General features: G+C 41.9%; 1 protein-coding gene across 3 annotated transcripts; it reads left to right on the plus strand.

The window, feature by feature from the left end:
* Window positions 1–22,916: 22,916 nt before the first annotated feature.
* DOP1A (DOP1 leucine zipper like protein A) lies at window positions 22,917–111,674 on the plus strand. Of its 3 annotated transcripts, none has more exons than XM_063443033.1 (38): window positions 22,917–22,989; window positions 31,023–31,213; window positions 32,641–32,822; window positions 34,057–34,227; window positions 42,689–42,878; window positions 45,370–45,468; window positions 46,142–46,241; window positions 50,535–50,644; window positions 54,201–54,309; window positions 54,552–54,672; window positions 59,167–59,286; window positions 63,469–63,583; window positions 66,070–66,099; window positions 66,750–66,983; window positions 67,746–68,367; window positions 68,838–69,112; window positions 69,923–70,075; window positions 71,843–71,943; window positions 72,017–72,267; window positions 73,500–75,465; window positions 75,556–75,667; window positions 78,704–78,886; window positions 79,222–79,347; window positions 83,418–83,552; window positions 83,824–83,879; window positions 84,777–84,881; window positions 87,756–87,822; window positions 89,440–89,584; window positions 89,701–89,783; window positions 90,418–90,527; window positions 90,640–90,789; window positions 103,151–103,212; window positions 103,848–104,000; window positions 104,623–104,759; window positions 106,990–107,045; window positions 108,117–108,281; window positions 109,415–109,544; window positions 110,806–111,674. In XM_063443033.1, the coding sequence occupies exons 2-38, from the start codon at window positions 31,076–31,078 to the stop codon at window positions 111,109–111,111; spliced, it is 7,368 nt and encodes a 2,455-aa protein (XP_063299103.1). In that variant the 5' UTR covers window positions 22,917–22,989; window positions 31,023–31,075; the 3' UTR covers window positions 111,112–111,674. The 3 variants fall into 3 exon arrangements, with proteins under 3 accessions (XP_063299103.1, XP_063299104.1, XP_063299105.1); XM_063443034.1 differs by having other exon boundaries at window positions 50,562–50,644; XM_063443035.1 differs by lacking the exon at window positions 66,070–66,099.
* Window positions 111,675–124,498: the final 12,824 nt, after the last annotated feature.

The raw sequence follows: 124,498 nt of genomic DNA on the forward strand, positions 1-124,498 counted from the left end.
TTGGTAAGACGACTGCTGTTTTAGACGGCGGACCCACTAGGGGTATACCGATTGTGCGGTAGGCCCATAAGGGGTTTAAATCTGTGTATGGAATCTGCCCCCTCTGTCGGAGGGAAGGAGCGAAGGCGCACCGCTCAATCGAACGCTCTTTAGTAAGACCGTTTGATTTGGTTTGGAGTCAGGCGGGGTTCTGTGTAAATAGCCCTAGCCAGACACCGGTGTCTTGTCTAGACTAGCGTTCTAGGGTGTATATTTTGTTCGCTAGGTCGGAGGGACCGGGAGACTAAGCGGCGCCTGTGTAAATTCGGTCCGCTAGATCTCAACCTATCTTGGCTAAGTGGGAAGGCGTGTAAATTTGGAACCCACTAGACTATTGATAGAGTAGAAAGACTAAAAGGGTTCTGTTGTAAATTCCGCCCTCTAGTTCGCTATATGTGGTGCTTGGGCAGTGTGGCTAACCAAAACGGATGTAGATAGTTTTAGGTAGTCCATCAAGGTACTGGCCAATAGTTTAGTTGGGATTGTATATGTGTTAAAGATTGTTAGTTGTCAGGGTACCTGAAGTCTCTACCTCGGAGGAGGTTAGACTTCCCGACGTCCGTTCTCTCAGCGGGGCTGATTCATCTAATCCTCACAGCTCTCATAGTCATTCCCACGCCGGCCGCGAGAACCCCACTTCCTTTTATGACACAACGCTCAGGAGCCGACGTCATGACGGCAATCACATCCCGACCTGTCAATCTGGTTCGGAACAACGAATCAGGGCTCGGCAAGGGCGGAGCCATGATTTAGAGAACCAGGGTATAAAAGAGGGATGTGGCTAATGGTTCATTGCCCTGTCGTGGTTCTAGCTTGTCTGGTCCCTCAGTGCTCTTATGTTTATCGTTCTATCTGGTTTTGACTCGGCTTGTACTATCGTTCCTGTTTACCTCTTGTGTCCTTTGACCTCGGCTTGTCTCTCGCTTACCTGTCCTCTCGTTCCCTCGACCCCGGCTTGTCTCTGACTATTCTCTGCTTTCTCCTTACGTTAGTCCGGCCATTCTAAGGTCCGGTATACGTACATCTCTACTGTTCGTACTCTGCGTGTTGGATCCCTGTCCCGATCCTGACATTACGACAGGGCCATGGATCCTGCAGGTACTAACGCTCAGTTTGGTTCACCTGACTCAAGGTTTGAAGCCATGGACCATAGAATGGACCAAATGGCTCTGGCACTGCAGGCATTACTATCCCATCCGAGTAATCAAGCAGAGGAAATTCGTACTCCATCTATCTCTCTAGCTAACACAGGCCTAGAGGTAGCCACAGGGGGAATTTCTTCCCGTGTTACTTCCCCTTTACGGTATGGCGGTGCTCCAGATACTTGTCGTGGTTTCCTAAACCAGATAGGAATTCATTTTGAATTACAACCCCGCGCCTATCCTACTGACAGGGCGAAGGTTGGATTCATAATATCGCTACTCATTGACAAAGCTCTTAGATGGGCTAACCCTCTGTGGGAAAATGATAATCCAGTAGTCTATAACTATAATGCGTTCCTTACTACGTTTAGGAGGACTTTTGATCCTCCAGGGAGAAAGGCCAGTGCTGCTAGATCACTATTACGTCTTAGACAGCATAGGCTAACCCTTGTGGATTATGCGCTAGAGTTCAGATCCTTGGCGGCAGAGGTCAAGTGGAATGAACAAGCCTATATGGACGTATTTCTGAACGGATTGTCAGATGCGATCCTAGACGAGGTTGCCACTAGGGATCTTCCTGAAAATTTAGAGGAATTAATTTCATTTATTTCTCGTATAGATGAACGCATGAAACAGAGGCAGAACACTTGTGATTTTGGTTATAGACCTTCCTTAAGTCTAACTCCCGCATTTCAGAATTCTGAATCTACTATTCTAGCTCTCCCAGAACCTATGCAGATTGGTAACACTCACCTTTCAGAGAATGAAAGACAAAATAGGAAAAGGGAGGGTCGGTGTATGTATTGTGGAGTAGGAGGTCACCTACGCCTTAATTGCCCTAACCGTCCGGGAAACGCTCGCACCTAAGTTTCTCCAGAGGACAGGCCTTGGGTGTTTCTATTTTGTCCTCTACATATGATTACAGGGATCATAGGCCAATAGTACAGGTTTCTTTAACTTGGGAAAAGGGAGCACTTAAAGCTATGGCATTAATAGATTCCGGAGCAGCTGAAAGCTTTATTGATCAAACTTTTGTCAAGAAACATGCTATCCCATCTCAGTTAAAGGAGACTCCCCTGGCCGTTGAGGCCATAGATGGTAGACCGTTGTTAGATCCAGTTATTTCTCGTGAAACTTTACCAGTTAAACTAACCATTGGTATTTTACACGAGGAGGAGATTTCTTTCATGCTTATCTCATCCCCTTTAGTTCCTATAGTTTTGGGGTATCCCTGGCTTAAAAAGCATAACCCTACTATTGATTGGGAACAAGGTGAGATAGTCTCTTGGGGTCAGGGTTGCCAGAAAGGTTGTGTACAGAAAGTCTCACCGTTGTGCCTAGTGGACACACCTAGCAACTCTAACAAGCCCACAGATTTACAGATACCTTCCCAGTATCAGGATTTAAAGGCAGTCTTTGATAAGAGGAAGGCTGATACTTTACCTCCACACAGGTCCTTTGATTGTAAGATTAATCTCCTGCCTGGTACTATGCCCCCGAGGGGTAATGTATATCCTCTATCCGCTAAGGAGAACTTAGTCTTAGAGGAGTACATTCAGGAGAATCTAGACAAAGGCTTTATTAGGAGGTCCTCTTCTCCAGCCGGAGCCGGTTTCTTTTTCGTAGATAAAAAAGACGGCACACTACGGCCTTGCATCGATTATCGGGGCTTGAACAAGATAACAATCAGAAATGCTTATCCGATTCCCCTGATTACTGAGCTATTTGATCGCCTGAAAGGTTCTAAGATTTTTACCAAGTTAGACCTGAGGGGAGCTTATAACTTGGTGAGAATTCAGCAGGGTGATGAATGGAAAACGGCTTTCAATACCCGGTATGGCCACTATGAATACACGGTAATGCCCTTTGGGCTTTGCAATGCTCCTGCTGTATTCCAGGACTTGATTAATGAGGTTGTTAGGGAATTTCAACAGGAATGTGTTATAGTTTATTTGGATGATATACTAATACATTCTAAAGAGCCTGAAACTCATCACAAACAAGTCAGAAGGGTATTACATAAACTTCTACAGCATGGGTTGTACTGCAAATTGGAGAAGTGTAGCTTTGACCAATCTCAGGTAAATTTTCTTGGTTACGTTATTTCTGGAGAGGGCTTTAAGATGGACCCTGTTAAACTCCAATCTATCTTGGATTGGCCATTGCCCAAGGGACTCAAAGCCATTCAGAGATTCATCGGTTTCTCGAATTACTATAGGCGCTTCATTAAGGGATACTCGTCTATTATCTCTCCTATTACTAACATGACTAAACAGGGTGCTGATACTAAGACATGGTCTCCAGAAGCGCTTGTTGCTTTCAGTACTCTCAAGGAACAGTTTGCCTCAGCACCGATAATAGTTCATCCAGACACATCTTTGCCTTTCTTACTCGAGGTAGACGCCTCAGAGACAGGTGTAGGCGCTATTCTGTCCCAAAGGTTAAGTTTGAATAAACCACTGCATCCATGTGGTTTTTTTTCTAGGAAATTGTCTGGGCCTGAGAGCAGGTATGATATTGGTGACAGGGAACTGTTAGCGGTAATTTTGTCTTTAAAGGAGTGGAGACACTTGTTGGAAGGGACTTTACACCCGGTTACTATTTTGACGGATCACAAGAATTTGTCATATATAGGGGAAGCCAAGCGATTATCTGCCAGGCAGGCTCGTTGGTCTTTGTTCCTTACTCATTTCAACTATGTTCTCACTTATAGACCTGGTTCTAAGAATTCTAAGGTCGATGCATTGTCCCGCCAACATGAACCTTCTACTATGCCTGAAATGGTTTTTTCTTCTATAGTTCCTAAGCGTAATATTATTGCCAGCACTAGCATTAAGATTTACTCTCCGTTGCTGGAGGAGATCAAGAAGTTACAACATCTGGCACCCGGGCCTATTCCGGGGGACCGTTACTTCGTGCCTCCTAAACTCCAACTGGAACTTATGCAGTGTTTTCATAACAGTAAATTTGCCGGACATCCTGGCATACGCAAGTCATGTTCTCTGATTTCTAAAGATTTCTGGTGGCCTTCATTACGTAAGGATCTTAAGGAATTCGTCGGGGCATGTGATGTCTGTATGAGGACCAAACAACCTCATACGCTTCCATGTGGACTTTTGCAACCCCTAGAAATTCCTGTGAAACCATGGTCCTGTCTGGCTATGGACTTCATTGTTGATTTACCGGTTTCTAAAAGACATACGGTTATCCTCACAGTAATTGACAGGTTTACCAAAATGGCTCATTTTGTACCTCTGCTCAAATTGCCCTCTTCTCCCGAATTGGCTGAAATTTTCGCGAGGGAGATTTTTAGTTTACATGGGATTCCTTCTGAAATCGTTTCTGATAGAGGTTCCCAATTTGTTTCCCGGTTTTGGAGATCCTTCTGTTCCCAGCTTGGTATCAAATTAAATTTTTCCTCTGCCTATCATCCCCAGTCCAATGGGGCTGCCGAGCGCACCAACCAAAAGGTTGAACAGTTCTTGCGTTGTTTTGTTTCTGAACACCAGGACGATTGGGTCGGTTTGATTCCTTGGGCGGAGTTTGCGCACAACAACAGTGTTTGCGATTCTACTCCTTCTAGCCCCTTTTTCATGAATTATGGCTTCCATCCTTCCGTTCTTCCGTCGGCCTCCCCCTCCCAGGGGATACCGTCGGTTGATATTCATGTTGCCAATCTGAGAAAGTTGTGGGATCAGACTCGACAAATCCTTGTTCATAATTCCATGTTGTCCAAACAACACGCTGACAAACGCAGAAGGGTGGCTCCTGTATTCTCTCCGGGCGATAGGGTATGGTTGAGTACCAGAAACATCCGTTTGAAAGTTCCTTCCATGAAATTTGCTCCTCGTTTCATAGGCCCTTACAGGGTTCTGTCTCGGATAAATCCTGTTGCATATCGTCTGGCTCTTCCGCCTGCTCTACGCATCCCGAACTCCTTTCATGTTTCTTTATTGAAGCCTTTGGTATGTAACAGATTTTCCTCCACTGTGCCGTCCCCTCGTCCTGTCCAGGTTGAGGGTCAGGAGGAGTATGAGATCAATTCCATCCTCAATTCTCGGATTTCTCGGGGGAAGGTGCAATATCTTGTGGACTGGAAAGGATATGGTCCTGAAGAGAGGTCTTGGGTGGCCCAGGAGGATGTGCATGCTCCTCGCCTTCTCAGGGCTTTTCATGCTCGCTTTCCGTCTCGCCCCGGTTCCTTCCGCCCGGTGGGCGTTTCTGAAGGGGGGGGTACTGTCAGGGTACCTGAAGTCTCTACCTCGGAGGAGGTTAGACTTCCCGACGTCCGTTCTCTCAGCGGGGCTGATTCATCTAATCCTCACAGCTCTCATAGTCATCCCCACGCCGGCCGCGAGAACCCCACTTCCTTTTATGACACAACGCTCAGGAGCCGACGTCATGACGGCAATCACATCCCGACCTGTCAATCTGGTTCGGAACAACGAATCAGGGCTCGGCAAGGGCGGAGCCATGATTTAGAGAACCAGGGTATAAAAGAGGGATGTGGCTAATGGTTCATTGCCCTGTCGTGGTTCTAGCTTGTCTGGTCCCTCAGTGCTCTTATGTTTATCGTTCTATCTGGTTTTGACTCGGCTTGTACTATCGTTCCTGTTTACCTCTTGTGTCCTTTGACCTCGGCTTGTCTCTCGCTTACCTGTCCTCTCGTTCCCTCGACCCCGGCTTGTCTCTGACTATTCTCTGCTTTCTCCTTACGTTAGTCCGGCCATTCTAAGGTCCGGTATACGTACATCTCTACTGTTCGTACTCTGCGTGTTGGATCCCTGTCCCGATCCTGACATTAGTAAAGTGTATATCTTGTTAGATAGCTCGAGCTCAGCCGTCTAGCGAGAGTGTTAATAGTGTGTTGCTGTATTATAGTGCATGGACCATAACCCTGTATATTTACTGACACTGTATATAAGTACTAATCATTGTCGTCTATTGCATGTTTAACACCATAACCACTAATAATTGTATTGTGACCTTAAATTGTGCTTTGACCTATGCTAACCGTACTGTAACCGCTGTTTGTAAAAGACGATGTTACTGGGGTGTGTTATAGACGGGTAATTCATATATAGAGAATTATAGCGTGGGTGACTGTATAGTTTCGCCAAAGGGCATAATATTGATTATTTAGTGACTGGTGTAACAGCTGTGCGTGTACGGGAATTCCCTGAGTGTTTATTGTGTTAATGTGTACGTTTCACTTGGTAACCGTACCACGTGGTGCTGTTGCCGGAAGAAACGGGTGTGACTGTTGAATAGAACGTGTGCATAGTTTTCGTTGTCAACGACGCTCCATTGATAAGCATGGGCGCGTCGGAGTCGACGATTTTGGATCCCTTAGGTTGTATGGTAAAGAATTTTAAAAAGGGATTTACAACATGTGATTTTGGGGTTAAAATGTCTCCTGTACGTTTGGTCACTTTGTGCACTAGGGAGTGGCCTACTTTGGTTGCGGCATGGCCGCCACGTGGCAGTTTGGATCCAACTCTGGTACAGCGTGTACACGTGGCTGTATCAGGTAGGCCTGAATTTTACGAACAGTTTCCATATATTGATTGTTGGAGACAGGCCGTAAACGACTCGCCAAGATGGATTCGGATATGCCACGAGGAGCAATGTCGCCTCATGGTGGCCAAGACTTGTTTGTCCACTAGGACTATGGTTAGGCCCATTTTGGACACGCCCCCTGAGTCCGAGATCCCTATGCCGCCCCCTTACTTCCCTGTAGAAGGAAGTGATACAAGTACAGGAAGTTCTACACCCCTTCCCCCATTGTCCCCATCCACTTCCGCTTCCTCCTCCAGTTCAGAATCCACCCCCCGCCGTACTAAACCTCCCCTTCCGGAACCAACCCCCGTTAGATCCGATTATCCTGATTTGGCGCCACTTCAAGTTTCCGGTCAAGCTTCTTCTAGCTCGGCTCGGAATATTTTGTTCACCGGCCTTCCCCACAATAGAGCCTCTACATCCCCACGCCTTACTACCCCCCGACCGGAACCCATAACCGACGCCCCTCCACGTAGCCCTATACTAACCCGACAACTGACCGGTACCCAACAACCCAAACATTATCAGATGCCTCTTAGTTTGAATCCTGGGTCAGCCTATCTCGATGCCACAGGTCAAATGGTATATGCTGACCCAGTCTTCGTATATGTCCCGTTCACGACTACCGATCTCTTGAATTGGAAGACCCACAATTCCTCGTACACTGAGAAACCACAAGCTATGACTGATCTGTTCACCTCGATAGTTCAGACACATAATCCGACATGAGCTGATTGCCAGCAGTTATTAATGACATTGTTCAATAATGAGGAAAGGACTAGGATTAACCAAGCGGCCATTAAAGCGCTAGAAGATGAAGCCCGTGCTTTAAATCAAGCCAACCCAGCAGCATGGGCCGCAACACATTATCCTAACACCGATCCCGACTGGAATGTTAATGGCACAGATATGGTTCAACTAAAAGCCTATAGAGACGCTATAATTGCTGGCATGAAAGCCGGAGGGAAGAAAGCCATTAATTTGTCGAAGACAGTTGAGGTGATTCAGAAAAGTGATGAAGCGCCCAGTGTCTTTTATGACCGATTATTGGAGGCATACCGCTTGTATACCCCCTTTAATCCGGAAGACGCTGATAATTCCCGAATGGTAAACTCCGCCTTTGTCAGCCAAGCTTACGGAGATATTAAGCGCAAGCTACAAAAGTTAGAAGGGTTTGCAGGTATGTCTATCACCCAACTAATGGAGGTAGCAAATAAGGTGTACATGAACAGGGAAACAGAGATAAAGAAAGAGGAAGAGCGCAAGATGCGTAGAAAGGCAGATATGCTAGCGGTAGCAATCGCAGGCGTAGATAGACGGGGAACAGATAGAGGCGATAGTAGGTGGAATAGGGAGCCTTTGAGTAGGAATCAGTGCGCGTATTGCAAGGAAGAAGGGCATTGGAGAAGCGAGTGTCCGCAAAGAGAGCAGTACGAGAGAGACCTATCCAGGGCAGGTTATGGAAACTTTAGAGGCAGAGCGAGAGGTAGAGGAGGCCCCGGAGGGAGCAATGGTAATAGAGGAAGTAATGGTAACAGAGGAAGTGTAAGAGAAGATAGGTATTATCCAGCAGCGCAAAGGTCCCGCGATAGAGAAAGTAGGGACTTCGTAGGATTGGCTGACACGGTCATGGAGGACTATTGATACCGACCGGGCTCCATCCCCCTTGGTCGAGCGGAGCCTATGGTCGATGTATCAATAGGGGGAAAAAGGAGTGCGTTCATGATCGACACTGGTGCTGAACATTCGGTGGTGACTAACCTAGTTGCTCCTCCATCTGGAAGAACTATTACCGTAATAGGAGCAACTGGAAGAAGTGCTGCAAAACCGGTTCTTAAAAGTCGACTCTGTACATTGGGAGGCCACGTAGTAAAACATCAATTCCTTTACATGCCTGAATGTCCAGTCCAATTGTTGGGACGTGATTTGCTTTCCAAATTACAAGCGCAGATTACGTTCCTACCAAACGGAACAACATCCTTAAAGTTTAATGGACCTTCAGGTATTATGACATTATCCGTACCAAAGGAAGAAGAGTGGCGACTTTATACAGCGTTGACTAGCCAAAACCCTAGGAGTGATGCATCCTTATTCAACATACCAGGAGTTTGGGCAGAGAACAACCCACCAGGACTGGCCCGCAATATTCCACCTATTGAAATCGAACTAAAACTTGGGGTTTATCCAGTGAGCCTACGGCAATATCACATCCCGCAGAAGGCTAAGAAGAATATCCAATCTTATCTGGATAAGTTCATACGGTATGGTATCCTAAAATTCTGTACTTCCCCCTGGAACACCCCATTGCTGCCTGTTCAAAAGCCCGGTACAGATGAGTATCGACCTGTGCAGGACTTGAGAGCAGTCAATGATGCGGTTGTTAGTATACATCCAGTTGTGCCCAATCCGTATAACCTGCTTGCTTTAATTCTGGGCGGGGCTACTTATTTTACAGTCTTAGACCTCAAAGATGCCTTCTTTTGCCTCTGAATTGCCGCAGAAAGCCAATGTATCTTCGCTTTCCAATGGGAAAACGCTGTGACGGGTTCAAAACGCCAGATGACTTGGACAAGACTGCCTCAAGGGTTTAAAAATTCACCTACCCTATTTGGTTCAGCTCTAAGTCAAGATCTACTGGATTTCAAGTCCATCCCAGGAGAGTGTGTACTATTACAATATGTAGATGACTTGTTGATAGCAGCAGTTACAAAGGAAATATGTCAGCAAGCAACGCACAATCTACTACACATTCTCTGGAAGGCAGGATACAAGGTGTCTAGAAAGAAGGCTCAGTTGTGTTTGCCAACTGTCAAATATCTGGGATTCCATATCTCTGAAGGTCAAAGAATTATGGGGCCAGAGAGAAAAGAAGCTGTGTGCCAAATACCGATACCCAAGAATAGAAGACAAGTGCGAGAATTCTTGGGGGCAGCAGGCTTCTGTAGGATATGGATTCCCAGCTACGCGATACTGGCAAAACCTCTGTATGCAGCTATCAAAGGTACAGAGCACGACCCCTTCTTATGGACTCAAGAACAGCAAACGGCATTTGAAGATGTGAAGAAGGCTTTGATGAGTGCCCCAGCATTAGGTCTACCTGATCACACACGACCATTCTACCTGTATGTACATGAGCAAAGAAGAATGGCTGTGGGAGTATTGACACAGTACTTGGGATCATGGCAAAGACCTGTTGCCTACATGTCTAAGCAACTGGATGCAGTGGCCAGCGGACTTCCACCTTGTCTAAGAGCCGTAGCTGCAGCCGCCCTGCTAGTAGCTGAAGCCGATAAACTCACTCTGGGTCAAGAACTTTATGTACGAGTCCCACATGCAGTACAGACGTTGTTGGATTACAAAGGAAATCATTGGTTTAGTAACAGCCATATGACCAAGTATCAAGCAATGTTGTGTGAAAACCCAAGAGTGCATTTAGAGACTGTAAATACCTTAAATCCAGCTACCCTTTTGCCACAACCTACTGAAAGTCAACTTGATTGTTTGTAAGTGATGGATGAAGTATTTTCAAGTAGACCAGATCTTCGTGATTTTCCCATCCAGAACCCCGATGTTCAATATTACACCGGCGGCAGTAGTTATGTGAAAGAAGGAATCCGCTATGCAGGATATGCAGTAACAATGATAGATAAGGTGATAGAAGCTCGGCCACTGGCAAAAGGAACATCAGCACAAAAGGCAGAATTGATAGCACTGACACGAGCGTTACAATTGGCTGAAGGTTTAAGAGTGAACATCTACACGGACTCCAAGTATGCGTTTTTAACCACTCATGCCCACGGAGCTTTGTATAAAGAAAGAGGACTATTGAATTCAGAAGGCAAAGAAATCAAGTACGCAGCTGAAATCCTACAACTATTGGAAGCAGTGTGGAAGCCGAAAGAAGTCGGTATCATACATTGTCGGGCGCATCTGAGAGGAGATGGTGATGTAACCAAAGGAAATCGGATGGCAGATAATGCAGCTAAGCGTGCCGCTGAATCAGAAAGACAGGAATATGTGGAGCATATAGCTGCTCTTATACCAACTCCACTGTCTCAATGGACTCCAGTTTATACAGCTCAAGAAGAGGAGTGGTTAAAGACTGAACCTGGAAAGTATTTGGAGAACAAATGGTATCAGTTAGAAGATGGGAGAATAGTCATTCCAGCATCACTAGCGGTAGAAATTGTCCAAAACTATCACAACGGGACACATTCTGGGAGAGACAGCACAGAAGAATCTCTCAGAAAACATTTCTACATACCGAGATTGTCCAACTTGACTCAGGCCATTGTACGAAGATGTGTAACGTGTGCTAAAAATAATGCAAGGCAAGGACCAGTAAAGCCACCAGGAGTCCAGTTTATGGGGGGACTCCCCATGTCCGATCTACAAATTGACTATACAGTAATGCCTAAATCTGGTGGACATCGCTACCTACTGGTAGTTGTGTGCACCTATTCAGGCTGGGTAGAAGCATGTCCTACTCGTACAGAGAAAGCAGGAGAAGTTGTGAGATTCCTGCTACGAGAAATAATACCCCGATATGGACTACCCTGCTCTATAGGATCGGACAATGGTCCAGCTTTTGTTCATCAGTGCCTACAACAACTGACTCATATGCTTGGTATAAAGTGGAGGCTTCATACGGCATATAGACCCCAGAGTTCTGGTAAGGTAGAGAGAATGAATAGAACTATTAAGAATCAGTTGGCTAAAATGTGTCAGGAAACCCAACTTAAGTGGAACGTTCTCTTGCCCATAGCTCTATTGCGAATCCGCAGTACACCTACCAGAAGGATGGGCCTCTCTCCTTTTGAAATCATGTATGGGCGACCACCTCCCGTACTTGGTAACTTAAGGGGGGATTTGAGTAAGTTGGGAGAAGGAATTACCCGGCAGCAGGTTGTAGAGTTGGGTAAGACTATGGAGGAGGTACAGAAATGGGTACAAGATAGATTACCTGTGAATATTTATCCCCCAGTTCATAGTTACCACCCAGGAGACCAAGTGTGGATTAAAGAGTGGAATAATGTACCGTTAGGGCCCAAGTGGAGAGGTCCTTATGTTGTTCTTTTGTCTACCCCTACAGCGATAAAAGTAGCCAAAGTGACTCCGTGGATACATCACTCCAGGGTTAAACCAGCAGCAGTCGATTCTTGGCAAGCTACAGCAGATCCAGAGAATCCCTGCAAGATCCGGTTAAAGCGCACGACTCAGTCGGAGTGACGAGGAACCTTGTGGATTACAAATTTTATTGTTTCAGAGATTGGTAAGTGAGTGAGAAGGCCATAATAAAGCCTGTCCGCTCACCGACATATAGTGTATAAGTCAGGAAAAGTCTCGAAGGGACCCCTGTGAAGACGAGCAGAACTCCATTCCCTGCAGCCTTTACACCCTGGAAGCTGAGGTGCCTTCGCACGGACGAAGACTGAGGATGACGACGAAAGATGTATTTCTAATAATGTTTTTATATGTGTATTTTTATATTCAGGAAGGTAGAGGTACCGACACTCCTAGCTGTGAGGTATGCATTAAGACTACAAGAACAGGTAACCATATTTCCCAGACCCTAATTTGGCATTCACAATACGAGTGTAAAGGAGATGTATCAAGATGTAGATACCTAAATATAGAATATAGTGTGTGCCATTTAGGAGTAGGAGAACCTAAGTGCTTCAGTCCAGAGTATCAACCCCGTACAATTTAGTTGACTCTCAGGAATGGAGATCCTCAGGGGACCCTAATTAACAAAACGGTATTAGAATCCGTACATTCTTCGGGTGTTCTGCTATTTGATGCATGTAAGGCGATATCAAGTGGTAGAAAGCCGTGGAATGTATGTGGGGATCTTAGATGGGAGAGAACGTATGGGTCTAACGATAAATATATTTGTCCCAGCAGTAAAAATAAGTATGTGAGTCCTAGATGCCCAAATAGAGATTATAACTTTTGCCCATATTGGTCTTGTGTGGGGTGGGCAACTTGGGGACAGACAGCAGACAAGGACATGATTGTGACTAAGTTGCCTACTAATCCATACTGTAAGTCTATGGAATGCAATCCAATCCATATACTTATAAATAACCCTGACAATTTCTTAGATAAATATGGTAATTTATTTGGGTTTCAAATATATGGGACGGGTTTAGACCCTGGGACAGTATTGTTTATAGGGATAGAGACTGATACGGTAACCTCCCAAACTCATCAGGTATACCATTCCTTTTATGAAGAAATGAGTATAGATAATAAGATCCCCCATAATGCTAAAAACCTGTTCATTGATTTAGCTGAAAGTATCGCCGGTAGTCTTAATGTTACCAACTGCTATGTGTGTGGAGGTACTAACATGGGAGACCAATGGCCTTGGGAAGCAAAGGAGGTAATGTCCGGTTCTGAGGCAGTTGACCAATTAATATCTTCACAAGCCGATTATCATATGAGTGTTAGAGGTAAATCTGAGTGGAGATTAAAGACCTCCATCATAGGTTATGTTTGCATAGCGAGGAAAGGAATGATGTATAATACTTCTGTAGGAGAATTAACTTGTCTAGGGCAAAAAGCTTATGATGATGATACAAAGAATACAACTTGGTGGTCGGCTTCAAATGTCTCAGAACCATCTAACCCGTTTGCAAGATACGCCAATTTAAAGGATGTATGGTTTGATCTATCCATCACATCTAATTGGAGAGCCCCAGCAAATTTGTACTGGATCTGTGGTAAGAAAGCCTATTCGGAGTTGCCACAGGACTGGGAAGGGGCATGTGTGTTGGGTATGCTCAAACCATCCTTCTTCTTGTTACCTATCGAAACAGGTGAGACTTTAGGTGTTAAAGTGTATGATGTCAATCATAGGAAGAAAAGGGGACCCATAGAGATAGGAGCCTGGGAAGATGATGAATGGCCTCCCCAGCGTATTATAGATTACTATGGGCCAGCCACGTGGGCAGAGGATGGTACCTTTGGTTATAGAACCTCAATTTATATGCTCAACCGTATTATAAAATTACAGGCGGTGGATGAGATTAATACTAATAAGACCGAACAAGCACTCAATCTTCTAGCGAAGCATAATACCAGGATGAGGACAGCAGTATACCAAAATAGATTAGCCTTGGATTACCTATTGGCAGTAGAGGGAGGTGTATGTGGGAAGTTTAACCTGAGCAATTGCTGTCTTCAAATAGATGATGAAGGGCAAGCAATAGCTGAGCTTACTAGCCATATGGTTAAACTAGCACATGTGCCTACTCAGGTATGGAAAGGGTACAATCCAAGTAGTTGGATTGGTAGCTGGTATGAGCAGTTTGGAGGGCTTAAGGCATTGGTAGGTGGAGTCCTACTGATTTTAATGTTGTGTCTACTCCTGCCATGTCTTATCCCCTTAGTAGTTAGGTCTGTGCAAAGCCTGATAGAAAATATAGCAGAGAGGAAGGCTGCTGCACAGATAATGGCAATTTATAAATATAAGGCTCTAGATCAGGGAGAACCAATGCAGGAAGATGAGTGTTGAAAGATTCACATCATAGACAAGTCTGGTCTGGTTCATGGTAACTTGCGGTGTATGCAAACCAAGGTTAAGTGATGCCTCAAGTAATTGTGAAATATCAAGAGGCATCAAAGGGGGGAATGTGGTGGAATCTCGGTAAAAATAAATTTAGTAGGCCGAGATTACCACGTGGCATGTGTACGTGCATATGCTGACGTATCGATAAGTTGGTTGCACGAGGCAAGATACGATCAGTAGTGTACGGAGCATGTGCAAGAATACAGGATGTAGTATTCCCCTCCTCCATTGTGCTGGACAGGCCATGCGGTCAAGCAGGAAGTTAATTCTTATTTGTATTGATTGGTCAAGAGAATGTGCGGGTGGAGTTTAATATGGGAGGAGTTATGTGCCTATATAAGGAGCCTGCACTATTGTCCGGGGCTCAGAACTTGTTGTATTTTGGTGACATTAGTCCCTCTGAGTCCCGATCGGTGAACCGAATAAAGAATCTCTTCCTTCCTGAAGAAACCTGTGTCCATCTCTCTGTGCTTGGCTTCCGTCAGTTTCTCCGGTATCATTAGCCCGCCAGCATTTTTCATTGATATGCATTTTTATTTCTTCTTAGATAACAAAAAAATTCTGAGACGGCAGGGCTATTCACTTGTGTGATCTGTCATGAATTGTCATTTGAATGTTAATTTGAACTGTGGGGAACAAGAACTTGAATCGAAAACATCTTTAAGCCAACTATGTTTTCACTAAGCTTAGTGAATAACTAACATTAACGAGTTGGATTAAACGCACTCTGCACTCGAGGTATGATCTGTTTAAATTACCCCACTCGGGCCCCAAATGGTAAAACGTTTCACATGGGCATACGAAAGGTATACATGGCAATTAAAATCAGAAAATATGTAAAACATTTTTAGATATACTGGAAATTAGTACACCAATACGATTAAGCACTGTACTTTCAGTACTCTCAGGATTCATGTTTGCACGTTTTTTTTTAAGAATTTGACAGGAATCTATTTTTGAAGTTGTTCCCCTCCTCTTGACACGATCAATGACCTGAGAGTCTCCGTAAGCAGGGTTGACCTGTTAGTCCCGTTTTACATTCAAGTTGTGCATGATGTCCCGGCTAGGTTTCCAGGGACAAATGTTGGAGCCTCGGCGTTTCCCCAATATGGAGGGAGCATGGAGTTTGTTGGAGGCTTCGATGTGAGTAGCGAGTCCGGGGGAGACACAGTTGCCCCAGGGTTCCCTCTGCCTCCTGCATGTTGCGTACGGTATGCCTGGCGTACGCATGGCGACTTCTTGCTTCAGTAGTTAGGACACGCCCCACTAGCCCGCCAGCTTAAACCATACAAGCTGGTGGAGTCTGAGGCATTCAAAAAAATTTTAGCTATTGGGACACCGCAGTGGAAGGTACCCGGACGAAATTTCTTTTCAAAAAAGGCAATTCCCAACCTGTACTCGATTGTGCAAAAGGAAGTAATGGCATGTCTGGCACACAGTGTTGGGGCAAGGATCCATCTGACCACTGATACCTGGTCTGCAAAGCATGGTCAGGACAGGTATATCACCTACACTGCGCATTGAGTAAACCTGCTGACGGCTGCCAAGCATGGAATGCGTGGCTCTGCAGAGGAGTTGGTGACACCGCCACGACTTGCAGGCAGGCCTGCTGCCACCTCCTCTACTCCTCCTACTCCATCCTCTTCCATAACCTCCTCGGCTGAGTCCTCTTCTACTGCTGCGTCTTGCTCCACATTAACGGCACCCCCCCCCCAGCTCCCCAGGTGCTATTCCACATCCCTATTCTGCTGTGTGTCAGTGTGTATCATGGTCTCTGAGGACAGGTGTGAATTCATATCTGCCAAGTGACCCTATGTAGGGGTAACAGTCTCTATTCTGCTCTGTGTCAGTGTGTATCAGGGGCTTTGAGGACAGGTGTCAATCCATATCTGCCAAGTGCCCCTATGTAGGGGGAACAGTCACAATTCTGCTCTGTGTGAGGAGGAGGAACGGGAAATGAGTAGCTCGGCATCCAACCATGTGCAAATGTGGTCTTTCATGCTGTTGTGCCTGTTGAGGGACCCTCGTATAAAAAGGCTGAAGGAGAACGACCTGTGTTGGGTGTCCACGCTACTAGACCCCCGGTCTCTATTCTGCTCTGTGTCAGTGTGTATCATGGTCTCTGAGGACGGGGAACAGTCTCTATTCTGCTCTGTGTCAGTGTGTTTCAGGGATCCGTAGGATAGGTGTCAATCCATATCTGCCAAGTGACCCTATGTAGGGGGAACAGTCTCTATTCTGCTCTGTGTCAGTGTGTATCATGGTCTCTGAGGACGGGGAACAGTCTCTATTCTCCTCTGTGTCAGTGTTTATCAGGGGCTTTGAGGACAGGTGTCAATCCATACCTGCCAAGTGACCCTATGTAAGGGGAACAGTCCCTATTCTGCTCTGTGTCAGTGTGTATCAGGGTCTCTGAGGACAGGTGTCAATCCATATGTCAAGGTGTCAATATGTCAAATGTCAGGTGTCAATCCATATCCATTGCGATTTAGGAATGTTAGGTGATTTCTGCCCTTTATGGATTAAAACCAGACTCTGCATCAACTTTGTAATTTTCCATGGGAGTTTTGCCATGGATCCCCCTCCGGCATGCCACAGTCAAGGTGTTAGTCCCCTTAAAACAACTTTTCCATCACTTTTGTGGCCAGAAACAGTCCCTGTGGGTTTTAAAATTCGCCTGCCCATTGACGTCAATGGCGGTTCGCCCGGTTCGCGAACGTTTGCGGAAGTTCCCGTTCACGAACCGAAAATTTTGTGTTCGCGACATCACTAGTGAAGAAGAATCCTAGAGTGTCAGCATTTGCCAGTGACTTTTGTAAGTCTTTAGCTAACATCCTTGTTAGCGAATCTACAATACGTAAAACACTAAACAAGAATGGATTTCATGGGAGGATACCACAGAGGAAGCCACTGCTGTCCAAACAAAACATTGCTGCACGTTTACAGTTAGCACAAGAGCACCTGGATGTTCCACAGCAGTACTGGCAAAATATTCTGTGGACAGGTGAAACCAAAGTTGAGTTGTTTGGAAGAAACACACAACACTATGTGTGGCGAAAAAGAGGCACAGCACACCAACATCAAAACCTCATCCCAATTGTGAAGTATGGTGGTGGGGGCATCATGGCTTGGGCTGCTTTTCTGTGTCAGGGCCTGGACGTATTTCTATCATCGAAGGAAAAATGAATTCCCAAGTTTATCAAGACATTTTGCAGGAGAACTTAAGGCCATCTGTCTACCAGCTGAACCTCAACACAGAAGATGGGTGTTGCAACAGGACAATGACCCAAAGCATAGAAGTAAATCAACAACAGAATGGCTTAACCCCTTAACACCGCAGCCAAATGTACAAGTTGTGAACAGAACAAAACGTAAACAAAACCTGGCATTTGCGCTATATGTCTGTCCAACCGTAATTCACCTCTTTCATATTAAATGCACCCCCCCTTATTATATATCATTTTATTCAGGGGAAACAGGGCTTTCATTTAACATCAAATATTTAGGTATTGAACATAATTTTTTTTTTGTCAATCTTTCTTTTATTGAAGCATATTAGGTGGGATACAGAAATAAAGAGGGGGAAATGCAAAAAAAAGAATTACATGAAAGGGTACGTACATCGACATCTTAAAAAATTACATTTCCTGAGTGATGATGCTTCTTTTTTAATTATGTTATCGTGTCGTGTAGTAACAAAAGCGTGTTGTAGCTATTATCAGTGTCTATCTTGATAGGCTATAGGAGAGTAACAGAAGGCTATGCAAAACTTAGGCACATAGTAAATAAGTAGTGTGTAAGGTCACAGTAGAAAGAACAATGAATAATCCTCAGCCTGGCTAAACAGTGAGGGCTTTCATAAGAAAAAAAAATAAATAAAATAAAATGAATTTAAACATGCTTAATGATATAACTGACAGCATAAAAGTGTAGTTGCTGCACATTCTTAAGTGATTATGATCAGGCTAAATAAGATATCAGCTCGTAAGAATATAGGTCACCTGCAGTATGGCTGCTCGTTATGTGATACGGTAGCCTAACGCTATATCCTTATAGGGCTCTCGGTGAGATAGCTTATAAAATAAGATAAACAAAAGCAGAACAAGGGAACACAACTTAACAAGCTTAACTGAGGCCCCTAGGGTCTCTCAAGGCGATGCACTCTGCCCTCTCGGCCCTTCTCTCCGCTCGAATTTGGGAAGGCTTTTTAATTAGGATTGCAATGGACCAGTAACATTTAGACATAACGCTCATAACCACAATCGGTAAAAAGGAGAGCTGGCTCAGAGACATTACCCCATATGGGTCAAAGGATCTAGGGAGAGGAAGGCCTGTATTGAGGGGGATACATACAGTGTTGGAGAGTTAAACATCTCAGTCCATAAGGCCAAACCCCAATATTGATCGGAGTGTAGAGCAGCTGCAAGAGTTCGGGGATGTCACGGTCTGGTAGCGTGTCGTCAGTCCTAGATCTGAGGTTCCATTTTCAGCCCACACCGAGGCTTGGGAGTGAGCGGGGGCAGTCCAGAGTTGGTGGTGCGTGAGGGTATTGTGTAGCTACCCTGGGTGGATGGTCGTAGTAGTGCCGTGGGCTCGGGTCGCATTGATGAGCAGGCCCGTCCGTGCGGTGTGTATAGCTACTTCGGCCCTTAGTCGGCACTTGAGTTGGGTCTGTCCAGTTATGTACATAGTGACCGCCTAGCTGGGGATGTATACCGGAATTACAGTCCAATCGTGATGAGACGTGGCGTCTGGGTATCGGGTCTCCTCTCCTGCCCCGGAGCCTTGTGAGAGCTGGTGCCCTCCTGCCACGAGCCTGGGACCCATCTCGGTCCAGGTTCGTCCCTTTCGGGAGGATGCGGTGAGCCTTGGTAGTGAGGCTGGGGCGTCGTTGTGCTGCTCGCCGCCTGTGTGGCCGGCACCTTTGGGCCTTGTGCCCTGTTGCTCTCGGCCCGGGAGGGCGCGTGGTGTAGGTTACATTTGCTTGGGACTTAGTGGTGCCCTGAAGGGGAGCTCCAAACCCCCGTTTGCCATCGGTCACATCCCGTTCGGGTAGCACATGGCGGGGTGTCCTCGGCTGTAAGCAAGCCAGCAGCTTGGCCCAGAAGCGGTCGAAGGCTGCTTCCAGGGGGTCCCTTGGATGTCCATCGATACATGTCGTGTCCCTTTGCTGCAGCCGCTTGTTTCGTATCTCCGCGTGCGGGTCCGCCATATTGGAGGCCCTCAATTCCCCTTCGTTCAGTACAGGCGTTGTGCCCGTCATGTAGCACGGTGTTTGGGGCACTCCATCTGGCGGAGACCGGGTTAACCCCCACCGGTCCACAGGGGGGGGGGAGGTGAGTCACAGTCGCTTGAGACGTTCAGCCTCGGGTAGGAAGGCGGCCGCCCTTCCTCCCTGTCTCCTCCGTTAGGCCGCATTCTGCCACTGCGGTTCCCGGTCATGCCGGTTGTCGAGAAAGGTATCAGCAGGTTCGTGCCCTCTTCCCCAGTCCAGGGGGTTGATTGGTAGGCAGCTGTCGTTGCTGTATTCCTAGTTTTTGGCAGAATTTGATCCCTGACAGCAGGAGCTCGTGCTGAGTGCGTCTTGTTAGTTTGGCAGTCAGGCCCCGCCCCGTATTGAACATAATTTAATATAAAAAATATATAAAAAAATGGGAGAAAATTTTTTTTTTTTAATTTTTTTTAGTTCTATGTGACATTTTAACTGTGGATGTCAAAATACTGTTTGCTTTTACTGCAATACAATACACATATTTGTATTCAGCGATGTCTCACATGTAAAACAGTACCCCCTATGTACAGGTTTTATGGTGTTTTGGGAAGTTACAGGGTCAAATATAGCGTGTTACATTTGAAATTGAAATTCGCCAGATTGGTTACGTTGCCTTTGAGACTGTATAGTAGCCCAGGATTTAAATTTATACCCATAATGGCATACCATTTGCAATAGTAGACAACCCAAGGTATTGCAAATGGGGTATGTCCAGTCTTTTTTAGTAGCCATTTGGTCACAAACACTGGCCAAAGTTAGCGTTAGTATTTGTTTGTGTGTGAAAAATGCAAAAAACGCCAATTTTGGCCAGTGTTTGTGACTAAGTGGCTACTAAAAAAGTCTGGACAAACCCCATTTGCAATACCTTGGGTTGTCTACTATTGCAAATGGTATGCCATCATAGGGGTAATTTTCATTCTTGGGCTACCATAGGGTCACAAAGGCAACGTAAGCAATCTGGCGAATTTTAATGTGAAAAAAATGAAACACAAGCCTTATATTTGACGCTGTAACTTTTGAAAACACCATAAAACCTGTACATGTGGGGTACTGTTGTACTCGGGAGACTTCGCTCAACACAAATATTTGTATTTCAAAACAGTAAAAAGTATTGCAGCAATAATATCGTCCGTGTAAGTGCTGTTTGTGCGTGAAAAATGCAGAAAACGTCACTTTTACTGGCGATATCATCGTTGTAATACATTTTACTGTTTTGAAACACTAATATCTGTGTTCAGCAAAGTCTCCCGAGTAAAACAGTACCCCCCATGTACAGGTTTTATGGTGTCTTGGAAAGTTATAGGGTTAAATATAGTGCTAGCAAATTAAATTCCCTATACTTTCGGCATGGGTTGTCAGGCAGGTCCCGCTAATTGTAATTAATTAGGATACCTAATTATGTAAAATTATTACATAAATATATGTGTAGAATTAATATATGTATATATATATATACATATGTGTATATATACGTATATATATATATATAATTTTTTTTCAATATTTTTATTTATATATAGGTATATATATAGTGATATATACGTATATATTTATGTATATAGATATATATATTATGATATATATATTATTTTGTTCTACGTGTATTTTGATATAAATATATATATTAATATCACAATACAGTTAAAACGAAATAACACATCTATATATTTTTTAATTATTTATTTTTAAATATTTTAATATTTTTTTAATTTTATTTTTTTACGTATTTACATATATATTTTTTATATATTATATATAAATATATATATAACAATAATTATATATATATTTAATCAGTATCAGTCTACGTGTAATTTGATATTAATATATATATATATATATATATATTAATATTTAAATACACATCGTGTATGTGTAAATGTGTATGTGTGTGTGTGTGTATGTGTATATATATATACTTAGATCATATATATATAATATATATGATCTAAGTATATTTTATTTGTAACTGTAATTTTTTTAATTTCTTTTTTTAACTAATATTTTTTTTTTTTCCACAGGACAGGGGGCAATGACAGTGTCAGCCAGTGATTTCACATCACTGGCTGACACACAGGATCAGTGATCACAGTGACTGCCTGTCACTGTGATCACCTCCTGCAGATTGGGTAATTGACCACAGGGGGGAGTGCCTGGGTGGTGCAAGCACTCCCCCCTTCCAATCTGCAGGGGGATCACTGTGCCAGTTACATGTGTCAGCCAATAGGCTGACACATGTAACACTGATCGCAGTGACAGGCTGTCACTGCGATCAGAGCGCTCTGAGATCGCAGTGACAGCCTGTCACTGCGATCTCAGACTTAGCAGATCGCGGTCACTGACCCCAGGGGGACTGCCTGGGGGGCCAGGTAAGTCCCCCGACCGCGATCTGCAGAAGGGGAAAGCCACCGGCCGCATGTGTCAGCCGATTTGAAATCGGCTGACACATGCTGAATACTGGTCGCAGTGACAGCCTGTCACTGCGATCAGAGACTGCAGATCGCGGTCACCGGCCACAGGGGGGGTTGCCTGGGGGGCCAGGCATCCCCCCCGACCGCGATCTGCAGCGGGCGAATAGCGCCGGCCACGTGGGCGGCCATTATGGCGAGGACGTACTATTACGCCCGCCGGGGTTTAAGAGCCGGTTCCTGCAGGGCGTAATAGTACGTCCTCCGGATTTAAAGGGTTAAACAGAAGAAAATACGCCTTCTGAAGTGGCCCAGTCAGAGTCCTGACCTCAACCTGATTGAGATGCTGTGGCATGACCTCAAGAAAGCGATTCACACCAGACATCCCAAGAATATTGCTGAACTGAAACAGTTCTGTAAAGAGGAATGGTCAAGAATTACTCCTGACTGTTGTGCACGTCTGATCTGTAACTACAGGAAACGTTTGGTTTAAGTTATTGCTGCCAAAGGAGGTTCAACCAGTTATTAAATTCAAGGGTTCACATACTTTTTCCACCTGCAATTTTCCACCTGCACAGAGCTCCGCAGCAATAATACTCCCTCTGTGTAAGGCAGAGCTCCGCAGCAAAAATACTCCCTCTGTGTAAGGCAGAGCTCCGCAGCAATAATACTCCCTCTGTGTAAGGCAGAGCTCCGCAGTAATAATGCTAGGCGGTGTACATGCAGTACACTGCCTTATACAGGGGTAAGGGAATCCCACCGCGAGTTTTTCCAACTGTTATCACACATTACAGAGTTTGACTGAAGCAACTTTAGGGCAATCTGCCCACATCTAACATGGCGTCTCCCATTCGGTTCACCCGCAGTCATAATTCAGTCTCCGGCGCATTCATTTGACGTCTTCGGCACTCTCCCACCCCCACCCTCCCTTCCCCAAAATTCGACTTGCATGCCGGGAGCTGTCAGCCGGGCAGTGAGCGGTGCCCCTCGGAGCAGGTGAGATTTGCACTGTTTGCCGGGGGCATTGGATGACACCGTGTAGTGATGTCACAGAGGAGTGACGTCATAGTTCTCTCGGTGACGGAATACACTGTCAGATGGTAGCTTTATGGACAAGGCCTGCCAGCAGATAGTACAGGCAGCCGGGCAGGTGTGAGGCATCTAGCTGCCATTAAACAGGGGACATGGACATAATTTAAATAACCAGATGGGGGATATCATTATTTAACCCGTACAATGATAAGATATGAGAGATGGGTTTTGTATTACTTACACAAAGCTTCATCATCACCTTCTAATAATTATAGAGATGCGACCTATCCTCTATGTGAGGGTCTTTGTGTTTAGAGAATGAATGGGCCCACAAAGAGGATATATAAGGAGAATGGCAGGTATTGTCTGTGAAACCCAGGAACTGATGGAATGTTCTGGTGATGCCAATAAGAGCTTTTTTATTCAGCTTAGTAAAACAAAATAGTCAGGAATTCCAAATGTAAATGTATGGCTGCAATTAGGATGCCATTACTGAGAGGTTGGAATGAGTGAGGTTTTTTGTTTTTTTTTGCTGGAGATAAGTGTAACTGGCCTTTGTTTATTGCAGCCAACATTAGGCGGTAGGGAGCATAAGCAGTTCTAGATAAAATGAGAAATGTATAGCACTTTAGAAGTGAGCTAAAAATCAGGTATCTTACCTTTTTAAGATGCTCTTTTGCCTTGCTTGGTCTGTGAAAATGCATGTGATGAAATCAAACAATGGAGACATTCTCAATGGTCAGTAACTTCGGCACAGGGCACACACACAAGGTTATTGGTACCTTATTCAGACAATGGTATTGTGACATGTGTTTGTAAGGACAAACATGAAAATCCATGTAAAATAGTGTTCAAAATGGTGTGCTTAAAAATTAAACTTGTGCAATTAAGCTGAATTCATAAGTGCTCAATTTCAATAGTAATGTATGCGTGTTGATGTACCGTAGATTACTTGGTGATTATCATTCCATATCTCCATTGCCCACGTTTAAAGTTAGGGGACAATTAATATTTAGTGGAATTTACCGGCTTTCGTTTCGTGTGCTGGATTTAGCTTATTGACTGTTCAGTACCTATGCCCCTTCCTTCCTCCAGGCCTCCACTGTATCATTAAGGTTTTCTGACAGCTGGTCATAGGCTAAAAGTGTCAACTAATTCTTTCAACCTATCACTGGCCAGCAAAGAAAACCTTCCAAGACTGTATGGTGGTCATAGGAAGGACAGGGAAAACTGAGCTGTTTGGTGACGGGGGACCAACTTCGGAGTTAAAACGCTTGAAGGCAAGATGAAGTTGTTATGGGGTGCAAGAGTTCTTTTAAAGGAATACTATAGCGTTAGGAATACAAACTTGTATTCCTAACACCATAGTGTTATACTCCTGTTTAGATTAGAGCCCCCCCAAGTTTAATAAAAAGAACGGTGTGTAATCACGAAAATCCTAATGCTTTCTTTCTGTAATGATTGACTCTATGCCAAAACTATCAACCGAATAAACACATAATGTTTTTTTTTTTGTTTTTTTTAAATTGAATAAAAAGAATGGAAATAAAGGGATTTACTTATCTGGTCTGCTGACCCTTCTCACTCTTCTTGTCCAATCAAATTATACCCATAGAATCCTTATGGACGAAAAACTAATGCATGTCATGAGCCATGAATTTTTTTTTTCTTTGTTAAGAACTCCAAGCACAATAACCACTATAGCTTCTTACCCCAGGTGAGAAGTCAAACCATTGGCAACAGTTTGACTACTTACATTAGATGGGAGCTCAAAGGCTGTATAGTATTTATTATGCTTTGATTTTTCCTTTAAGCAGGTATGTTTGTAAGCTTAGATCTTCTTTGCCGATAACACTTCCCAGTCATACGACCAAGTAATATTCAAGTAACATGGTAAAATGTCATGTGACACAATGCTTAGTGTAATATTCTTTTAGGACAGTCATAAAACTTATGCCTGTGAGACAGACACATGTGACTTGGGTGCAGCTTTAAGAATCTCCAGAAAGGTATATTCCATGTTTCTCTCTGGAATTTGCATTTTAAGGTAAATGGGAATGTTCTATTAAATATGTAATAAACACATTTTGAGCAAATTTGTATTAGACTTAAAGCAACACTTCAAGCACTCTAACCATTACAGCACACCACAATGTAATTGGTCAAACCGGTTTATAATGATTTATCTTATTACCTGGGATCCACCGGACACTGCTCCCCACCTCTGACTTTAGAGCAGGGGTGTCCAAACTTTTTTCAAAGAGGGCCAGATTTGATTAAGTGAACATGCGTGAGGGCCGATCATGCTGCCTGACATTCTTTAAACCATTAAAATTAAATGCAAATTAACTATTTTATGCAAAGTTTATTGCAAGCGGCATATTTTTCATTTCATCTCTTTATTCTGTCCCTTCTCTCTTTTATTCTGTACCTTCATTCTCTGTCCCTTCATCTCTGCTTCCAGGGAGAAGGAACCAAATCTTGCGATCTCTTGGCCCCCAGTGAAGCCCCAAGCACCGCTCAGGACCAGGGCGTTCAAAGATCCAGGGATCCTGAAGAGCGCTCGGGGATTCACTGGGGGCCACAACAGATAGATTAGCCAAATTACCTGTGGGGCCGTATGAAATCGGAACGCGGGCCGGACTTTGGACATGACTGCTTTAGAGAGTCAGACGCTCTCGGTCTGAGTTTAGCCTTGCTGTACAAGGCTGAACTTATTGGCTGAGAGCGTTCAGGTGGTGATGTCAATGAGTCAGCCCTGCACTGCAGGGTTTAGTTCTCGAGTACCAACTTGAGCTTCTGGTTCTCTGAAGACCCTAGTGGAGGATTGGATCGCTACCCAGCGGACCCAGATTTAAGAAGCCAGGAGTGCACACTCTAGCGGTTATGGTGTAATATTCCTTTAAATAAAATTTAGCATTAACCTACCAGAGCCCAGTTAATCTTTAATTTCACAAGTTGTTTATATATTTTGAGGTGTTATCTAGATGGTAGGTCATGTGAGGCAAGTTCCTTGACTCGCCTGTCAGATTATGGAAAATAAGCAAAATACATTTTGTAAGGGTTATTTCAAGCACCATGACCACTTCAGTCATTTCAGGTATTGTTTTAATCATGCTTGGAGTCTGTATGTGCAGTATTTTGCAATGAAAAGCTGCACATACGAAGATTAACACTCTGCTCCTGGAGCTGTAACTCCACCTCTCCACAACACTATTAGCCATGCAGAATTAGGAGTTCCATGTAACTAATGTTCAATCTATGAAAAATCAGTGTCTGACACAGCATGCACAGCATTCTAATGTCAGACAGCCAATGGTGGCACACTAGCTTACAACTGAGCTTTCTAGTTGCCTGATTGACAACTTAAGGGGGTTGCCTCCCAGCATTAAAGGGACTCTCCAGTGCCAGGAAAACAAATCGTTTTCCTGGCACTGCAGGTCCCCTCTCCCTCTCACCCCCCATCCCAAGTTGCTGAAGGGGTTAAAACCCCTTCAGTGACTTACATGTATCCAGCGCCGATGTCCCTCGGCGTTGGTTCAGGGTCCGCCCACGCTCCTCCCCTGCCGACGTCACCCGGCGGGGGAGACCTAATGCGCCTGCGCGGCAATGCCGCGCACGCACGTTAGTCCACCCCATAGGAAACCATTGAAAAATGCTTTCTTATGGGGATTTCAGCAACGCTGGAGGTCCTCAAATAGCGTGAGGACGTCCAGCGACGCTACAGCACCCAAAAAGTGTGCTATAAACCCGGACTTGCGCTCTAGTGGCTGTCTAGTAGACAGCCACTAGAGGAGGAGTTAACCCTGCAAGGTAAATATTGCAGTTTATGAAAACTGCAATATTTACAATTGCAGGGTTAAGGGTAGTGGGAGTTAGCACCCAGACCACTCCAATGGGCAGAAGTGGTCTGGGTGCCTGGAGTGTCCCTTAAATAATCCGCACTCATGAGTAAGTGTGCATTCAAGGTACACTTTGCAATAATACAGCATCTTAATGGTGCTTTTTAAGTTAGAGTGACTATTTCGGAAAACAAATGTAATATTTAAATAAGCTTACATTTGTCTAAAAGCACATTTATGCCTTTTATAAGTGACTTGTACTGATTGTTCTGTAGCTTTCCATTTCAGACAATGTGCTTCAAATTTGGCCATAATTTAGGCAGATTTATAGATGCTACACGGCTTCTGCTCTTACTTAAAAACTGTTTTATTGAGAATTTTATGGGTTGACTGGATATAATATGAGCAGTTGGAAATTGGGAAGGCACAGTAAAGGTAACAATATGAATTCACAACATAAGAAGGTATGGATGAATGTATGGATGTGTGTGTGTGTGTGTGTGTGTATATATATATATATATATATATATATATATCTTTATATACACACACACATTTTTTGTAAAATGTATTTATTTTAAATTTGGCTTCTGCAGCTTTCTGTAGTGGTTATAATGCCAGGAGTTATGTGGAGCCATCTAGAGTAATCTGTGAAAGCATTTTGGCATGGTTCAATGCTTACCTGGGTCCCATGCTGCATCCAGTCTTCTCCGGCTGGAGATGCCAAAGTACAGTTGCAAGAAAAAGTATGTGAACCCTTTGGAATGATATGGATCTCTGCACAAATTGGTCATAAAATGTGATCTGATCATCATCTAAGTCACAACAATAGTCAATCACAGTCTGCTTAAACTAATAACACACACAGAATGAAATGTTGCCATGTTTTTATTGAACACACCATGTAAACATTCACAGTGCAGGTGGAAAAAGTATGTGAAACCCTAGACTAATGACATCTCCAAGAGCTGAGATGTCAGCCAACTGGAGTCCAATCAATGAGATGAGATTGGAGGTGTTGGTTACAGCTGCCCTGCCCTATAAAAACTTGCATAAAACTGGAAAGGGTTATAAAAGTATCTCCAAAAGCCTTGCTGTTCATCAGTCCACAGTAAGACAAATTGTCTATAAATGGAGAAAGTTCAGCACTGCTGCTACTCTCCCTAGGAGTGGCCGTCCTGTAAAGATGACTGCAAGAGCACAGCGCAGACTGCTCAATGAGGTGAAGAAGAATCCTAGTGTCAGCTAAAGACTTACAAAAGTCACTGGCAAATGCTAACATCCCTGTTAGCGAATCTACAATACGTAAAACACTAAACAAGAATGGATTTCATGGGAGGATACCACAGAGGAAGCCACTGCTGTCCAAACAAAACTTTGCTGCACGTTTACAGTTTGTACAAGAGCACCTGGATGTTCCACAGCAATACTGGCAAAATATTCTGTGGACAGATGAAACCAAAGTTGAGTTGTTTGGAAGAAACACACAACACTATGTGTGGCGAAAAGGAGGCACAGCACACCAACATCAAAACCTCATCCCAACTGTGAAGTATGGTGGTGGGGGCATCATGGTTTGGGGCTGCTTTGCTGCGTCAGGACCTGGACGTATTGCTATCATCGAAGGAAAAATTAATTCCCAAGTTTATCAAGACATTTTGCAGGAGAACTTAAGGCCATCTGTCTACCAGTTGAAGCTCAACAGAAGATGGGTGTTGCAACAGGACAATGACCCAAAGCATAGAAGTAACTCAACAACAGAATGGCTTAAACAGAAGAAAATACGCCTTCTGAAGTGGCCCAGTCAGAGTCCTGACCTCAACCCGATTGAGATGCTGTGGCATGACCTCAAGAAAGCGATTCACACCAGACATCCCAAGAATATTGCTGAACTGAAACAGTTCTGTAAAGAGGAATGGTCAAGAATTACTCCTGACCTTTGTGCACGTCTGATCTGCAACTACAGGAAACGTTTGGTTGAAGTTATTGCTGCCAAAGGAGGTTCAACCAGTTATTAAATCCAAGGGTTCACATACTTTTTCCACTTGCACTGTGAATGTTTACATGGTGTGTTCAATAAAAACATGGCAACATTTCATTCTTTGTGTGTTATTAGTTTAAGCAGACTGTGATTGTCTATTGTTGTGACTTAGATGATGATCAGATCACATTTTATGACCAATTTGTGCAGAGATCCATATCATTCCAAAGGGTTCACATACTTTTTCTTGCAACTGTATGTGTTCGTTTATTGCCTTGGAGTGTCAGCTAAGCATTCTCATCCAGTGAATGAGTAGAAAGAATTCTTCAATTGAACAATATTTACATCTGGCTTCACCACCTCTGAGAAGACCAGAAGCCGCACGGGAGCCTGGAGAGATCCACGTAAGTGTGAAACTACATGATTATACAGATTACTATGGTATGGCTTCATTTCTGGCACCATTACCACTGCAGTGGGCTGTAGTTATGATGTTGCTCATGGTGTTTCTTTAGCTTGTTAAATAATTGCATTCATTTTTCCCACTCATTAATACATATGGAGGGGCAAAGAGTATGCCATACAATTTATATTTATTGATTTATTTTTTTGAGGTTCCTGTGTGCCTGGGAATTTACCACCTCCTTTTATCATTGAAGGCACAATGAAATCTTACAGTTGTGCTAATTTTTATTTTATTAACTGGCCTTTTTGTGGAGAATATACAATCACAAGCAGCCCTAACAAAACTCCATGTGTTTCTTCCTACCCTGCAGAAGGATATGATTCCTGCTTGGTAGCATCCGGTCATACTTGTTCTACTTACTGTCTCATCTATTACCAAGGTGATATAGTGAGCACTAATCCTGCACATGTTTGTTCCAGTAATTAAGTGATATTACTGGTCTGATGAGTTTAGCCACTCCTTTTGTGGAACTTGCTCATTGACCTGGTTTAAAAGAGAGGCATATTATTGACTCTGAATTTTGTATTTTTATTGATCTTATCAGATGTACGTTACATCTTTATCACACAAATGCCATTAGTTGCAAATTCCTTTTCCTTCAACGGAGATGCATGTGTGACATTTTGTGTGCACCTATTATTTTAAAATAAAATTGTAATGTTTCTTCAATGTGAAACTATTCTTAGTTTAGTTTGCGTTTTCATAAGAACAAATAAAACTATCCCATTTTTATATAAATGTAAACTGTTTAGCTTCTTTACTAGAAGAAAATGTAAAATTCAGTGGCATCCTGAATGGGGTAAGCAGGGAATTTACCCTAGTTGATGCATGCTATTTAACACCAAACAAAACCTAAAAAAAGCTGTGTTAACAGTACTTAAGCATTCACCAGCTAATAAGCACACTGACACCCCTAAACATCAGTGTCAAACGTACAGTGGGGTGATATTTCCTGTCACACGTCCAGGTGATGTTATTAAGTCATGGTTGACTGGGCATACTTATATGTACATAAGTGCCCATGTGCCTTTACATCATCTGTTCACATGGCACGATATGGTAAAAATCATATGCATTGCCTGCTCTAACTGTACCAAAACCATTTGGAATAAGATATAAATAAGCTAACATAGAGCTTTCAATCACGAAAATCATATTGTGACTCACCACTTCAAACAAATGGTGATAACTCCAATACAGTATTTATAAAGTAAACAAACCCATTAGTTGGATGTATAAAATGTTACTTTTATTGTGAATTATTTAAAAATAATAAAATCTACATTTTAGACATCTCCATTAACCTGTTTGCTTACTTTGAAGATATAAATAAAGACTGCAACCATATCAATGCTGCCAGTGGACTTGCTGTTTAAGATGACGTCTGAAACTTGACGAAAACATCTCTGGAGACCCCACATTGCAATAAAGCTGCCTTTGCAAGTTAAAACAGTCGTCGACATAAGCGTAGCCTATTTAGGGAAAAAGTGAGGAAAGTGTTCCTCTTATATAATGTGACTTTACCTATGCAGAGATATCTTCATACATCACATTTATTTTTCTGTTGCAGGCTCTGCTTTTGTCTTCCCTATATGCTGTGCAGACAGACAGTTTAGTATGGTGTTTTTACAGATTCTGGTCATCACAGGTGCTCTGCATATCCATATCTTTAGAGCAGTTTAATGGTCACATATTCCTCCTCCCACAGGTGATGGTTTCTGCTGAGCACCGAGCTGGTCTCTAGTGGGACGTGGTGGGAGAATGAACACAGAGGAATTGGAACTACTGAGTGACTCCAAATATAGAAACTATGTGGCAGCGGTCGATAAAGCGTTAAAGAACTTTGAGTATTCCAGTGAATGGGCTGATTTAATATCTGCACTTGGGAAACTAAACAAGGTATGTATGACCAGTGCTAATTGGAGAAGATCCTGAACTCAATGAAGAAACCAAGATCCATAGGGTGCCTTTTATATCCCTTGGCAAAAGGAATGTATCTCTGTGTCTGTGTTCACCCTTCTTTTAGAGATATAGAGTTACCTGCCTCACATTAATGTACACTGAGGATAATTAATACAATATACTACATATGATCAGTATACCATATAATAAAATATTGCCTATTCAGTCTTTTCTCTTATATATTTTCAATATTTTTACTGTGTTATCCTTTGCTACTTCTCTTTGAAGGCTTATCCACATGTCTATGAAATATTTCTTGTAAAGTAGTATTTCTCGTATTCTATTTCAGCCTTTCACACGCACGTGGCTGTTCACTAAAGTGAGAATTCATCGTGGATTTTAAATTTAAAGCCAAAGTATCTGAACTTGCAGCTTAGCTGGTTTAGAGAACATTTCCATGGCGGCTATTTTGGTCTTAAATTTGAATTCTCCCCTTACCAATGAACATCAAATTATGTCCTCATATTCATTGCCCTTTCTATTAATGTCCTAATTTGTGGTTTTATTTAATTCTTTAATATGATTCAACATTGTTTCCATTATGGCACATTTCTCTCCTAGAACTTTTTTAAGCAAAGCCATGTCGAATTTTAGTGTGTCTTCTTTGGCTTCTCATACATGTTTGGTCTTTATGATGTCTTGGTTTTCATAACTGGTGCAGAACTGACTCACTCATGGTGGGAACTAATGGAATGTCTCTGATTATTCTCTTCGTTTGATGCCCCACATTTAAAATGATGCCCCACTTCCATGATAGCAACAGTCCTTTGCAAATCTCTCTCATCATTTTAACCCCTTAAGGACCAAACTTCTGGAATAAAAGGGAATCATGACATGTCACACATGTCCTGTGTCCTTAAGGGGTTAAAAGAGGTCTCATCGGGGATATTGAAGAATATAATTTAGTATATGTTTTGCTACTATATGGTGATTTCAGTACTACCAGGTGTTTATCTGCTTTTCTATATTGATTGTTCTAACAAAAGTAATTTGAAATTACTCTTAAGTCTTCTGACCATGTTATCCACTGCCCTTAGTTTGTGTAGCAAGTTATGTGTGTAAATATGATGGTTTATTAAACCCAATAAGACCAAAAACATGTCAGAACCTTTATTAAAACAATGGTTTTGTATAACCTTGGCAAGCTTACATTAGAATCGGGAAACTACAACACAACAGCTGTACTTGAGCTAAGGACTTGCTGGCTGAGGGTTAGGAGGGTCACAGTTCAGAAACGGGTAAAAGGTATACTGTTACTCTGCTTTAAGTTATTATTTTTTTTTGTACATGTCCTGTCCATTTTGACAATATATCATAGGAATATAATGGAATCCGTTTTAAATTTGACTCTCTTTCTTTCTCAGGTATTACAAAACAATGCAAAGTATCAAGTTGTTCCCAAAAAGTTAACCATAGGTAAAAGATTGGCACAATGCCTTCACCCAGCATTACCTGGTGGGGTTCACAGGAAAGCACTGGAAACTTACGAAATAATTTTCAAAATTATTGGACCAAAGCGCCTGGCCAAAGACCTGTTCCTGTACAGGTAATTAAAGCAACAGTCAACCTCCTTTTTTTTTTTTTTTCTTGTTTTTTTTAATGTATGAAACTGTAATTTTATGATTCATGTTCACCATTTTCCTTATATGGCATATTGTTTCCATTTTCTTTAATGTTGCTGGGATCACTAACTATCTTTACAGAAAGTGTGATGTTATCTAAGAGTCCATAAGATCAGCTGTCATCAGTCCCTTTATTTATACATCATACTTTATTATAGCAGGTTAAGATCCCGACCAGATGGCTGGGAATTCATTGCATTGCATTGCATGAGATAACTCTCATGTTGAGGTTTGCGTCATTTACTGTTCATTCCTTTGCATTAGTCAAATCTACAGTTATTTACTAAACTGTGAACTATAATCTAAATTGCAGCATTTTTGATAAAATAGCCAAGCTGTAACTATGGCAGAGTATGTCTAAATTTAAAGAAATACCGATTACTAGTTGACTGGCTAATATGCCCATTAAGACATCTTTCTGATACCCTACATGAAATCTTACTGGCAACAGTCCTCACTAATCATACTTAGGGGCCTCCTGAAAACTAGGAAAGCATGTAGTGCCATAAGATTAAAGGAGCACTATAGTGCAAGGAAAACAAACTTGTTTACCTGGCACTATAGGTTCATTAGGTCCCCCCCACCCTCAGGGCCCCCCTTCCGCCGGGCGGAATGGGTTAAAACCCCCTTCAGCCACTTACCTTTCTTCAGCGCCAGGTTCCCACTGTGCTGGGGAACTCTCCACCCCCTGCCGACATCAGATCTGAATGCGCATGCACGGCAAGAGCCGCAAGCGCATTCAAACAGCCAATAAGAAAGCATTACTCAATGCTTTCCTATGGACGTCCAGCGTCCACAGTGAGAATCGCGGAAGCGGCTGTCATGAGACAGCCACTAGAGGCTGGATTAACCCTCAGTGAAACATAGCAGTTTCTCTGAAACTGCTATGTTTTCAGCTGCAGGGTTAAAACTAGAGGGACCTGGCACCCAGACCACTTAATTGAGCTGAAGTGGACTGGTCCTTTAAGCTGTTCCTTAGCATATTTTGTCAACATTCTAAAATTTTGATTTTTATAGATATTTGTACATTGCAGGAGACTATTTAAAGATACTTGGTATTATTATTTTGTCAGATTTTAATTTTTTTTTTTTTTTAAACAACCACTCTAAATGCAGTATTTATTTTATGATTAAAATATTCTCAATCTTTTCCTCCAGCTCTGGCCTTTTTCCTCTACTTACAAACGCTGCTATGTCTGTAAAACCAGCATTACTTAGCCTGTATGAGACCTATTACCTACCTCTAGGTAAGACCTTAAAACCAGGACTGCAAGGATTGCTTACCGGCATTCTTCCTGGCTTGGAGGAGGGCTCAGAATATTACGACAGGTTGGTGAAATTTTTAAATTTTTTTTTTTTTTTTAATTCTTTATTTTTGCAGTGCGTATATTGGTTACAGGCATACATATGGTACCCCAACGGCATTCCATATGCAGGTTCCAGGACATTAGTTACAGTGGGGGTAGGAAGACAATGCACTTTTTGTTTTTGTTTTGTATAAATCACATTAATTTAGCAAGCTAATAAGTGTCGCTCTGTGGCATAACATGCGTGGTCGGACTTGCGAGTGGGTTATTTATTCTAACATAACATTAGATTATTATTACGCATTTGGTGCTCCAGCTGTTTCACCGCTAGTATTATCAGAATATGCTATAGGAGCATAAAGACAAGCTTGGCTAAGAGTTACAATTTGCTGGGGTTAGCATGACAAAGTTAGTCGTTTGTTGTGTGGTTAGATGCTGTCAGGCCTGGGATCTACGTAGTTAGCACTGATGGGGTTAATTGTCAGTGCTTATGTGCAGCATCTTTGTCAGCAGTGGCCTGTTTATACCAGTAGTTGTCAGGTTGTGATGTCAGGTAAGTCAGAGTGTGTGTGAGTCAGTGGATACCGTTTGTTTGTGTTTGCAGGTACGGCATTATAGAGTCCATAGTAAGTGTCCAGGATTAGCCGATGCCCAGGCTTGGTTGTGGACATATAGGGCTGTAAGAGGCCCGGCTGCACAGTTCAGTTAAGCCCTCTTCAGAGCCCTGGGTGATCCCGGGGGCCTGCTTCTGCGGCTGGCGGTTTTGAGCGCTTCTACTGTGGGTCGCGGTCCTTCCCTGTGTGGGAGTTGTCGAGGATCCGAGTATGAAGTTCCCTCCAGTGGGCTCGGGTCTTCTGTGTCGGAGTTTGGTGTTCAGGGCAGGAGCTCCCGAATGTCTGCTGCTGGATTGGGCTTGTTTGGTGTAGTTGTGTGGTCCGTGCGTTAGGGATGCCTGAGGGGAACTCTCTCTGTTCCCGCCTTTTGTCTCTCCACTCGCGGTTCTTTGTCGGAACTGGTAGCCGCTTAAGGTGGGTAGCTGGCTGGTCTCGGGGGCATGTGAGGTCCACAAGTCGGCTCTGCCTTTGGGGGACTCCGGATTGTGAGGCGGGTTGCTCTTTGTATGCCCATGTGGTTGCGGGATATCCGCCATTTTGGAGCTCTCCCTCTGGGCTGGGTTCTGCGGCCTGGATTGTGTTTTGGCTCGGCACTTGTCCGTGGTGGTCGCCCGCGGGGACCGGGATAACCCCCGCCGGTCCATGGGGGGGGGGGACGGGGACAGCCGGCCACCGTTCGGAGACCCGGGGGAGCGGCCGTCTCTCCCCGGCTCAAGCTCGAGTAGGCCCCAGGCCGTGGTCGGGTTACTCCGTCGCCATACCATGTCTTGAGAGGTATCGCTGTGTGTGCCCTCATCTTGTGGGCAGTTTAGGTGCCAATTTGGGTTGGTGGCTACTAATGGTGCGGAGTTGGCACCGATTTTCCGGTCCAGATCCCAGAGCTCAGACGAGACACGTCTGATCTGTTCGGCGGCCAGGCCCCGCCCCCCTGGTTGGTGAAATTTAACATCTCCTTTCAATTAATATATATTGCTTTGTGAAGATTGAAAGATATCGATTAACTGGCAAGATGGTTATGCTAAACAACTTGGAGGTCTGTGCCTACTAGGCCTTACAGTAATGTATTGTGAGGGGTAAACTTGGGAGATAGGAGATAAATAGCTCCTTACTGTCTAAAAATCGGTACTAATGCACAGAAAAGCTGACTGCTGTCTTTATTAAATCCTTAATAGCAATAGTTTGCCGATAAAACAGTCTCCCTTTGTTGTAGCTATAGCCTGACCAATAAATCAATAATGTCGGTGGCTAAGGTCTGGTTACCAAAGAGCTAACAAAAAAAAACCCCATAAGGGTACATTGGCAACAATAAAAAATCATAGGAAAAGAAGTTACAATACTGGCTAAATGCAGTGTTGCAATGATCAAAAAGTGATCAGCTAAAAGTAATTCCTTCCTTCCTAATTCTGCTTGGGAGGTATAGATTGGAGACCAGTTCCCATACTTGTGACCCACTCTTCTGGTATCTTGTCTAACCGAGAGCCTGTACAACAGTCCCTAATAACCTCCCAACACCTTCGAGGGTGTTCTAATCTGTTACTGACTCTAAAATAGAGCAAAATGCTGCCTAATGTGCCATCACAATCGCTGTAAGGACAACACTGTGAAAGTAGAAAAAATTACATTAACCAGTGAGGGTCTAAATACCCATAGTGTGCAAAACAAGTGGTGAGGTGAGAAAAATAAATAATAAGGCTAACGCGTCAGTAACAGATTAGAACACCCTCGAAGGTGTTGGGAGGTTATTAGGGACTGTTGTACAGGCTCTCGGTTAGACAAGATACCAGAAGAGTGGGTCACAAGTATGGGAACTGGTCTCCAATCTATACCTCCCAAGCAGAATTAGGAAGGAAGGAATTACTTTTAGCTGATCACTTTTTGATCATTGCAACACTGCATTTAGCCAGTATTGTAACTTCTTTTCCTATGATTTTTTATTGTTGCCAATGTACCCTTATGGGGTTTTTTTTTGTTAGCTCTTTGGTAACCAGACCTTAGCCACCGACATTATTGATTTATTGGTCAGGCTATAGCTACAACAAAGGGAGACTGTTTTATCGGCAAACTATTGCTATTAAGGATTTAATAAAGACAGCAGTCAGCTTTTCTGTGCATTAGTACCGATTTTTAGACAGTAAGGAGCTATTTATCTCCTATCTCCCAAGTTTACCCCTCACAATACATTACTGTAAGGCCTAGTAGGCACAGACCTCCAAGTTGTTTAGCATAACCATCTTGCCAGTTAATCGATATCTTTCAATCTTTACATTTAACCGGGTACATGCCCCTTGGTGGCACTGGCAACACCCACTGACCATTACCTTTTGCCTGTCAACACCCCAAATCCTCTTCCGTATGGCTTACTGCAGAGGACTGGGGATTACCAGGCAAACTATTTATGTTTAAATTATATTGCTTTGTGTAATGTCTGCTCTGCCATAGTTTCTGTCATTTATACATCTCTATGCAGAATATACCAAAACATTTTAGTGTAGACTACAAATTATTTTATGATTAATAGAGTTTCCTGTCCCCACACATTGCTCCCATTTTGAATTCCCTGTATTGCACTCGTTGCAATAATGCTTTTCCGAAATTACTACAAACGGTATATTGTTGCTTTAGTTCTACAGTTGGGCTACATGCTTGTTTTTTTTACACATAGATATTAACGAGTGCTATATGCATTATAAGTTTGGTTCTTATTATAGTCAGAGTACAGCTGTACGGACATACTGTGCATTCATAATACGCTTACCTAGATTTCTGAAATGCTTTGTTTAAAGAGTGTATCCTTTTTTTTTTTTTTCTTTTCTTTATCACTTTACAAAAAGTGCTGATTTCACTATATGCTCCCAGACCACTTCATCTTATTGAAGTGGTCTGGGTGCAGTGTCCCATTAACAGATTGTGCGAGACCGTGGGATTCTCAATAGAAAGAGCAAATTCCCTGCAGCCATCGCTTGTGACGGCTCTGGAGACTGGCACTTTGTGACTGGGTTAGAATTTTAGTGAAATTCCAACATAGTCAATTTGAGTATTTATTAAAGATTCTATCTGTATGAAATACGTACTAATTTTGCAGGGGAGGTGGTGGTAAGAGTGCCACTTTAAAAAGCAATCTTGCCTTGATTTTTCAAGAGGGATACATCTATGCAGGCTTTCTGTTCAAGGATGTAGTTTTCAAAAACATTTCTTACAGGTATTTGGTATCAGGGGCTGTATCTTGTATAGCCTGTCATACAATGGGTAATTTCTAGGGCTGCAGTGGACACTGCTGTTTGTAAATTGAAGGAAAATTATGTTACTTATATATATTCCTCTCCAGAAATCTAGAAAATGATTCTCACATGATATAGTTTGAGCTCAATTAAAGTGCCATTTTTTTTTTAACCATTTTCTTTTCTTTAAGAGGTGCTCATTTTTATCTTTTCAGTTTTTAAATGTACACTGTATTTTATACTTGGGGGGGGGGGGGGGGGGGGGGAAAAGTAATATCAAGTGTCCCAATGTTATATAAAATTAACTATACTAAGCAAAACATTTGTATATCTCTGAAAAGTAACAATATTATTCCCAGTCTAAATCCTAAACTAAACACCAATTCTAAACCAAATCCTAATCCCAAATTTAATAATAAATCTAATCATAACCCTAATTTAACCTTAATCCTAATCTCGGTCCTAACCCTACAAATAGTATTAGAAGGATTTACGGTACTTTGTTGATGTCAGCAGAGCAATTCTCTTGCGGATTTCAAATGATTTCCAAACACTAATCTAAAGCCTAACCACAATTTTAAAATTCATTCCAAACACGTCTTTAATATAAACCTTGTAATAAACTGAATACTAAAACCTAATATTCAATCTAAACCTCATATTAACTCATCTTAATCCCTAATTTATTTATATTCCCAATGGTTTCCCTCTGCTAATATCAGTACTGATATTAGTTAAGGAAGTTCTAAGAGTGGTATCTTGCTACCATAACTGCTAAAGCCCAGCACTGATCAAAATGCTATTGGGGCTTCGAGGGAAACACTCCAGGATATATTCAGACCCTGGGTCTCCCAAGCTCCAGATCCAGTAAGAGAAACACTGGCTGAATTTCATAGCTCAGCTGTAGTGTTCTCTATGGATTTAAAGGGCTATATGCAGCACTAACTTTGTATGCAGGTCATCAAAAAGTCTGGGGTCACTAAAAATTGCCCCAGATGACAGAGGGAAGGCCCAGGTATCAATTGACATCTGGATTTTCTATTGTGAACAGGGATATAACTGCTCTCAGTTCTTTGATGTCTAGGGGGATTGAAATCCCCAATGAAAGATCTGCGTGCAGCATGCCTGTCCACTTAAAATGATGGAGATTTAAACCTGTTCACACCACATTATAACAATGGGGATTTAAATCCCATTGTAAATCCCTGAATGCACCACTCCCGTTGACCACTGCAAGGTCAGTCTTGGGCAACTAAATCTGGCCCCAGCTGATTGAGGAGACCCCCGGGTATCAAAAGATACCTGGGGTTCCTTGGTACCAGCAGGGACTTAACCCGTGTTGGAATATTTTCCTGCATGACGGTTTATGTCATCATTGGACATTAAAGCCCTGCACTGCATGAAAGCATAGACCGTCATGTAGTCCTCAAGTGATTCACATCGACAAGTCCTAGTTGACCTACACGATATTAGGCAGGTGGTTTTAATGTTGCAACGGATCAGTGTATACACATACATACATACAGACACTCAGTCATACAGATGCGTAGTCATACAGAGACCCATACATACACACTCTGTGGCAACACCAGGGGGACCTACATGATATTAGACAGGTGGTTTTAATGCTGTGGCTGATCAGTGTATATTCATGATAAAATTGTCAAAATGCTATTGGTTAATTAGCCTGGGAATGTACTTTCTACAAATATATATGACTGTGACTACTATAAAAGTTGTAATCTCACCTTGCAATGTTTGTTTTTTAACTTCTAAAAATATATTGAAATCCTAAACATTGTGGACATTTTAAAAATAAGAACTAATTAGTGAATCTGTTTTGAGTTAGTTTTCTTTAATCACACTTGTGTAGAATTTATTATAATTAAAAAATCTTTTAAATTTTCTTCCATTTTTGAATATTGTATTCCTGTTAACTATTGTGTTATGTATATTTATATGGTATCAAAAAAGGCCTATTTCTCTTATTAAAAAGATGTATAAGTGTGTGTGTAGTTAAAGTGGCACTGTCATGCCGGACTTACCTTTCTTTAATCGCTTCCTCTTCTCTCCCTCTGTCAGGATCTGTTCTTCATTTCTTCCTGTCTGCTCTAGTTTTCTTTAAAACATAAGACAAAGCAGGAACTACTTTGTCTTATGGAGATTTCCTACACTTGACCAGCTTTGACCAGCAGAGGAACAAAGTGTGCTCCTTTTCCTGTGGTCAAAGCAATTTTCCCACAATTCTCACCTTTCCTCCATGTTTTCACGATTCCTCCTTTCCGTATTCCCGAACGCCAGCAAACCTACAGAATTTCATAATAACAGAATGAGAGCAGTTCGTCCATTCGTGTTAGGATGATATTCAGGACTTTTGCTCAGTTTGAAATTTCATTCGAATGAATGAAATATCGATCTGATCACGGCTGCATCTCACAGCCGCTTAGTAGATGGCTCCCTAATTCCCACGTTATCAGGGAGCTATCTACCAAAAGGCTGAATGACCAAGATTGGTCTTTCAGCCAACTTTACGAAAACTAATTGGACATTACTTGGTATTCATAATCAATCTGCCCCTACTCGCTATATTGCGAGTAGGGGCATGTCTAGTAAACAGTGAGCAGCCTGTGGCTGTGAATACCCCCACCTAGGTGACTAGGGGTCCCCAAGCCCCTAGTCGCCTCCCCCCCCCACCCAATTCCATTTTAATAAAGACCTACCCACCCTCCTCACCCTAAAAAATAGTGAGGGGGGAACGAGAAAACGAAATCCCTGTAAATAAAAAATACTTACCATTTGATGTTTTCTTTTCTTTTTTCTAAAATCTTCTTTTTTCAGCCCCAAAAAAGACCAAATAAAAATCCATAATACCCGTTAAACTTTGAAAATAAAATTAAAAACCAGAGCGAAAAAAAAAATTCAACAAGAAGAAAAAACCTAACGCTAAAAAAATAATCCATCTTCACCCAGCGAGGGCACTGCGCAGAACGAGCTCTGCAGGGTGGGGAAAGGCTTATAAAGCCTTTCCACGCCCTGCAATTAGGCTTTGGTTTGAAATCCAACCAACCAGAGGGCTCTGTGTCATTTTACACAGCGTGGGAAAGGTCTTTGGAATTTTCCCGTGCTGTGTAATTTGACTCATAACACTCTGGTTGATTGAAAGCCGTTTAGTAGACATGCCCCTACTCGCAGCATAGTTAGTAGGGGCATTTGGGAGATTTTAATCTCCCTTATGCTATTATGTGGGTCATATTGACCCCCATAGAGTGAGGGAGGACATGGGGGGCTTAGGAAGTGGCGGGGAGCACTGCTCCCTGCCACTTCTATTTTAACATATTACAAGGAGGAAGCTGCGAGCCAGTAGCTTCCTCCTTGTAATAATCAGAACGAACGAAGAGGTCTTCGTTCATTCGTTTGAAATTTCTATTCATTTATTCTTCTTTATGACAAATTAATGAATAGATGAAATTCCCGTTCGCATGCCAAGTGTTTAACCTGGCATGCGCAGGAATTTACAAGCGCTATCTACTGTGGGCAGATGACGTGTCCCAAACGGACTTCATCTACTCACACAAAGATGGTGGCGCCCAGGACCTAGGTTCGGACAAAAAATAAAAATATTAAAAAAAAAAAAAGGTAAGATGGGGGACATCTGCTTAGGGGTATTTGGGGGTGACTAGGGGGACAATTAGATGTAGTGGAGTCGGGAGGGGGGTTAAAAAAACAAACAAACTGGATTCGGCTTTGACCGTGCTGCTTTAAACAGAGTGAAATTGTAGTAGAATGAACGCTTGGCAATAGTGCCAAAAAGGATTTGGTGACAACTGTGTTGCATCTCAAAACAACCATGGTTTTTTGGGGTTCAGATGTCTGTCTTTTATTATGTTACAGTTAGTAAGAATTGTATAAAATTACTGTTTAATCTTTTATTGGTTTATTATATAAAAGTTGTTTTACTGGTATATTGTGTTTAGACTACAACTGCAATATTTATTTGTTTTGTAAGATTAAAAATATAACTTTCATCAAGAAAACTGAAATTCTTGTCTTTAGAAATCTCTTTATACTGAACACCCTAGCGCAACCCTAGCATATACATCGCTTTGAATCATAGACATCATATTAAAAATCTGATGGTTCAAAGCTTCATTTGTCAACCTTGTGGAGAGGGAATCGATCTAGACAGGTTTGCTAAGTATAAAGGAATCCAATATTGTGTATATACTCCTACAGAAAATTTGAGCAAGGAGTGATCAAGTTCTTAGGTGTATTTTATAATTCAGAGCAAGGTCCAAGTTCATGTTTCTTCAAATAAGATGAAAGGAATTACAGAAATTGTGTCCTCGCTGCTAGCACTTCTCCATAGTGAGCATATGAATATTGTAATGTTTCAGTCTATACAAGATGGACAAATAATCTGTATGTGTTTAATGTTAAAGTGAACAAAAGGTTCCAATAAACATATTTTTATTACTACAGAGGTATATTTGACCATTCTGTTTATAAGCTCCTTTCTCTTGTCATACAGTGGCAATACCACAGGATATTCACCTCCCTAGGACTGGTAGCCAGGTCTCTGTTAAATGTAAAATGTTAACAATGTTCTGTGTGCTGCCATTTTCAAATACAGTGCATGCTCTATTCATTGTAGAACAAACACACTCCTGGAGAAGGTGGCATCAGTAGTGGAACAGTCTGCTTTCTACAGTGCCCTTTGGGGCAGTCTCCTCACCAGCCCTGCCGTGCGTTTACCTGGTATCACCTACGTGCTGGCACATCTAAACAGGAAGCTTTCAATGGAGGACCAGCTTTATATCATTGGAAGTGACATTGAATTAATGGTAATATGTCTTGCATTCCTTATAACAGTGAAAGTCAACCACAAGCCAGTCAGTATGTTACATTTGCCATGATACTTCCAGGTTATTTTTATCTTTTGGTAAATTAAGCAAACCTGATAATTATTAGTTAGCATAAAGTTTTTCTTTATAAAATTAAACTCTCTCTCTCTACATGTAAGCTACTGTATGACAAGCATTCCATGATGTCATTTGTCATCTCCTTTCTTCCCAGTTTTCCCATTTAGGAGTACCAGAGGCTCCATTTTGTCTGACCCTAGCCAGTATTCCATGTTGCATCTAGGCAGAAAAACAGAAATAAAATGACTCATACAAAATAGTTTGGGACTTTTTTATTCCATTTCTACATTTAAAATTAGAAGCATTTTTGACACCTGACAGTCACAGTGTATACTAGCTGAGCTTTGTGAAGGGATATTCAGATTAATTTCAACTTTAAGCTTTTGAATAAGACACATTTTGTCCCAGTCTGGTAGGCTACTTGAAATTGCACAAGATACTTACCACATTCTCGTTCTCTTTAATGGCTTCTTCCACATGCCGTAAGAGTGTTGTTTTCCACTTGTGCGAGTGTCTGTGTTGGATATCTGATCACTCTTTATTTTGAATCAATAATTGTTCTTACTCTGTGGTTTTTTTTTTTGTTTTTTTTTTTTAGAAAATATATTTATGCATTTGTGATTTAGTGACCATCATACAAAATAAACATTAACAAAAGGTGTTCATTTTGAATGTTCTTAATTGTTTGTAACGTGGTATTAAATCCATATAAAGCATTTTGTTCATGCCGTTTTCTGAAATAGTACATTTTAACCCCTTAAGGACACATGACATGTGTGACATGTCATGATTCCCTTTTATTCCAGAAGTTTGGTCCTTAAGGGGTTAAGGGCATTTATTAAAATGATATGGAACCATAGCCAATATGTCGGCATCCATCATTTTTGTCACCGTCAGGGCAGTAGGTAGCACTGGCACAGAATTTAACAATGAAAATCGAAGACTGTCTTGGATCTGTACACGTTCTTTCCTCTTCCTCTTGTCTCACTGACATTACTTTCCCCAAGCCCAAGGTTTTCTCATAGAAGTGTATGCATGTTCAATATTGGGGACAGAGAACTGATTGGATTGAACATTTCTAGGTTCACATCAGTGTATTCCGTATTTTCCTCAAAGAGCACACTAATTCGCATCTAAACTAGGAGAAATGCATGCAAGACTTGTGTTGGTGGGAAAGTTTCTCCAAATGTACAAGATCAGCAACTTGCTTTAATCATAACAGCAGTTTTCATGTATCTTGCAGAGTCCAAGGTGCCAAAGATACTCTTCTCAGCTTTGTACTTGTGTTGACACAATTTGAGCTAATCACTAACTTTTTTCAGGTTTTCCCCTTTGTTCTCTTTTTAGTTCCCACACCACATACTACGTATATGAGTTCTATGTGTGTGTTTGTTTTTTGTTTTTTGTTAAGCTAATAAATTAGGAAATCATTCACATAGTGAAAAAAAAACACTGAGGATAAATGGAAACAATTCAAACAAATATTAGAAAGGTACATTTCTCAGTATGTACCATTGGGTAATAAATATATAGTATTCACCCACGAGTACTTTTAAGGGCTATTAAGGTATAATATTCAGGAATTCATTGGGAAGAACTGTGTTATTAGCAATAATCAGCATGGTTTTATGAAACATAGGTCATGTCACACTAACCTAATTGCATTCTACGAAGAAGTAAGTAGAAGTGTAGATCAGGGTGTTGCAGTGGATGTGATCTACTTGGATTTTGCCAAGGCATTTGATACGGTTCCTCACAATAGGTTAGTCTTCAAACTAAAAGAAATTGGTCTAGATGAATATTCTTGTTCTTGGGTAGAACATTGGCTTAAGGATAGAGTACAATAAGTTGACATTAATGGTAAATTTTTAGGCTGGACAAAAATGGTAAGTGGTGTCCCTCAAGGTTCTGTTTTGGGACCGCTTCTATTTAACATATTTATAAATGATCTTGAAATGGGCATTGAAAGCCATGTATCACTGTTTGCAGATGACACAAAACTTTGTAAAGTAATAAAATGTGAGCAGGATATTGCTTTGCTGCAGAGGGATTTGGATAGATTGGAGGACTGGGCACTAGGTTTTTTGCATTCTTTTGGATCAACAGCAAAAACATACTTGAGGAAGGCTGAACTTGATGGACTCAAGTCTCTTTTCAGTTATGTAACTATGTAATCTGTTTTACCAATAAACTATGGTAGCTCAGGTTCCTCTTGGACCAACACAACTGCATGAATAAGCCTTCAGTTGACTTTTTATTAATTATGAGGAATCTGATCTATGAATATGAGGGAATTGTCTAAGCTCTGCAAGGTTAAGATAAGCAAACTGAGAATTGATTCCAAACATTGTCAGAGTTGGCACTGGTAATAGTGAGTTTGTGTTTAATGAGCTTTGTTTATTGTGGGTTTCAGGTGGAAGCTGTAAGCACGTCTGTCCAGGATTCCAGCGTACTGGTACAGAGAAGTACACTAGACCTTATCCTGTTCTGCTTCCCATTCCACATGAGTCAGGTAGCAATCGTCATGCTGTCATGTATTAAACCCATCAATTTCCTGAAAACTCCCTTTAAGCAAACCCCACTTGACACTTAATCGAATTCACCTCATTCTTCGTGACTATTTACACACTTTTTTTTTACACTCACTGTTCCCTATCAATATGTTGCGCAACAGCCCGCACCCTATATTACTATTAAAGTGGGGGAATCACTCCTATCTTACACTCGTTGCCAGTGACGTGTGTGATGTCATCTGTTTAGCTGTATCTTTGCCATGCATTCACCATGTCTTGCCACAGCCCATTTTTTTCCAGTATGTAGGTGAAGTGTATAAAAGCTGCAGTTCAGCCTTAAAATGGTGGACTGACAGCAACTAAAAGTAGATGTTATTATTTGTTTTACAATTTCAAAATTTGATTACTGTAGTTCTGAAATAAAGTATATTTCTGGTACAGGAGTCTCTATGTACTACTGCAGCTAGTTCAAAATATTTGTCCTGACACTTACAGAAAACATTTTTATAATTGGTGAAAGTTTTGTTTTGGTAATATTTTCTGTTTATCACCCCTCATGACTCATCATTTAATATTGGTGGTTAGTTATTGTTTGAAATTTCGTTGTTCTACCTTTTGACCTTTATAAAGTGCATTCATTTTGCCATGTTTTAATTGCATTTGTGTTTGTAGGCAACTCGTCCTGACATGATCCGTATTCTGTCAGCAGCGCTTCGCGTAGTATTGCGCAGAGACATGTCACTGAATCGAAGGCTCTATGCATGGCTTCTGGGTAGGTTTCTGAATTCATAAAACATTTACCAAAATCTGTATTTTAAAAGCATACATTTTATTTTTATCCATGGAGTGAAATGATCTTCCTCTTTTGTAGCAGTCAAAGGTATGCATTGGGCACATTTCTAGCCTGTGGCAGATATTGTAAACATTAATTCTCCAGTGTAAAGATGTCTAGTATTGGCATTGCACATGTTTATGAATATCATTTCCCATTAGGCTCATCCAGCCTTCAGGATTGGTAAGCATCGTGGGAAATGTAGTTCTCAAATATCTGCATTGTCAAAGTTAGTCTCATTGCTTTAGAGAGACAGGCATTCAGCATTTTCAGGATTATATTAAACATTATCCACGCACAATGAATACACTTATTTCTCTCTATTCTTCTTGATTCCTATATAACTTGCAAAGCTGAAGGGGCAGAGGAGTTAAAAACATATGTTAAAAGCAAAGGTGCACATTTTGGTTGCTGAGTAGGAAGACCAGTGTGACTTACATGGCAGTCAAATGCAAAGTGTTTCAAGGTTGGATGTTGAGTTTTTTTTTGTTTTGTTTTATTCCAGGTTAGTAAAGCTATAATAGATTGTAGTCTTTTCCAAGCCTGATATCTTGGCCCTTAAAACCAATAAGCCTATTGCAGTGTTAAGAAGCTCAGGTGTGTTGATAATCTGTAAGTAGTGAGGGATGATGAACATTGGTTGATCTAAGCTGATGGAAGCTGAAGTTCTAAATGTTGTAGTTCTTTAGCCCCAGACTCCCTCCAGGCAAGTAGTTGTATGCAGGGGCGTAACTAGAAACTTTAGGGCCTCAGTGCAAGCATCTTGTAAGAGCCCCTCCACCCACTATAGAACAGAGGTGGCAAATATGATCCTCAGCTGCCGTGCAAATGCTATGATGCTTTGCTAGCTGTGGACCTGCTATTTACTCATCCTTGCAGGATTCTAGCTGCATGCAGTATCTGTGAATGTAAGCATGCTTTTGCGTGGAGTATATTTGTGTGAATGTTTGTTTATTTGTATATAATGCTGATGTTTGAATGCAGGGGGTCTGTTTTTGTGTAGTGCCGGTATTTATGTAGTGTTAGTGTATGAATGAAGGGGAGTTTGTGTAATGTTGGCATGTGAATACAGGGGTGTGTTTGTGTGTAGTGTTGGCCTTTGAATGCTGTACTATTTTTGTGTGGAGTGTTAGTGTTTTAATGCAGGGGTGTGTTTGTATGTAATATTAGTGATTGCATGCAAATGTGTTTTTTCACAAATACATGTGTACTGTCCCACACACATACAGAAGCACAAACAATGCCCACAGATTCACTCCGAGACACACATAGACAGCTTGATACACATACGCTGTTAGATTGACACATACTGACATGCATGCACAGATTCACACACAGTTTCAGAAAAAATGACACACATGTACAGATACATACACATATAAAGACACATGCATACAATGACACACACAAACACTGACACAGATGCATACACTGTCATACACACACACTGACACAGACTACAACTCTCATTATACATGGCCAAAATAGGTACTAAATTGGTCAGCTGAGCTGCGTACACAGCTATGGCAAGAGTGCAACCTCAAATACTTATTGATTACGTTTTGAATGCTGGCCAGTCACAGCAACATTAAACTGGCTGAATTAGTGGATTATATATATATATATATATATATATATATATATCTGTTGTAGCAATTCGTTGCTTCCCCCCCCCCCCATGAACACATAGTAGCTGATTTAATAAAATATATATATATGCAATCCACATTATATGCAGCTTTTTTTAAAAGTTTCAATATATGCTTACATTGAGTTTTCAATTAAACTTGCTAAATCAAATGCTATAATAATACCTACATACAAAAAACACACTCTCTCACTTTGCGACCCCTGCGATCCTGATAGTTCCGCCACTGGTTTTATGTGCCCCTTTAAATTGCCACCACTCATTTTGCAGTGTGAAATCTGTGCCCCCCTATCTATCCATGGTTTGTTAAGGAAATGCAATGCATATTGCTCTTATTTTTCTGACTGTACTCCAGGCTGCTGAGAGGAGGTGAGTACTGCTTTTAGTAAGCCTAGCTGGATGCAAGAGAGGTCAGCAGGCAAGCTTGCTGACCTGCACATGTACGTGCATTGTCTATCACAAGTCATAGGTCAGGTGATAAAGTTGAAGTGTGCGTGTATGTGTTTATAAAGGGCAGAGATGTATTCATATACGTATAACGTTAGTGTTGATGTGCATTAAAAGGCAGTCATATTAGAGGCTGAGATCAGATGAGTAGTGGGAGTAATGAAAAAAGGGAGAAAACAAGAAGCACGTTTGGAAAAATAATTAAATACAGACTAAGAAAACAGAGGAGTGGGAGGGGAAATTAAAAAGAGAATGTAAAAAAAGACTGGCGAGCAGGAGATTCAGAGGAGCTCAGAGGGGAAACTGAAAAGGTCAAGGTATGAGTGGAGAAATTGAAAAGAGCTGGGGAGAGCAATAGGAGTGGGCAGTTTTGATTTGGGTTCTAGCCCATGGCATTTTAAAATCTGGCAATGCTACTGTTAATGAAAGGCCTTGATCTGGTATGTGAGTTTTTCCAATGTAGGAGTTTAACAGGAAGCCAATGCGCATAATTGGATAATGAGAAGGGATTTGTTTATTAGCACTTGTACATCTACTACACAGCCTATTGAAAGTGGGGGATGTGTGTTTTTACATTGTATAATACTAACGTATGAAAAATAAGACCTGTTTACATGCTGAGTGATACGCTTTCCCATCAATTAAATAAATATTGCAATTGATATGGTGAAGCTCCAGTGATTTCCATCCATCTAATATAATAAATGAATCAGACATCACTCTGTATTACTAACCGAAATAGTCAATAATTTAAGAATGATGTAACAAAATAATTAACGTCCAGATTAAATCTGCAATCTTCATTCAGTGACCAAGCCTTGTTCACTTTTTCCCCACCGTGCTGTGTGAAATGCGTTGGATTTGTTGGATAGTAAACTTTTGATACTTAAGTTATGACTGTAATATCTAAATGTTATAGACACATTCCTTGTTTTTATTATTTATTTAGTCCCACCTGGACTTACTGGCATAGCTAGTGTGAGTCACAGCATAGGAATGCGTGCACAGCAGATGTACCTGGTACAAGTTGACTGCTGCTCCACTCCAGCTAAATGTTCTGCTTTTAAGATTGCTGAATTATTAACATTCTATTGATTCCCTTCAAAATATGCCTCCACTTTCCTGGCACTCGAAATGTGAAATCTGTATATAATGTTCCTGTAGTTCTAATGCAATAAATATAAATAAAATTCATTATTGGTGGACTATGAACCGCAAATTCACTCTTCTCTGGTTAGTGCTGTATTGACATGGTTTTATTAAAAATGCTTGCAACCATATCCAAATAGGTAACATTGTATTTATTTATATTGACCTCTGTGCTGTTGGTGAAAAAGAAATGTGTGCATCTATTTACGGTCACACTGTTTGCTGTACCACCCCACAGATTCTAGTAATGGCTGCACACTGGTCACATTGGCCAGAAAAATACTCTATTGTTGATTTTCATTGGGTTTCGGATAGTTTAATCTGTAGATATGATGATGAGGTTTAACAATTCTCACCGCTTGGCAATTTAATCCGAATTATTTTTAATTACATTCTCTGTTCAATTGAAAAGATATAACTTCAATAGATTGCTTTTAATACATTCCTAAAGTATATGATTTATTTATATGAAGATTTGTCATATAAAATCACAGCCCCTTTGCTTTTTTTTTTTCAATCCTCTCGCAATGCTTAGAATAATAAGAACTGAGAGAGTGGGTTCTGTGGGTAGGAGTTTAATGGGAATAGTAAGATCACCACTGCGATGTCTTCATCAAAATTCTGTTCAAAGTGATTCATTGCTTTGACATGTGTCTTTCCGGTCTGTCACAGTAGCAGAGATTTTATACAGTAAGATGTGTGATAGTTTGGTTACATATTCATCCATCTCTACTGTCTGCCTGTTTCTTTAATTTACATTTACCGTTTAAGGTATTAGTCGCCTAGCTAATTTATACCTACTCTGCGTGCATGTTTCTTTAAAGAGTTACAAGTCTTTCTCTAATTTAACTCTCATATGATTTCCCTCTCGCTGTCATTGTGGCTACTCCATATTTGGTGAGTTATTTGTATTTGCGTGCTTGTAACCATTAAAATGGCAAGAAACAGCGATCATTTCTGAACTTGTATTTTTTTTCGCTCCCTCTTAGGCTTTGATAACAATGGGGCTGTGGTAGGACCAAGAAGCACACGGCAAAGCAATCCAGAGGAGCATGCCACTTACTATTTCAATACTTTCTCCAAGGACCTGTTGGTGCAGGTGGGTGGCTGTCCTCTTTCCAAATTCACCATTCACTCTAATAAAGTGCATCTCTTTCCAAGACATTGATGTCTATTATCTTAACATTGAGTTGTGGTGGTTTGAGAAGCAACTTGTAAAATATACACCAAAATGACGGAAATCAAAATCTGGTCAAGATTTTCTCCATCTAGGCAATGTTATCCTAAATGCAATATGGTTTCCAAGTTACAATTCAGTAAATAAATCCATCCTTATCTCTATATATTATGATATTCTGATTTATACTAAACGTACAGGTCATTTCAGAAAAAAATAATTCTCTATCTGCTGATCGTGTCATGCTGTCATGTTTTAGAAGTGTCTGTGCACATGTATATGTACTTCGAATAGCCATACAGTGAATCATGTGGTCATGTAGAAAAGAACACAAAGGCTTATCCAAAAGTATCACAACTGGAGGTAGTAAGTGTTAAATATTTTATTTAAATAGCGGTTTAGTGTAGTAAGGTATGAATTATGTTCAGTCTACACAAACAAGTATTCCTGGCCCTATAGGGTTAAAACCACCATCTAGCCCCTATGGGCCCCTCATGCCTCAATAAATATAGTAAAAATCTTACTGTATTCAAGCCTGAAGCTGTAACTCTACATGCTGTTAGACTCAGAAAAACAAGCAGCGTGCTGACATCATCAGAAGTGGTAGCCTGATCCAATCACAATGCTTCCCCATAGGATTGGCTGAGACTGACAAAGGGGCAAAGCCAGCATGATTCAAACACAGCCCTGGCCAATCAGCATCTCCTCATAGAGATGCATTGAATCATTGAATCTCTATGAGGAAAGTTCAGTGTCTGCATGCAGAGGGAGGAGATACTGAATGTTTGGATGCATTTTAGGCAGCCACGACCCAGGGAGGATCTCTAACAGCCATCTAAGGAGTGGCCAGTGAAGTTATCACTAGGCTGTAATGTAAACACTGCATTTTCTCTGAAAAGACAGTGTTTACAGCAAAAAGCCTGAAGGTAATGATTCTACTCACCAGAACAAATTCAATAAGCTGTAGTTGTTCTCGTGACTATAGTGTCCCTTTATATAAAAAATGTAACTCTCCATACATGCACAAGTGGCTCTTTTTGATAGACACTATGTAATGCACCTGCATGCTTTCTATATTTGTCTGGGTTTGGTGGGATATGTTGGACTGCAAGTGCAGTACTAGCGTCTATACAAAGGCACAGCTGCTTGCTACAGAATAATGTAATATTTGACAATTAACTTTTAATTTGCTTTTCTTTGTGCCTGCTGATATTTGATAGAATACACAAAGCATACAGGCATGGTCAAGCTGATTATTTATTGTTCAACCAAACATTAAAATTGAGAGATGCAGAGTGGACTGTCCTGGTATGACTGTTGCTACATGGTTGCTGGTGTCAGACATTATTCAATATGGTCTAATTGAAGCAGATGAGTTAGTAGAATGCCACAGCATACATAAAAGTGGTGTGCACTGTGTGAAATCAACTTAGTGCACCATGTCACAAAGCACACCTCTCCATCAGGTTGCATGAAATGGCAGTTATAACAATAAACTCTCAGCATGGTCCACACTCTGTGAGATGAATGCAGGTAATTTATGTAGAATGCTTGCAGCACCATGCCCCAAAGAGTAGAGGATAAGCTGGGATCAGTTTAAAGTACCGTATATACTCGAGTATAAGCAGAGTTTTTCAGCACGTTTTTTGTGCTGAAAAAAACCAACTCGGCTTATACTCGAGTCAATAGTCTGTATTATGGCAATTTGCATTGCCATAATACAGACTGGGGGATGTGGGGGCTGGCAGAGCTGTAACTTACCTCTCCTGCAGCTCCTGTCAGCTCTCTCCTCCTCCGCGCCGTCCGTTCAGCACCTCGGTCAGCTCCCAGTGTAAGTCTCGCGAGAGCCGCGTCTCTCGCGAGACTTACACTGGGAGCTGACCGAGGTGCTGAATGGACGGCGCGGAGGAGGAGAGAGCTGACAGGAGCTGCAGGACAGGTAAGTTACAGCTCTGCCAGCCCCCTCTCCCCCCCACTGAACTGCCAATACCACTGGACCACCAGGGAAGGAAAGCCCCCCTCCCTGCCATATATCAAGCAGGGAGGGGGGACGAAAAAAAAAATATTATAATAAAAAATAATAATTAAAAAAAATAACTCTAACAAAAAAATAAAAATAATAATTAATAAAATAAATAAATAATATAACAAAAAAAAAAAGATTAAAATAATAAAATAACAATAATCAAAATGCCCACCCCCAACACATACACAAACACACACTGCATCACACACACTCACACTGCATCACACACACTCACACTGCATCACACACACTCACACTGCACTCATACACACACACTGCATCACACACACTCACACTGCATCACACACACTCACACTGCATCACACACACTCACACTGCATCACACACACTCACACTGCATTCATACACACTCACACTGCATTCATACACACTCACACTGCATTCATACACACACTGCACTCATACACACACACTGCACTCATACACACACACTGCACTCATACACACACACTGCATTCATACACACACTGCTCTCATACACACACACTGCTCTCATACACACACACTGCTCTCATACACACACTGCTTTCATACACACACTGCTCTCATACACACACTGCATTCACAAACACACACTGCATTCACACACACTGCACTCATACACACTGCACTCATACACACTGCACTCATACACACTGCACTCATACACACTGCACTCATACACACACTGCACTCATACACACACACTGCACTCATACACACACACTGCACTCATACACACACACTGCACTCATACACACACACTGCACTCATACACACACACACTGCACTCATACACACACACACTGCATTCATACACACACTGCTCTCATACACACACACTGCACTCATACACACACACACTGCATTCATACACACACTGCTCTCATACACACACACTGCATTCATACACACACACTGCATTCACAAACACACACTGCATTCACACACACAATGCACTCATACACACACTGCACTCATACACACACTGCACTCATAAAAACACTGCACTCATACACACACTGCACTCATACACACGCACTGCACTCATAAACACACACGCACTGCACTCATACACACACGCACTGCACTCATATGCACACACTGCACTCATACGCACACACTGCATTCATTATATACGCACACTGTAAATAAATATTCTATTAATATACGGTAATTTTTTTATGATCTAATTTTATTTAGAAATTTACCAGTAGCTGCTGCATTTCCCACCCTAGTCTTATACTCGAGTCAATAAGTTTTCCCAGTGTTTGGGGGTAAAATTATGGGCCTCGGCTTATATTCGGGTCGGCTTATACTCGAGTATATACGGTACTACTCCGTTATCTTTGGTATTGAGGAGACATGTATTCTGTCACAATATGTTATGATTTTACAATGTACCAAAGCACATGCTTAGTTAATGACTGGATGGTGGTTTTTTTGATGCAGGCCATGGTGGGGATTCTACAAGGAAAGGAACTCAACCGAGAGAGTGCACCGGTGCAAGACTTAAAGCCATTCCGTATTCTTATAAGTCTACTAGACAAGCCTGAACTAGGTATTTAATTTTTATATATATATATATATGATTGTTTTTGTGTACATTTTGAATCAAATGCTCAGCTTGCTGTTGAATGCTTGGCCCACTGTTCAAATCACTCCCACACCACTCCAATATATGGAAATAACATTAAAATAAATTGTTATAGCTCTGAAGGTAATTATACTTTACTTTAGCCCTTAAACACCCATGGCAGATTGTGTATATTTGTTACTGGTCTTTATGTGTTTTGGTTATAGGCCCTGCGATCTTGGAAGATGTATTGATAGAAGTGTTTAGGACGTTATATACACAGTGCAAAGCTGAACTTGATATTCAAACACAAGCACCTTTTAGTAAGGATCCAGCTCAGCTTAGCAGGTATGTTGATTCCATCTTTCAAATTATTTTAGCTACTTCAGGCTGTGTCAAACTAACTTGATTGCATTCTACGAAGAAGTAAGTAGAAGTATAGATCAGGGTGTTGCAGTGGATGTGATCTATTTGGACTTTGCCAAGGCATTTGATACAGTTCCACACAGAAGATTAGTGTTCAAACTCAAGGAAATCGGTCTAGATGAAAATGCTTGTTCTTGGGTAGAACATTGGCTTAAAAACAGAGTACAAAGAGTTGTCGTTAATGGTAAATTTTCAAGCTGGACAGAGGTGGCAAGTGGTGTCCCTCAGGGGTCTGTTCTGGGACCCCTTATATTTAACATGTTTATAAATGATCTTGAAGACAGCATTGAAAGTCATGTTTCAGTGTTTGCAGATGACACAAAACTTTGTAAAATAATACAATGTGAGCAAGATATTACTTTGCTGCAGAGGGATTTAGATAGACTGGAGGACTGGGCACTCAAATGGCAGATGAAATTTAATGTTGAAAAATGCAAAGTTATGCACTTCGGCGTAAAGAATACACAAGCAACGTATACCCTTAATGGAAGCGAATTAGGGATAACAACACACGAAAAGGACTTGGGAATTGTTATAGACAACAAACTATGCAACAATGTGCAATGTCAATCAGCAGTGGCCAAGGCCAGTAGGGTATTGTCATGCATGAAAAAGGGCATTCATTCTCGGGACAAGAATATAATTTTGCCTCTTTATAAATCACTGGTAAGACCACACATTGAATATGCTGTGCAATTTTGGGCACCTGTTCTAAAGAAGGATATTATGGCACTAGAAAAAGTGCAGAGGCGGGCTACAAAATTAATAAAAGGAATGGAACATATCAGCTATGAAGAAAGGTTAACAAATTTAAACCTATTTAGTTTAGAAAAACGTCGCCTGAGAGGGGATATGATAACATTATACAAATATATTCGAGGCCAATACAAACCATTGTGTGGAAATCTATTCACAAACCGGACTTTACATAGGACACGAGGTCATGCGTTTAGACTAGAAGAAAGAAGATTTCGTCTAAGGCAAAGGAAAGGATTTTTTACTGTAAGAACAATCAGGATGTGGAATTCTCTGCCTGAAGAAGTGGTTTTATCAGAGTCCATACAGATGTTCAAACAGCTACTAGATGCATACTTGCAAAAACAGAATATTCAAGGATATAATCTTTCAATGTAGGGTAATAACTGCTTGATCCAAGGATAAATCTGACTGCATAGGCGTGCGCACGGGGTGTGCCGGGTGTGCCTGGGCACACCCTAATCCCCGCGGCACGCCTATGCATTGAGACCGGCAGGGGAGATCTCAGGATCTCCCCTGCCGGCTCATGCAAAGCCGGCGCTATCCGAACGCCGGCTCTGCTCTCAGCCTCCCCTCACCGGCTCACAGGCAGTGAGGGAGGCAGGAGAGGACCCGGGGAGCTATTGCCAGCAGCTCCGCCGGGTTCCTCTCGCGAGATCTGAGCGTTGCCGCGGCAACGCTCAGATCTCGCGTGAGTGAACTCTAGCCCTGCGGGGCTCGAGTTCACTCTCCTCTGGACCACCAGGGATGGCAGCAGCAGCAGGATCCCCCCTCCCAGGCATAAGGTAAGAAGGGAGGGGGGATAACTGATCTGCCTCCACCTCCACTGGACCACCAGGGACAAGGAACAAGAAGCCCCCCTCCCCACATAAAGTAAGAAGGGAGGGGGGATATTTAGTAATGTACCCCCACCTCCACCCCCCACAATCACCCACACACATACACACATACACAGCACACACACACACATACACAGCACACACATACACAGCACCCACAGACATACACAGCACCCACAGACATACACAGCACCCACAGACACACACAGCACCCACAGACATACACAGCACCCACAGACATACACAGCACCCACAGACACACACAGCACACCCACAGACACACGCAGCACACCCACAGACACACACAGCACCCACAGACATACACAGCACCCACAGACATACACAGCACCCACAGACATACACAGCACCCACAGACACACACAGCACACCCACAGACACACACAGCACACCCACAGACACACACAGCACACCCACAGACACACACAGCACACCCACAGACACACACAGCACACCCACAGACACACACAGCACCCACAGACACACACAGCACCCACAGACACACACAGCACCCACAGACACACACAGCACCCACAGACACACACAGCACCCACAGACACACACAGCACCCACAGACACACACAGCACACCCACAGACACACACAGCACACCCACAGACACACACAGCACACACAGACACACACAGCACCCACAGACACACACAGCACCCACAGACACACACAGCACCCACAGACACACACAGCACCCACAGACACACACAGCACCCACAGACATACACAGCACCCACAGACATACACCGCACCCACAGACATACACAGCACCCACAGACATACACAGCACCCACAGACATACACAGCACCCACAGACATACACAGCACCCCCACAGACACACACAGCACCCCCACAGACACACACAGCACCCACAGACACACACAGCACCCACAGACACACACAGCACCCACAGACACACACAGCACCCACAGACATGCACAGCACCCACAGACATACACAGCACCCACAGACATACACAGCACACACAGCACCCACAGACATACAGCACCTACACACATACAGCACCCACACACACATACAGCACCCACACACACATACAGCACCCACACACAGGACCCTAACAAACACACACAAAACACTACCAGTACCCTCACACACAAACAGCACCCTGACACACAGTACATTTACAGCACCCTCACAAGTGCACACACACACACACACACAAACAGCACCCTGACACACAGTACATTTACAGCACCCTCACAAGTGCACACACACAAACAGCACCCTGACACACAGTACATTTACAGCACCCTCACAAGTGCACACACACAAACAGCACCCTGACACACAGTACATTCACAGCACCCTCACAAGCACGCACACACAAACACCCTCACCCACATAGTACACTACCAGCACACACACATCACACTAACAGCACCCTCACACAGCACACACACAGCTTTGTGTGTGTGTGTGTATATATGTGTATATATATATATACATACATATACATATATATATATATATATATATATATATATATATATACGCCGCGTGTGCTTGTGCTTGAGGGTGCACACCCTAATGCAATAGGCTGCGCACGCCTATGTCTGACTGCCATTCTGGGGTCAACAAGGGATTTTTTTCCTAGCTTGTTGCAAAATTGGAAGTGCTTCAAACTGGGTTTTTTTTTTTTTTTTAATGCCTTCTTTTGGATCAACAGCAAAAAACATATGTGAGGAAGGCTGAACTTGATGGACGCAAGTCTCTTTTCAGCTATGTAACTATGTAACTACTTATTAACTTAATGGACACTGATTGTTCACGAAAGACATAAGAAACATTAAATGTGGGCTCCACACCAATTAACAAAAAAAGTATACATGTGAAACCTTCTCAGAACAATGCTCATATTCTTTGCTGTGTACACTATACAGTTGTAAACATACTGGATAGAGTGTATTACCTGATTCCTGTTATTATAAAGTCTCTTATTGAAGTGTAAACCATTTCCAAAACTAAACCATGGGGAAAACGTATGCTTTCACACCCTATTTCAAACACTCCGTAAATAGTCACAGACTATATATAAAGTGTTTGACCAAGCAGGGCTATTGCCACTATGAATAAACACATTATTTCATCTAATTTCTCTATGTGTTACCAAAAGATTTAGTTCAGGGTGTATAGCAAAAATGCATGTGATCACCAATAAACCTTCCTACACTCAATGGAGAAGGATGTTGCCTTTGATTCTTTGTCTGTGGCACAGGGACACTTCTTGAGAAAATCGTTATATTTTTCCAATAATCAACATAATAATGCTACTAAAGTGCAACTCTCCAGTAATTACTGACCAGCAGGTCCCATTAACCTAAGGGCACAAACAGGTCACTCAACATTGTGGCAGTGTTTATTCAGCCTCAGTTGAGGGGCAAGGCTTTGGATAGAATTATTCATATACGTGTATATATATTATCATATGATTGAAAAATAATTTAAAATTTTGGGCTTCAATTGGCCAAATGAAAGAAAGCTACCCAAGTTGTCAGTTCATCTATTTTGCCGTAAGATGTGTAATTTCCATTCAATTCTCAACAATTGACACGTTTGTATAATAATAACCCAGGCAGTGATATAAACCTGCCTTTTAGGATGACCTTTTATTTGGACCAGTGCTCCAGGTTTAGATTAATTGATTACCCATATCTTTTCTAGTGGGAATCTTAGTAAATCTTGGACCATTCTAAAAGTAAGATAATTGTGCTTTAAATTGTATGATATTTACCAGTACAGTGTATGACATTGCTTTTTTTCTGTTTAGTAAACTGAGGGAAAACAAGAGAACAGCAGAGCTCATTAAAACTGCCAACCTTTTGTTCAATTCCTTCGAGCCTTACTACATGTGGGATTACATCGCTCGCTGGTTTGAAGAATGCTGTAGGTAGGTATAGGTATTTTACATTGAGGGATAAAAACAGCGTGTCATTTTAATTTGCTTTTTATTTAATAGTGCTGAGCTGTAGAAAAGATTTATTACAGTGTGGGCTGCTCGGATCCTTTTGGGCTGCTGGCTGTATAATAACAGCAATGATAAATGCTCTGGGATGCAGCTGAACCAGAGGGTAGGAAGAAAATGTTCTGCTTTGTCAAATGTTCCACATCTATAAACGAATTCTTTCAAACAAATTGAAAAAAAAATCATCCTCACCCTCAAGTGTACAGTATCCTTGAAAACTGAATAAATGTTATTGTATATTATAAATCGGAACTGCACTTGTGGCCGTGTTTACATACAATATTCCACGTTTCTGCATACACAATTCCTGCAAATGAGGACTCACAAAACTCAATAGTCAAACCTTATCTATTAGAGAACTAAAATAAAAAAAATATAAAGTGTATTTTATAATATGCAACTCAGTCAAATCAGCTGTATGAGTATGAATAGGCAAAGAGTTATTGGTTAAATAAAGCAAAACTAAGTCATTAATAAGAAAGTGGTAAAAATTGAGAATTGGATTGATCCTACTCATAGAGTATGACCGTGTACATTGACTGTTTTTGTCCTATGTTCACAATACTGAAACATATTGCCAGACTTAAAGGCTGATTAAAGGGACACTGTAGGCACCCAGACCACTTCAGCTAATTGAAGTGTCCCTTTTGCACTTAGTGATGCAATGTTAAACACAATCTAGAGGATTTCCTGTATCGACACAGAACATTGGTTCGGTATCTCACACTGGACATCCTCATGCTCTGTATGAGGACATCCAGCGTCAGATTTTTCTCCGTAGGGAAGCATTGATTCAATGCTTTTCTATTGGGAGGTCTAATGCGCGCGGCACTTGCATGGACATTAGCACCCGCTCGTCGCAGTCCTTTAGAGGGGATGGAAGGTCAACTGAGCACCGAGGGATATCGCCGCTGGGTAAAGGTAAGTAAAGGGTTTTTAACCCTTTATATACCCGGGCTGTGGGGCGCACGGTCGGGGGGAGGCAGGGGCAGCAATAGTGCCAGGAATACAGCCCTGTATTCCTGCCACTTATAGTATCCCTTGAATCTCAAATGAAGTGGTCTTGGGTGGAGTGGCCCTATCCTTTTAGTTCTTCGGTTGAAAAGATTGCCTTTCTGTAGACCGCCATTAGAGGTGTTTCTGCTGCAGAGACTCAGACTCTATTATGTGCTGTTTGATGCCCTCAAATGCTTCCCTGGGATTTAATTGGAAGAGCGCAGAGCTTTCTGTGAATGCACTTCTGGTTTGTATTGATTATCTACACGGGACGGGAGGAAATGCTACAAGGACTGTGATGCTGTGTTGGAAAGAGGGTAAATAAACCACTTTATTTTTATTCTTTTTATTAAATTTATAATCACCATTTAATTTAGATAAGGAGTAGGGATGCACGGAAATGAAAATTCTGGGCCGAAACTAAACCAAAAATTCAGGATGTCTTTTTCCCCCAAAATGATTTTAAAAAGTTTTTTCCCTATAATTTTATTAATATTAGACTTTTTAATGAATTAAATTAATCTAATATGAAAAAAAATATTTATTAATAATTATTAAAATTAATTAATCTAATATGAAAAACTTCCCTTCTCTTTTAGTGGTCCCCCCTCTAGTGTTCCTCTCCCCTCCCTCTTTTTCTCCCCTCCTCCCCCAGTCCCATAGTGTTCTTTTCTCCCCTCCCCTGTACCAGTGTTCTTTCCCCCCATCCCATAGTGTTCTCCCCCCGTCCCAAAGTGTTCTTCCCCCCCCTCCCGTGTCCCGTAGTGTTCTTCCCCCCCTCCCGTGTCCCGTAGTGTTCTTCCCCCCCCTCCCGTGTCCCGTTGTGTTCTCCCACCCCCTCCCGTGTCCCGTTGTGTTCTCCCACCCCCTCCCGTGTCCCGTAGTGTTCTCCCACCCCCTCCCGTGTCCCGTAGTGTTCTCCCACCCCCTCCCGTATCCCATAGTGTTCTCCTACCACTCCCGTATCCCATAGTGTTCTCCCCCACTCTAGTGTTCTCCCCCCACTCCCGTGTCCCATAGTGTTCTCCCCCCACTCCCGTATCCCATAGTGTTCTCCCCCCACTCTAGTGTTCTCCCCCCCTCCCGTGTCCCATAGTGTTCTCCCCCCCTCCCGTGTCCCATAGTGTTCTTCCCTCCCCCTCCCGTGTCCCATAGTGTTCTCCCACCCCCTCCCGTGTCCCGTTGTGTTCTCCCACCCCCTCCCGTGTCCCGTAGTGTTCTCCCACCCCATCCCGTATCCCATAGTGTTCTCCTACCACTCCCGTATCCCATAGTGTTCTCCCCCACTCTAGTGTTCTCCCCCCACTCCCGTGTCCCATAGTGTTCTCCCCCCACTCCCGTATCCCATAGTGTTCTCCCCCCACTCTAGTGTTCTCCCCCCCTCCCGTGTCCCATAGTGTTCTTCCCCCCCTCCCGTGTCCCATAGTGTTCTCCCCCCCTCCCGTGTCCCATAGTGTTCTTCCCTCCCCCTCCCGTGTCCCATAGTGTTCTTCCCTCCCCCTCCCGTGTCCCATAGTGTTCTTCCCCCCCTCCCGTGTCCCATAGTGTTATTCGCCTCCCTCCCGTGTCCCATAGTGTTATTCGCCCCCCTCCCATTTCCCATAGTGTTATTCGCCCCCTCCCGTGTCCCATAGTGTTATTCGCCCCCTCCCGTGTCCCATAGTGTTATTCGCCCCCTCCCGTGTCCCATAGTGTTATTCGCCCCCTCCCGTGTCCCATAGTGTTATTCGCCCCCTCCCGTGTCCCATAGTGTTATTCGCCCCCTCCCGTGTCCCATAGTGTTATTCGCCCCCTCCCGTGTCCCATAGTGTTATTCGCCCCCTCCCGTGTCCCATAGTGTTATTCGCCCCCTCCCGTGTCCCATAGTGTTATTCGCCCCCTCCCGTGTCCCATAGTGTTATTCGCCCCCTCCCGTGTCCCATAGTGTTATTCGCCCCCTCCCGTGTCCCATAGTGTTATTCGCCCCCCTCCCGTGTCCCATAGTGTTATTCGCCCCCCTCCCGTGTCCCATAGTGTTATTCGCCCCCCTCTTGTGTCCCATAGTGTTATTCGCCCCCCTCCCGTGTCCCATAGTGTTATTCGCCCCCTCCCGTGTCCCATAGTGTTATTCGCCCCCTCCCGTGTCCCATAGTGTTATTCGCCCCCTCCCGTGTCCCATAGTGTTATTCGCCCCCCTCCCGTGTCCCATAGTGTTATTCGCCCCCCTCCCGTGTCCCATAGTGTTATTCGCCCCCCTCCCGTGTCCCATAGTGTTATTCGCCCCCCTCCCGTGTCCCATAGTGTTATTCGCCCCCCTCCCGTGTCCCATAGTGTTATTCGCCCCCCTCCCGTGTCCCATAGTGTTATTCGCCCCCCTCCCGTGTCCCATAGTGTTATTCGCCCCCCTCCCGTGTCCCATAGTGTTATTCGCCCCCCTCCCGTGTCCCATAGTGTTATTCGCCCCCCTCCCGTGTCCCATAGTGTTATTCGCCCCCCTCCCGTGTCCCATAGTGTTATTCGCCCCCCTCCCGTGTCCCATAGTGTTATTCGCCCCCCTCCCGTGTCCCATAGTGTTATTTCCCCCTCCCGTGTCCCATAGTGTTATTTCCCCCTCCCGTGTCCCATAGTGTTATTTCCCCCTCCCGTGTCCCATAGTGTTATTTCCCCCTCCCGTGTCCCATAGTGTTATTTCCCCCTCCCGTGTCCCATAGTGTTATTTCCCCCTCCCCTGTCCCATAGTGTTATCCCCCCCTCCCCTGTCCCATAGTGTTATCCCCCCCTCCCCTGTCCCATAGTGTTATCCCCCCCTCCCCTGTCCCATAGTGTTATCCCCCCTCCCCTGTCCCATAGTGTTATCTACCCTGTCCCATAGGGTTCTTTCCCCCTCCCCTGTCCTATATTCTTATCACCCCACCCCCCCCCCCCCGTACCTCCCAAAAAATGAAAATTTTGTAATTTCTGCAAATTTGACCCGTTTTTGCCCGAAACGGGATAGGCCTATTTTCGACCAGAAATTTCGGTGCATCCCTAATAGTTTAACAATATATGGTTAGGAATACATGTTTTTATTACTAATGCTATAGTGTTGAATGAAGAAACACATTTGGTAATCAGTATTTTTTTCCCTTGTAGGCGGACACTTCATGCCAGACTTAATTTACAAGCTTGTGATGGCAGCAAGACATCTCAGTTACCTCTTATCAATTTCTGCTTATTAGTTGATTTTTTATTGGATATTGTGTCTTTAGTAAGTACCCATTTAACTACTTAAATACATTACTATTTTATATTATTTTTAAGTGAATGCATATTATTTTAAGGTAATGCACTTCAAAAGTAAACCCAGCAGAGATTGCCGGGGCACGTCTGGCGTGTTTGCCCTCCCGCCCTGGCCCCCTTGCTTGCCCTCCCGGAGCTGGGCTTGTCCCTTCCCCCCTCACTATTCCCCTATCTCTTACTCCTCTCTATCTCTCTTACTTTCCCTTAGGCATCCATAAGCGTAGAATGCACACATGCGCACACAAACGCCCTCACATCTAGTATTGAAGGTCGCACTATATCACAGCGAGTATTGGGACCGGGGAAGGTGGCTAGAAGGCACTAGACTACAGAAGTAGTGAGGCGATAAAGGAAATAGCACTAACAATACAAATGCCCTGGTGCTCACTGACCCTGGTAGCAACCCTGCACCCCATACCGATCCCACCATTTGCGACCATGTTAATGCTTAACATAAAAATCCAATGGCACAATTAGGAGGTTGACCAGAATTATTAGACATCCTTAAGAGACAAGTCCACTAGGTTAACTCAACCACCCCACAGACCTGCACGTAATCTCGCCTTGTATCATCGCTATCTTATGTTTTTCAAATATATAGGCTTGTGCACAAGCCCAGTTGCAAACCTTTGTTCTTTATTCAAAAATAAAGAATAAAAAAAAAAAAAGTAAACCCAGACAGAAATATAAGGCCTTCATCCTATGCTGCTGTATTGATCTTTAAAGGAACATGCATCGCTTGACAATTCGGTTTTTAAACCAGCACACAAACCCTTTTAAACAAATTTACGAATCAAGATAAAACAAGAAAACTTTGAAAAATATGTAATAAATGTTTATAAATTCACTATAGACTTGCTTAGATTGCATTATTCGGCACACCTTACAGCCAGGGAAGTTTCTTCAGTGTCTCCCCCTTACTCTTACCCATCCAGCTCAGCTTCAGACCAGTTTACTAATGACAGAAACAGGGAATCATTGGGTAGCAGCAGGTGAGAGAAACCCGATACTGCTTGCTCTGTTTTAATCACACTGATTAGACTCCGTCTCTTCTCCCCCTGTCAGGATGTTGCAAGGTGTAGAGAGATTCCAGCTTCACATGTTTAAATCTGTAAGGCATGGCCAGTGCACTTTTCCAGCATTCCTAGGGATAGGACACTGATCGGTATATTGTAGTCTCCCCTTGAGTTTGTGTGGAAATAAAAAGAAGCAGGTAAACATAAAAAAAATAAATCAGATTTGCATGCTTTTTTTCAGCCTAAAAGACTAAAGCTTTTGAATGAGACCGTTTTCTCATAGTGATGCATGTCCCTTTAAACATTAAATCTTTATCCTATGTTAATTAGTGTTAGTATTCAATGTACATGGCAGGTCTGTGTAAGATAATGTTAACAAGGAGTGAGGTCACAACAACGGCAGACAAGCTTTTTGTATGTGGTGCTGCGGCACCTTTGCTCGTACAGACAATAACTGTTTAGCTGCAATTTTTTTGACTATTGATAAACTTATTACTAATGTGGAATGAAATATAAAGGACTCTTTCCTTTGCCCTAGATCACTTTTAGTGGATGAAGTTGTCTGGGTACCTTTAGTGGTCCTTTAAAATACTGACTATCTGCTAATTTCTATAAAGATAACTTAGCAGGTGCAGAAGCCACTCTTATTGACTTCAGATCACCAAGACTGTTATATAAGGTTTAGTCATCGAATTGAACTGTTCAGAAACTGCATCAGTTGAAAATCAAATTGAAAGCTTTAGAGCCAGCTAGTTGAATTGAAAGAAGTTCCCACTGGAGCAAATAATTGATGAATTGACAACTGAATTGCAACATTCTGACGAAGAGAGAAATATGTTTACAGTGTTGCTGTTTATGCTTACGTTTTGCAAATCATTTGGCAATGAATTTTTCTATGAATACACTGCGACCTGTTGCCTAGTGGCTTGAAAATTAAATCCGTCCTCTTGATCCAAAAAAAAAAAATACAAATATTATAAGAAGAAAGCATGTTGCTGCTTGTGAAAGCTGCTCTAAATTATTTCTTCAGCTTTAAACATAGTACCAGATTTCTGGTCTATTGTTATATGAGAATGGGTTTCTTTATATGTGCCAGCTGATAATTTTGTTTCTCTGTTATATTATTTTGTTTCTCTGTTATATTGGTATTGGTTTAGTTATTTAGAGATAGCTAAATAACCATCATAGAGCTGTATAATGCCAAATGAAACGTACAAGTATAAGGTACGGAAAAGGACTTTGTCCATTTTGTTGTTCTTCATGAGAACACCTTTTGAGTATACACAATGCATGTTTAATATTAATTTTTCTATATATATAGTAAATGTTTGCTACAATATGTTACTAATTCCTCAGACTTTTTCATGCATGCTACTTATAATATGTCCATTTTTCTATTCCTTTCTGACTCTCTTATATTCTGCTTTCATTTTCAAAGCCTACTAGAAGTATGAGAGTGATATGCCAGGTACTGTATGATCTTAAAGATACCACCTATCTTTGTATCCAAGGCCTCATATATGCTTATGTATTACTGAATCAATAGATAGATATGCATGTTTGTATTTTGCATGCAGTTACAATGCATATGGTGCCTAGTGTCACAGCAAAAGGATATCCTACAGGAAATAAAGTCAAATATCTGATATCAAGAGCTGGTAAAGTGACTGCGACAAGCTGGCTAGGTGGACAGTAGTGGGAGTACTTGTTCTGATGTGAAAGTAAATCCTTGATATCTAACCTGTATAGATATGTAGATCTCCCCGTTCACGGAGTCCTGGTATTGTTTATGTAGAATAATGTTTGTTTGTTGGCTTTACTGTTACTTTTTGATCATGCCCATAGTTGTCTGTGTATTTACTTTAGCTCCATTTCCAGCAATGTCATTCTGATTATATAATGTGTAATCAAGTGTATCTTACAACATGCTTAAGCCACTACTTTTATAAGCAAGGCCCAAGTCGAATTGTGTAGCACATTGATTAGTAGGCTTCGGGCTTGTAATAAACATTATCTTAACATTAGTGCCTATACAAATTTGTATTTTATGTCCTGAACAGAAAGGAAATGGTGAATGTAACAATTGCTGATGGTTATCAGTGTTTTTCATTTGTGTAGGAGACATACATAGAAATCCAGACAGAACATCTGCCCCAGTTGCTCCTGAGAATGATCTCCGCTCTAACAAGCCATCTGCAGTCTCTGGACTTGAAGGAACTGGTAGATTCTCTGCGGCTTTGTTCCAAGATTCTCAGCAAGGTTCAGCCCCCACTTCTGTCTGCCAGTTCTGATGGCTCTGTACATTTTCCAGGTGCACAGATTGGCTCCTTCAAAGAAAGGGATGACAGGAAGGTAATGTTATATACACAACACAAACATGTCCCGTTGTACTATCAGTAATGCAGTATGTTTAACCATGTTACAAGAATGTTACATTGCAGTGTGACCGGGCTGAGATCTAATGAACTAATGAAGAGAATTGTGCTCCCTCTCTATGGCAGTTTGATATAATACATGACATTCTTTTACTCCGTCTTTGTATGTATATGGGTGGTAGGGCTATATACTATATTCTTTCTTCAGATTACATAGAAGGTAGATGTGCACCACTAGGCTACATTACATTTTTGCTGCACTCCATAACACTTTAATTAAAAGTGTGGTATAGGTTAATAACAAAACCTTTTTAAAAAGCAAACAAAAAAAAAAACATTTTGAACTCTTATATTTTGAACATGATTTCATATTTTACCATTTTATGTACTAACAAGTAGAGTGCTACCCTTCATTTTTCAAATCAAACTTATGTCAAATTGTTGGTTTGGGCACTTCTGGGTGAACTGTTTTGAGTTTAGAGTGATTTCTGTTTAATGATGTATATAAAAAGAAATACATTTAAAAAGAGGACGATTTTTTTTTAAATCCAGTAACCAAGTAACTTTGTAAACTACTTGTACAAATGTGTTAGATGTACAGTTAAAAGATTATAGTTTTCTTTGCACACGTTTTTGTAGGTGGGGATAATTGTTTTTTCATGCCATTTTAATTATTTGCTTTAAGATAAATGTATATGAAGAGTTTAAATATTTATATCCTGTTCTGCCTTGTGCTTAGCTCTCCCCAGTTACCTCTGAAAATCCAGGTGATGTTTTTGATGATGGAGAGAACCCTCCAAGCAGTCGGTCTTCAGAGAGCGGCTTCACGGATTTTGTCCAGTACCAAGCTGACGGAGCCGATGACATTGACAGAGTGCTGAGTGAGGGTCAGGGTGCAGCAGGACTGCCCTTAGGTAGCACTTCTTCAGAAACTGAAACCGCATCTACTGTGGGCTCTGAAGAAACTGTTATACAACCTTCCTTTACCAGCCCCCAGGGGGCAGCATCTCACAGTATTAAAGCAGCACAGAAAACAGCAATGCAATGCTGCTTAGATTATTTCCAGCAGTTCTTGACAAGACTTATCACTCTGTACATTTCACCTAGAGGCTCAGTATCCCATGCACTTGCAAATGAACTTAAGGAAGACATTGATGGGTGTCAAGCACACAGCACTAAATGGGAAGATACCACTTCTGATAACACTAAGGAAAAAAAAGTGATTAAGCAGCACTCACCAAATGAATACCGACCTGCCTTTATTGCTGCTTGCCAGCTGTTTCTTGAATGTTCTAGCTTCCCTGTTTACATTGCAGAAGGCAGCCAGGCCTCAGAGATCCACAACAACAAGGCCGATATGGGTAATTTTTGTTTGCTTTAACATAGGAGAAATTCATAAATGTATTAATTATAACAAGCTTTATTCCAAAATGAGCCAGTGCAGGCCTAAAGTATATATATATATATATTTTAAATTGTATATATTGGGCCCTGATTATGTGCAGATATTTTCATGAATGCTCTTTAGAGTTTAAATATGAAAGGTTTTATACTCTAAACTCCGAATTGTAGTAACTTGAAATTCCGAAAGGCAATGTTTTGCCAAATAACCAAACTATTGTTGCAGTCTTGTGCAAGAATACTGAATGATGATGTAGGGAAGATCTGGTATGTGCATTGGCTGTTCGTTAATATATATTTTACATTGATCAAGAAGGGAGGGTGCCTGGGAACCCCTGCCATTAAAACCATTCCAGTGTCCCTTTAAGTCAGCATGTTTACATTGTGATCGGAGTATTAATACTTTCCTGTTTTGTTGATTGTGTCTTAGACTGTGAGCAAGTGCAGCCACCCACCTGGCTTCAGACACTCATGAATGCCTGCAGTTCAGCCGTGGACTTCAGCATCCAGAGCGTGGCTATTTCACTTGTTATGGACCTTGTTGGCCTGACACAATCTGTTGCAGTGGTTACTGCTGAAAACACGGGTAATTTGGAATCTTCACAGCCTTTAAGTCCCAACCAAGGGCGTGTATCTGTTGTTATCCGACCACCACTTACTGAAGGAAACTTGAGATTCATGGCTGAGAAAACGGATTTCTTCAAGGTAGGATAATTTATGTAGGACCCCCACAAAATGGGTCTAATCTCATTTTCTTTCTCTCTCTCTCTCTCTCTCTCTCTCTCTCTCTAGTATCAGGGATATTCAGTATTATGGGAATTGTTTGGAATACAAAGTGAATTTCTAATGTTGGGCAAAAAAAGCATACTCAAAACTGATCGGAAGATATTTTCCAATTTGTGTGAAATAAAATTTGAGATTCACTTTGAATTAGATGATTCCCACTTTGGTGAATAACCCTTTGTGTGTACTGTAATGTTTGTTTTAAACTTGGCGCATATCTGCACATAGTTGCCTTTGTAGTATGCAGGGAATATGTTTTGAATGCCATAAAGAACAAGTAGATTATAATGTACGGCTCGTTAATGACATTAGCGCTAACTCTGATGGAGCACCATGTTATAAAAAATATATATATATATAAAAAATGCATTACAGTGTTTTGCATATGAATTAGATCATCTGTAATTTATTAATCAGTTGGTTTGGTCATGTGTCACTTTGTGAGGCTATCACAAATGTGGAATTAGCAAATCTAAAATTTCTTATGACTTAAACCTTTGCTATGCTAGCAAAATAAATGGAGCATTATTACTTTTAACTCTGTCTAGGTGACAGATCATATTAAGTTTAGATAATTATTATTGTGTTAGGTCTATACTAACTATGAATTAGAAGCGCTCTTTAAACAGTCTTCCATTAGTAACCTCTCTTAGAATTCTCCACTGGTCCGACTACACAGCCACTATCTCATGTGCTCATCTGTGGTTTTTTTTATATCCTGTCTTACAAAAGCATGTGGCTATGACACTGTGGGAGCAGTTGGGAGAAAAGACCCCGCAGCATCATCAGAGAAGTGTGGAATTGTTCTACCAGCTGCATAACCTCGTCCCCTCGTCCAGTATATGTGAGGATGTCATAAGTCAGCAGCTCACACACAAGGACAAGGTAATCCCCCTCTTTTACCAGGATATACACAGTGATCCTTCTTCTTTCTTGTTATTCTGAAACTTCAACCAGGTAACAAATATTCAATTAATTTTTTTTTGTCTTTTAACCTCTACATTGAAAACTACGAATAAATACTCAGATATGTTTAAAAGGGATTTCAAAATTGCCCAGCAATCCCTTTCAAGTTAACACACTACACCTAAAGTAAAACAGTAAACTTACTTGGAATCCAGCACTGGGTGAAGCTCTTCTCAATGGATTCCATGGCCAAACTGACATCACATCCTCCGTCTCCATGGTCCAATCCATGGAGACATCACATCCACCCCCTCTCTCTCTCTCTCTCTCTCTCTCTCTCCATGGTCCAAGGGAGAAGCTTGTTACATCTGTTTGCTCAGAATTGACATTAGGCAGCCCAGAACAGAGTTCCAAACTGCCTAAATCACGAGTGCCAAGGGGCTCAACTAATCCCTGGCACTAAAAGCTGAAGTGTTCATGGTGATTGGAGTAACCCTTTAATTCCATGCATAGGTAATGTTTATAAAAGTAAAGAAACATATATATTGTTTGAATGTCCCTCTTTTACAGGAAATCCCTGGGCTCTTATACTTCTCCAGTGATATACACATAGCTAGGAAAGGGCTTAAATATCAGTATGTGCTCCAAGTCATACAAGCATGCTCTATAACTCCCCCATTACATGGTGTGTTCAATAAAAACATGACATTTCATTCTTTGTGTGTTATTAGTTTAAGCAGACTGTGATTGTCTATTGTTGTGACTTAGATGATGATCAGATCACATTTTATGACCAATTTGTGCAGAAATCCATATCATTCCAAAGGGTTCACATATTTTTTCTTGCAACTGTATAACCCTTAAGCCTTCCTCTGGGGGACTTCTCACTAACTGATCCAAGTTACCACTTATATATCCCAAACCAACCTTAAAACAATTAAGCCCAAGTGTAATCAGCTGGGAGAGAAGTCCCTCAAAGGAAGGCTTAAAGGCTATCATTTCTCCTGCTCTAGGTTAGTATACCATATTATATGGGTTTGAGTATTCACTCTTAGCACTTTATTGTTATTCCTAAGACTAATGGAACAGCACGTCCATAAACTTCCGCTCACGTCCAATGACATCATTACATTTGCATGCAGTCACATGTCTAGTCACGTGGCATTACCACTTGGGAAATTACAGGGGAGTATAGCGGTCAAACTTGGTAAAAAGTAGAAAAAACATTTGGTTCCCATATTTGCATTAGCGCCCGTTTCATATCACCAATTAATCAGCCTGTGGAGCTAACAGCTCCTATTCCCGATCCCCACATAACCATGCATATACTGAAACAAAATAGAAAATTAAATATAGCGAGGGGCTTGCTGATTATAATCAAAGTTAAATGATTTAGTATTTGGACAAAAAGGGCAATTTAATAAGGATGTCTAAAATTTTAGGTTAATCAAAGCAAACCCAATTAATGGTTATACAAAGTAAAAAAAACATACAGCGAAAATACATTATTTTGCATGATTCAATGTTTGACATGTTCCATAACAAACAGTACATTGGAATCCATACTACATTGTATAAAAATGTCTACAGTACATCATACCACATTGATCAAATCACAGAATTTATATTAATTTATTCTAAGACTGAAACTGTTTGAAATTACAAATGTGTGCTCTTGTGAAATGTTTTTGTTGTTGAAAAGTTTAATACATCTAAATATCTAATCATATTATAATCTTGTTGAAGAAATTAAGAATGGAGGCTCATGGGAGATTTGCAGTTCTTTGGCATCTGACCAGAGATCTTCACATTAACAAGTCTTCTTCCTATGGTCGTACTTTTGACAGGTATGTAACCCTAATTATTATTAGTTTTGCTGTGTTTTGGCTAAATCACCAAATATACTGTTTTGTATTGCAGATCGTTGTTTATCATGCTTGACAGTCTAAATAGCATGGATGGTGGAACTTCATCAGTTGGCCGAGCTTGGTTAAATCAGGTTTTACAGAGACATGATATTGCAAGAGTTCTAGAACCTCTCATTCTATTACTTCTCCACCCAAAAACTCAGCGAGTGTCTGTACAGCGAGTGCAAGCTGAGAGACACTGGAGTAAATCTCTTCGATATTTTGAAGACACAAGAAAGTTGTTTTTAAAAACAAGCAGTGATGGTATGTAAATAGCTACACAATTTGGATGCTTTAAGATAACTACGTATATAATTATAAAGATTTATTGCTTTTCTTAGATGTGTATATAATGGACATTAATTGTTTGCAAAGTGTCATTTTTCCGTTAGTCAAATTAACTGATGATCCATTGTTACAGGTTACAGTTTACTTGTTTTTTCTAGATGTTGAAGTTAAAGGAATACTCCAATCACATAGCCACTACAGTACACTGTAGTGATTATGGTGTCAGGAGTGCCCTGGCTCCTTCCCAGGGAAAGTTGTCAAACTGTTCGCTAGTGTTTGACAAATATCTAGGATCTGCCAGACACTATTCACCTCCTCCTATGCTGCTGAAAGCTGCAGCAGTAAGCCAAGTCTCCTGATGCAGTGCTTAGCTCATTAGATGAGACCACTCAGCTGATGCTTTCTGCCAATGAGCTGGCCCTGCACTTAGCTCACTGAAGCTAAAGGAAGAACTGGCACTGACCCCGGGTAAGTTATCATACCACTTGCAAGCAGTTTCACTGTTTTGCCTGGGAGGGTGTCAGTGTACACCTGGCACCATAACTATTACAGTGGGCTGTAGTGGCTCTGTTTCTTGGAGTACACCTTTTAACTCCATTATAAAAAGCCAGTAAAGTGCACGTTTTGGTATATATTGCATTTTTTGTTACATCATTGTAGTGTTTGTTTTAGACTTTTTGCATTAAAACCTTACATGTATCAGAGCCCAGAGGATGTTTAAAACTCATTTTTATCCACAACCAAATTTTACATGAATTTGGCATTTCTTCGATAAAATTGTGAATTTTGTGGGCCAATAGATCACTGACTTGACTAGACAGTGTGAATAGCACTGGAAGCCTTGCATGAAGAAATAAGCATTTATCTTAATAAATCCAAATGATATTGGTTGGCACAGCCACATTCAACGGTTGCTGTTTTTTTATGCTACAGACTAAAATATACTACTTTGTAATTATTAAATCCCATATTAAAAAGGCATATTGTTCCGTACAATTTGGAATTATCATTACCACTTGCTCTGGTTCAGACCTGGCTAAAATTAATAGTCAAATATTGGCAAGTCTTGCGATATTCTACACATGCCTATGCATATGACAGTTATCATGCCCATAACTTGGAAACTGGGTTAAATCTAATAAACATTAAGGTAATGTAGCTTTTTATTTATTTATTTATTCATTTATTTATTTCATTTATTCTTGCAGCATTTCCAAGCACCCAACCAAGTACTGGTCAGACTGTAAGCAAACAAGTTGGAATAGATGATATGGAGAACTTCAGCCTCACAGTTAACCCTCTTAGTGATCGGCTTTCCCTTTTGAGCACCAGCAGTGAAACTATTCCAATGGGAGTTTCTGATTTTGAGCTACCTGATCAACAAATTGAGATCCTTCAGAGCTCAGACTCTGGCTGTTCTCAATCTTCAACTGGAGATAGCCTTAACTACGAAGTTGATGCAGAGAGTTTTACGGCTCAAGATAATGTCCAAGACTCTAGAGAAGATTCTCCCGATGAGATAGTCCAACAAGTAATTTCTGATTTGATATGGAAAGTCCTTCAAGAACTTGGAGAAGATACTGAATCAAATTATCATGAGGACTCGACAACCAAGATAAATATATATAGCGCTTCGGTGGATGAGGCAAATGGTGAGGAAGAAGTCGTCATCCCTGAAAATGAGAATGGTCATCTAGTCCGTGATCCTTCCAACTTCTTGCCTTTGTCTGCAGAAACCGGCATTGAAAGTCTAGCAAATGCAATATCGAGAAACCTCTCATCTCCTTCAATAATTAGCCAGCAAAACACAGCAGAATTTACCTTGTCTTTAGCAGAAGCACAGCCAAGAAAGAGAAGCCACAGCAGTATTCAATTCCATTTTAAAGGTAAGGTGACAGGAAAGGACTCTGCTTTCAAAGATGTAAGCAAACAACCAGGAGCAAAGCCCAAAGTTAAAATTACAAGAAGAAAAGATGAGGACAAGAAAAGAACACAGAATGAAAAGCTAAAGCAGGCCAGTGTTTTCTTCAGTGATGGGTTAGATTTAGAGAACTGGTACAGTTGTGGAGAAGGAGAAATTTCAGAAATTGAGAGTGACGTGGGTTCTCCTGGCAATCCGAAATCTCCTCATATCAATATCCACCCTCTTTACCAGCATGTGCTTTTGTATCTACAACTTTACGACTCCTCTCGGACTTTGTATGTATTTTCAGCCATTAAAGCCATATTAAAAACCAGTCCCACGGTATTTGTAAATGCAATCTCTACCACCAGCGTTAGCAACGCATACACTCCCCAGCTATCTTTGCTGCAAAATCTTTTGGCACGGCATCGGATCTCTGTTATGGGGAAGGATTTTTATAGCAATATTCCCTTGGACTCGAACCACAATTTCCGTAGTTCTATGTATATCGAAATACTTATATCTTTATGTCTATATTATATGAGAAGCCACTATCCGACTCATGTTAAAGTAACACAGCAAGATCTTATGGGCAATCGGAATATGCAAATGATGAGTATTGAAATTCTCACTCTACTTTTTACAGAGCTGGCAAAAGTCATAGAAAGTTCTGCTAAGGGCTTTGCTAGCTTCATATCTGATATGTTATCAAAGTGCAAAGTTCAGAAAGTGATTCTTCACTGTCTCCTGTCATCAATTTTCAGTGCACAGAAATGGCACAGTGAAAGAGTGGCAGATAAGAACATAGTTGCCATAGAAGAAGGCTTTTCTGAAGATAGCCTCATTAACTTTTCTGAGGATGAGTTTGATAATGGAAGCACCTTGCAGTCTCAGCTCTTGAAAGTTCTTCAGGGTCTGATAGTACTGGAACACCGTGTATTGACTGTCCCTGAAGACAGTGAAGCAGGTTTTGATTTTGTCATCGCCGACTTAGAACACATGAACCCTCAGCAACCAATGACATCCCTCCAATATCTACACTCTCAGCCAATCACATGCCAAGGAATGTTCCTATGTGCGGTCATTAGAGCTTTGCACCAGCATTACACTTGTAAAATGCATCCTCAGTGGATTGGCCTTATCACATCTACCTTGCCTTATATGGGGAAAGTCCTTCAGAAAGTTGTTGTTTCCGTTACATTACAACTTTGCCGAAATTTGGATAACTTAATTCAGCAATACAAATATGAAACTGGATTATCCGACAATAGGTATGTCATTTCCCTAAATGGTATTTATTTTGGTCTGTTCAATTTGTTCATTTGGTTTATAAATAATAATAAATTTGCTTTGTATTCTAGGCCCCTATGGATGGCATCCTTTATCCCACCGGACATGATTCTAACACTGTTAGAAGGCATTACAACAATAATTCACTATTGCTTGCTGGATACTTCATCTCAATACCACCAGGTATAACCTCCACACTCCTGCGCTGGCCTGAAAGAGAGAGAGTCCAATAGCTCAATCAGGGTTCTGTGGTTTGATGCTTAAAATTTGCCCGTAACATGTTTTTGTTTTGTTTTTTTATTTGTTATGGGTAGTAAGTGGATATGCCTTAAAGGGAAACTCCAGTGCCAGGAAAACAATCAGTTTTCCTGGCACTGCAGGTACCCTCTCCCTCCCACCTCCCATCCCAGGTAGCTGAAGGGGTGAAAACCCCTTCATGTCACTTACCTGAAACCCCGCCGATGTCCCTCGGCGGTGGTTTCGGGTTGGCGTCGCTCCTCCCAGTAATTATGTCAGCCGGTGGGCGAGACTGATCCGGCCCGCCGGCTGAGGAAACCTAATGCGTACCGCGCACGGGCATTGGCTCGCCCCATAGGAAAGCATTGAAAATGATTTTCAATGCTTTCCTATGGGGAATTGAGCGACGCTGGAGGTCCTCACACAGCGTGAGGACGTCCAGCAAAGCTCTAGCAAAGCTATGATGCAGGAAGTGCCTTCTAGTGGCTGTCTAGTAGACTGCCACTAGAGGTGGAGTTAACCCTGCAATGTAATTATTGCAGTTGCAATTACAGTTGCAGGGTTAAGAGTAGTGGGAGTTGGCACCCAGGGAAAGCATTGGATTGGCTAAAATCGACACGGGGGTGGGGCCAAATGCAGTTTTGGCCAATCAGGACCTCCTCATAGAGATGCATTGAATCAGTGCATCTCTGTGAGGCAAATTCAGCGTCTCCATGCAGAGCGTGGGGACGCTGAACGTCAGGGCTGCCTACTGTGCAGCCCTGAGCCAAGAAGCCCCTCCCATGGCCATCTGAGGAGTGGCCACTTGGAAGTGTCCCTAGAGGCAATGTAAACACTGTGTTTTCTCTGGAAAGGCAGTGTTTATATAAAAATGCCTGAAATGAGCTATTATACTCACCATAACAACTACATTAAGCTTTGCTTGTTCTGGTGACTATAGTGTCCCTTTAAATAGCAGGTCAGGGAGAGCATTGCCATCAAAGGACACTTGTTAAATCATCATAACTGAGAACATTTTGTGATGCAAGCCATGGTCGAGCTGTTCCATCAAAGAAGACTAGCTACTGTCGTCTAACAAAAGTCTAAAAGATGATCTATTGATCCTTGCCCCTGCCATTTTATTGCCATTTCAGAACTATTGTCTATACGATATGTAAGTTGGCTTTACTTTATAAAAATAAGATGATCTGTAAAACCACGTCTTTACAGTAATCAGATTGAAAACTTACACCAAAATGAACTGGGTATCCAAGTCATAGAAAGGTCTTGGCGTGCTGCATATTCCCACTATAATAAAATAACAAATATAATTGCTAGATATTGCCAACCAAGAGTTGTTTTGTGTTCTTTGCATCATCTTACCCATTATATAAGTTCATTTGTCACATTGATAATTAGTCATGTATTATTGTGGTTGTAATTGTAGCATTTACTCTGTGGGTGTTGCATTCTACTTAAATCTCCTCTGTTAATTTTCCAGATGTCATTATACAATACGCAGTGCATAAGTGATAAATCTGAATTCCCACCTAATTAAAGCTATGATTTCTCTAAAGGATGCACCACATGATGTGCCATTCTCGGTTATTAAATACATTTATAGAAAGATGGTTATTCGTACTTAAATATCTCTGGAGATTGAATATGAACACAGTTCAATGCCCAAACCTGTGTTTAGCAATTGCAGTTAATTTACAATTTGATGCATTTCCTAAATGAGTGATAGATTGTTTTACTCTGAAGACTAATATAATCTTATTGATTTTCAAAACCGTATATTATACTTTGTTTTGTTTGTCGTGGTAAATTGTACACTAATAAAAAAGAGAATATGTGCAAGATCTAAAAGAAAAAAAGGTTATTCAGCAGTAAAGTATGAATAATGGTGTGAAGATATTTATGGGGTGATAAATATTAAAAATACCAATTTCATAAAAAATATCAAAAATTAATTGATTTGTATTATATCAAAATTGATATCTTGGCACTGTTTCCCCGATTATTGTTTTAAAGCTGAGAATTACCCACTATTTTTAATTCTCATAGATCCCGGAGTACATTTCATTAGAGGATTTTATCTCACACATTAATTACAAATTTAATTATAAAAATTAAATTTATTGTGACAAGAATAGTGAAAATAATATGTAACATGCGTGATAATAATCAGTGAATATTTAGGTACACCATAAGTATACAATATGGCAGTGATTTAACACAATTTGTAGGTAGTTCTATTTATATATGATTAATATAATTATAGTTGGTTGTATGTGGATTGTGTGTACATTATATATATATATATATATATATATATATATATATATATATATATATATATATATATATATATATATATATATATTATTTATTTATTTGTCTCTGGGTTGTAGTGTTTAACCCCTCCTGCTGTAGACATCATGTCTTATCTCTGCCAATGTTTACATTAGTTGCATTCCTTAGCTCCGGCTTGAATGAATAGAGTTACAGAGAAAAATAATTGTGTCTGTCTTTGCATTCTGATACAAAACGGAGTCACTTCTGTTCTGATAGTGAGTTACACTATACACTTTTAATTTCTGTCTTAACACAAAATGTCTGCCAGTATAAATATACTGACAATGGGTAATTCAAAGTGACAAAATAGCCGATTTGTCAAAATTCTCCAGGTCAGCTTTCTTAGGGCATATTAACATGTACGTTTTTAGATCTATGTTAAAAAAGGTCTGTCCCTCACCGCCCCTTATAAAAAAAACAAAACAAAAAAAAAACCTGCTGCTGGAAATTTGCCCAACTCCGCTATTGTCTCATTGACTGTTGAGCCTTGCTGATTTAACCCCTTAAGGACCAAACTTCTGGTATAAAAGGGAATCATGACATGTCATATATGTCATGTGTCCTTAAGGGGTTAAAGCCATAATATAAGATTTATTGTTGGATGTAACATATATGTCTGTAATTCTATTTGGGTTTCTCTGACAGCTTATGGTAAACATAGATCAGAAGCACTTACTTGAAGCCCGTACAGGAATCCTGTCAATACTACATTTGATAATGTCCTCTGTCACCCTTCTCTGGAGTGTCCTGCATCAAGCTGACTCTTCAGAAAAAAACTTCACCGCTGCTGCTGCTTCTGTTACTACAATAAACCTTGGATCAACAAAGGTTAGATGCTACAGTACTTTTAAGCTGCTAGATTTTTTAACTCTAATAATTTGAGCTGTCAATCATACTGCCAAAATTATATAGATATTGGTGTTTCCTTATGTTTCAGATGGAGTTTAAAAAACTCCAAGGAACAGTGATGGATTGAAATGATGCTGCTGGACCTCATTGTTTTCTAAAAAGAAAATAATTTATAGTCTGCATTGGATATTTCTATTGTCTAACGTATTTGTTTGACTTCTTACCATTTCTGTTAATTTACACTGTGTTTTGTTAGTAAAGCAGATTTAAAAGTAGTTGTGTTTTTTTTATTTTATTTTTTTTATCTTTTATAGAACTTAAGACAGCAGATTTTGGAGCTCCTGGGCCCTATCTCCATGAACCATGGCGTCCATTTTATGGCAGCTATTGCGTTTGTATGGAATGAGAGAAGAAGTAGCAAACACTCTGCACGCACAAAGGTAAACGTCATCTTCTAGTCATTGCATTTATATATATCCATGAGACCTTAGCACAGAGGCAAATAGCTATTTAAACATTATATAGACCTGCACATACAGTAATATAATTTTCATAGTATGTGTGGTCTTAATGATGTGAAAGATAATGTTTTCACTTTGCTCACAATCATTTTGATATCTTTCATTGTGGTAGCACTGTGACTAAAACACAATGGCAGGAGTTAGGGAAATCTCACATACAAGCCTTACAATACAGCTTCTCAAGTTAGTCCTTAGTGACCACCAATAATGCAAAATCTAGAGACTGAAAAGATTGATTGAAACCTCGTTCTTGAAGACTTATCTGAGAAGCAGAACTTTAGAAATCTCCGTGCCTAACATTTCTCTAACAAAAGCTTGTAATGTCCATAATAGAAAACTGATATAGTATCTGGATTCCATTTAAATGGTATAGATAATTTGGAGTTACTTTCCATCCACGTGGCTGCTTTGCTGGGTTCATTCATTGAAACTGTGATGGCAGGAAAATGTATAGAAAATTGCCAAACCTTTACTCCTCCCCACTACCAAATTGTTCCAAATGTCATCCATTGAAACTGTCAAGCATACAGGTGATTCACGAAAAATTAGAATATCGTGCAAAAGTTCCTTTATTTCAGTAATGCAACGTAAAAGGGGAAACTAATATATGAGATAGACGCATTACATGCAAAGCAAGATATTTCAAGCCGTGATTTGTCATAAGTGCGATGATTATGGCTTACAGCTCCTGAAAACCCCAAATCCACAATCTCCGTAAATTAGAATATTGTGAAAAGGTGCAATATTCTAGGCTCACAGTGTCCCACTCTAATCAGCTAAGTAACCCATAACACCTGCAAAGGGTTTCTGAGCCTTTAAATGGTCTCTCAGTCTGGTTCAGTAGGAATCACAATCATGGGGAAGACTGCTGACCTGTCAGTTGTGCAGAAAACCATCATTGACACCCCCCATAAGGAGGGAAAGCCTCAAAAGGTAATTGAGAAGGAAGTTACCAAAGTGCTGTATCAAAGCACATTAATAGAAAGTTATGTGCAAGAAAAAGGTGCACAAGCAGCAGGGATGACCGCAGCCTGGAGAGGATTGTCAGGAAAAGGGCATTCAAATGTGTTGGAGACTTTCACAAGGACTGGACTGAGGCTGGAGTCAGTGCATCAAGAGCCACCACACACAGATGGATCCTGGACATGGGCTTCAGATGTCGTATTCCTCTTGTCAAGCCGCTCCTGAACAACAAACAACCTCAGAAGCGTCTTACCTGGGCTAAAGAAAAACTGTTGCTCAGTTGTCCAAAGTCCTCTTTTCTGATGAGAGCAACATTTGCATCTCATTTGGAAACCAAGGACCCAGAGTCTTGAGGAAGAATGGAGAGGCACACACTGCAAAATGCTTGAAGTACAGTGTGAAGTTTCCACAGTCTGTGTTGATTTGGGGAGCCATGTCATCTGCTGGTGTTGGTCCATGTAACGGAGCTCCTAGTACTCCAACCGAGTACCTCCGTTGATGGATGCTCCTAGTGCTTCCCGAGGGCTCCAAGCACTTCTACAGACACTGCAGACCGAACCTCTCTTCCTTCAGAGAGTGAAGCAGGAACAAGCTCTTAAAAGAGCTTAATGATTATAGCCAAGGGAGTATACAGTGTATAGCAATCCCCCAGTGTAAATGCAGCCTTTCCCCCCCAATCATGAGACGAGGCTCTATGTTGAGGGTCAAAACAGGAACTCAGCAGTCTGATGGTTTATTGGCACTTATATGCAACTTTTTGCACAATGTTACCACCCACATGGTTTTGTGGTACAGCCAATCAAACACGTACAATACAGTTAAACACTCCCATTCATTCCAGCAAAATCCTCCCCAAATACAGTTTCATACAATATTCATAACTCACAAAATATACATACAATCTCCATACATATTTACATATTATTTACATATTATTAATCGGCATACTTCAAATACAATACAAGCATAAAATCAGACCATTCCCTCCAGTGGTTAAAAAGTTAACTGGAAGTCCTTTATGACCGACCGCAAGCATGCTTTCCTGCCCAAAACAGTTCCAGAGAATCAGGCTGTGCGGCCGGTCTATTTCCCATGTTAAAGGATCACTATAGGGTCAGGAACACAAACATGTATTCTTGACCCTATAGTGATAAAACCACTATCTAGCCCCCCTGGGTCTCTCATGCCTCCATAAATCTAGTAAAAGTCTTACTGTATTCAAGCCAGAAGCTGTAACTCTGCATGCTGTTAGACTCAGAAAAACAAATGGTAGCCTGATCCAATCACAGTGCTTCTCCATAGGATGGGCTGAGACTGACAAAGAGGCAGATCAGGGGCAGAGCCAGCACAATTCAAACACAGCCCTGGCCAATCAGCATCTCCTCATAGAGATGAATTGAATCAATGAATCTCTATGAGGAAAGTTCAGTGTCTGTATGCAGAGGGAGGAGACACTGAATGTTTGGATGCATTTTAGGCAGCCATGACCCAGGAAGGATCTCGAACAGCCATCTGATGAGTGGCCAGTGGAGTTATCACTAGGCTGTAATGTAAACACTGCATTTTCTCTGAAAAGACAGTGTTTGCAGCAATAAGCCAAAGGTAATGATTCTACTCACCAGAACCAGTTCAATAAGCTGTAGTTGTTCTGGTGACTATAGGGTCCCTTTAAAGTCAGTTCAAACAGACGAACGACAACCATTCGAATTGTCGAATAAACTGTAGAACAGCGTTCGAATTGTCGAATGCATTAGTTCCAGGGAAGGTAAAACTTTAGCGGTGTTCGTGCCGTTTTGTAGCCAGTTTTAGTTCCATGAATTAGACGGCACACACCGCTGACTGCGTTCGACTAAATAAAGATGGCCGCCGCCACGTGTTCAACTGCACGAACGGAGGCTACCCAGCGGTCGGCAATTAACCTGCGGTTAACCGCCAGCCTGGGACGTAAATTAGCCGCACACTTTCACTTCTGTGTGGTCCGCCTGGTCAGTTATTGGTTCGGTAAGCCCCATTTACCAAACCAAATCGGAAAATGACATGCACAAAGTAGTTTAACAGTCTGGGGACACAGTTTTAAAAGGACATTGTCACAAAAAAGTCTTCATATGCCCATATACTGTTTTTAAAGGGCCATAATCACAGGGTAAGAGGCTGGCAAGCAGGCCTCTCCAGGACCAAGTGGGGAAGGGCACTTTGTCACAGTCCACTGTGCTTCATTAAGTCCAGGGTCAACGCAGCCATCTACCAGGAGATTTTGGAGCACTTAATGCTTCCTTCCGCAAGACTAGCTTAATGGGGATGCTGACTTCATTTTCCAACAGGACTTGACCCCTGCCCACACTGCCAAAAGCACCAAAGCCTGGTTCAATGACCATGGGATTACTGTGCTTGATTGGCCAGCAAACTCGCCTGACCTGAACCCCATAGAGAATCTATGGGGCATTGCCAAGAGAAAGATGAGAGATATGAGACCGAACAATGCAGAAGACCTGAAGGCCACTATTGAAGCATCCTGGTCTTCCATAACACCTCAGCAGTGCCACAGGCTGATAGCTTCCATGCCACACTGCCTTGAGGCAGTAATTGCTGCAAAGGGGGCCCAAACCTAGTACTGAGTCCATATGCATGCTTATACTTTTCAGAGGTCCGATATTGTTCTATGTACACTCCTTGTTTTATTGATTGCATGTAATATTCTAATTTACTGAGATTGTGGATTTTAAGTTTTTATGAGCTGTAAGCCATAATCATCGCACTTATGACAAATCACAACTTGAACTATCTTGCTTTGCATGTAATGCGTCTATCTCATATATGAGTTTCCCGTTTTATGTTGCATTACTGAAATAAATGAACTTTTGCACGATATTCTAATTTTTCGAGTATCGCCTGTACTTCTGTTGCCAGGGGCCTTGTGTTTGTGCTAGTTGTAAATTTCAACCCAGGTAATGTTATAATACATTGGTAGTGGACACCCTATCCACTGAGACTCCTGTTCATCTTTATTTATAAATTTTTTTATGCAGGTTATCCCAGCAGCCAGTGACGAGCAGCTTTTGCTGGTAGAATTAGTTCGCTCTATTAGCGTGATGAGGACAGAAACGGTAATACAGACCGTGAAAGAGGTATTGAAGCAGCCACCTGCCATAGCCAAGGACAAGGTATGCTGTTTAATGTATTTTTTATTCTCAATGTATTTGCAGTCTTTTCAATACATAGTTTAGGTAAATACAATAGATTCCTTTTAATATAAGAATATCTGCCAGTTAATTGTCTGGTGTGTGAAAATGTTGTAGACTTGCCAACACTTTCATTTCCAGAGATGGGGATTTATCAAAGTGTGATATTAAAAGTGGTGCAGAACTGTTAAAATGGCATATACTGTGTTATCTTATTTTGCAACTGAACAGCATTTGTTTTGTTACATTTTAGAAGCACCTTTCCCTTGAAGTGTGCATGTTACAGTTCTTTTATGCGTATGTTCAGCGGTAAGTATAATTTTAAACAGATTGCTATGTAGTTCCATTCTTCATCTTTACCTCTTTTCCCATAAATACTGAGGTGTGTTTATAACAGATCACCAGATCCAGAAATCACTTTTGTTTTAAACCAAATATCTTCCACCAAATATTGTAAAATATAATTTTTCCTATTTTGCTTAGTCAAATGGTAGCATGATGCTTCTTGGACAAATGTAGAACAATTCTTCTGGTTAGGAGGATAAGGGTGGCTTTGGACAGTATTTTTGTTTTTGGGGGAGAGGGGCCCGCCTAAGTAAGAATCGCTCTAACCAAAAATTATTTTATTAAAAAAAAAAAGTCTTTTGGTTGTAGTAACCCTTTAAGAACCTAAAACAGGACACCCAGCTGTCTTTATTTCAGATGAAGTTTAAGTTTCCAACTTCCGCTTCCTTTTTCTTAAGAAAGTGTGGAAAAAGACAAGAGTTTGCAGAAAATAATAACATTATTTTATTGATTCAACGTGAAACAGGAATTCAACTACGCAATTCATTTCCTATTAGCGAGATTCTAGTTTAGATCGAAAATGCATTCTTCGCAAACTCAGTGTTGTTTCTTAATAAACTTTATCACCTAGATTATGTTCGCACGGTACTACATAGGTTCTTATAATCCATTACCCGGAACGTGGGTTCTCCATTGAACAGATTAGTCTATGTACACTTGTGTAAACTAAATAGTCATAAAAATAATTGTTTATTTCAATATTTGAGAAATGTAGCTTTATTCATTTTTCTCTAATTAAATCATAAAACCAAATTGTTCCTTAAAGAAATAAAGGAATTAAAATCTTGCCTAGTTAATTTTGAATGATTTCTCTTAGGATTGTTGTGCTTGTCTGTTCTAATTTGTTATTATCTTTGGCAGGGTTCCGGTGTCCAATCTCGTAGATAGCTGGGGATCACTACTTGTCCTACTGAAAGACTCAAACCAGCTCAATCTTCCAGCACCAGGACAGTTCTTATTACTAGGGTACTAAAATGCTTTGTTCTTTTCATGTAGTGAGAGCTCATATTCTGGAAGTATGGAACTTAAGTGAGGAATCTCTCTTTCTGTTTCTTTATTACATGAAAATGTAATTTTAAGCTAGAACAAGGTGGTCTTGCAGTGGTTGATCTCCAGCTCATTTGATTGACAGATGATCTGTAAATTACATATTATCTTCAGGCAGAAATATAGCACTCGGGTTGCATTTAAAATCTATTGTCTTAAAATACTGAACAAATAAACTATATAAATGATATTGTTCTGCCAGGATCCAATATCTTGGAGTAACAATATTACAAATATATATATATATATACAGTGGCAAGAAAAAGTATGTGAACCCTTTGGAATGATATGGATTTCTGCACAAATTGGTCATAAAATGTGATTTGATCATCATCTAAGTCACAACAATAGACAATCACAGTCTGCTTAAACTAATAACACACAAAGAATGAAATGTTGCCATGTTTTTATTGAACACACCATGTAAACATTCACAGTGCAGGTGGAAAAAGTATGTGCACCCTTTGATTTAATAACTGGTTGAACCTCCTTTGGCAGCAATAACTTCAACCAAACGTTCACAACGGTCAGGAGTAATTCTTGACCATTCCTCTTTACAGAACTGTTTCAGTTCAGCAATATTCTTGGGATGTCTGGTGTGAATCGCTTTCTTGAGGTCATGCCACAGCATCTCAATTGGATTGAGGTCAGGACTGGGCCACTTCAGAAGGTGTATTTTCTTCTGTTTAAGCCATTCTGTTGTTGAGTTACTTCTATGCTTTGGGTCATTGTCCTGATGCAATACCCATCTTCTGTTGAGCTTCAGCTGGTAGACAGATGGCCTTGAGTTCTCCTCCTGCAAAATGTCTTGATAAACTTGGGAATTAATTTTTCCTTCGATGATAGCAATCCGTCCAGGCCCTGACGCAGCAAAGCAGCCCCAAACCATGATGCCCCCACCACCATACTTCACAGTTGGGATGAGGTTTTGATGTTGGTGTGCTGTGCCTCTTTTTCGCCACACATTCTTCCAAACAACTCAACTTTGGTTTCATCTTTCCACAGAATATTTTGCCAGTACTGCTGTGGAACATCCAGGTGCTCTTGTGCAAACTGTAAACGTGCAGCAATGTTTTGTTTGGACAGCAGTGGCTTCCTCTGTGGTATCCTCCCATGAAATCCATTCTTGTTTAGTGTTTTACGTATTGTAGATTCGCTAACAGGGATGTTAGCATTTGCCAGTGACTTTTGTAAGTCTTTAGCTGACACTCTAGGATTCTTCTTCACCTCATTGAGCAGTCTGCGCTGTGCTCTTGCAGTCATCTTTACAGGACGGCCACTCCTAGGGAGAGTAGCAGCAGTGCTGAACTTTCTCAATTTATAGACAATTTGTCTTACCGTGGACTGTTGAACAGCAAGGCTTTTGGAGGTATTTTATAACCCTTTCCAGCTTCATGCAAGTCAACAATTCTTAATCGTAGGTCTTCTGAGAGCACTTTTGTGCGAGGCATCATTCACATCAGGCAATGCTTCTTGTGTAAAGCAAACCAGAACTGGTGTGTGTTTTTTATAGGGCAGGGCAGCTGTAACCAACACCTCCAATCTCATCTCATTGATTGGACTGCAGTTGGCTGACATCTCACTCCAATTAGCTCTTGGAGATGTCATTAATCTAGGGGTTCACATACTTTTTCCACCTGCACTGTGAATGTTTACATGGTGTGTTCAATAAAAACATGGCAACATTTCATTCTTTGTGTGTTATTAGTTTAAGCAGACTGTGATTGTCTATTGTTGTGACTTAGAAGATGATCAGATAACCAATTTGTGCAGGAATCCATATCATTCCAAAGGGTTCACATACTTTTTCTTGCAACTGTATATGTATGTGTATGTGTATATATATATATATATATATATATAAACTAATCCATAATAAATGTGCACATTACATTAGACAAAATGTATTAATATAAATTATTTATATTCCAAGTGCGACGTCACTTTAAGGTTAACATTCATACATTTATTATGCAGCTAGAGAGGGAACTGTAATCCTGAAATGCCCAGGTTTGATGGAGCATTTTAATGAATAATTGGGTAACTTTTCTATGATTTTTCTCTAATTATACATAGTCCATAGTTTCAGATTACTGCATCATGCATATACATTATTTAGAATGTTTTGTTGTTTTAGGTAAAATATAAACATCATCTTTATTCCATTGCCAGGAAGCCTGGAATGTTTAAATGCATGGACTAACATGGTTATTCATTAAAGCAAGAATTGCTGGGAATTCAAAGTGAATTTCAAATCAAAGGCCAAAATAGCCAAACTGAACACAGAATTTAATTTAAATTTTTTTCTAAATTGACTACCGGTATTTTAGCCTAAACACACTTTGATTTTCCGGTAATTCTCACTTGAGTGAATTACCCTGTAAGAAACAGATTTGAATCCCTAACTACTTACTGACAATAGCTGAATATCCCTTCATTAGAGATTAAGCATATTTTATCCGTCTGTTTCCTATTTCACCCTTATTGGCATCACTTGACATTATGCAGTGAACTGGCTGCCAGCATATTTAAACTTAACTACCACTCCTTGATGCCCTAAATTCATAGGCTTTTCAGTGGGATGTGTCTCCTCTACTGGCAGATCAGAGTGATACATGGATTTTATATGACCGTTAAATGTTGCCACACTTGTAAAATAGCTAAAGTTGCTTATGCATGTTGGCTACTAAATAATCAGCCAATGTTTTCATCATCTCGCACTAACAAAGCAATGATTTACGCCATGACACTTTATATAGTCTGATTTGATTTTCCACTCACTGTCTTTTCTAGTGTTCTCAATGAGTTTATCATGAACAACCCTACTTTGGAAAACAAGAAGGACCAGAGGGATCTCCAGGTAAGGATATATTAATTAGTGCAGTCATGGCTTGCTGAATTATTGAGACTTTCATAGGGGTTTGGCCACAATTTTACACCCACAATTATTTCTATAAGATGGATATTTTAGAACCATTATATAGGCATATGTATTTTACATAGACCAATATGCCCATTTCTGTCTGGATACATGTGAAAGACGCGAAGATAAAAAAAAAAACATTGACTAATTTAATGGTTCTCTGAAATTATTTATGTACTGTTATAATGCCTGCTTCATATGTAGAGGTGTTAAATGCATACAGAGAATACCCAACAATGGCACAACTAGAAAAATGTTAATTGATCACATTATAGTTCCCACCACTACCATTTTTTTTTCTCTCTCACTGCCAAGCTCTTTCCCCAAAAATAAATGCAAGTAGTGTGTAACATTTGTGTATATTTCTATCTGGAAAAAAGCGTAACCGGATAACCCTTATAATGTAGTATTTATTGTAAATAAACAAAGTAGGGAACTCAGACAAGGTACCTTCACATGGCTCTGATAAGTTCACGTATAAACCTTTAGTCCATTTTAATGCATCTCCGAGTCCTCTCTGCTGTCTTCCTTTAATTAATGTAAAAATACCGCTGTGCACACCACCACTTTCAGTTGCACCATGTACCGAAGGTACGGCATCCGATAAGGTTCCCAAAGTTACAACGTTGTGACTGTGCTAATCTAGAACCATGGTGACTTATGGTAAAAGGGTTAGAAACAATAGCACCTATCCTAAGAGGAAGTGAAACATTTTAAGACAGCAAGAAGTACATAGGATATTTAAAATTTGTGTGCCTTATACAATGCGGATTAAATAAAGACATAGATTTAGCAGCTTTTTAATTCATAGGATTATCAATTTAGTATATTTGTGTTTGCATCTAATCTTATCAGTGCTGGTGTGAAGGCACCTTGTTCGTGAGTACCCTCGTTGGGGGGGGAGGGGGGGGATTTAATTGTTTTATGACTTATACAATAAGTACTACACTATAAAGGGTTATCCTGGTTGAGCTTTTTTTCACATAGAAATCTACACACATTTCCTAATGATAGCTAAGTGGAGGATGCTAAAAGCAGGAATTGCTGCACAGAACCCTGGACTGTTTAAATTTTAGCGGCTATATTCTGGGAAAGAAAGTGTATCATATTTTTATTGGATGCTATTTATGTTTAGATAACTTAGGATTTGTGTAGCGCGTGGTGTTTTATGAATGCTCTTTTTCTCTTTTTGGTTTGGTGGTGAGGAGGTTGTGAAGATAATAATCCCACTCCTATGTGTGTTTTTCTTTTTACAGTGTGTAACATTTATTTTAAATACTCCTTAATTCAATAGTCTAGTTTGCTCTTTATCTCATATTTCTTCCATTTCAGAAATATGAGATATTAACAATGTGTTACGGCGTGCCATCTTTCTGGATGAAAAATATTACTCTCATTAAAGTATGTTAGCATATAATAAAAGTGTTTGAATACCATGGCCAGGGCTAGAAACTAACCAGCCATGTATATAAACTTTTTGTCAAGGTTTGTCATTCGATAACATTCTAAGTGTGTGAAACAATGTTGTCTTGCTTGTTCCTTTCATAATTTTAGGATGTCACTCATAAGATAGTTGATTCCATTGGCGCAGTTGCAGGTTCATCCTTGGAACAGACTACATGGTTGAGGAGAAATCTAGAAGTCAAACCGTCCCCCAAATTAACTGTAGATGGGCAAATACAAGAGTCCAATGTTGAAGGTACCTTATGCCTTGATCTAATCACTTGTGTAAACGGAATTGTTTTATAAAGTCATCAAATACACATACTCTTATGTATGATCCATTAACAAAGTGCTATGTCTTTAATTTTGTAGATATTATGCTCGCTCCAGCCATGGAAATCTCCAATATTACTCCTTCAGTTTACAGTGTGCATGCCTTGACACTGCTTGCCGAGGTAAGAAACTTAGTGTTTTGTCTGCTACGACAGGAGTGGCTGGGAAAATTTATGTATTTCTAAACCACCTGTTTCTGACTTTATCAGAGTGTTCTTTTTAGTCTGAAATATTTGTGTTTTATCAAATGTGAACGAGTCAAATGGCGCAATGGGGTAGCACTTATTGTATTAAGTCATTGACAAGCATTTATATTTGAGATCTTTTCTAGAAAACCAATTCAGAGGCAATGTGAAAAAGGGAAATTTGTTACTTTTTAAATTATTCTCTAATCTTAAAATCCAATGCATTTGTGAGCCCTACGCATATTATAGAGTAGCGGTTCTATTATTAATTTTCAGATGTTTGCAATATAAAATAACCCCAGTTTACTGTGGTTGTACAGGTGGACGGTAGATTGGTAATAAGTGCGCCTGGCCTGGCTGGTGACTTGACACAAACAAATGTGTCATAGAGCCTTCACATGTAGAGCTATTACGCTGAATTTGAACAAATGTTTGAATGAAATGACATCCAGTACTGATGTTATTTTTTTAATCGGTGGGAAGTGGAGGATAATTATATAAGCAATAATCCATAAACGTGATACCATTCTTGTGAATTAATAGCTTTGGGATTTCTTTTGTTGCTGTTCAGGTTCTGGCCCATTTGTTGGACATGGTGTTCTACAGTGATGAGAAGGAGAGAGTTATCCCTTTATTGGTGAATATTATGCACTATGTAGTCCCCTATCTTCGTAACCACAGGTAATTTTAATATTATTCCTCTATACTATGTATATTGCTACATTGCTGGTGTATCTGTACATATCAATTTGAGAAGTATAATACTGTTCCCACTACGCTTTTATTGTTGCAGTGCCCATAATGCACCTAGCTACCGTGCCTGTGTGCAGTTACTGAGCAGTCTCAGTGGCTACCAGTATACACGGCGGACGTGGAAGAAGGAAGCATTTGACCTGTTTATGGATCACAACTTCTTTCAGATGGATGCCTCCTGTGTTAGTCAGTAAGACTCGTCTCTTAATTTTACGATGAGTTGCATAGAATGTGGTAAAAGGTCCTTATTTGCTTTAATGGCCGTAAGGGAACAGTCCAGGCACCAAGACAACTCCATCTAAATACAGTTGTTATGGTGCCAGTTGTTATGGTACTTTTTCAGTAAACCAAAATGTTTAAGTGTCTATCTGTTCCTGTCCAAATTAAAGAGAATTGAATTGCGTATATACGCTGAAGTAATTCAGTCTGACACACGGAGTTCAGGTTAAAATAACTTCGAGGAAATTTATTGGCAAGTGGAGAAAAAGCGGGCGCGCAGGCCCTTTTAAGAGACATTTTCGTCATCATTGATTATCAAGATATCAGTGAATAAACATCATTAATTGGATTAATTGTTAAGTGTCTGGGTTAGTGTCCACCTATCAATATAATTAATTGGATCAAAAGCTAAGTGGTTAGTTCCGTGTCCACCCACCAAGAGGTGGTACTTTTTCGGACACGGGTGGGGGACAAGGGGTCTTGAGCGTCATTTTACTCGGTCGGTGATGTCAAATCTCGTGGTTAGGTGCAAGGTCTCTTATGAATAGAACATTTCATTACTACTGTGTTCTCATGGCCTTTAAATTATACTATGTTGCGAGTTAGGGGAAATTCAACAGTTCCTGGGTTAGTCATATCCTTATGGAGAATACAGTCCTTGTCTATTGTATTAGATGTGCTGAGAAATACTGTCATGTAATGTAGTTTTCATATGAAGAAGTCAGGTTATGAGGACAAAATGGAGGATTTGTCACAGTATCAGGTTAATACAGAGTTAGAGCAGCAATTCAATATAAATACAATAAGATTTTTTTAATAATTCTACATCAGTCCCCCCTATGAAATGTTAGATTCTAAGAGATAAAAACTTTATTTGTTAATACCAGAAGACGTGTTAACCCAAAGGCACAGAAACCCCGTGGCTGCTAGCTAGATGTTAATGCAAAGTGCAAGGCTGTCCCTAGATCTGACCCTAATAGGCTAACCATCCGTCAGTATGGCTCTCGAACGCTTCACACCCAAGGGTATCCCATGGCAGCTAACCCACCACTTCTCCACATGGGGCCTTTACCATTCACTGACAGATGCTGTCCCTAAGGTGGTCCCTTCCTAGAACTCTCGCACTTTATCATCAAAAGGGATGGATTGCAGCGGCAAACAGGGTGAGTTGAGATCCTGGAAATCTTGGTCATCAACATCAAGTAGTGTGAAAGTGGGTGCCGCTTGGTCAATAGTCTTCGTGAGAGCTTTCCTCAGGCAGGGGAAGACACAACAAAAGAGAAGAGCAAAGATAAAAAAAGAAATTAGTATTGCCATACCAATATGCATTAAAGCCTTTTTCCAACCCGTCATCCAACCAAACCATCTGTCCCAGGGATCTTTTATCCCGGAATTCCTTTTTAATTCTTCTGAGAGGTCATTTAATTTTGCTATGGCTAATGTAACTTTACCATTAGGACCTGTGTTTTCTGGGATGTAGGTACAACATGTCATGGTGTCGGGCAAAATTTTACATACCCCTCCTTTTTCGGCTAGGATCATATCCAGGGCTATTCTATTTTGGAAGGCCATTTGGGATGTTGCCTGCAATTGTTCGGCTAATCCCTGGAGGGCATCTCTGGTGTAATTAACGAAACGCTGTTGATTGTAATAAATGTAGTTTATCCAATTTAAGTTCTTGTTTGCAGTAACTATGGTAAAAATTGATTCAAATCCTGCAGCAACTTCATCTCTTGCTTTAAATTCATTGGGTACCCCCCTAGGCACCCCAATGGCATCAATGTAAATGTGAGGGTCAAAACTTCCTTTTACTGGGGCTTCACGCTTGGCCTTAGTGTGGCTGGACTCATGGGTGTTGGTGTGTGTGTCAGAAATAATGTGTATAGGCATAATGGCCTTGGCCAATGTACACTCCCCCCACCACTCTGTGTCCATTCTGGATCTTAACTGTAAATCCCCACACAACCAGTAAATATCTCCCAGTGACCTAGTGTGCTGCTGCAGCAAACGTACAGGAACAGTTCTATATGTAGTACAATAACCTGCGGGAAAGTTACCCACAAATTTACCAATCCCATCATGTTTGACATAGCAAGTGTAATTACCTTTATATACGGTAACACCATGAGGAGGTCTTACATTTTTGGCTATAAGAGGATACTCCGCTGTCCATGCTTGACATTGAGACCTGTTGAAATTATATTGGTAGGCAAAAAGACTTAAAATGCAATTTTCTTCATCTACTGGCAGGGTTAAAGGTACAGTGCCCAGATGAGGCCGGGCACCACCACACACATAGCATGCGGTTCGGTTATGTTTGTTGGCATTATATTTCATCCATTCTAACCATAGGTTAACATCATTAAAACCTGTTTCAGCGGCCATAGTATCTTCAAAGGTGGGGTTAGCAATGGCCATCATGTCCTTAAAGGACTGGATGTGTGGTTTTAATGGGTTTGTGACCATATGAGTAGCTCCTTGCCACTCAGGGGAATTACACATATCTTTAAGGTAGAAATGCCCTAATTTAGTATAGGAACCCTTTTTCCAGTACATTCCCAATACATACTGGTCTGCATCTGTTGGGCTTGGATGCTCAACATTAAGAATTAATTTCATTGGTGTGCCTCCTCCAGGCTTTCTCAGAGTCATTCTTTGAAGGAGGGACCTACCATGATCATCTACTTTAGATAAGGCACTTTTTGGCTTGTAGCCCCAGGAAGGTCCGGCATTCCATCCCGCCGCCCCCCAATGGCCACAATTATGCCCCCATTGTTTGTCAACTACACAAACATATGGATCTTTTACATGAGGGATATCTCTATAGATATTCTGGATTTGTGTTGTAGTGAATGGGCATTCTACGATGTCACAATAATCAAAGGTATAGGTAGCCACACGGGTACATGATGAATTATACCAGAAGGTGTACCCACTAGCATCTTTAGTGATGGCTACTTGCTGGGCCTTAATTAAACTAATTAAGGAGACAATGTACCAGAGGTACATGGTTGTGCGGTATCTGCTTCCTCTGGGGCAGGAGACTTCTTGCAGTGGGAAGCGTGGATCCAATGTGGCCTGCCGGCCAATTTGACGGAAGTTGCGGTGATCAGGAGAACTTGGAATGGCCCGTCAAATCTTGGTTCCAGGGTGCTTTTCCGCACGAACTTCTTAACCAGAACCCAATCTCCGGGAAGCAGGTTATGGGTACCTGTGTTCAGATCAGGATCTGGAATTGAAGAGAAAACTTGGGCATGTATTTTGTTCAAGGCACTTGCAAGTTCAGTTACATAGTCTACTAAAACATCTGATTGAAGCTGTAACTGCTGTGGATAATAACAACCTAGCCTGGGTGCTGTCCCAAATAGAATTTCATATGGGGATAACGAGTGTTTCCTTCTAGGTGTGTGCCTAACGCTGAACAAAGCTATTGACAGACTTTCTGGCCAGGGCATTTTTGTTTCTTGTGACATTTTTAACATTCTGGCTTTTAGAGTGCCATTCATGCGCTCTACTTTACCACTACTTTGTGGGTGGTAAGGGGTGTGGAAGGCTAGGGTCACTCCCAGAGCAGTCCAAATTTCTTTAGTCACTGTTGCTGTAAAGGCTGGGCCTTGATCACTTTCAATGACTTCTGGAAGTCCAAATCTACATACAATGTCTGTAAGTAGGCGTCTTGCGGTTGTTTTTGCAGTGATATTGGCTACAGGGTAGGCTTCTGGCCAGCCTGAGAACATATCCACCATTACTAGTGCATATTCATGAGACCCACTCTTGGGCATTTGGATATGATCAATTTGAATTCTCTGGAATGGGTACATGGATTTTGCTAGGTGCTTTGCAGGCACCTTGATTGGTCTTCCTGGATTACATTTTGCACAAATGACACAGGCCCTGCAGAAGCTGTTGATCAGGGTTGTGATTCCAGGTGCTTCATAATATTTTTGAATGAGGGCGGCCATTAGGTCTTTTGACAGATGTGCAGGCCCATGGGCCCATTGGACAACTGCTGGGTATAAGTTTCTTGGAAGGCAAAATTTAGAATTGTTGTAGTAAATTCCGTCCTTTAGGACAGCTCCTTTCTTCTTCCATTTCTGGATTTCTTCAGGGGTAATTATAGCTTGTTGTTCTCGTAGAATTCTTAGGTCAGTAGGAAGAGTTTGTAAGGTAAAGATAGGAACTTCTTCTTCTTGACCGGACACTTCTTCATCCACTTCCTGCAAATCTCTGGCTGCTTGCTTAGCAGCCTGATCGGCCAAATGGTTGCCCTTTGCTTCATCTGAATCCAATTTCCCATGTGCCTTTACTTTCAAAACGGCCACTTCTTCAGGGAGTAGGAGGGCATCCATTAGTTCCTTGATTGCAGAGCTGTGTTTGACTGGTGTACCGGCAGTGGTAAGAAATCCTCTTGTCTTCCAAATGAGGCCGAAGTCATGTGCCACACCCAGAGCATATCTTGAATCTGTATAGATGTTGGCACGCTTTCCCTTGGAAATCTTGCATGCTGAAGTCAGGGCTTGCAATTCAGCTTCTTGCGCAGACATTGCTGGCGGTAGAGGTGATGACTTGAGAACTTCCCCTGTTGTGGTTACGGCATATCCTGTATGGTATTTTCCTTCTTCATCAGCATACCTTGAACCGTCCACAAACAGAGTAAAATCCGGATCCGGTAATGGATTCTCATGCACAGTTGGTAAGTGTACTGTTTCCATTTTCATCTGTTCGAAACAGTCATGAGGAGTTTCTGGGTCATAGTCATTTGTTATAACTAGGTCTTTAAATTCTTTTTCCAGGAAATGTCGTGGCCATGCTTCAAGAAGGTCAGTTGCTGGGTATTTGGCAATGCCATTTTCCTGTAGTTGTGATTCATCCATGGTGGCCCATAATTTTGCCATGGGCCCCAGGTCATTCCATGATCTTGTCTTTAACTTGGTAACAGGAATATGTGGAATAGCAGTATCCCAATGATGGTATAGGTAATTGAGTTCTGGGGGCAGTTGGATCAGGACCATGCTGTTGCCTTCCGAGTCACAATAGAAATCTTGGGCAGTGAGCTTTACTTCAAACCAGTGGTAGAGCTCATCTTCATAGCAAGGTTCAGGAGTAATGTCTGGCTTGTACCACATGGTACAGAAGGCGTAATCTGGACCTTCACAGAGAGGTGTCTTGTCCTCGTGAAAAGTTAAATGTGGATGCATTTTCTTGATACATCCACAGAGAAGGTAAATGTAGGTTTCATCTGTGACAAACCCATAGTAGATACCCCCCTCAGGGAGTGGAAGAAGAGTGGATGGGTTAAGAACTTGACACCTTTGTATAGAAATGTTGTCAGGCAGAAGAAGATGACATTGCAGACGTAGGTGTCTAGCGGGAGACACGTGCTTGAGCTGGACTTGGTTGATAATGGCAGAGATGTCATGAGGGGCCAAAACAACCAACGGGTGGCCAAGGACCAGGTCTGAAGTTCTTTCAATAAGTTCTCTTGCAGCAAAAACAGCCCTAAGGCAGGAAGGGGTCCCTCTAGCCACAATGTCCAGTTGGCATGAAAAGTATCCAATAGGCCTCTGGCGGCCTTTTAAGTCATTAGTTTGGGTAAGAACTCCTGTAGCATGACCTAGTCTCTCAGAGACAAATAATTTGAAAGGCTTGGTATAGTCTGGTAGGCCCAAGGCAGGAGCAGAGACAATGGCACGTTTAAGAGATTTGAAATTGTCCAGAGCTTCGTTGGTCAGGCCGAATGGATCTGACTTGAGTGCATCGTAGAGAGGTTGCATAAGCAGAGAGGCCTCTGGGATCCATGCTCTGCAGTAGGAAATGAGGCCTAAGAAGGCATGAAGAGATTTTGAAGTCCTTGGGGGTTGAATGTCCAGAATTGTTTTGACTCGGTCCCGAGTGAGATGTCTGGTACCTTGAGATAGGCAATGTCCAAGGAAAATCACAGAGGGTTGACAGAATTGCAGCTTGAGAAGCGAAGCTTTACATCCTTGTTCTGCCAAATAGCAAAGCAGACTAATTGAACATTTTTCAGTAGTGGGTATATCATCTCCACAGAGCAACAAATCATCCACATACTGGAGTAAAACAACTTCTGGGTGTTCAGCTTGCCATGGGTCAAGAATAGTACACATGGCTTTGGCAAATTGACTTGGAGAATTTTGTGCCCCTTGGGGCATGACAGTCCATGTATATTGTTGCATTTCATGGGTGAAAGCGAACAGGTATTGACAGGATGGATCTAGTGGAACACTGAAAAAGGCATTAGCTAGATCAATGACTGTGAAATACTTTGCAGAAGGTGGGACGCCAGAGAGCAGGGTATGGGGGTTTGGTACAAGAGGGGTGTCCAGGACAGTGGCTTCATTGACCGCACGGAGATCCTGAACCATCCTGTACTTTACTGGCTCACCTTTTAGAGTCTTCTTCTTCACAGGAAATAATGGAGTATTACATTCTGATTTACACTCCACTAAAGCACCCTTTTCCAGGAGCGCTTTGATGTGAATAGAAATGGCTGCAGCCTGTGCTGGTTTTAGAGGATATTGTGGTTTCCTTGGTAACTTAGCTCCTGGGATAAGCTTAACCACCACAGGTGGGACATTTAGATGACCTATATCCTCTGGGCCTGAGGACCATAACTTAGCAGGCACCTGAGTTTTTAACTCATCTGGGAAATTGGACCTAGGTTCTGCTGCTTGCTCATTGGGTATATCTAATTGCAGCATCAAAGGTAAGGAGCACAGGGCTGAAGTGTCAGAAACAGATAGAGGTGTAGACATTTCTACCTGTCCATCTGGAGTGAAGGTTATAGACGCCTGCAGGCGTGAAAGGACGTCAGCGCCTAACAGGTTAATTGGGCATGTGGAGGAAACTACAAAACGAGCAAGTAAGCTTGTGCCAACCCGCAGAGGGGTTGTTAGAGGACTGTGTCTCGGTTGGCCATCCACTCCAACACAGGAGACATCAATACTTGACAAGAAAGATGGGTCTGGCAGGTCTTGTTCTCTGAGAACACTTCGGGCTGCGCCTGTGTCGATAAGAAATGTGGTAGGTTGGCCTTCAATGGGTAAAATCACTGTGGCAAGTGGCCCCCCCCCCTTATCCCCTGTAGACACTGCCATGACAGGGGTTAATGACACAGGTTTGCCAATTTCCTAATCATCATCTGGTTCCTCAACAATTGGAACCGTTTTCATGGTCTTAGGGGCCGGGGCAGGCTTGGGAAACTTTTTGGGCTCCCCTGTAGGAAACTTTTTGGGCTCCCCCGGTTCCCTTTTGGGTTCTGGACAGTCACTTCTGTAGTGTCCCTTAGCCCCACAATTAAAACATGTTACGTCCTCTAACTTGACACCCTTGGTGCCAGGGGTGATGGGGGTGGCACGGGCCACCATGAGAGGAGCTGAATTGGGTCTTCTGGGGGTTTGGGCAGATTCCAAACCTCTAGCAACTAGGAGTAACGTATCTAGGGGAACAACCTTGTATTCAGGGCGCGCAGCAATGATTCCCTTGCGTATGGAATCTTTAACACCTTGGACAAACGCACCTGATAGCATTTGTGAATGAATTTTGTCAGTGAGATCAAATCCCAAATCTGTAAACATTTGATATAATCTTGCATGAAACCTTTCCACTGATTCTCCTTTGTCTTGCACAACATCAGTAAGGCCAGCAGCTTGATCTGCAAGTTTATCCTTAGCCCAATCTCTCAATTGATTGCAAAAGGTTACTCCGGAGGGATAATCAACATCACTTGTAAGCAGATCTGTACTGAGGTGGCGGGCCATGCTGGGCCAATATGCATCCCCTGCTTTAATAGCACAAATGCTCAGTAGGTCACGCCAGGCGGCGGAATAAGTCTTTTGTATCTGAACTATCCCTCGGTAAAAAGGCATAGGCTGTTTCTCTGGGTCAGGGAGAGATTTCATTAAAGCACTAGCTTGTGTGGGGTTAAAAGCGACATATTTAGGAGGGGCCTGTTCTCCCCGACCCTGATGGCCGAAGGGATCTTCAATAGAACGGTGGGCTCTCGCAGCCTCCATTGAACCCTGGGACAGCCTGTCATCCTCTTCCTCATCTAGCTCTATTATCTGGGACCTTCTGCGTGAGGGGAACACCTGAGGAGACAGGGCCGGGGGATAGGAGGGAGCTCCGGAGGCGGGAGTTGCCATTGGGTCATAACCTTGGGACCGGTAATCACCGGGAAGCACCGGCATCAGGGGTGCTGAATGGCTGGGGGCCGCCATATTGGAGGCGGGGAAGGAAGTTGCATTGGGGTTAAGGGAAGACGTGGCGGCCATGTTGGATGTGGGCACATCCGGGGCAGACTGAACCGGACTGGGCATGACCGGAACCTGGGGAGTGACTTGGGGAAAGGGGTATGGCCAGTGAGGATAGGGGTATGGGAAGGGGTATGGCCAGGCCATTTGGGTGGGAGTTGGGGCGGAACCTGGAGTGGGCAGTGAGGTTGGGGAGGGATTAGCAGAGGGGGTGGGAAACTGGGCTGTGGTCGGGGCGGGCGAGGGAGAGGGTGGGGAAGAGTCAGTAAAGGTGCCTGAAGGAGGAGGAGCCGGAGTGGGATCAGCAAGATTGACAGTGGCAGGAGAGGAGGGGTTAGTTAACTGGGCAGATGCAGATGGGAGGGTAGGATTATCTACGGAGACAAAGTGTGAGGAAGGAATGGCAGATGAGATGTTAGCATTAGACTCAGAAGGTGGCTTGGGGATGGATGAGGATGATGGGAATGTTAGGGAGGGAGAAGGGGAAAAGTAGGATCCATCAGAATTTAGGACCGGGCAAACGGGAGAGGTGACGGGATGGGGATTGGGAGGATTAATCAGCTGGCAATCTCCCATTACTGACTGGATCTTTGGGATAGACATCCCCCGGGCGCCATTTTGGGGCGCTGGCTGAGGAAGAGCCCCAGCAACACAATTATTATGATACACAAACATTTTCACACCCTTGTGAATTATTTCTTCTTCAACCCAACCTTCTTGCTGAATAGCCTTTGCTACTCTGTACCATGCTTCAGCTGTTTTTAATAAATCATAATTTGCAAGCTTGCCTTTCTTTTCCATCAACAATCTACGCCAACTTTCTGGTTGTAATCTACCACATGTCGGCACAGCTATTTTACAAACTTTTGCAATCTTTTCAACACCTTTAACCATCTCCTCACCCTCTCTGTCATCAACTAAATCACATGCTAACCAGCCCTTACTGGGCTTACTTAAATCCTGCCCCATGATCCCTTCTCCCCTACACCAGCGTCCCAGATATAGGGAAAGATAAGGAAAATTGAACCGGAACGTCTACAATGCTCGACTGCCACCTGAGAATCGTGGGTCTTTCTCAAGTGCGTCTTCCCAAAACGTAGACTAGTCACTGAATCCGCCTACCCGGGGTGGTAGACACGGATTGGAGCGAGGTGAGAAGTGTGTGACCAATCACTTCTCTATTAAGAGGAATGGGAGTGGATAGTATAATAGTACAGGAAGTGTAGAAAAGGTAAAGAGTAAGGGAAGAAAAATCCTTAGAGACAGATACAGGAGTTTAAATGACTCCACATTAAACAAACAAGACAACAGTACAGTTGAAATACAGTGCATGCATCACAGTTCAAATGAAATCAACAGTAATCCCTTTCCTTCTACATGTGCTTACTCCAAAGTCACCTTTCTCAACCTCGTAGTGTCCCCGCTCGGAGAATGACTTCCTCAAGTCTCACTACCAGCGGCCAAGGATAACAGCTAACACCGGTCCGAAATCCTTTCTAGCCTCCCTCGTTACAGCAGTCCACTTAAAGTGGCCACGCCACCCTCACTCCCGTAGTGCCCTTATAAAACCCACTCTATAAGTCTCACTACCACGTGATGCGGAAAACAAGCAATGCCTGCCTGAATCCCCCCAGGAAACTGAGTCCCCTGCCACAAGGCTAAGTCTCCTACCACAGTTAAAATAATCAGTGGACCTTCAACTCAACTAGAGCCGAAGGGTCCGGGTCAGGACGTCCCCAACTCAACTAGAGCTGGATGGTCCGGGTCAGGACGTCCCCAACTCAACTAGAGCTGGATGGTCCGAAAGCGCACAGTGAAGCTAGCTAGGCTATCAAAGTGACACAAAATTGGATCACAGGAAACTATGATTCTACACAGATCCCACAATTCCACAAACTTCTTTTTCCTTACAGCCACAGCCATGAGGCTCCTAAAAGAAGTAAACAGGCAAAGAAGACCCCCAGGAACACATCCACAGGTCAACCCCCCTTTTTCCCTACAGCCACAAACACGTGGCTCCTAAAAGGAGTAAAACAGGCAACAGGACTCCAGGCAAATCCCCCGGGTCCACCCCCCCCCTTTATCCCAAAAAGGGGAAAACAGACAAACACAGGACCCTCAAGCAAACTACCACTGGTCCACCCCCCCCCTTTATCCCAAAAAGGGGAAACAAATAAACATTCAGCCCGGGCAACCAAACTAGACACACCCAGGCAACAGATAGACTAAATGCAGGTAACAAATGGGTAATAAGACTCCGGGCAAGATATTACCTGTCTTTGATGTCCTCCCGGGAAGCAGTCACAGACACGTGGACGGGTCAATCAAAGGGGCCGGAACATACCGGTGGCTCTGCAGAAGTCTCTACCGTGTACTTGGAGGTGATCAGTCTCCCTTCCTTCCCCCTGGATTCCTCCGTCCACCCTTGTCTTCCTTAGGACGGCTCACCGGCCAGACATAGCCCGGAGTCCCTGTTCGGGCGCCAAAGTTGTTATGGTACTTTTTCAGTAAACCAAAATGTTTAAGTGTCTATCTGTTCCTGTCCAAATTAAAGAGAATTGAATTGCGTATATACGCTGAAGTAATTCAGTCTGACACACGGAGTTCAGGTTAAAATAACTTCGAGGAAATTTATTGGCAAGTGGAGAAAAAGCGGGCGCGCAGGCCCTTTTAAGAGACATTTTCGTCATCATTGATTATCAAGATATCAGTGAATAAACATCATTAATTGGATTAATTGTTAAGTGTCTGGGTTAGTGTCCACCTATCAATATAATTAATTGGATCAAAAGCTAAGTGGTTAGTTCCGTGTCCACCCACCAAGAGGTGGTACTTTTTCGGACACGGGTGGGGGACAAGGGGTCTTGAGCGTCATTTTACTCGGTCGGTGATGTCAAATCTCGTGGTTAGGTGCAAGGTCTCTTATGAATAGAACATTTCATTACTACTGTGTTCTCATGGCCTTTAAATTATACTATGTTGCGAGTTAGGGGAAATTCAACAGTTCCTGGGTTAGTCATATCCTTATGGAGAATACAGTCCTTGTCTATTGTATTAGATGTGCTGAGAAATACTGTCATGTAATGTAGTTTTCATATGAAGAAGTCAGGTTATGAGGACAAAATGGAGGATTTGTCACAGTATCAGGTTAATACAGAGTTAGAGCAGCAATTCAATATAAATACAATAAGATTTTTTTAATAATTCTACATCACCAGGAGGCCCCTGAAGGCACTCTTACCTCAAGGGATTAAACCATTCTTGAATAATTTAACACATAAGTTGCTGCCAGCAATCTCCACACCCCCCCCCCCGGGGGGATTCCAGGAATCGTGGAGAGTGCTGTCGTGCAGGGGCACCGCTGATTGGCTGAGAGCAGTCAGCAGATGCTCTCTGCCAATCAGTGACTCCCCATTCATTAAACTGGCTTGGAAAGAAACTTACCTTCCTCAGGCTTAGTGAATGGCTAAGAGCATCAGCCGACCACTCTCAGCTGGCCAATCAGTGGCGCCCCTGCCCAGTGACACTTTGCACGTCCTGTAAGTGAAAATTCTGAAGCCGGATGCCGTCTGGGGATGATGGAGACCCGATGGAGGGGTAAGAGTGCTTCCAAGGGTCTACTGGCTCCATAACCGCTTCATTGAAAGGCAGTTGTTATGGTGCCCAGAGTGTCCCTTTAAGTACCCATAAATTATTTACATTTTGAAGATATCGGAATATCATACATACCTTAAAATTATTGTCTAAAACTGTCTATAAGTACTGCCAAAGCCCAGGTTTAAAAGAGACATTATCTCTAATACCATTTAGTATTTTATTCATATGCTATTAGGTGGAATGAGTTTGGAAAGCTGGGGTATAGCTTACCATTAATGATCCAACGCTGAGCACAGGTATGGTAACGAATAATACTGAACTAGCTGACTCACGTGAGATCATTTTAGCAGCACTCACATAATCGGTCACTAAGGGGTTAACTGGTATTTTAGAGTTTCACAGAGCTGCCGTTTTTATCTTTTACTCGCTGCACTCTGCTCACACTTTTATTTCTTTATGTAGCTGGAGATCTATTATGGATCATCTCATGACACATGACAAAACCACGTTTCGGGATCTGATGAGTAAGTCCTAGTGTTTTCTATTCATGTTTCTTACCTGCTTAATGCAATATGGTGTGTAGGAAGAGCTCACACTTGATGACTTCGCAAGAGAATAGAAAGGTTTTTTTAATTTGCTGTTACAATCAAACAGAAATGTGTGCTCTACAACACTTCAATAAAAAGGTGATGTGTGAAAATATGTATATGTAAATAGCAATTAAGGAACTTGTTGAATAAATCCATACTACAATAAGGGGTGAGTATACAGAGTTAAATGGAAAGAGATATAAAATAAGGGTTAAATACACAGCTCTTGGAGAAATGCATTAATATATAAGCCCAGTAGCAAGAAAGTAACATTATAAAAAAAATAAAAACTCCAGAACGGCTGATATTTTAGAAGCCTGTGGTATATATAGTTAGAGTTCTGCTGCTAGATATTCTTTATATATATAATATAGCTTAACCACATGGCATTACTTCCTGCAAACAGTATAAATCCTGCAAATATTATGGAAGTAGCCTGAATTGTTGAGAGCTTCTAATTAAGCTAATGTATAGAGGCCAGCAGTTCTTATTTTGTGCACTTGTTTTTTTTCCCCTATTCTCAAAAAATAGATTGCAAGGGGTGATGTCTGTTTCATTATTTGTTTCAGCACGAGTAGCTGTGGCACAGAGTAGTTCTCTCAATCTGTTTACTAACCGTGATGCGGAGCTGGAGCAGCGAGCCATGCTTCTGAAGAGACTGGCCTTTGCCATATTCAGCAGTGAGATTGACCAATACCAGAAGTTTCTACCAGACATTCAAGGTCATTACCTATACATGTAGGGGGTCTATACTGCTACATTAAAATCTTAGCATACTGTCTATAGGGACTTGCCATACATGCAGGAGTCAGTGGTTTATTGCTTGTACATATAGCAGACTCAATTCTGTTCCGAGTGATAAGATCCAGACTTACTTTACATGGCCAACATTGTGGTATAAAGCACAATTTTACATCGATTGTTTGACTCTCTGTTGTTTGGATACAGGTATATTTTAGCTTAGTAGAACTTATGACAGTGGTTTATCCTGATCATGTCTCACAACCAATGACCCTAGCAATATGACAGCGTTAACTGGGTAAATATTCTGTTATTAGATGTTTGTGACAGGGCAGCCAACAAGTGACTAAAATGGCATACAATGTTGCCAGACTTAGTATGTATAAATATGTGTGTCTTATTAAAGACTTTAAGCAATGTTATGTTATATGGCCACTGTCCAATTTTCATTCCTTTAACCATGGAGTCCTAAATTAGCAAGAGCTTCGGAGAACCTCTATTGTTATTTTGTTTTTTTATTATGGGAGTCTATTCTAAATCATATGGTGCTATACTGCAACATAGACCGAATTTCTAAATATATGTGTTTCCTTTTTCATGCAGAACGATTAGTGGAGAGCCTACGTTTGCCACAGGTGCCCACTTTACACTCTCAAGTGTTCCTGTTTTTTCGAGTATTGCTTCTAAGAATGTCTCCTCAGCACCTCACTTCCCTGTGGCCCACCATGATCACTGAGCTGGTTTGTTTGTGTTTCTGTACCATACATTTTGAGATACATAATAATTTTAAAAGGAAAAGCGTAACAGAAATATTATATTCTATAACTGGTCTAATAGTAATTTATGTCGTTTTCTTCTTCCATATGTCATTTGCTTGTTCTGCTGGTAATTGTATCACTGCAGGGAGAGAGCTGAGAATGTATATGTGTTAGTAATGATGATATAGCTTTCCATAGTTTGAGCACAAGTAGTAGAGTGTGCCATCACACAGTCTGAATGCCCAGTAATTTCAGGATCGATAGTAGCCTGCATTTTCCTTTGGTTGTTGGAGGGCAAGAGAGTTGTTGGGGTTAAAATTGCTCATTTTAACTTATGCCATTGATTGTATTATATTTTATGTTTTTTGTGCAATTAATCATTTTAAAGCGGCTCTATTGCTTCTTGTGGGTCTTTGCACATTTTGCAAAAGCCCCTGATGGTAACTTTGCTGCTTAGAGTGTGCAGCAGATGTAAGTTATGCATACCTGAACCTGTCCCTTACAAGCACCTACCCTTTGTTCTTCAGCTCCTGCTGCTTTATACGCCAGGAGCCCACATCAGTGCTGTACTCTTGCACATATGCGAGACTAGAGCACAGAGTCTATGGAGGATCCCATGAAACCACGCGATAGGCAATTGTGTCTGATTCCCTGTGGTTTATGAAAAAATTAATGGCTGATGCTCCTAGTTTGTCTGATATTTTTTGACTAAAAGGTTTCATTGAAAATCTAACAGTCAGCATGAGCAATTCAGAAAGATTTTATATTTAGGGAATGCTCATAAATAGGGTGACAGATCTGCTTTATTTATGACAGATTGTTTTATTTCTCACTTTTTGTACATTTTCACAGCACTTAATTTCTCATAAACATTACACTAAATATGTGTATTATATTTACACTAATAGCTACAGATGATTCTCAATTTGTCTTTCTCTGAAGGTCACTTGGCATTATCATAGTCTTTTTTTTTTTTTTTCGCCTTCATTTAAACACTTTTAGAATACAAAATAATAAACAATTATTATTTGTATGATTTTTGGAGAAATATACATTTTCTTGACATTTCCCTTTAAAATTCTGTGCTCAAAGAAACGTTTTGATCTTTGATAAGTGCTTAACTCCTGGGTCGAAATCCACATTTTTGTCCCCATATTTTCTCAGTGGTTTCACAGTGCTTGAAAGTGGTGCATTATATTAGTATGGTTTTAGACAACTGCCCTCTATATGTTTACCTTAAAGGGACACTGTAGGCACCCAGACCACATCAGCTCATTGAAGTGGTCTGGGTGCAATGTCCCATGTGCTTTAACCTTTAACCAGTTCTGAGAAACTGCAATAATTACCTCTGAGGGTTAATTCCTCCTCTAGTGGCTGTCTACCAGACAACCACTAGAGGGACTTCAGGAATCCAAACGGACCTGTGGTCTGTTATCTGACGCTGGATGTCCTCGCGCTATTCATGAGGACCTCCAGCGTTGTTTTTTTTCCCCCCATAGGAATATACTGAATAATACTAATGCAATACTAATGCGAGCGCGGCCATTGCCGTTCATGCGCATTAGGTCTCCCCCGCGTGCTTTTGTCGACGGGGGAGGAGCATGAGCAGAGCCTGACCCAGCGCTGTAGACATCGGTGCTGAAGTCAGGTAAGTGACTGAAAGGGTTTTAACGCCCTTCAGCCTCGAGGAGGGGGGCACTGTAGGATTCTACAGTGCCAGGAAAACAGCTTTGTAAATAGCACACTCGCCACTCTACACACAATAAACATCCACTGTTCCTTCAAATTGTAAATGGAAAGATTTATTTTAAAGGCAGAAATAAATATTTTTTTTTTCTAATCAAGCAATACAACCCACAGCGCTGTACAACAGTGAAACAAAACATTCAAGTAAATAAAGACACATTGACAGAAAACGTGGCAGGTTTATATTCTAAAGGTTTATACAAATTCACAAGTTTGATTTAAAATGGAAATCCAAATCCATGAATCTGTAAAAAGTGACAAATAAAATAATGTAAAAAAATATTACAATGATATTTTGAGACCTTACAGTCAGTTTAAACATGGTTTCAGTTAAGGCCAACTCAGATTTTATTTTACACTGAAACCTTTGCATTTGAAAGGTATTTTTGTATCTACCATGGTGCTTTGTCAACAGTTCTAATCAGCCATGTAATGGTTAGGAAAACGTTTTTATATTTTTTCTCAGGTGCAAGTGTTTTTGCTGATGGAACAGGAGCTCACTGCTGATGAAGATATTACACGGTGAGAAATATTAGGGAACATGACTTTACCATTCTCTGATATGACTCTTTTGTATGTGTGTACCATGTGAATCATGTGCAAATTCAAATGTGAATCTAGGATGATAACAGACAGCACTAATAACACAAAAAGAGAGAATGACTTTCTTTTGATCTCTCCTGACAACAGAAAAATACATTTTGGGCACCAGATCTCATTTTTAGGTCACCGTGGTGACCTGGACTTATCAAGGGCACTCCTACATGATTACATTTACACTATATATGTTATATATCAGTTGGTAAAATAATATTGCTAATGCACAAACTGCTATCTATTTAAGACCTTTAAATTAAAGATATTGAAAAAATAAATAAATGTGTGTGTGTGTATCACAGATATAATCTTGTATTTTGTATTCATATTGTCAATTTGCTAAACATATCAGGGATAACAGTTCTAATTGCCACCCCCATCCAAATTGTGTCATTTTAAAAGGATCCTACTTTGAAAGTAGAGCTATTCATCTCCATCAGGTTCACTTTACAGAGTTCTTAGGGAACTCTTGGATTATCTGATACATGATACCATTATCTGGTATAATTACCGTATTTATCGGGTATAACACGCACTTTTTCTCCCTGAAAATAGGGGGCAAATGATGTGTGCGTGTTATACGCCGGTATACAATATTTTTCGCTCCATAAGACGCACTTTTTTTCCCCTCAAAAGTGAGGGGAATGTCTGTGCATCTTATGGAGCGAATGTGAAGGTTTACGTACCTGTCTTGAAGCGTGGGCCGGTGTTCAGCGCGCACCGCGGTACTGGAACTTCAATTTCAGGTTCCAGTTTCTGGCGGGACTGAAAGGAAGTGTGCACTCAGTGGGGGAACACTATGGGAGGGGGGAGAATACTATGGGAGGGGGGGAAATTTCCTTCTTAAAATGAGGTGCGTGTTATACGCCGATAAATACGGTATTCAATTTAGCATAATGATAATATGTACTTGGTGTCCAGTGCTCTGATATGAGGTATGACTGTAGCCTATACGCAGATTTTGGAACATAAATAATATTCCCTGTTCTTTTACAGGATATCGGCACCATCTGTGGCTGGCTTGGAGACAACATACAGTGGGGGCAATGGTTTCTCCACATCGTACAACAGCCAACGCTGGCTAAACCTCTACCTGTCTGCTTGCAAATTTCTAGACTTGGCTCTAGCATTGCCTTCCGAGAACCTTCCTCAGTTTCAAATGTAAGATTATACGTGTTATGGATTACTGTTTTATCACCACCATACAGTAGGATTGAAACTATAAGTTTTAGATATTGTTTGCTAAATAATAACTTTGTTTATGAATGGTATTAAATATAAGAATAGTTGGTGGTTGGCTTCACCAAATTGTGTTACTTTATCATAACTGCAAAACAAGCAGAACAACACGTGCTCTGTTAGGGGGGGCAGGGTTTTTTATGCTTTAGTTGTTACATCCATATCAACTTTTATTAGGGTATTTCACTAAATTTCAACCAGAAACATGATTTACTATTGAAAATTCTGGTGGCAATTTGGTCGATCTGACCGAATCTGTGTCATTTGGTCAGACACGATCATATCGAGTTTAAAATTGGTGCATTTCTCTTCTGAACCCTATAATCCAGAACATTTGCAAATTATCGTTCACTTGCTTTTTGCTTCCCACGTATGTTTGTTTTGTTTGTTTTTTTATAAACATTTTTTTGTGAATGTAAAATACAACACAGATATCAAGCACAGTCTCAGCTACAGGATATTTTTCATGGAATCCCCCTGTTCATTTTAATAAATAGCTCCAACTTGCTGACCATGAGTGGGGACAGTATTTGCTCGCTAGCTACCTGCTGAAATTCAGACCAAATTTGGGCATGTTTAGATCCTGCTCTGCAAAATCTGGCCATTGTTAAACAGTGTCCTGATATTGCAGTTCAAATGGCTTCATACCGCAGCATGTAGTTTTAACCCATTCTGTACAGGGCTATTTGGACTTTAGTTAATAACCCTGTACATATTCCAGTACCTCATCTTAGTGTAAGGCTGAGAATAAATCTTTGTTGAAACCTGTCAGGCAGCTAAGCGCTATGTATTTTCTGTTTCTGCTGCTGATGGTGATCTTTTGATAATAAACTGATTTGTCCAACCTGCTGCATGGTGAGAGAATCCTGTTACATAATACAGTATATTGTTAAAAGGATATATACATATTGTAACATACGGTCAACAATATTCCTGGATGTGCAAAAGTTGGTCAATCAACATAATCGAGTGCCTGACTTAAAAAAAGGTATCCTAGGACAGTGTTTGGTGGCAGTACAATTAAAATATTAAATATAATTTTATCTCATTGTAAGGTACCGCTGGGCATTTATTCCAGAAGCATCTGATGATTCAGGCCTAGAGGTTCGAAGGCAAGGCACGCATCAGAGGGAATTCAAACCATATGTGGTGCGACTTGCAAAATTACTAAGGAAAAGAGCCAAGGTAAATAATTTGGTTTTGTTAACGATATTATTTTATTATACTTGATCTGGGGTGAAAGACTTAAAAAAATGCCTAGTAAACAACATACCAAATAAACAATTGTAAGTCAAATTAAACTGCATCCATTTACCAATACAAATCTGTGCATCTTCTTGAAGCTGTGTTATAGTGCCTGGAGTCCCCTGGCTTGTCCCAAAGTTCATTGTTAAAAAATTTTTCAATTGGTTTTAACACTGAGGATCTTTAGGTGTCTGCAGTCTACCCTCACTTGAGCTATGGCACAATATAACATTAGCCATACAAACCCATAGCAGCGATAGGCAGCACTGATCAATCACTGCCTCCCATTGCTGCTCAGGCAAGTGTGGAAACATTCAGTGCTAAATCATCAGTGTTAAACCGTTCGAAAATGGAGCTGGCACCAGGGGACTACAGGCAACATAACCACTTCAATGAGATTTAAGGATTATGGTGACTATAGTAATCTTTTAAATTGTGTTTTCCAGAATAACTCCTTACTTCCATGGCTGAGGAATACAAACAAAATACACTGTATAAAGCCCTACTTAACCTTCTTTTGCACTATGCAGATAAATGTTTGTTTTTTTGCTCCATTTTGTGCTAACGTGTCCCCTGCATCTTTTAGAGGGACAGTAAGACACCATTAAGCAGTTCTGCTTTAGTGATATTTCAGAAAACACAAACCAGAAAGCTCTGCCCTTCCTCCTATTGTCTCTCAGTCTAACAAAGCCTGCTAGTCTTCTGCCAGTCACCTCATTTTTGTTCTCTGCCTTCCCTCATGACAGGCCCCAGGAAACCTGTCTAGCTAGGATGTACAGCTACTGTTGTTTATTTCGCATTATTGTCTTGGTACAAACCTGTCAGAGCACCAAGCATAGTTTAATTTTTTTTAATATTTGCACGGTCTATCTCTTATCTCATATAAATAAAAAAAATGTGCATGATGCTAGTATGTCACTTAATGCTTCAAATGTGAGTTGTTGTGCTTGCTGATGCTGCTGTGGCCTAGTTAGCTTGTTTGTACGCTTTCCTATATGCACAACCAAAATAAAGAATTATTTTTAAAAAAACAGAAAGCTGCAGTCTTATACAAAACCAAATGTCAAGCTTCACTGTGTGCTGGAAATATATGTATAAATAACTAATAAAATGCACTTTTCTTGTATACGATTAGCTAGATATTTCCAGCAATAATCTTGCATAATAAATAGTGTGGCTGTTGTATCTTTTCTTAATATAGAAAAACCCAGAAGAGGACACTTCGTGTAAAACCCTAGACTGGGACCCAGGACATCTCTTGCTTACCATCTCAACCATTCGTAGCATGGAGCAACTCCTGCCTTTTTTTAATGTACTGAGTCACGTCTTCAACAGCAAGGTCACCAGTAGATGTGTTGGGGATGTGGGAAGCCCAATATTATACCCAAACTCATTACCTAACAAGGACATCAAATTGGAGAATCAGAAAGTGTTTTCCAGCAAAGCACGACAGAAAATTGAAGAAATGCTGGAAAGAGATTTCCTCGAAGGGGTTTTAAAAAGTTGACCAACTTAAAGGGATAATGCCACTATTCACTCCTTATTTAACACATATACCGTTCAGTTGTATAGGGATTTTTTTTTCTACTTTGTACTGTAACAGACATATTTTACATCTGGATCGACTGTATTTAATTTAAATATTTTTATCTGTAAATAAAACAAGAACTCTGGATGTATCATAAATAATGCTTAAATGTCTCTTAATGAATGTGAAGCTTAAGTTATCTGTCCCATGTTGTTGTCAGCTGTAAATCTGAAAAAGCAAAATAGAGTTGATTTTTTTTCCTCTTTTTTTTGTCAGCCTTTAATTATTTGACCATCTTTTACCTTATTGTTAATAACAATCTTAAAATTGTTCACTGATATTCATCCTATCTGCTACATAGATTGATGTCAAGAAAAGATGTATCTGTGTGAAATGCTCATACCAAGGAAGGGAATACTCACAAGGGTGAACAACCACATAATCAAATCAGCCACTGGCTCAGCGACTTTTCTACCCAATTTTAAAATATAAGATCCATTGGAGCTGTATTTCCGTTCATCAAACATTCATAAAACATGTTTTAACAGCCTGCACCATTTCTTTCTATAAAACTATCATAAATCAATAACAAATATTGTTTCTCAAACTATGCAGCATTAACTAATGGATAACTCCTCCCATTTTAGCAAAAGTAAAAGGAACTTAGTGTAACCAGTATTGCTCACACCCTATCAAGCAATCACAGCAGTTAGGAGGGAGTCTGATTAAGTAGGCCACAATTTAATTATTATTTTTTTGTTGTTTTTGTTCATCAGACTCCTTTTTTGATCAGGCCCAGTCAGGGAACGTTAAGGCCTCTCTTGCCTAGAATAATCGCTAAACAGCGCCCAAGGAAAGGAATAAACACTCTCTTTGAGGAGACGATGATGTATGGAGTATATGAGGAAGTTCCAGTGTAAGCAAGTTGGACTGTCACTTTTCAATCACTATTTGTATACACTGCAGGTCCTGCAGCACATCTTCTGCCTCTATTACTGCTTCGTACCCTGAGTTTTCCTATTTCAAGTAAAGGCATAGGAGAAACTGATACCGGAGAAACTGACGGAAGCGAAGCACAGAGAGATGGACACAGGTTTCTTCAGGAAGGAAGAGATTCTTTATTGGATCACCGATCGGGACTCAGAGGGACTAACGTCACCAAAATACAGCAAGTTCTGAGCCCCGGACAATAGTGCAGGCTCCTTATATAGGCACATAACTCCTCCCATATTAAGCTCCACCCGCACATTCGCTTAACCAATCAACACAAATAAGAATTAACTTCCTGTTTGACCGCATGGCCTGTCCAGCACAATGGAGGAGGGGAATACTATATCCTGTATTCTTGCACATGCTCCGTACACTACTGATCGTATCTTGCCTCGTGCAACGAACTGATCGATACGTCAGCATATGCACGTACACATGCCACGTGGTAATCTCGGCCTACTAAATTTATTTTTACCGAGATTCCACCACATTCCCCCCTTTGATGCCTCTTGATATTTCACAATTACTTGAGGCATCACTTAACCTTAGTTTGCATACACCGCAAGTTACCTTGAACCAGACCAGACTTATCTTATGATGTGAATCTTCAACACTCATCTTCCTGCATTGGTTCTCCCTGATCTAGAGCCTCATATTTATAAATTGCCATTATCTGTGCAGCAGCCTTCCTCTCTGCTATATTTTCTATCAGGCTTTGCACAGACCTAACTACTAAGGGTATAAGACACGGCAGGAGTAGACACAACATTAAAATTAGTAGGACTCCACCTACCACTGCCTTAAGCCCTCCAAACCACTCATACCAGCTACCAAACCAACTACTTGGATTGTACCCTTTCCATACCTGAGTAGGCACATGCGCTAGTTTAACCATATGGCTAGTAAGCTCAGCTATTGCTTGCCCTTCGTCATCTATTTGAAGACAGCAATTGCTCAGGTTAAACTTCCCACATACACCTCCCTCTACTGCCAAAAGGTAATCCAAGGCTAATCTATTCTGGTAGACTGCTGTCCTCATCCTGGTATTATGCTTCGCTAGAAGATTGAGCGCTTGTGATGTCTCGTTAGTAATGATCTCAACCACCGCCTGTAATCTTATAATACGGTTGAGCATATAAATAGGGGTTCTATAACCAAAGGTACCATCTTCTGCCCACGTGGCTGGCCCATAATAATCTATAATACGCTGGGGAGGCCATTCATTATCTTCCCAGGCGCCTATCTCTATGGGTCCCCTTTTCTTCCTATGATTCACATCATACACTTTAACACCTAAAGTCTCACCTGTTTCAATAGGTAACAAGAAGAAGGATGGTTTGAGCATACCCAACACACATGCCCCTTCCCAGTCCTGTGGCAACTCCGAATAGGCTTTCTTACCACAGATCCAGTACAAATTTGCTGGGGCTCTCCAGGTAGATGTGATGGATAGGTCAAACCACACATCCTTTAAATTGGCGTATCTAGCAAACGGGTTAGATGGTTCTGAGACATTTGAAGCCGACCACCAAGTTGTATTCTTTGTATCATCATCATAAGCTTTTTGCCCTAGACAAGTTAATTCTCCTACAGAAGTATTATACATCATTCCTTTCCTTGCTATGCAAACATAACCTATGATGGAGGTCTTTAATCTCCACTCAGATTTACCTCTAACACTCATATGATAATCGGCTTGTGTAGATATTAATTGGTCAACTGCCTCAGAACCGGACATTACCTCCTTTGCTTCCCAAGGCCATTGGTCTCCCATGTTAGTACCTCCACACACATAGCAGTTGGTAACATTAAGACTACCGGCAATACTTTCGGCTAAATCAATGAACAGGTTTTTAGCATTATGGGGGATCTTATTATCTATACTCATCTCTTCATAAAAGGAATGGTATACTTGATGAGTTTGGGAGGATACCGTATCAGTCTCTATCCCTATAAACAATACTGTCCCAGGATCTAAACCCGTCCCATATATTTGAAACCCAAATAAATTACCATACTTGTCTAAGAACTTGTCGGGGTTATTTATAAGTATATGGACTGGGTTGCATTCCATAGACTTACAATATGGGCTGGTAGGCAACTTAGTCACTATCATGTCCTTATCTACTGTCTGTCCCCAAGTTGCCCACCCCACACAAGACCAATATGGGCAAAAGTTATAATCTCTATTTGGGCATCTAGGACTCACATATTTATTTTTATTACTGGGACAAATATATTTATCGTTAGACCCATACGTCCTCTCCCATCTAAGATCCCCACATACATTCCACGGCTTTCTACCACTTGATATCGCCTTACATGCATCAAATAGCAGAACACCCGAAGAATGTACGGATTCTAACACCGTCTTATTAATTAGGGTCCCCTGAGGATCTCCATTCCTGAGAGTCAACCAAATTGTACGAGGTTGATACTCCGGACTGAAGCACTTAGGTTCTCCTACTCCTAAATGGCACACACTATATTCTATATTAAGGTATCTACATCTGGATACATCTCCTTTACACTCGTATTGTGAATGCCAAATTAGGGTTTGGGAAATATGGTTACCTGTTCTCGTAGTCTTAATGCATACCTCACAGCTAGGAGTGTCGGTACCTCTACCTTCCTGAATATAAAAACACACATAAATAAACATCATAAACACATCTTTCGTCGTCATCCTCAGTCTTCGTCCGTGCGATGGCACCTCAGCTTCCAGGATGTAAGGGCTGCAGGGAATGGAGTTCTGCTCGTCTTCACAGGAGTCCCTTCGAGACTTTCCTGGCTTATATACTATATGTCGGTGAGCGGACAGGCTTTATTATGGCCGTCTAAACACTCACTTCACCAAATCTCTGTAACAATAAAATTTGTAATCCACAAAGTTCCTCGTTACTCCGACTGAGTCGTGCGTTTTAACCGGATCTTGCAGGGATTCTCTGGATCTGCTGTAACTTGCCAAGAATCGACTGCTGCTGGTTTAACCCTGCAGTGATGTATCCACGGAGTCACTTTGGCTACTTTTATCGCTGTAGGGGTAGACAAAAGAACAACATAAGGACCTCTCCACTTGGGCCCTAACGGTACATTATTCCACTCTTTAATCCACACTTGATCTCCTGGATGGTAACTATGAACTGGGGGATAAATATTCACAGGTAATCTATCTTGTACCCATTTCTGTACCTCCTCCATAGTCTTACCCAACTCTACAACCTGCTGCCGGGTAATTCCTTCTCCCAACTGACTCAAATCCCCCCTTAAGTTACCAAGTACGGGAGGTGGTCGCCCATACATGATTTCAAAAGGAGAGAGGCCCATCCTTCTGGTAGGGGTACTGCGGATTCGCAATAGAGCTATGGGTAAGAGAACGTTCCACTTAAGTTGGGTTTCCTGACACATTTTAGCCAACTGATTCTTAATAGTTCTATTCATTCTCTCTACCTTACCAGAACTCTGGGGTCTATATGCAGTATGAAGCCTCCACTTTATACCAAGCATATGAGTCAGTTGTTGTAGGCACTGATGAACAAAAGCTGGACCATTGTCCGATCCTATAGAGCAGGGTAGTCCATATCGGGGTATTATTTCTCGTAGCAGGAATCTCACAACTTCTCCTGCTTTCTCTGTACGAGTAGGACATGCTTCTACCCAGCCTGAATAGGTGCACACAATTACCAGCAGGTAACGATGTCCACCCGATTTAGGCATCACTGTATAGTCAATTTGTAGATCGGACATGGGGAGTCCCCCCATAAACTGGACTCCTGGTGGCTTTACTGGTCCTTGTCTTGCATTATTTTTAGCACACGTTACACATCTTCGTACAATGGCCTGAGTCAAGTTGGACAATCTTGGTATGTAGAAATGTTTTCTGAGAGATTCTTCTGTGCTGTCTCTCCCAGAATGTGTCCCGTTGTGATAGTTTTGGACAATTTCTACCGCTAGTGATGCTGGAATGACTATTCTTCCATCTTCTAACTGATACCATTTGTTCTCCAAGTACTTTCCAGGTTCAGTCTTTAACCACTCCTCTTCTTGAGCTGTATAAACTGGAGTCCATTGAGACAGTGGAGTTGGTATAAGAGCAGCTATATGCCCCACATATTCCTGTCTTCCCGATTCAGCGGCACGCTTTGCTGTACTGTCTGCCATCCGATTTCCCTTGGTTACATCACCATCTCCTCTCAGATGCGCTCGACAATGTATGATACCGACTTCTTTCGGCTCCCACACTGCTTCCAATAGTTGTAGGATTTCAGCTGCATATTTGATTTCTTTGCCTTCTGAATTCAATAGTCCTCTTTCTTTATACAAAGCTCCGTGGGCATGAGTGGTTAAAAACGCATACTTGGAGTCAGTGTAGATGTTCACTCTTAAACCTTCAGCCAATTGTAACGCTCGTGTTAGTGCTATCAATTCTGCCTTTTGTGCTGATGTTCCTTTCGCCAGTGGCCGAGCTTCTATCACCTTGTCTATTGTTGTTACTGCATATCCTGCATAGCGGATCCCTTCTTTCACATAACTACTGCCGTCGGTATAATATTGAACATCGGGGTTCTGGATGGGAAAATCACGAAGATCTGGTCTACTTGAAAATACTTCATCCATTACTTCCAAACAATCATGTTGACTTTCAGTAGGTTGTGGCAAAAGGGTAGCTGGATTTAAGGTGTTTACAGTCTCTAAATGCACTCTTGGGTTTTCACACAACATTGCTTGATACTTGGCTATTACTAAACCAATGATTTCCTTTGTAATCCAACAACGTCTGTACTGCATGTGGGACTCGTACATAAAGTTCTTGACCCAGAGTGAGTTTATCGGCTTCAGCTACTAGCAGGGCGGCTGCAGCTACGGCTCTTAGACAAGGTGGAAGTCCGCTGGCCACTGCATCCAGTTGCTTAGACATGTAGGCAACAGGTCTTTGCCATGATCCTGTCAGGGTACTCATCTGTTAGACAGACAGCCAGACGTGGCCGCTCCTGGAGTTCCCAACAGGGGACTTGAACCGGGGAACTTATCAGTCCTAGTCCTGATTTCTACCTCTGAGCCACCGCAGCTTTACACAGAGACTATTGAGTCCGGTCCTGTTCATCCTGGCATGGCTTATACACCGGGGGCTGCACCTTGACTTGGCTGTGTCTCACCTGACTCTCATCGGTCATCAGCAGGGTATTTAAACCCAGCCTCTTCCTGTGCTCAGTGTCAAGTCTTTGATCTAGTGTTGCTGTGTCGTACCAGTGTTCCAGTTTATCTGCTTTGTTTCTTTGACCTCGGCTTGTGACTACGTTTATTCTGACCTCTGGAATCCCTTGACTTCGGCTACTCCTCATTGTTCCTGACCTCTGGCATCCTTTGACCTCAGCTATCCCTCGACTATCCTGCTGGTTCTGTCCTTGCCTGTCCTGCGTATTTGGTACTGCATCCTGCACAGCCCCCGTGCACAGACCCACAGGCCAGGTGAATTCTTACCTGACCACCTCGGCCTGTGGCTATCTGCAAGGGTGAGCAACATATCTGCGCTACAGACTCCCAACTCAGGTAAGACCCTGACAAAAGACTTGACCAATATGGAGTCCGCAGAAATGTGCTCACCCTCACTCCAGCAAGTGTCCAGCCTGGCCCAGACTGTTTCGGAGTTGCAGCAGGAAATTTTTTCTCTTAAAGGCGCAGTACATCCAGCTCCGGAACCCTTTGTCATCATGCCCGACAGATTTGATGGTAACTACACGTCCTTTCAGTCATTCAGGATGGATTGCGAGGTATTGTTTTCTTTAAAGCCTCGAACTTACGCCACGGATTTCATCAGGGTCAGAGCGGCTATCAACCTGTTGTCTGGACGCATCAAAGTTTGGTCTTACCAAATGTTGCAGAGGAAGAGTCCTGTCCTTGTCAGCTGGGAATCCTTTATTATTGCTATGGACTCACAGTGCAGGACCACTAAGCCCAAGCCAGCTCCACCTACTAAAAAATCGCGGAGTCTACGTTACCAAGGAACCGAGTACTATCACCACACCCCAGTGATGCCCTCTTATGATCCAGTTCCCAGGAAAACTCCAGAGGTATCCTGTGTTCCACTTGATCCTGAGGAACCTATGCAAATTGGACGTGTCCACTGCAAAGTCACACCTAGGGAGAGGGACCGAAGGAGAAGCCATGGTCTGTGTTTTTACTGTGGAGAAGGAGGACACTTCATCACGCTTTGTCCTGTTCGCCCTCCTAGACCTCCAGCTCTCCGACTGGGTAATAATATTCTTCGTCCAGTGTACACCGCATATCAGCCTAAAGAGCTACAAGGGAGCCGTTATTCCTGCCCAGGCTTGGCTTCCATGGAAAATGCTATACCTCCTGCTCCAGAGTCGTCTGCATCTACTACCAAAGTTACTTCCTGTAGTACCACCACTACTTCCTGCCCACTTGAAAAGGATTTACCTATGGATTGTGTCATTGCTTCTAATGGCACTACGGTCTGTAAAAAAGACCTAGAAGTGTTCGAAAAAGCACTGCTAGCTACGAGCACTGTTCCTGCCGAAGTTGTGGAAGTTTTTGTCACCCCTACCCGGAACCTAGACAGATCGTCAGCCGTACCAGAAGCTGGTACTGGGAAATCCCGAGCTAATAAGGGATTCCATACTGAGGACTTTCACTATGGGGACTCGATGGATTCTGAGAGTGACTCTGGAGAGGCGGATTATTTCGATGAGGAACCTACTTACGCCCAGAGGTCGTTTTTAAAGGGGGAGGTACTGTCAGGGTACTCATCTGTTAGACAGACAGCCAGACGTGGCCGCTCCTGGAGTTCCCAACAGGGGACTTGAACCGGGGAACTTATCAGTCCTAGTCCTGATTTCTACCTCTGAGCCACCGCAGCTTTACACAGAGACTACTGAGTCCGGTCCTGTTCATCCTGGCATGGCTTATACACCGGGGGCTGCACCTTGACTTGGCTGTGTCTCACCTGACTCTCATCGGTCATCAGCAGGGTATTTAAACCCAGCCTCTTCCTGTGCTCAGTGTCAAGTCTTTGATCTAGTGTTGCTGTGTCGTACCAGTGGTCCAGTTTATCTGCTTTGTTTCTTTGACCTCGGCTTGTGACTACGTTTATTCTGACCTCTGGCATCCCTTGACTTCGGCTACTCCTCATTGTTCCTGACCTCTGGCATCCTTTGACCTCGGCTATCCCTCGACTATCCTGCTGGTTCTGTCCTTGCCTGTCCTGCGTATTTGGTACTGCATCCTGCACAGCCCCCGTGCACAGACCCACAGGCCAGGTGAATTCTTACCTGACCACCTCGGCCTGTGGCTATCTGCAAGGGTGAGCAACATATCTGCGCTACAGACTCCCAACTCAGGTAAGACCCTGACAGATCCCAAGTACTGTGTCAATACTCCCACAGCCATTCTTCTTTGCTCATGTACATACAGGTAGAATGGTCGTGTGTGATCAGGTAGACCTAATGCTGGGGCACTCATCAAAGCCTTCTTCACATCTTCAAATGCCGTTTGCTGTTCTTGAGTCCATAAGAAGGGGTCGTGCTCTGTACCTTTGATAGCTGCATACAGAGGTTTTGCCAGTATCGCGTAGCTGGGAATCCATATCCTACAGAAGCCTGCTGCCCCCAAGAATTCTCGCACTTGTCTTCTATTCTTGGGTATTGGTATTTGGCACACAGCTTCTTTTCTCTCTGGCCCCATAATTCTTTGACCTTCAGAGATATGGAATCCCAGATATTTGACAGTTGGCAAACACAACTGAGCCTTCTTTCTAGACACCTTGTATCCTGCCTTCCAGAGAATGTGTAGTAGATCGTGCGTTGCTTGCTGACATATTTCCTTTGTAACTGCTGCTATCAACAAGTCATCTACATATTGTAGCAATACACACTCTCCTGGGATGGACTCGAAATCCAGTAGATCTTGGCTTAGAGCTGAACCAAATAGGGTAGGTGAATTTTTAAACCCTTGGGGCAGTCTTGTCCAGGTCATTTGGCGTTTTGAGCCCGTTACAGCGTTTTTCCATTGGAAAGCGAAGATACATTGACTTTCTGCGGCAATTCGGAGGCAAAAGAAGGCATCTTTGAGATCTAAGACTGTGAAGTAAGTAGCCCCGCCCGGAATTAAAGCAAGCAGGTTATATGGATTGGGTACAACTGGATGTATACTAACAACCGCATCATTGACTGCTCTCAAGTCCTGTACAGGTCGATACTCATCTGTACCGGGCTTTTGAACAGGCAGCAATGGGGTGTTCCAGGGGGAAGTACAGAATTTTAGGATACCATACCGTATGAACTTATCCAGATAAGATTGGATGTTCTTCTTAGCCTTCTGCGGGATGTGGTATTGTCTTAGGCTCACTGGATAAACCCCAAGTTTTAGTTCGATTTTAATAGGTGGAATATTGCGGGCCAGTCCTGGTGGGTTGTTCTCTGCCCAAACTCCTGGTATGTTGAATAAGGACTCATCACTCCTAGGGTTTTGGCTAGTCAACACTGTATAAAGTCGCCACTCTTCTTCCTTTGGTACGGATAATGTCATAATACCTGAAGGTCCATTAAACTTTAAGGATGTTGTTCCATTTGGTAGGAACGTAATCTGCGCTTGTAACTTAGATAGCATATCACGTCCCAGCAATTGGACTGGACATTCAGGCATATAAAGGAATTGATGTTTTACTACGTGGCCTCTCAATGTACAGAGTCGACTTTTAAGAACCGGTTTTTCAGCACTTCTTCCAGTTGCTCCTATCACAGTAATAGTCCTTCCAGATGGAGGAGCAACTAGGTTAGTCACCACTGAATGTTCAGCACCAGTGTCGATCATGAATGCACTCCTTTTTCCCCCTATTGATACATCGACCATAGGCTCCGCTCGACCAAGGGAGATGGAGCCCGGTCGGTATCAATAGTCCTCCATGACCGTGTCAGCCAATCCTACAAAGTCCCTACCTTCTCTATCGCGGGACCTTTGCGCTGCTGGGAAATACCTATCTTCCCTAACACTTCCTCTATTCCCATTGCTCCCTCTATTACCATTACTCCCTCCGGGGCCTCCTCTACCTCTCGCTCTGCCTCTATAGTTTCCATAACCTGTCCTAGGTCTGTCTTTCTCATACTGTTCTCTTCGCGGACACTCATTTCTCCAATGCCCTTCTTCCCTACAGTATGCGCACTGATTTCTACTTAAAGGTTCCTCATTTCACTTACTATCGCCTCTGTCTGGGCCCCGTCTATCTACGCCTGCGATCGCTACCGTTAGCATATCTGCCTTTCTACGCATCTTGCGCTCTTCCTCTTTCTTACTTTCTGTTTCCCTGTTCATATATACTTTATTCGCTACCTCCATTAGTTGGGTGATTGACATACCTGCAAACCCTTCTAACTTTTGTAGCTTGCGCTTAATATCTCCGTAAGCTTGGCTGACAAAGGCGGAGTTCACCATTCGGGAATTATCTGCGTCTTCCGGATTAAAGGGGGTATACAAGCGGTATGCCTCCAATAATCGGTCATAAAAGACACTGGGCGCTTCATCACTTTTCTGAATCACCTCAACTGTCTTCGACATGTTAATGGCTTTCTTTCCTCCGGCTTTCATGCCAGCAATTATAGCGTCTCTATAGGCTTTAAGTTGGACCATATCAGCACCGTTTACATTCCAGTCGGGATCGGTGTTAGGATAATGTGTTGCGGCCCATGCTGATGGATTGGCTTGATTCAAAGCACGGGCTTTATCCTCTAGCGCTTTAATGGCTGCTTGATTAATTCTTGTCCTTTCCTCATTGTTAAACAAAGTCATTAATAACTGCTGGCAATCAGCCCATGTCGGGTTATGTGTCTGAACTATTGAGGTGAACAGATCAGTCATAGCTTGTGGTTTCTCAGTATACGAGGAATTGTGGGTCTTCCAGTTTAAGAGATCGGTTGTCGTGAATGGGACATATACGAAGACTGGGTCAGCATGTGCCATTTGACCTGCGGCATCGATATAGGCTGACCCGGGATTCAGACGAAGAGGCATCTGATAATGTTTTAATTGTTGGGTACCGGTCAGTTGTCGGGTTTGTATGGGGCTACGTGGAGGGGCGTCAGTCATGGGTTCCAGTCGGGGAGAAATAGGGCATGATGTGGGAGCTTGGTTTTGGGAAAAGGTAGTGAATAAAACACTTCGAGCCGAGCTAGAAGAAGCTTGACCGGAAGTCTGAAGTGGCGCCAAATCAGGATATTCAGATCTAATGGGGGTTGGCTCTGATTCCGGAAGGGGAGATTTAGTACGAGAGGGGGTGGATTCTGTACTGGAGGAGGAAGCGGAAGTGGATGAGGGCAATGAGGGGAGGGGTGCAGGACTTCCTGCATTTGCGTCACTTCCTCTTAAAGGAAAGTAAGGGGGCGGCAAAGGGATCTCGGACTCAGGGGGCGTGTCCAAAATGGGCCTAACACCAGTCCTAGTGGACAAACAAGTCCTAGCCACCATGAGGCGACACTGCTCCTCGTGGCACGTCTGGATCCATTTTGGCGAGTCATTTACGGCCTGTCTCCAACAATCAATATAAGGAAACTGTCCGTAAAGTTCAGGCCTACCTGATACAGCCACGTGTAAGCGCTGTACCAGAGTTGGATCCAAACTGCCACGTGGCGGCCATGCCGCAACCAAAGTAGGCCACTCCCTAGTACACAAAGTGACCAAACGTACAGGAGACATTTTAACCCCAAAATCACATTTTGTAAATCCCTTTTTAAAATTCTTCACCATACAACCTAAGGGATCCGGAATCGTTGACTGCGACGCGCCCATACTTAACAATGGAACGTCGTCGACAACGAATACTATACACGCGTACTATTCAACAGTCACACCCGTTTCCTCTGGCAACAGCACCACGTGGTACGGTTACCAAGTGAAACGTACACAATAACACAATAAACACTCAGGGAATTCCCGTACACACACAGCTGTTACACCAGTCACTATATAATCAATATTATGCCCTTTGGCGAAACTATACAGTCACCCACGCTATAATTCTCTATATATGAATTACCCGTCTATAACACACCCCAGTAACATCGTCTTTTACAAATAGCGGTTACAGTACGGTTAGCATAGGTCAAAGCACAATTTAAGGTCACAATACAATTATTAGTGGTTATGGTGTTAAACATGCATTAGACGACAATGATTAGTACTTATATACAGTGTCAGTAAATATACAGGGTTATGGTACCGTGCACTATAATACAGCAACACACTATTAACACTCTCGCTAGACGGCTGAGCTCGCGCTATCTAACAAGATATACACTTTACTAACAATCTTTAACACATTTACAATTCCCAACTAAACTATTGGCCATAACTATCAAAAATCTAGTGGGTTCCAAATTTACACGCCTTCCCACTTAGCCAAGATAGGTTGAGAGCTAGCGAACCGAATTTACACAGACGCCGCTTAGTCTCCCGGTCCCTCCGACCTAGCGAACAAAATATACACCCTAGAACGCTAGTCTAGACAAGACACCGGTGTCCGGCTAGGGCTATTTACACCAGAACCCCGCCTGACTAACAAAATCAAACGGTCTGACTAAAGAGCGTTCGATCGAGCGGTGCGCCTTCGCTCCTTCCCTCCGACAGAGGGGGCAGATTCCATACACAAATAACCCCTTATGGGCCTACCGCACAATCGGTATACCCCTAGTCTGCCGTCTAAAACAGCAGTTGTCTTATCTCCTCGTTCCTGAACCTGAGTTCACACTCATCGACGGGGACACCCCAGCACTTCTTACGTAGAGGCCGATGATCTCCTGGACAACAGACCAGTGGCGCCGAGACGAAGGGAGGTCCACGCAGAAGTTCAGGGGTGCAGCCGTAGAGAACGTGGGCAAAGATAGACCGTCTCACGCCTCTGCCTCTCAGCTACCGTTGAACGATGAGTTTCCCGGCCAATGCACCAAATGATACCGGAGAAACTGACGGAAGCGAAGCACAGAGAGATGGACACAGGTTTCTTCAGGAAGGAAGAGATTCTTTATTGGATCACCGATCGGGACTCAGAGGGACTAACGTCACCAAAATACAGCAAGTTCTGAGCCCCGGACAATAGTGCAGGCTCCTTATATAGGCACATAACTCCTCCCATATTAAGCTCCACCCGCACATTCTCTTAACCAATCAACACAAATAAGAATTAACTTCCTGTTTGACCGCATGGCCTGTCCAGCACAATGGAGGAGGGGAATACTATATCCTGTATTCTTGCACATGCTCCGTACACTACTGATCGTATCTTGCCTCGTGCAACCAACTGATCGATACGTCAGCATATGCACGTACACATGCCACGTGGTAATCTCGGCCTACTAAATTTATTTTT

The sequence above is a fragment of the Pelobates fuscus genome, chromosome 2, assembly GCF_036172605.1.
Source record: "Pelobates fuscus isolate aPelFus1 chromosome 2, aPelFus1.pri, whole genome shotgun sequence".
NCBI lineage: Eukaryota > Metazoa > Chordata > Amphibia > Anura > Pelobatidae > Pelobates > Pelobates fuscus.

What these genes read in the sequence shown, in the direction of transcription:
- DOP1A (XM_063443033.1), top strand. Translation starts at nt 31,076, where the DNA reads ATGAACACAGAGGAATTGGAACTACTGAGTGACTCCAAATATAGAAAC. An exon ending in TATTGGATATTGTGTCTTTA is followed by an intron (nt 63,584 to 66,069) that starts GTAAGTACCCAT and finishes TCATTTTCAAAG; the next exon opens with CCTACTAGAAGTATGAGAGT. An exon ending in GATGCCTCCTGTGTTAGTCA is followed by an intron (nt 90,790 to 103,150) that starts GTAAGACTCGTC and finishes TTCTTTATGTAG; the next exon opens with CTGGAGATCTATTATGGATC.